Source organism: Quercus suber, unplaced genomic scaffold (assembly GCF_002906115.3).
Source record: "Quercus suber isolate HL8 unplaced genomic scaffold, Cork oak 2.0 scaffold_387, whole genome shotgun sequence".
Classification (NCBI taxonomy): Eukaryota; Viridiplantae; Streptophyta; class Magnoliopsida; order Fagales; family Fagaceae; genus Quercus; species Quercus suber.
In genome coordinates, this window is record NW_027069839.1 from 363,230 (window position 1) to 487,537 (window position 124,308).

The 124,308-nt window shown below is 36.2% G+C and overlaps 6 protein-coding genes across 10 annotated transcripts; 4 read left to right on the forward strand and 2 right to left on the reverse strand.

The window, feature by feature from the left end:
• The first annotated feature begins 38,491 nt into the window (after window positions 1-38,491).
• LOC112015169 (cyanate hydratase) lies at window positions 38,492-41,837 on the forward strand. The gene is made up of 4 exons (XM_024047532.2): window positions 38,492-38,880; window positions 38,957-39,028; window positions 40,108-40,216; window positions 41,587-41,837. Exons 1-4 carry the CDS (start codon window positions 38,612-38,614, stop codon window positions 41,623-41,625), a joined length of 489 nt encoding a protein of 162 aa, XP_023903300.1. The 5' UTR covers window positions 38,492-38,611; the 3' UTR covers window positions 41,626-41,837.
• A 3,568-nt stretch (window positions 41,838-45,405) lies between these two features.
• On the forward strand, window positions 45,406-48,591 carry LOC112015173 (multiple organellar RNA editing factor 2, chloroplastic). The gene is made up of 4 exons (XM_024047540.2): window positions 45,406-45,895; window positions 45,985-46,082; window positions 46,490-46,555; window positions 48,436-48,591. Exons 1-4 carry the CDS (start codon window positions 45,486-45,488, stop codon window positions 48,576-48,578), a joined length of 717 nt encoding a protein of 238 aa, XP_023903308.2. The 5' UTR covers window positions 45,406-45,485; the 3' UTR covers window positions 48,579-48,591.
• Window positions 48,592-59,090: 10,499 nt separating this feature from the next.
• LOC112015165 (uncharacterized) lies at window positions 59,091-76,704 on the forward strand. Its single transcript, XM_024047528.2, has 10 exons — window positions 59,091-59,274; window positions 62,129-63,962; window positions 64,062-64,199; window positions 71,072-71,143; window positions 72,364-72,405; window positions 72,519-72,608; window positions 74,409-74,516; window positions 74,694-74,786; window positions 74,939-75,018; window positions 75,336-76,704. The coding sequence occupies exons 2-10, from the start codon at window positions 62,361-62,363 to the stop codon at window positions 76,099-76,101; spliced, it is 2,991 nt and encodes a 996-aa protein (XP_023903296.2). The 5' UTR covers window positions 59,091-59,274; window positions 62,129-62,360; the 3' UTR covers window positions 76,102-76,704.
• Window positions 76,705-79,180: 2,476 nt separating this feature from the next.
• LOC112015181 (large ribosomal subunit protein bL28c) lies at window positions 79,181-81,014 on the forward strand. The gene is made up of 2 exons (XM_024047550.2): window positions 79,181-79,527; window positions 80,643-81,014. The coding sequence occupies exons 1-2, from the start codon at window positions 79,296-79,298 to the stop codon at window positions 80,873-80,875; spliced, it is 465 nt and encodes a 154-aa protein (XP_023903318.1). The 5' UTR covers window positions 79,181-79,295; the 3' UTR covers window positions 80,876-81,014.
• Window positions 81,015-81,910: 896 nt separating this feature from the next.
• On the reverse strand, window positions 81,911-89,975 carry LOC112015180 (uncharacterized). Of its 2 annotated transcripts, XM_024047546.2 has the most exons (11): window positions 89,812-89,975; window positions 89,650-89,713; window positions 89,302-89,456; window positions 87,227-87,496; window positions 86,811-86,940; window positions 84,695-84,802; window positions 84,470-84,572; window positions 84,255-84,380; window positions 83,580-83,773; window positions 83,209-83,301; window positions 81,911-82,198 (listed from the first exon to the last, which is right to left on the reverse strand). In XM_024047546.2, the coding sequence occupies exons 2-10, from the start codon at window positions 89,700-89,702 to the stop codon at window positions 83,211-83,213; spliced, it is 1,230 nt and encodes a 409-aa protein (XP_023903314.1). In that variant the 5' UTR covers window positions 89,703-89,713; window positions 89,812-89,975; the 3' UTR covers window positions 81,911-82,198; window positions 83,209-83,210. The 2 variants fall into 2 exon arrangements, with proteins under 2 accessions (XP_023903314.1, XP_023903317.2); XM_024047549.2 differs by lacking the exons at window positions 89,302-89,456; window positions 89,650-89,713; window positions 89,812-89,975 and adding an exon at window positions 88,310-88,444.
• A 3,131-nt stretch (window positions 89,976-93,106) lies between these two features.
• On the reverse strand, window positions 93,107-99,093 carry LOC112015183 (protein NPGR2). 4 transcript variants are annotated; one of them, XM_024047557.2, is made up of 6 exons: window positions 98,866-99,093; window positions 97,996-98,168; window positions 96,385-96,637; window positions 94,726-95,942; window positions 94,128-94,281; window positions 93,107-93,699 (listed from the first exon to the last, which is right to left on the reverse strand). In XM_024047557.2, exons 2-6 carry the CDS (start codon window positions 98,143-98,145, stop codon window positions 93,383-93,385), a joined length of 2,091 nt encoding a protein of 696 aa, XP_023903325.2. In that variant the 5' UTR covers window positions 98,146-98,168; window positions 98,866-99,093; the 3' UTR covers window positions 93,107-93,382. The 4 variants fall into 4 exon arrangements, with proteins under 4 accessions (XP_023903325.2, XP_023903324.2, XP_023903321.2 ...); XM_024047556.2 differs by having other exon boundaries at window positions 97,996-98,276; XM_024047553.2 differs by having other exon boundaries at window positions 97,996-98,281.
• Between the last annotated feature and the right edge of the window lie 25,215 nt (window positions 99,094-124,308).

Consider the following 124,308-nt stretch of genomic DNA (forward strand, 5'->3'; position numbering starts at 1 on the left):
TTTTTTTTTCTTTCTAAATTATTAACCTTCGTTGCTCTGTTTAAAATATTTTGCTATTTTTATTAAAGACCTACCTTATCAATCCTCGCAATGTGATGTGAGTTGCTACACTTGATTTAGTGATTCATGGTCGGTGGATAGATTTTGATAGAAAATCCAATCCAATGGAGTCTCATGGTCAGCTTCAAGTTATGATTTTACCCCTTTTTCGTTTTTAGAGTGGTTGCAGAGCCAGGGTAGGAAAAGTTCTCATGCACCATGCCATCAAATAGAGCATCAATAATATATATATATATAATGAAAATTAGTTTAAAAGTTTGTTAAATATAAAGAAGAAAATAGAATAATATAGAAATAAGGGGGAAAAGTAGAAGAAAGTTAATTAATATAATTCAGCTTAACAACCTATGCCCACATTATAAAGTCCAAGGCAGCGATATTTCACTATACATAATTGTGTTACAAAGAAACCAATACACACACAAATACGTTAAGCTTAGTTGGCAACTATGAAATTGCAATAGTCTATGGTATTCTATAAAACAATGGTTTACACATTTATAACAATATAATAAATATATTTTGTTGATTACACCTTTATGATAATATCTACTATTTTTTAATGTCTCTACTCAAACTCAGAATGTTATACAATACTTTGGAACTACAATAATGTTGCACTCCCTCGTTGCATATGGATATTGAATTTCGTTATATATTCAATTAGTGAGACTCATTATTATTTGAGAGAAGAGAATACAAACTTATTGTACTCTCAAAGTATTATATAATTATCCCTTGAACTCAAGGTGGTTTGACGAAAACTTGAGTGTGGAAGGTAAGTATGTAATGTAAGGAAGGACTGTCGAGCTATTAGGGATGTGCTAGACACTTTCTGTGACCTTTCCAGTCAAAAGGTGAGCGCAGAAAAATCCTGGATGTTTTTCTCCCCTAATCTAGCCCAACATTATAGAGAGGAACTTTGCAATATTTTAAATTTCCGGTCTACTCCTTCCTTAGGAAAGTATCTTGGTTTTCCCATAAAACATAAGTCAATTCCTCAGGACTTTGGGGCTGTGGTTGAACGCATCCAAAACTGATTAGCGGGATGGAAAACACACCTCCTCTCCTTTGCTGGGAGACTTGTCTTGACACAAGCCACCTTATCCATCATCCCAAATTACTCCGTGCAATGTGTTGCCTTCCTTCAAAGATTACTTAGAGTGTAGACATGCTTTGCTGTAATTTTATTTGGGGCACTACGAATAGCAAAAAGAAGCTCCACTTAGTTAGCTGGAACAAAATCATGAAACCAAAGAAAGAGGGTGGGCTCAGTCTCTAATCTGCCAAGGAAAGGAACTCAGCTTTACTGGCCAAACTTAATTGGCATATCCATCAGGAGAAGGATTCTTTTTGAGCTAGAGTTCTCTCCCATAAATACTTGAGAAGATGAAGGCAGGCCCAATTTGAACTCGGATCTTGCTCATCCACATGGGTAGCTCTTAAGAAAGGTGAACCAATATTTAAGAAAGGTATTAAATGGATAGCCAGCAAAGAGAGTGAGCTATCCTTTTGGCATGATAAGTGGTTGAGTGATGGGCCGATCAGAAGCCTTATTGCAGGCCATCTTCAGAGAAATGAAGATTCTATCCTCCTCAGAATTGTTACACAACATAACTTTTGGAATTTGGGGGGTCTTTCCTTTGTTTTCCCTACTTCCTTAAGTTAGAAAATCAAAACTACCCCCTATTACAAACCCATGGGTAGAACTCACCCTTGAAAATCAGCTTGTAAGGGGAGGGTGTCCAAGAGCTTATAAACACATGATTAAACTTATACTTAATCTATATGGGACACTAGGATTATAACATACCACCACACTCCGTAGTCAACGTTCATGACGGCTCACTCTAGTGACATTGACCTGTTGGTAGCCCTTTCTCTTTTTGGTGGCTCCACTCAACTATCAGTGATTTTAATCTAGCCTCTAGGTCGCCCCTTCTGAGATCCAACTACAAAGCCGCAACTCATTTGATCCCATACTCAATGAGCTACACTCGATTAATCGGGGTGGTGATTGGCTTTAATACCAAATATTACAAACCCAATAGTAGAACTCACCATTGAAAACCGATTTGCAAGGGGAGGGTGCCTAAGAGATTATAAACACATGGTTAGGCTTATACTTAATTCATGTGGGACACTAGGATCATAACACCCCTATTCCCATGGTTGCTTCGGGTGTGGATCGAATTTCTTGGGCATCTTCTCCCAATGGAGAGTTTGATCTTAAGGAAGCATACAAACTGGTCTGTGAGACTACTGTTCCAAAAATCAAGTGTTTCTTATGGCAGTGTCTCCATAAAAGCATTCCTTCAAGAGAGTTTCTCATTGCGAGAGGTTTAAACATTCCTCTGTCTTGCCCCCTTGGCTATAATGAGGTGGAGTCAATCATCCATATTTTGAGGGATTGTCCTCAAGCCAGGGCTTTTTGGGACTCCTTTTCCCCTCCTCTTCCTCCCAACATATTCTATGGTACAAATTTGTTGGATTGGCTTCGTATTAACTGTACCTCTCATCAAAGATCCAGCTTTAACATTCCTTGGAGCTATCTTTTTCCGTTTAGTGTTTGGTGTTTATGGCTTAGGCGAAATAAAGTGATTTTTAGGGAAAGTTCCACTTGTAAATCTGTAATGAAGGAGACAATATCCAAAGCTACTGAATTTGCTTTCCTTGGTGTGAATGAAAGGGCAAGACACCCACAAACTATCATTCAAGTTCAGTGGTTTTCCCCTCTGCAGAGGTGGTTTAAGCTGAACACAGACAGGTCATCATCGGGAAATCTTGGTAGAGTAGGAGGAGGTGGAATTATTCGGAATTCTCATGGGGAATGTGTAAATGGTTTTGCTAGGGCCATTGGATACACCACCAGTGTGGCAGCGGAGTTATGGGCATTGTGGGATGGAATCAATCTATGTATTGATTTAAATTTGATTAATGTTATAATTTAGTTGGATGTGAAGCTTGTAATAGACTTGCTGCAAAATGAAGATGGTAGAAAGAATGGAATGAAGTTATCGTCACTAACTGTAAAGAAGGTCTGAAGAAAATTTCGTCAGTGAGAATTCAACACTGTTTTAGGAAGGCAAATATGTGTGCTAATGCCCTTGCTAGAAGAGGCGCCTTTATTTCCCACAATTTTGTTATTTTCCAGTCCCCCCCTTCTGTTGTTTCCCTTTTGATTAGTCTTGATGCTATTGGTACTGTGTATGAGTGTAAATGCTCTGTTTTTTATGTTTTTTAGCGAATGAGATTCTCCCGTTTACCAATATATATATATATATATATATATAAAAGGAAGGTCTTCAATGCTAATTGAATGAAATGGAACTACTAAGAAATGCCTAAAAGAGACATTTGCCAATTAGTAGAAGCTGGTGAAGTACTTGATGGTTGATGCACAGTAAAAAGATTTAAGAGCCCTGGTGCGTCTCCAACACATGTACTATGTGGAGCACAGAGCACAATCTCTCTTCATTGAAGACCTTCCTTTTATATATATATATATATATATATATTGGTAAACGGGAGAATCTCATTCGCTAAAAAACATAAAAAACAGAGCATTTACACTCATACACAGTACCAATAGCATCAAGACTAATCAAAAGGGAAACAACAGAAGGGGGGGACTGGAAAATAACAAAATTGTGGGAAATAAAGGCGCCTCTTCTAGCAAGGGCATTAGCACACATATTTGCCTTCCTAAAACAGTGTTGAATTCTCACTGACGAAATTTTCTTCAGACCTTCTTTACAGTTAGTGACGATAACTTCATTCCATTCTTTCTACCATCTTCATTTTGCAGCAAGTCTATTACAAGCTTCACATCCAACTAAATTATAACATTAATCAAATTTAAATCAATACATAGATTGATTCCATCCCACAATGCCCATAACTCCGCTGCCACACTGGTGGTGTATCCAATGGCCCTAGCAAAACCATTTACACATTCCCCATGAGAATTCCGAATAATTCCACCTCCTCCTACTCTACCAAGATTTCCCGATGATGACCTGTCTGTGTTCAGCTTAAACCACCTCTGCAGAGGGGAAAACCACTGAACTTGAATGATAGTTTGTGGGTGTCTTGCCCTTTCATTCACACCAAGGAAAGCAAATTCAGTAGCTTTGGATATTGTCTCCTTCATTACAGATTTACAAGTGGAACTTTCCCTAAAAATCACTTTATTTCGCCTAAGCCATAAACACCAAACACTAAACGGAAAAAGATAGCTCCAAGGAATGTTAAAGCTGGATCTTTGATGAGAGGTACAGTTAATACGAAGCCAATCCAACAAATTTGTACCATAGAATATGTTGGGAGGAAGAGGAGGGGAAAAGGAGTCCCAAAAAGCCCTGGCTTGAGGACAATCCCTCAAAATATGGATGATTGACTCCACCTCATTATAGCCAAGGGGGCAAGACAGAGGAATGTTTAAACCTCTCGCAATGAGAAACTCTCTTGAAGGAATGCTTTTATGGAGACACTGCCATAAGAAACACTTGATTTTTGGAACAGTAGTCTCACAGACCAGTTTGTATGCTTCCTTAAGATCAAACTCTCCATTGGGAGAAGATGCCCAAGAAATTCGATCCACACCCGAAGCAACCATGGGAATAGGGGTGTTATGATCCTAGTGTCCCACATGAATTAAGTATAAGCCTAACCATGTGTTTATAATCTCTTAGGCACCCTCCCCTTGCAAATCGGTTTTCAATGGTGAGTTCTACTATTGGGTTTGTAATATTTGGTATTAAAGCCAATCACCACCCCGATTAATCGAGTGTAGCTCATTGAGTATGGGATCAAATGAGTTGCGGCTTTGTAGTTGGATCTCAGAAGGGGCGACCTAGAGGCTAGATTAAAATCACTGATAGTTGAGTGGAGCCACCAAAAAGAGAAAGGGCTATCAACAGGTCAATGTCACTAGAGTGAGCCGTCGTGAACATTGACTGCAAAGTGTGGTGGTATGTTATAATCCTAGTGTCCCACATAGATTAAGTATAAGTTTAATCATGTGTTTATAAGCTCTTGGACACCCTACCCTTACAAGCCGATTTTCAAGGGTGAGTTCTACCCATGGGTTTGTAACAGGGGGTAGTTTTGATTTTCTAACTTAAGGAAGAAGGGAAAACAAAGGAAAGACCCCCCAAATTCCAGAAGTTATGTTGTGTAACAGTTCTGAGGAGGATAGAATCTTCATTTCTCTGAAGAGGGCCTGCAATAAGGCTTCTGATCGGCCCATCACTCAACCACTTATCATGCCAAAAGGATAGCTCGCTCTCTTTGCTGGCTATCCATGCCTTCATCTTCTCAAGTATTTATGGGAGAGAACTCTAGCTCAAAAAGAATCCTTCTCCTGATGGAAATGCCAATTAAGTTTGGCCAGTAAAGCTGAGTTCCTTTCCTTGGCAGATTAGAGCAAAGCCTGTCTACACTCTGAGTAATCTTTGAAGGAAGGGCAACACATTGCACGGAGTAATTTGGGATGGTGGATAAGGTGGCTTGTGTCAAGACAAGTCTCCTAGCAAAGGAGAGGACGTGCGTTTTCCATCCCGCTAATCAGTTTTGGATGCGTTCAACCACAGCCCCGAAGTCCTGAGGAATTGACTTATGTTTTATGGGAAAACCAAGATACTTTCCTACGGAAGGAGTAGATCGGAAATTTAAAATATTGCAAAGTTCCTCTCTATAATGTTGGGCCAGATTAGGGGAGAAAAACATCCGGGATTTTTCTGCGCTCACCTTTTGATTGGAAAGGTCACAGAAAGTGTCTAGCACATCCCTAATAGCTCGACAGTCCTTCCTTACATTACATACTTACCTTCCACACTCAAGTTTTCGTCAAACCACCTTGAGTTCAAGGGATAATTATATAATACTTTGAGAGTACAATAAGTTTGTATTCTCTTCTCTCAAATAATAATGAGTCTCACTAATTGAATATATAACGAAATTCAATATCCATATGCAACGAGGGAGTGCAACATTATTGTAGTTCCAAAGTATTGTATAACTTTCTGAGTTTGAGCGAAGACATTAAAAAATAGTAGATATTATCATAAAGGTGTAATCAACAAAATATATTTATTATATTGTTATAAATGTGCAAACCATTGTTTTATAGAATACCATAGACTATTGCAATTTCATAGTTGCCAATTAAGCTTAACGTATTTGTGTGTGTATTGGTTTCTTTGTAACACAATTATGTATAGTGAAATATCGTTGCCTTGGACTTTATAATGTGGACATAGGTTGTTAAGCTGAATTATATTAATTAACTTTCTTCTACTTTTCTCCCGTATTTCTATATTATTCTATTTTCTTCTTTATATTTAACAAAATTTTAAACTAATTTTCATTATATTTATATATATATATATTATTGATGCTCTATTTGATGGCATGGTGCATGAGAACTTTTCCTACCCTGGCTCTGCAACCACTCTAAAAACGAAAAAGGGGTAAAATCATAACTTGAAGCTGACCATGAGACTCCATTGGATTGGATTTTCGATCAAAATCTATCCACCGACCATGAATCACTAAATCAAGTGTAGCAACTCACATCACATTGCGAGGATTGATAAGGTAGGTCTTTAATAAAAATAGCAAAATATTTTAAACAGAGCAACGAAGGTTAATAATTTAGAAAGAAAAAAAAATACTAAACAAAGTAGCTAATTCTAATAATGTGTTTATGACAAGCTCCATCTTGATTTTTGAACCGACCAACGACGAGAAGTCAGGTGTTTATGACAAGCTCCATATGCATAGGACTTTATTTTCTTACTTTACTGCTACATTTTTTTTTTTAATATTCACAAATTCATCCTTTAAATGGAAATGATATTCTGAATGGTGACTTAGTGTAGTGATAATGATATCTTTTGTGATGCTTGATGAATGTATTTCAAACCGCAATTCTCCATTCCTTTACTACCTATCCAAAAAGGTAAAGATGGTCATATTTTATTTCAATTCATAAGCTCCATTTGATGTTGGTCATACAATGAATCCGTTTGAGAATAACTTATTTTCCTTTTGCTAAAAGTGTGCAAAAATATATTTATATTTTTAAAATGTGAAAAAAAAAAAAGTGATGTAGTGAAAATATGGCTTTTACTCGTCCATACGGATCGTCCAAGTGAAGGCCAGCTAGGATGAACCCAGCACACATAAGCGCTCGTCCAAAGTTCCCTTGTAAAGCTCGTCCGTCCTTATGAGCATTTGGACGGACGAGCTCTACACTTAGCCTATGAAATGAATATTAATGTTGTGAACCGTTTCCAGTTACAGTTATGGAAACCGAAGTCAGTTATGGAGTTATGATAACTGCCACAATGGTTACAAGAGTCTACTCCCAATACCAATCAATCCCTTAATAATAGAGGAAGTTATGAGATGTGTAACCGTTAACATCGACACTATATAAACACTTTCACTCCGATAATGAAAGGTAAGTTCATTCTAGGCAATACTCCCAAAATTCTTGAGAGTTTCAGATTTCTTTAAGGAAGATACTAACTTAATATTCGGAGGCTCAGTGGCCGACGACCCCGGTCTCCTCTGACTTTTGTCAACTCTTTTTCAGGACTCAGCCTCAAGATCACCAACGCTCGAAACTTTCAGCCCACTGATATCTCAGGATCTATCAAAAAGTAATAAAAAGTGACATTTTAAAAAGTTGTACATAAAGCTAAAAATGAATAAATAAATAAATAAACTAGCTTATAAACAAGTCTAAACACATAAAACATATCTTGCAACGCAAGAAGTCTTGTATAATAGAAATTTAGAACTTTGACTGTTGTCCTCTCTATATAGAGCACCAGCATTAGATATGCTAAATATATACCAAACACCAAAGTTGACCTCCAGTAGATGTGCTAATTTTTTTAAAATAATTTCTCTCTCCTCTCTACTACCTCTCTGTTCTTTCTCTTTCATATATCTCTTGTAAGGTTGAATTTAATCAACCATTTAATTGGCTTTATTCTGTGACCAATTTGCTTGTAATTTAGCACTTAGCAACCCTGTATTTAGGTGGGAAAATTGTAAGGGTAGTGTGTGAGAAGTTGTGAAGAAAAGCTCAAGAGTGTGTAAGAAAAATAGAGATTCGCGGCTAGGGCTCGCGGGTGGATCGCGACAGGCAAGCCGCCAAAAGCTGACACGTGAGAGGCACATTGGGAAGCTGAAGGGTCGCGCCAGCTATCACGCTACAGGACAAAAGTTCTAGATTGGCCAGGCCGTTACGTCGCGACTTGAACTCGCGATTTGGACAAGCCGCAGACCAAGTCGCCAACTTGTCCTGTTTGGCAAAAACTGACGTTTTGCATTCCTTTCTCACCCTACTATATAAACACCCTTATACCCATCATTTTGAGAGAGCTTCCAGAAAAAATTTTGTGAGAGAAAACCCTAGAGAAAAACAAGATTGCCTCATTCCCAATCTTCATCTAAAAAGACTCTACAAATTCCTCTACTCTCTTCCTCTCTATTGTCATACCCTTGAGAGGTTATTTACCAAACCCTTATCTCACCACACCCACGTCTGTGAAAAGGTCCATTTGGTGCTTAGGGAAGCAATTTGGGAAGGAACCAATATACATTGGTTGATGCTATGGTCAAGTAGCGGAATCCGGCAAGCTAAAGAAGAAATAGGTTCGGTGTAACCTCATTGGAGCAAGAAGCTTGGAGGGCTTAGGTACTTGGGTAGATTAGGCTTGGAGGGTCTTCTGTTGTTCATGTATCCCAACTATATTCTTTAGTGGATTTTATCACCGCTTGGAGGGCGGCGGAGAGGTTTTACGCCGAGAATTTCGGTTTCCTCTTCGATAACACATCGTGTGTTGTTCGTGTGTTTGCATCTCTCTTTCCTTTATCTTTGCCTTATATTTACTACTGTGGATGTGTTTATATTTGGCTTAGATTGTTTTATCAATTATGTTATAAGCTTGTTATCATATTCCGCACATTAATTGTTTGATATAAAGCTTGAATTGGTATTTTTGTATCTGGGGGTTTAAACGTTCAAGGGAGTTTCACACCCATATTGAACTTTCAATTGGTATCAGAGCGGGTACACTTGTTGTGGTTTTAATACCTAAGTGTGATCCTTGACCCCTTGTTGAGATAGATAGGTCTCAATCTCTCATTGCTCCACCATTTTTTGATGGTAATAACTATGCTTTTTGGAAAGTCCGAATGAGGGCGTTTTTGTGTTCTATGGATAAGGCTATGTGGGATGCAGTTGATATAGTTTGGACAAAGCCAGTGGATGCCAAATCCACTTGGGACAAGGCAGCTCTTGCGGCAGCTAATGCAAACAGTAAAACATTGAATGCCATTTTCTGTGGTATCTCTCCAGAAGAATTTCACAAGATTTCACATATTACTGTTGCTAAGGAAGCATGGGAGATTCTGGAGACGACCTATGAAGGAAGCAAGAAGGTGAAAGACACCAAACTTCAGATGCTGACCACTCGCTTTGAGCAGCTAAAGATGGATGAGGATGAGTCCTTTGACTCTTTTTATAGTAAGCTAAACGAGGTGGTCGTCGGCAAATTTAATTTGGGGGAAAAGACGGAGGAGTCTAAAGTTGTAAGGAAGATCCTTCGGTCACTACCAGAAAGTTTTCGTGCCAAAGTTACAGCCATTGAAGAGAGCAAAGATCTTGACGAAATCAAGGTTCAAGAGCTGGTTGGTTCTCTACAGACATATGAGTTGTCTCTTCCTTTAGCGAAGAAGAGCAAATCCCTTGCTCTTAAGACAATTGATGAGAGGATAGTGTCTCATGAATATCTGTTATTGGCTTATTATCATGTTCCGCACATTAATTGTTTGATATAAAGCTTGAATTAGTGTTTTTATAATTTGGGGTCTAAACGTTCAAGGGTATTTCATACCCATATTGAACTTTCAATTGGTATCAGAGCGGGTGCATTCTTCGTGGTTTGATTACCTGAGTGCGATCCTAGACCCCTTGGCGATGGATGCAGCTGTAAAAAGGGTCATGCTGAATTGTGGTTTAGTGTCTGTGATAATGACTCTATGAGTATGTTTGAAGGATGTTCTAAAAATGAACTTTTAGAGCTAATTAAATCCAGAAAACATGCTAGGATGTTCATTCACTTACTGAAATGCTTTGAAAATAAGAGCTACATTTTACACAATAGTCTATGTGAGTCTAATTCTTTGATTGAGAAATACAAAAGAAGAAATAGAACATTGCATGAAAAGGTTGATAATCTAAAGAAAAAAAAAATTCAATCTAGGAAAAGCATGGAAAGTAACAATGAATTTTTGTTTGGTGGTCAAGAATGCTTGTCTCATGCTTGTATGTTTGTACACACCTCATTGAAGGTATTTAATTCGTGCTTATGATATCTTGATAGTGGATGTTCTCGTCATATGACAGGAGATAAATTACTGTTTAAGACTCTCAAAGAGAAAGCATGTGACTATGTGACTTTTGGTGATAGGAGTCATGTTCAAATTCTCGGGAAAGGAACGGTTGAAATACCGGGATTACCTTTACTGAAAAAAGTGCTACACATCAAAGGATTGAAGGCAAATCTCTTAAGCATTACTCAAATATGTGATGAAGAGTTCCTTGTCCAATTCTCAAAGAAGGGGTGCATAATCATTGATGAAAAAGGGATTCAAGTCTTGGAGGGAAATAGGACTATTGATAATTGCTATGGAGTAGTTCCTACGGCACCCATCTCATGTAGAAGTGCTCGTGTTGATATGCTAAAACTTTGGCATCACAGGTTCGGACATGTCAAATGGGGAAACAAACAAAAGCAAACCATCACAAGGTGAATGTGATTGCTACCTCACAGTGTTTGGAACTTCTTCACGTTGATCTAATGGGGCCTACAAGAACTGAAAGCCTAGGAGGAAAGAGATACATTATGGTGGCAGTTGATGATTTCTCAAGGTACTCTTGGGTGGAATTCCTTAGAGAGAAATCTGAAGCATGTGATAAAATGCAAAGATTATGCAAGCGACTGCAGAATGAAAAAGGAGTTCCCATAGTCAAAATCAGAAGTGATCATGGGAAGGAATTCGAGAATGCTAAATTTGAGTCGTTTTGTGAAGAGCATGGTATCAAAAAGGAATTTTCAGCTCCAAAGACTCCGCAACAAAATGGGGTAGTTGAAAGAAAGAACCGGGTGATCCAATAGACGGCTAGAGTTATGCTACTCAACAAAAACATACCTCAAAAGTTCTGGGCTGAAGCTGTGAACACATCTTGTCACATTTATAACAGAATTTATTTCCAAGCAGGGATAAAGAAGACGTTATACGAAATATGGAGAGAAAAGAAACCCAAGGTGAAGTATTTCAGAGTATTTGGGAGCACATGCTACATTCTAAATGACAGGGAAAATCCAAGAAAATTTGATGCTAAGAGTGATGAGGGAATATTCCTAGGATACTCCACAAATAGCCGAGCTTATAGAGTGTACAACAAACGCACTAAGACGATAATGGAATCAATCAATGTGGTCATAGACGACACCATATCTAAAAAGGAAATTGAGGATGATGAAAAGGGGCTCAAACTCAAGGAAAATGAGGATGTTGATGATATGCCTCTAAGTGATGATGCTGAGAAAGTAACACCTGGAAAGGAGTCCACACCTTCTATATCAAAAAGAGAGACTAGATCAACACGAGAAGTCTCAAGTCCTCTCACTCCTCCAGAAGTTCAAATACCAATTTCTCATGATGAGGAACTCTCAACTACCAAGAAACATTCATCAAAAGTGACTCTCAATCATCCATCAAGTAATATTATTGGGGATGTGAACGAGGGACTTCGTTTGAGAAAAGGGCCAAGGTATACTACTAACCATGTAACATACAACTGCTATCTTGCTCAATTTGAACCTAAAAAGGTAGAAAAAGCACTGAAAGATGAGAATTAGGTAGAGTCTATGCACCAGGAACTACACCAATTTGTTAGAAATGATGTATGGGAATTGGTTCCAAGGCCTGAAGATACACATGTGATTGGCACCAAGTGAATTTTTAAGAATAAAACAGATGAAGATGGTGAAGTTATCCGAAATAAGTCTAGATTGGTGGCTCAAGGGTATACTCAGGTGAAAGGCATAGATTTTGATGACTCATTTGCTCCGGTAGCAAGACTAGAGTCCATTTGGATTCTCTTATCCATAGCATGCATCATGGACTTCAAGTTGTATCAAATGGATGTAAAAAGTGCCTTCTTAAACGGCCTTCTTAATGAAGAAGTTTTCATTGAACAACCTAAGGGGTTTGAAGATCCTCACTTCCCGAGTCATGTATTAAGATTGAAGAAAGTTTTGTATGGGTTGAAGCAGGCACCAAGACCATGGTATGATCGTCTCATTACTTACCTATTGGATCGTGGGTTCAAAAGAGGTCAAGCAAATCGCACATTATTTGTTAAAAGAGATGAAAAATCCCTTCTTGTCGCTCAAGTGTACGTGGATGATATTGTTTTTGGATCCATAATTGATCAACTTGCTCACGAGTTCTCGGAAGAAATGAAGAGGGAATTTGAAATGAGCATGGTGGGAGAGTTGAACTACTTCCTTGGGTTTCAAGTGAAACAACGGAGAGATAGTATATTTATTTCTCAAGAGAAGTATGCCAAAAATCTTGTCAAAAGATTTAGTCTGGACTCCAAGAAACACTCCTCTACTCCCATGAGTTCCTCGGCAAATTTGAGCATAGATGCAGCCGGTGTTGACGTTGATCCAACCCTTTATCGGAGTATGATTGGTAGTCTTCTTTATCTTACAGCAAGTAGGCCAGATATTGCATTCAGTGTCGGAGTATGTGCAAGGTTTGAAGCTGCTCCTAAAGAATCCCATTTAATAGTAGTTAAGCAAATCATTCGCTATGTAAATGGCACATCTGAATATGGAATTTGGTATACAAAAGATTCGAATGAGTGTTTGGTGGGATATTCAGATGCTGACTGGGCAGGGTGCATTGATGATAGGAAAAGTACTTCTGGTGGGTGCTTCTATCTTGGAAATAACTTGGTTTCATGGATGAGCAAAAAGCAAAATTCAATATCTCTGTCAACGGCTGAAGCTGAATACATTGCAGCAGGAAGTTGTTGTGCACAATTGTTATGGATGAGAAAGCTATTACATGACTATGGAATTTCTCAAGACACTATGTATGTGTTCTGTGATAACACTAGTGCCATAAACCTATCAAAGAATCCAGTTCAGCACTCCAAATCAAAGCATATCGAGATCCGCTATCACTTCATTCGGAACTTCGTAGAGGACAAGATAGTATGTCTAGAATTCATCAACACTGACAATCAAAAGGCAGACATATTCACCAAACCTCTTGATGGCCCTAGGTTTGAATCCTTGCGCAAGACAATTGGTGTCGGTATCATTCCTTAAACTCAATCTTCCATGACATTTTTTTGGTTTGTTGAGTGGGTCTTTTGTTTATCTAAATGTTTTTTTGTTTTTTTTTTTGGTTTGTAATATTTTTGTGTCAAAAATCCAAAAACACATAAAAAAAAGTAGAAAATCCATAAAGTTTGATCACTTTGTTGAGTTTTTGTCACAAAGCATGTTTTGCGTTGTACCTTTGTGCTTATGGCTTTGTGCATTTATCGAGCTTAGCTTGTCTCTCATGCACTCATATCATTGTGGAAGAAATTCTGAAATCTATGTTACTATTGTAAATAAATCTTCAACCTTGTCATGAATGATTAATGAATGGTTGTGATGATCTTGAGACATGCATAAACTCATGCCTATATATCTTCCCACCTTTTATTTTTATGCTTAAAAGAGCTCTCTAAATGTAAATCTCCAAATTCTCACAAACACTCCGAGTTTCTCTGTGAAAATCCTCCATTTCTGCATCATCTTCTCTCAAATCTTCCACAAAAAGGTATGGGCTTTCTTCCTTTCCCTTCATACTTACTGGTTTAAGCAATTTTTTATTTGTGAAGATGTTGTTGTGGGCTGTGACTTATCATGTTCGAACATGGGTTTCTGATTTTCGGGATATATTGCTTGTTTGTGCTGGTTCTAACACTAATCTTCTCAATCTTGTGTACCTACTGTGGTATTGGTTGGTTGCACACACTCATTGCCATGTTTTGAACCCAAATGTCAAGTATTTAGGATTTCCTTCTTTACACATGGAATGGCACTGACATATTGCTAATAATGTTTGTTGTCCTGTTTGGTGTTTCTTGTGTGTGTAAAATCATGGTGCAGAGTTAAAATGTCTCCATTCAAGAGATCAGCTGTGAAAGGAGGCAGTAGCAAAGGAAAGGAACATGTTATTGAAATGGATGATTTTTCTGCTACACCAAAGTGGGCTCGTTCCCCATCTGGTGTGTTCGATCCCAAGAGGTTTCGATCATATCCTGCCTTTCAGACTCATGACAATTACTTCAAAAAGGCTACACCTCTAATTGAAAGAGTCTTTGACCAACATTCTCTGTTTGACACCAACATTCCTCAATGGTTTGCACGCAAGGATTGGAATTATCTCATCTCTGACCTTGATGATGCATATGAAGATCTGGTCAAAGAGTTCTATGCCAATGCAATTGTTGAAGGAGATGAACTTAAGTGCTGGGTTAGAGGAAAAAGTTTCTCGGTCTCTCCCGCATACTTAGCAGAGATTCTGCCCATCAATAGGCCAATTCTTGGGGTCTCACCGGTCTATGATGATTTACATCCGGATGAAGAACTACTTAAAGCAGCTCTTAGGGAAAATCTGGAATTTTCCTCAAATGGGAACTCAGTTAGTGTTTCATCTCTTCCTCCAAAATTAAGGGTGCTCACCATCATTATGTTTCACAACTTGTATCCCCTATCCAGCACAGGGTATATGAATCTCGGGCGTGCACTGTTTCTTCATGATCTGATTTCTGATGTCGAGATTGACATCTATGCTCATATCTTTCATATCCTTCGTAAAACTGCTCTACGAAGCGAATCAAGGATGTGCATCCCATTTTGCTGTCTCATCTCACGAATTCTGAAGTGTAAAGGGCTCCATCCGTCTGACAATGAATTTTCCTGCGCAAAACCATGTCAAATCAACATGCGCACATTCAACGCTAGCATTGGTCATAGTAAGAAGGGAATCAAAATAGAAGCTTTTGCGTCCCACAGTGGCTCGCGCTCCAGTTCACTTCTTGCTGACGAGAAGCTAGACTCTATTGTAGCTTCTGTTCATGAACTGAGTTCCAATATATCCGACCTTACTTCCATCTTGAATCATCTCAGCATTCGATGGGATATGAAGTTCACTTCAATTCAAACTCAATTGGATGAAATTCAAAGAAAGCTAGAAGATAATGACGACTAGCTATTCCATGACAAAAAATGGGAGAGCTCAACGAAAGGGAGAGATTTCAGCTAACAGACTTTTGTTTACTATTTTTGTCTATCTTTAGTTGTTACCATATTTCTGTATCCATCTTATATAATTCAGTTTCAGCACTTTATGTTTTGTTTTGTACCCATGTTGCTTATGTAAGCTTTAAGGGTTTGTTTATGCACATTTTGTAGGCCTTTGTGGTTTGTGCCATGCTTTATGCAGCCTTTGTGCTTTGTTATATCAATACTTCTAACTAAATGTCTTGCATTTTTCTTCTAAGCACTGTCACTCTTGTGCCCGTTGTAGGATTGTTCCTAGATGCACATACTTCATGTATTGTGCATTGATTGAGTGTTGGTCATTCAAGCGATTTATCTTGTGTTTATTGTCTTGAATGTCCGGATGTTCATTTCAAGTGTAAATGAGCATTGTGATCACTTGGCTATAGTGATTACCTGTTTTGGTTTTGCCATGGTTTATTACTTTATTCCATTGTGCATGATCGCATTGTGCTTGCTCCATATGCATTACAAGTTTCTGTATATAATGAACTTATTGTGTTGTTGTGTTTCAGGAGTTACTTGTTCTTATGGTTCTAAAACTTCGCAGATTCTAGAGTTAGGTGTGAGTGAGTTTTCTAACTATTCACAACTCACGCGTTAAGACTAAAGTTTGTTTTAGGGTTTTGTCACAGAATAGCCAAAAGGGGGAGATTGTAAGGTTGAAAATTATCAACCATCGTGGTGGCTTTATTCCGTGCCAGTTTGCTTGTAAATTAAGCACTTAGTAACCCTGTATTTAGGTAGGATTATTGTAAAGGTAGTGTGTAAGAAGTTGTGAATAGAAGCTCAAGTATGTGCAAAGAAGCAGAGCTTCGCGGCTAGGACTCGCGGCTGCAAGTCGCCAACTCCAGGCACGTGAGATGCATGCAGGGAAGCTGAAGGGTCGCGCCAACTGTCACACTACAGGACAAAAGTCCCAGGCTAGCCAAGCCATTACGTCGCGACTTGATTTTGCGACTTGGACAAGCCGCGAGACCAAGCCGCCAATTTACCCTATTTGGCAAAAATATGTCTCTTCGTATTTTCATCTCACCTCACTATATATAGACCCTTATACCCACTAAATGTAAAGAGCTTCTAGAGAGAATTTTTGTGAGAGAAAACCCTAGAGAAAAACAAGATTGCCTCATCCCCAATCTTCATCTAAGAAACTCTACAAATTTCTCTACTCTCTTCCTCTCCATTGCCATACCCTTGAGAGGTTTTTAACCAAATCCTTATCTCACCACACTCACATCTGTGAGAAGGTTTATTTGGTGCCGAGGGAAGCAGTTTGGAAGGAACCAATATACATTAGTTGATGCTATGGTCAAGTAGCAGAATCCGGGAAGCTAAAGAAGAAATAGGTTCGGCGTAACCTCGTTGGAGCAAGAAGCTTGGAGGGCTTAGGTACCTGGGTAGATTCGGCTTGGAGGGTCTTCTGTTGTTCATGTATCCCAACTACATTCTTTAGTGGATTTTATCACCGATTGGAGGGGGCGGAGAGGTTTTACGCCGAGGACTTTGGTTTCCTCTTCGATAACACATCGTGTGTTGTTCGTGTGTTTGTATCGTTCTTCTCTTTATCTTTGCCTTATATTTACTGTTGTGGATGTGTTTATATTTGGCTTAGATTGTCTATCAATTCTGTTATTGGCTTATTATCATGTTCCGCACATTAATTGTTTGATATAAAGCTTGAATTGGTATTTTTATAATTTGGGGTCTAAACGTTCAAGGGTGTTTCATACCCATATTGAACTTTCACAGTACCTAAACTCCAAACCCATAATCTGGTATGTAGACCTATGTATGTAAGTAAGGGGCCCAAAAGGCCCAGTTTGGTTCCTGGACCTAAACCAAGTGGCGACTCCTAAATCTCCACCTCCCGTCCTTTTAGCTGAGGCGTACCTTCCGTGGGGGACATGAACCACACGTGAGTAGTGCGAGATGGTGCACTCATAGACTCTAAAAATCACTTATATTAGTTAAGCTAAAATTGTGAAAGTTTGGATTGTGGCTACCTGCTATAGTATAAGGCTACTGTAGCTATGTAAATTGATAAAGAAATAATAAAAAATAAGAGAGAGAATTATATTTGATTTGGAAGAATAAAAAAAAAAATTAATAATGAAATAATATTCTAATGAAATGTAGTGTAAAATAGATAATTTGTTGTAGAGTGTTTTGAAAAGTTATTGTATAAAATAGAAAAAGTATGTTCTTATGCTACAGAAATTTTTTCACAAGCTGATGTGCATGCTCTAGTCCCTAAAGTTTACCTAATGAGTGTTATTGATCCATAAAGTTTCAAATGAGCACTATTGATCCATGAAGTTTAAAAAATGAGCTTTGTTGGTCTCTTCATAAACTTCCATTTGTTTTCTTGCCTATTGCAAATTTTGTATTTTATTAAAAAATACACGTAAGCATCAACTCACAATCTGAATTATCAAACTATTTTTACAAATTAGACTTATTCCAATTGACAGGACTGACGAACTGATCTCCCAGAGACAATCTCAACAATTACGGATGAAGACATCCCCAAACGAGTTAAGCAAATACCCGCATCACTAACGAAGACAACCAGGCCATTAAATGCAGCCAATTACACCCGGAGTGGTTACGGGGCCAGCTGTATGAGCCGTTGGAGCACATTAATAGCTATATTACACAACACAAAACGTTACCAAAAGGAACATCAAGGCCACCATAACTACCTCAACGGGTAGGAGTTGCAAAAGACATATATAAGGCCCTCATGATATCAACAGGAGGTATGAGAAAATACTGAGATAATTTTACTACCATTTTGCTATTCTGTTTTACTTCATAAAGCACTTTTATATTAACTTTAGCATCGAAGACATTGTGGTAGGCACCACATCGGTGACCAGTTTTGAGAAGACATACACGTGAATTGTGGATTGGCTCCATCTGCTGGTTGACGAACTTACGCTTCATCAACTTGGCACTGTCTGTGGGAAGCGCATTTTCGTGTTACATTCGAAAACATAGTTTCCATCAACTTTTATATTCAGATGGAGTCTAACCAAGATTCCACAGCCTTGGCTCAGCAAGTCTAGACTCTTGCGGCCACTGTTGAAGAACTTACTAGGCAAAACCAGGAAATGAAGCTGCGGCTCCAGCAGGAGGAGAATCGATCTAAAGGCAACTTGGAAGATGAGGGAGATAGTCATAGAAGAAGTAACCATCGAAGACCTACTACTCCAGATGAAGAGAATTCAGATCTCCTTAGAGAGATAAGGAAGGAGATAAATGAGCGAAGGAATGCCCTAAAGGAGAAAACAGACCGGAGCGTTGATAGACTGGTAAGAGTCATGGATTCACCCTTCACTACAGCAGCCCTAGAGTGTTCGGTGCCGTCAAAATTTCGTTTGCCTCAATTTGAGCCATTTGACAGACTTAAGGACCCCCAAGACCATCTTAATACCTTCAAAACGACGCTGGGTCTTCAATAACCACCTGACAAGATATTTTTCCGTTCATTCCCCACTACTCTCAAGGGAGCTGCAAAGGAATGGTTCACAAAGTTGCCAACATCGTCTATCGATAACTTTGAGTAGTTGAGCAATGCTTTCTTGCGTCACTTCATCGAGGGGCAACGTCCGAAAAGGCCAGTAGACCACTTACTCACTATTAAACAGGGAGAGAAGGAAACCCTAAGATCATATGTAAAACACTTCACTCGGGAGACCCTGAAGGTAGACGAAACTGATGATAAGGTGCAACTGACGACTTTCAAAGCAGAACTAAGATCCAGAGATCTCGTGGCTTCACTCGCGAAGAATCCTCCAAAAATGATGGCAGAGATGCTCCTCAAAGCACAAAAGTACATGAATGCTGAAGACGTATTAACAGCCACAAAGGATATAGAGAAACCAGGAGATAAAGGAAGGAAGGACAACGAGCATAGGGGACAGAAGTGAGAGCGCCCAGATCGCCGAATCGGTGACGGCAACAGGAGGAAAGACGATAAGAATTCTCGAAAGGTAAAATTTACCCTTTTAGTTATGCCTGTTGACAAAATTCTAATGCAGATTAAGGACGAACACTACCTCAAATGGTTGAGACCATTACATTCATCTCCCCATGCTCGTGATAAGAATAAGTATTGTCGGTTTCATAAGGATCATGGTCACTGCATAGAAGACTGTCGGGACTTAAAGGAGCAGATAGAAGAGTTGATTTGAAAAGGGAAACTGCAGAAATATGTGAAAAAAGGGGAGTATAGTAAGTCCAAAAACAGTGATAAGAGTCTGCACGAGTTCACATCCAGGAATGAAGATCGTCCGTCCTAGCTTCCACAAGATGTGATTGGTGAAATAAAGACGATTGCAGGGCGACCCTTCAAGGGAGGATCATTTAGATCCCTCAAAAAAGCATGCTAAAGACAAGTGAAAAGCATCCACATGATACCGCTGTTTAAGCAAAGACGGACAGAGCAAGACATGTCTTTCAACGAGTCAGATGCTAGAGGAGTGAAGCAGCCTCACAACGACCTTTTGGTCATAATGCTGACTATAGAGGGATTCAACACCAAAAGGATCCTTATGGACAATGGTAGCTCTGTGGACATAATATACCTTCCTGTTTTTCAGCAGTTGAAGCTAGATCTAAGAAGACTACGCTTATTTGACTCTCCACTCGTCAGTTTAAGTGGAGACAGGGTCTATCCTAAGGGAATAGTGACGTTGACAGTGACAGTGGGGACCTACCCAACGCAGTTGACTCATCAGTTAGATTTCTTAGTGGTAGATTGCCCCTCGTCATACAATGTAATTATTGGAAGGCCTACACTCAACAATTGAAGAGCAGCCACATCTACTTATTGCCTGAAGGTAAAGTTCCCAACACATAACGGTGTAGGTGAGGTAAAAGGAGACAAAGTCTTAGCCAGAGAATGCTACCAAGCCGTCTTGGCTGCAAAGGAGAACCATACATGGATGATTGAAGAAAAGGTGGAAGATAGAATGGAACTCTGGAAACAGTGGAATTGGACGAAGTAGACACAACAAAGACGACAAAAATAGGGACGACATTAAGTCCTGTAATGAGAATAAAGCTCATCCAGTTCCTTAAAGAGAACATAGATGTCTTCGTATGGAGTCACGAAGATATGCCAGGCATATCTCTGGAAGTTATTTAGCATAGGTTGAATGTAGACCCGGAGAGAAAGCCCGTCTAGCAGAAACGAAGAATTTTTGCCCCAGAGTGAGACCAAGCGGTTACAGACGAGGTTAACAAATTATTAACAGCAGGATTCATCCGCGAAGTGTACTATCCTGACTGGCTCGCAAACATCGTCTTAGTGAAGAAGGCAAATGGGAAGTGGAGAATGTGTGAGAACTTCACAGACTTAAACAAGACATGCCCGAAGGATAGTTTCCCTCTTCCAAGGATAAACCAGCTTATAGATTCTACAGTTGGACATAAGTTGTTGACGTTCATGGATGCTTTCTCGGGATACAACCAAATAAAAATGACTGAAGAAGATTAGGAGAAAACTGCTTTCATTACAAGCCAAAGGCTTTATTGTTATAAGATGATGCCTTTCGAATTAAAGAATGTAGGAGCTACTTATCAGAGGTTAGTAAACAAGATGTTCAGTAAGCAGATCAGCAGGAATATAGAGGTGTACATGGATGATATGCTCATAAAGAGTAAGGAAGAACTCATCCACCTGGACGATCTAAAGGAGACATTCGCCACCCTCAAACAGTACCAGATGAAGCTGAACCTAAGTAAGTGTGTTTTTGGTGTAGCCTCAGGGAAATTTCTGGGATTCATGGTGTCCTAGAGGGGAATAGAAGCAAACCAGGAAAAGGTGCAAGCCATAATCAACATGACATCGCCCAAGACCGTCAAGGAAGTCCAGAAGCTCACAGGAAGGATCGCAACCATTAATAGATTCGTCTCTAAAGCAACGAAAAAATGCCTACCCTTCTTCAAGACTGAGACAGGCTTTCGCCTGGACCGATGAATGTGAAGCAGCATTCCAGGAACTCAAATGCTACTTAAGTAATCCACCCCTTCTAAGCCTGTCCAAGGAAGGAGAAAACCTATACTTATACCTGGCAGTATCAGCTACAGCCGTGAATGCAGCCCTGCTTCGAGAAAAAGCCAAGAAACAGCTCCCAGTGTACTACGCTAGTCAAGCTTTCCAAGGGGCTAAATCAAAGTATCCAAGAATTGAAAAGATTGTGCTCGCCCTAATAGTAGCCCCACGCAAACTAAGACAGTATTTTCAGGCAAATCCTATCCTAGTAATAACGAACCAACCCATCAAGAAGTCCATGAACAAACCTGAAGCAGCTGGAACAATGGTCCAGTGGGCAATTGAACTCAACATTAAAGCACAAGCGTTAGCGGACTTCATCACCGAATTCACCTCCCTGGACGAGGATGGGTTCGTTAATGAAGTCGAATCATGGACAATATAGACTGATGGTTCGTCAACCCAAAAGAAGGGGGGAATAGGGGTCGTCATAACCAGCCCTGACAAAGAAGTACTTAAGTATGGCGTTCAACTAAAATTTTCAGCTACCAACAACGAGGCCGAGTACGAAGGAATACTAACGGGGCAGAGACTCAGAAAGGCGTTAGGAGCTAAGAACCTGTTAGTTCAAAATGATTTGAAGCTGGTGATTGGGCAGATTAAGGGAGAATTCGAAGCAAAGAAAGAAAGAATGCAGAAATACCTCAGGCTAACGAAGCATCTGACTCAAGAGTTTGATAAGGTGGAATTTGTACAAATCCCAAGAAGCTAAAACATGGAAGCAGATGAAATCTCGAAGATAGCATCGTCAGAAGAATAGGCAACAGATATAGGTTTGATGTTGGAAGTCTAGAAACGCCCCAGCATTGAAGAAGTCCCAACTTTTGCAATCTAGAGCACAAACAGCTAGATGACACCCATTGTGTCTTTCCTCCAGGACGGGCACCTCCCACAAAATGCAGACGAGGCCAGAAAGGTCAAGAAGTGGGCGGCCAGGTTTACGATCCTTAATGATACTTTATACAAGAGAGGCTTCTCTATGCCTTACTTGAAGTGTGTCGACGAAGAGGAAGCTAAGTACACCCTGGCAGAAATCTACGAAGGGATTTGCGAGGATCATACCGACCCTAGATGTTTGGTAAGCAAGGTTATTCGAACAGGTTATTTTTGGCCTACTATGCAGGTAAATGCAATGGAGCTCGTCAAAACGTGTGACAAATGTCAACGGTTCGAGAATGTTCAGCGACTTCCAACAGAGAAACTAACAACAATAGCATCCCCATGGCCATTTGCGCAATGGGGGATCGACATCGTCGGTCCACTGCCCCTAGGTAAAGGTCAGTTAAAATTCCTACTAATTGCTATTGACTACTTTACGAAGTGGGTTGAAGCAAAGGCACTTGCAACCATCACGGAAGCAAGGATCCGGGGTTTTATATGGAAAAATATAATTTGTAGGTTCGAGATTCTAAGGACGATCATATTAGATAATGGGCGACAGTTCGATAGCCAAGACTTCAGAGACTTTTGTTCAGACCTAGGTATCAAGAACCAGTTCTCATCTCCAGGGCATCCTCAGGTGAACGGACAGACGGAGGTGACAAATCGGACACTACTCAAGATCATCAAGACCAAGCTGGACAACGTGAAAGGTGCCTGGTCGAAAGAATTACCTAACATTTTGTGGGCCTACAGGACCACTACAAGAACCCCAACAGGGGAGATCCCCTTCAAGCTCACCTATGGCACTGAAGTAGTGATCTCAGTCGAGGTAGGAGTAACCAGTATCAGGCGAAAGGTATTCAACGAACAAGACAATGACAATCACCTGCGAATAAACCTGGACTGCTTAGATGAAGTGAGAAAGAAAGCTTCCAGCAGAATGATGAAATACCAGCAAAAAATGGCCGACTACTACAACAAGAGGGTAAAGCTCAAACGACTTGACATAGGTGACCTCGTCTTGCGCAAAGTCACCACAGTAACTAGAGACTCTACACAAGGAAAACTTGGCCCCACATGGGAAGGACCCTATCGAGTCGTCCACTACTCTAGGCAAGGCAGCTATCACCTAGAAACCCCAAACGGATAGAGACTCCCAAGGCCATGGAACATCGAGCACTTGAAGAAGTACCATCAATAGATGTAACAAACAAATGCATTTGTAAGGTTTAAATTTATCAACCATCTTGTTGGCTTTACTCCATGTCAATTTGCTTGTAATTTAAGCACTTAGTAACCCTGTATTTAGGTGGGATTATTGTAAGGGTAGTGTGTGAGAAGATGTGAAGAAAAGCTCAAGTATGTGTAAAGAAGCAGAGCTTCGCGGCTAGGACTCGCGGGTGGCTCGTGGCTGCAAGTCGCCAACTTCAGACACGTGAGATGCACACAGGAAAGCTGAAGAGTCGCGCCAGCTGTCGTACTATAGGACAAAAGTCCCAGGCTGGCCAGACCGTTACGTTGCGACTTGATTTTGCGACTTGGACAAGCCGCGAGACCAAGCCGCCAATTTATCCTGTTTGGTAAAAAACTATCTCTTTGTATTCTCATCTCACCTCACTATATATAGACCCTTATACCCACTAAATTGAGAGAGCTTCCAGAGAGAATTTTGTGAGAGAAAACCCTAGAGAAAAACAAGATTGCCTCATCCCAAATCTTCATCTAAGAAACTCTACAAATTCCTCTACTCTCTTCCTTTCCATTGTCATACCCTTGAGAGGTCTTTTACCAAATCCTTATCTCATCACACCCATGTCTATGAGAAGGTTTATTTGGTGCTGAGGGAAACAGTTTGGAAAGAACCAATATACATTGGTTGATGCTATGGTCAAGTAGCGAAATCCGGGAAGCTAAAGAAGAAATAGGTTCGGCGTAACCTCGTTGGAGCAAGAAGCTTGGAGGGCTTAGGTACCTGGGTAGATTAGGCTTAGAAGGTCTTCTGCTGTTCATGTATCCTAACTATATTTTTTAGTAGATTTTATCACCGCTTGGAGAGCGGAGGAGAGGTTTTACGTCGAGGGCTTCGGTTTCCTCTTCGATAACACATCGTGTGTTCTATGTGTGTTTGCATCTTTCTTCCCTTTATCTTTGCCTTATATTTACTGTTGTGGATGTGTTTATATTTGGCTTAGATTATTTATCAATTATGTTATAAGCTTATTATTATGTTCTGCACATTAATTGTTTGATATAAAGCTTGAATTGGTATTTTTGTAATTTGGGGTCTAAACGTTCAAGGGTGTTTTGTACCCATATTGAACTTTCAATTGATATCAGAGCGGGTATACTTGTTGTGGTTTTAATACCTGAGTGTGATCTTTGACCCCTTGTTGAGATGGATAGGTCTCAATTTCTCACTGTTCCACCATTTTTTGATGGTAATAATTATACATTTTGGAAAGTCCGAATGAGGGCGTTTTTGTGTTCTACGGATGAGGCTGTGTGGGATGCTGTTGAAATAGGTTGGACAAAGCCGGAGGATGCCAAATCCACTTGGGACAAGGCAGCTCTTGCGGCGGCTAATGCAAACAATAAAACATTGAACGCCATTTTTTGTGGTATCTCTCTAGAAGAATTTCACAGGATTTCACATATTACCATTGCTAAGGAAGTATGGGAGATTTTGGAGACGACTTATAAAGGAACCAAGAAGGTGAAAGACACCAAACTTCAGATGTTGGCCACTCACTTTAAGCAGCTAAAGATGGATGAGGATGAGTCCTTTGACTCTTTTTACAGTAAGCTAAACGAGGTGGTCGTTGGCAAATTTAATTTGGAGGAAAAGACGGAGGAGTCTAAAGTTGTAAGGAAGATCCTTCGGTCAGTACCAGAAAGTTTTCGTGCCAAAGTTACAACCATTGAAGAGAGCAAAGATCTTGACGACATCAAGGTTCAAGAGCTGGTTGGTTCTCTATAGACATATGAGTTATCCCTGCCTTCTCAGAAGAAGAGCAAATCACTTACTCTTAAAACAATTAATGAAAGAGTGGCATCACATGACCCTTCGAAAGAAGATGCAATAGATAAAGATGTGGCGTATCTTGTAAAAAACTTCCGAAAATTCTTGAAATTCAAGAATGGTGGGAAATTTGGTGACAAAGGAAAGGTCTATGCCACTACTCTGAGTGACTTGGATTCATCAAACTCTAACTCGGATAGAGCTGTGACAGAGAAGGAAATTACTCCACTTTCATGACCATTGCACATGTGGAGATCTTGGATGATTTGGGTACACTTATGAAGGAGCTTGGGAAACATTCTGATTTGGAGTCTATTGGAATAGTCGAGGAGTCTGAAGATGAGGAAGTTAAAGAAGCAGTGGGATTGCAAGAGACTTACAACTCACTCCTTGAGAAGACCGGTGAATATGCTAAGGTGGCTAATGCAGCCATTAAGAAGATGAAAATGGTTGAGGAAGATTACAAAAGTCTCCTGGCACGATACAAGGAGGCAAAATGTGAGATTGAAGCACTTAATGGTGAGCTATAAAAAGCTTACACAAAAGTGAGATACCTTGAGCAAGAGGTAGTGGAAGCTCATGCCAAGATAGATAGGGTCTCCTCTAGGAAGTTAGATGATGTTATTTCATCTCAAAAACATGCCTCAGACAAATCCGGATTGGGATACACCGGAGGAAGTAGCTCATCAGCAAATGTCACCAAAGAAGTGAAGTTTGTAAAGGCTAAGTTGACGACTGTGGATAGGTCCAGTCCTGAGAAAATTAAAGCCGAGAAGAAGAAGAATGTGGCTAATCAACAGGTATTACATAAGTTCAGTAATCAATCAGAATCCAGATATGGAGTTAGAGGAAGATCACTCCCAAGACAGCAGTAGGGTCCTAGAACGGAGTATGTTTGTCATTATTGCAGATTGCAAGGACATACCAGACCCTACTATCAAAAGCTAAGAGCAGACAACAATGCAAGTGCACCTCAGTCACGAGCAAGAAGAAATGATATGAGGACTTGGGGTGGTGAGCAACCAAGAAGCCAAAAACGTGATCCAGGAATGATGGACGTGATGAAGATGATCGGTGCATTCACCAATTGCTTGGAAAGCTTCACTCGAAGGTTTGACAGTCCTAACTCTCGTACCCGATCCGTCAAGGATATCACCCCAAATGCACGTGACCTGTGGGTGACAAAGGGTACTCATGCATAAGCATTATAACATGTCCATGCATCAATTCTTCCTATACTTTGTGGATATGATTGGTTATATGCTTTGTGTTTTTTAGTATTGATTTTTAATTTGTGTTCTGTTTGTGTTTATAATGCTTTTACATTTTCTTCGTTCTGATCAATCTTTTACTATTTTTGTGTCAAAAATCCAAAAACACATAAAAAGTAGAAAATCCAAAAAGTTTGATCATTTTGTTGAGTTTTGTCTCAAAGCATGTTTTGCCTTGTAACTTTGTACTTATGGCTTTGTGCATTTAAGGAGCTTAGCTTGTCTCTCATACACTCATATCATTGTGGAAGAAGTTCTAAAATCTATGTGACTGTTGTAAATAGATCTTCAACCTTGTCATGAATGATTAGTGAATGGTTTTGTTGATCTTGAGACATGCATAGACTCATGCCTATATATCTTCCCATTTTTTATTTTTTATGCTTAAAAGATCTCTCTAAATATAAATCTCCAAATAAAAAGAGATATAAAGCTGCAAAAGCCTGTCGCACAAACTAGTATTCGACTAGGAAAAAGGGAAAGCAACCAAAATAAAATGTATGATACCCAAAAAGCCAAATGCTAAATCATCAATTGAAATATCAAAAATTTCAGGCATCTATCTCTCAATGAGATTTTTTTTGCTCAAAAGTTGCAAATGATATGTTGAATATGGAGCCAAATGAAAAGCTTCAAAGAATTGTTATCAAGTCCTTGTGGGAGGTCATATATGCATGTTTCTNGTCGCATGTCCCAGTCGCGAGATCACTCAGAGATTTTTCACGGCTAACTGGCGAGTAAATGCTCTAATCGCGAAAAAGACTTGGAAATTTTTTTCAAAATTTGAATTTTCCTGTTTTCGCGGGTTAGTGTGGCAACTGGTTCACAGGTGAAAGGTCCAGTCGCGAGAAGTACTTAGAGAATTTCGTGGCTCATATCGCGACTATCTCGCGGGTAGACCTTCCAGTCGTGAAAAACACTTAGAGAAATTTCTTAAGTTTTTGTCTCTTCACAGTGTTTCGCGGTTTAACCTGGCGACTTACTGGCGACTTGATCCAGTCGCGAAAAACGCGTGTTCTGCGTTTTAAAGACAAATTTTGAAACTATTTTTCATTTTTTTCCCTCGAAGTTTAGTATCTGTTCATCTTCTCTTCAAAAATTCTTTCTCAACATTCCGTGGCTCTTTGAAAAAGCTCTCATTTTCTGCATCATGTCTTCATCAAACATCAAGAAAAAGGTATGGGCTTTCTTGTCTTCACTTTATTCATCATGATTTCATTATTGTTCTCTTGAATCTGTGTGTTGAGTTGTTGGGTTGTGATTTTGAGGGGCTCGACCATGGGTTTGCATATATTGTTGAGTTTGGGTGTGTGATGCTAATTGCTCTTGTTGCATTGACTGTTTTGGAATCTTTGTTTACATCTGGTCATTTATCCTAAGTCTGAGCCTTGATATTTGTGAGTTTGTTGTTAGGCATATGAATGTGGGGTTTTCTGCATTTTTTACTGTGGTTCTAAATTTATATGTTTGGTTGTGGTTTTGGTGATTATGGCTGCCATTTTTTTTACTCTTATGTAAACTTATCGTGTAGGTGCTGCTACATTGTTTTTGCACTATTCATACCAAATGGGTCTTGACTCATTGTTTTTGAATAAATTTATCTGATTTTCTCTGCATTTTCCAGTTTAACCTTGGCTAACTTGTTATATCCAATGTTTGGTTATCAACTGTGCTTATTCTATGTTTGTGTTTGGTCACTCTGTTTATCACTGTGTAACTAACTTGTTACTAATGTGTGTGCATCTTTCCATTCTGTGCTATGTCTTGTTTATGGCATTTTCTGCTTGTTTACAGATGGCTAAACTTCCTTCAAAGAAGAAGACAACTGCTAAGAAAGCTGACAAAAGAATGAAGATGGACCCTAATCTATTTAGGTCTGTCAAGCACTTTGAGAGATACAGAGACTTCTTTATGAAGGGTACCATTGTCCAGGAGAGATTTGTTGATTTACATGATTTGAAGGACACTTTCATTCTAGGGTGCTTTGAGGGAAGAGGATGGGAGAATTTGTTGAGTGATCTACCTGCAGTCTATGATCCCTTGATACGGGAATTCTATGCAAATGTAATCATAAAGGATGAAGAGATGAACTGCTGGGTCAGAGGACATGAATTCACCTTAGACACACATGACATTGATGACGTCCTTGGTCTTGAGGGTCTAGAAGAGTATGAATTCATCAACTACAAAGATAGGATGATGTCCCTAGATACGGTCTAGGCTCGGATTGGTGGTACTAAGGAAGGGAAATGTCTCAACACTAATTCCTTTCCTGCAGACATGAGATGTTTAACCATCATCATGATGTTCAATTTGTATCCCATAAGAAAGATGACTACTCTTACTAATTCCAGAGCTATATTTCTCATGGAGCTCAAGGAGAAAGTCATCATTGACATCAGCTCACACATTTATGATACCATCTTGGACGAGACTAAAACTACTACCAGGGCAAAGTTGGTCTTTCCTAGTCTCCTCATGAGGATCTTCAGAAAGAAGGGTGTTAGAATTCCTCAAGATATCAGTCCCCTGACTCCACTGTCAGCAATAAACAAATTCACCATCACAAGGATACAAAGTCATCTTCCGGGTGGTAAAGAGCAAGGGGATCCAATGGAGATTGAAGCAGAAGATGCAGAACAATCAGTCACACCCAGAAGCAAAAGAAAGAGAAGTAGAGCCTCAACTTCATCAGCAGCACCTCCTCCCGATGCATTTCAAATCATCATGGAAAGACTTGATGGACTCAGAGAAGTTCAAAGTCAGCAGACTGAAAGGATGATAGTAATGCAGGATCAGATTGATGTGCTTTCAACTAAGATTGACAGCCTCTCCACTAACTAGGGGCAATGACCCTTTGGCCATTCCGGTCAAAAAGGAGGAGAACTTTTGAGGGCAGTTCCTGAGGGGGAGTGCTTATTTTAAGGGGGAGTCTCACTATTATACAATGTGTTTATGGTGTTTGTGCTTATAGTTTTGATACTATGCTTGGATAACTACTGTTGTTATAGGGTTGATACACTGTGGTTTAAGTTTGGTTTAATTATTATATATTGATGTTGTTTTTTTTTTTTTTTTATGTTTTTGTTTGTACCCATGTTACTTATGTAAGCTTTAAGGGTTTGTTTATGCATGTCTGTAGGCCTTTGTGGTTTGTGCCATGCTTTATGCAGCCTTTGTACTTTGTTAAATCAATACTTCCAACTAAATATCTTGCATTTTCTTCTAAGTACTGTCACTCTTGTTCCCATTGTAGGATTGTTCTTAGATGCACATACTTCATGTACTGTGCATTAGTTGAGTGTTGGTCATTCAAGCAATTTACCTTGTGTTTATTGTCTTGAATGTCCGGATGTTCATTTCAAGTGTGAATGAGCATTGTGATCACTTGGCTATAGTGATTACCTATTTTGGTCTTGCCATGATTTATTGCTTTATTCCATTGTGCATGATCGCATTGTGCTTGCTCCATATGCATTACAAGTTTCTGTATACAATGAACTTATTGTGTTGTTGTGTTTCAGGAGTTACTTGTTCTTATGGTTCTAAAGCTTCACAGATTCTAGAGTTAGGTGTGAGTGAGTTTTCCAACTGTTCCCAACTCACGCGTTAAGTCTAGAGTTTGTTTTAGGGTTTTGTCATGGAATAGCCAAAAGGGGAGATTGTAAGGTTGAAAATTATCAACCATCGTGTTCGCTTTATTCCGTGCCAATTTGCTTGTAAATTAAGCACTTAGTAACCCTGTATTTAGGTGGGATTATTGTAAGGGTAGTGTGTGAGAAGTTGTAAAGAGAAGCTCAAGTATGTGCAAAGAAGCAGAGCTTCGCAACTAGGACTTGCGGGTGGCTTGCAGCTGCAAGTCGCCAACTCCAAGCACGTGAGATGCATGCAGGGAAGCTAAAGGGTCGCGCCAGCTGTCACTCTATAGGACAAAAGTCCCAGGCTAGCTAGGCCGTTACGTCGCGACTTGATTTTGCGACTTGGACAAGCCGCGAGACCAAGTCACCAATTTACCCTGTTTGGCAAAAATCTGTTTATGTTTTATGGGTATGTTGCTTTTGTAAGTTTTTAGGGTTGTTTCCTTACACACTTGTAGGCCTTTGTGGTTTGTACCATGCTTTATGCAACCTGTGTGTTTTGCTAAATTAGTACTTATAGCTAAATGTTATGCATTTCCTTCTAAGTACTGTTACTCTTATGCCCTTGTAGGATTTTTCCTAGATGCACATACTTCTTGTACTATGCATTGGTTGAGTGTTGGTCATTCAAGTGATGTGCCTTGTATTTGTCAACTTGAATGTCCGGATGTTCATTCTAAGTGTGAATGAGCATTGTGATCACTTGGTTATAGTGATTGCTGTTTTGGTCTTGCCATGATTTATTGCTTTATTCCATTGTGCTTGATCGTATTTTGCTTGCTCCATATGCTTTACAAGTTTTCTGCATACAATAAACTTATTGTGTTGTTGTGTTTTAGGAGTTCTTGTTCTTATGGTTCAAAAGCTTCATAGATTCTAGAGTTAGGTGTGAGTGAGTTTTCCAACTGTTCCCAACTCACGCGTTAAGTTTAGAGTTTGTTTTAGGGTTTTGTTATAGAATAGCCAAAGGAGGAGATTGTAAGGTTGAAATTTATCAACCATCTTGTTGGCTTTATTCCGTGTCAATTTGCTTGTAATTTAGCACTTAGTAACCATGTATTTAGGTGGGATTCATGTAAGGGTAGTGTGTGAAGAGAGTGTGAAGAATTGCTCATATTTGTGCAAAGAAGCAGAAACTCGCGGCTAGGACTCGCGACTAACTCGCGGCTTGAGGGCCGCCAAATGCTGTGCAAGTGAGAAGCATGCGGGTAGGTGAAAGGTCACGCCAGCTGTCGCATTACAAGATAAAAGTCCCAGGCTGGTCAGGCCGTTACCTCGCGACTTGAACTCGCGACTTGGACAAGCCGCGAGGCCAAGCCGCCAACTTACCCTATTTGGTAAAAACTGTCTCTTCGTATTCCAAACACACACCACTATATATAGACCCTTATACCCACGAAATGGAGAGAGCTTCCAGAGAAAATTTTATGAGAGAAACCCTAGAGAAAAATAAGATTGGCTCATCGCTAATCTTCACTAAGAGACTCTACAAATTCCTCTACTCTCTTCCTCTCTATTGATACATCCTTGATAGGTCATTGACTAAATCCCTTCTTCATAACACCCACATCTGTGAGAAGGTACATTTGGTGCTAAGGGAAGCAGTTTGGAAGGAACCAATGACTATTGGTTGATGCTATGGTTTATAGCGGAATCCGGTAAGCTAAAGAAGAAATAGATTCAGCACAACCTCGTTGGAGCAAGAAGCTTGAAGGGCTTAGGTACACTGGGTAGATTATGCTTAGAGGATCTTCTGCTGTTCATGTATCCCAACTACATTCTTTAGTGGATTATTTACCGCTTGGAGGGCGGCGGAGAGGTTTTATGCCAAGGGCTTCGGTTTCCTCTTCGATAACACATCGCGTGTTGTCCTTGTGTTTGCATCTCTCTTCCTTTATCTTTACCTTTTATTTTCTGTTGTGGATGTGATTATAATTGGCTTAGATTGTTTATCAATTCTGTATTTGACTTATGTTCATATTCCACACATTAATTGTTTGATAATAAGCTTGAATTGATATTTTGTATTTGGGGGTCTAAACTTTCAAAGGTGTTTTACACGCATTTTGAACTTCCAATATCCTTCTAGAAACTTACTCTAGACCCATCTCAGTCATAGCCCTTTTTGATACTGGAGCTACAGCAACAATTCTCCATCCTAAGATTTTACCTGCGGAATTCTTGTCGCCCCATAACTAGATGTTTCGTGTAGCAAATGGAGAGACATTCTTAATTACCCAGAAAAGTAAGTCTGTCCTTATCAGAATTTTCCTAACCCTCACCATAAAACACCAAGTCCTTGGATCCCCCTTACTTGCAAAGATCTTCTTATAGGGTTTGATCTCCTTCACCAAATACCTAGCCTTAGATGGTCTTCAAAAGGACTTTTGCACAAACAGCACCTTCTCACTTGGACCCAAGTCCCTCATTTACTATTGGCCCCTTTGACTCTTTGAGAATCCAGATCATTAATGATTGTTGTTCAAATAGGCATTTTGAATTCCTCCTTAAAAATCCAAATCCCTTATGGAAGAACCCAAACTTTTTCATACACCTTCCCTTCAAAAAGAATGAAGATGTAACCCCACAAAAGCCAGCCACAGAAGAATGAACCCAGAACATTTAGCCTTAGCTAAACAAGACTTATCTACCCTCCTCTCAAAAGGTCTCATTGAACCCACAGCCTCCCCATAGGCATGTGAAGTTTTTTATGTCAACAAGCATGCTAAGCAAATCCAAGGAAAACTCAGATTGGTAATAAATTGCCAGGATCTTAATCATTTTCTTGCATATGACAAGTTCCCTTTGCCAAACAAAAGTGCTCTCTTCCAGCATCTTTCAAATGCAAAAGTATTTACAAAATTTGATCTTAAAGTAGGATTTTGGCAATTAGGAATCCATCTAGAAGAAAGTTACAAGACAGCGTTTTGCATTCCAAATCACCATTACCAATGGACAGTCATGCCTTTTGGCCTCAAAAATGCCCTATCCCAATTCCAGAAAGCAATGGTAATGTTGTTCCAGCCATTCTTATCCAATGCATTAATCTATGTGGATGACATCCTCTTGTTCTCAAAAGATGTAGAATCTCATGAAAGGTTGCTCACTGAATTTTATAATTTAGTGAAATCTCAAGGAATAATGCTTTCAAATTAGAAAATGGTCATTGGACAGTCTTCTATAAATTTCTTAGGAGTAAGCATTTCGGATGGAAAATATACATTGCAGCCTCACATTGCTGTCTCTCTTGGCGAATTTCTAGATAAGCTCACAAGTATCAAACAGATACAACAATTTCTTGGAATTGTTAATTACATGTCTGACTTCATCCTGAAGATTCCTAAATACAGGAATTGTTTAGCTCAACTCCTGAAGAAAACCCCTCCAGAGTGGAATTCTCTTCACACAGAAGCAATCCAACAATTGAAAAGATTAGCAGAGTAACTTTCCCCACTACAAATTCCAGGACCAAGCAAATGAATTTTGCAGACAAACGCAAGTGACGAGTACTGGGCAACAGCTCTTTTTGAAGAAATTGATGGAAAAAGAAATGTTTGTGGATATAAAAGTGGTGCATTCAAGCCTTCAGAACTTCATTGTCATTCCACTTTCAAGGAGATACTTGCAGTAAAACATGGAATTGAAAAATTCTAGTTTCATCTCATCGAGCATAATTTTCTAGTTGAAATGGACATGTCCTCTTTTCCAAAAATGCTTCAATTCAAACGAAAAATGCTTCCTCATCCTCAGTTACTCAGGTAGTCAAATTGGTTTTCACAATGGTCTTTCCAAGTAAAGCACATCAAAGGAAAAGATAACTTGATCACTAATTACCTTTCCAAAAAGCCTTTAGTCATTATTAACGCTACAATTGTTCCTCAACCTTTGTGTGTATATCCTATTACAGATCCATCCTCATCCTCATGCTCTTCCTCTGCAACCCTTGATGATCTCCTTAATATGATAGAAAACCTTCCTCTAGACATAAAAAACCAAATAAAGAACTTGACCCTTGAAGCTAGATCCAAAAAAATCATCAAAGTCCTCCATAATTACCTTAACGAACACCATAATCACTTTCTTGCTATTTACCCTGACTTAGACCAACCATGGAAAATCGCCTTTACCTTTAAAATAACCAACTGGACGGTCATACATTATATTTACATGTGGTACCTACTCAATGAGTATCATATGTGCCTTCATTTTGAACCAGGATTTTATAAACTTGTTTCCCTCGTGAAAATAGATATTTTCAAAAGAAATCCTAAAAAATGATACTCATAATGGAGATTGGAAAAAGTATCCCATCACATAACATCCAAGATTTGGTCACAAAATTACTACAGGGTGTTTAATTGCTAAGCTCAATTCAAAAACAGATATCCGAGCAAAAGGAATCTTTCACCCATTAGAAATGTATTAGGTCACTAACCCAGATGACATCCTCCACTTACACATGGACACCACTTGGGCATCTTGTCACCATGCTCTTACAAAGGTAGAATCCCTTAATAAGGGAACCTTATCTGAATCAGGACCAAGTATCCCAAAAGCTTACAGATAGCAGTGGCCACATGAAGATCATTGGGAAATGTCCAATCCTTTTATTAGTTACAGTGACCCCTATTATGATAACCATGACCCAGATGTTGACACTGACATTGACGAAGAATGATTCAAGAGATGGATGGGGCTAAACAGCTCCAACACTTTAAAAAAAAAAAAAAAAAAAAAAAAAAAAAAAAAAAAAAAAAAATGGTCCTAGAATCGTCCTAAAGTAGCTCGGCCTTATCCATGCATGTTAGGAACACTTATTGCCCCTACAAAAGCTTCTCCAGAAGCAGCTTTGTCTCCAACCAAGCCCCTATTTCCTTCAACACCTATCAATCACAAGCTAGGCCCCTACCATCTTATGCAAAGCTAATTGTAAATTGTATCTGAATATGGTTTGAGTTCCGTTGTCTATAAATAACTTCTTTGTATCTTTGTAAGGCAAAAGATAGCTTCATTCAAAACTCCTTATGTCTTATGTAAAAAGTTTGTTGAATTTAATAGTATCAGTCAGTTTGTTGTATCTTGTTCTCTATTCTATTCCATGCTCTCACGTAATTTCTTTATTTCTTTAGCATTATATTTTCTTAACCAGTTACCATAATCTTCTTACACCCACTACATGCTCTATCTTGTCTACTCTCTATCTCTTATACTTGGTATCAGAGCCACGTATAGTTTCCACCTTCTTTGATTAGTATACTTTGATTATTGTCCTGATTAGTATGCTTTGTGATTTACAGTTGCCACAATACATGGATCCTCTGTATTAGTCACATCATAACACTGGACTTGATAATCAAGTAGAACACTAATGAGTTTGTTTCCAAAAGTCTCAAAGAATCCAGTTTCCCATTGTCACCTTTTGGATGTTTGAGCCTAGAGTTGGCATTCTAGTCCTATTAGGTATTGGATAAACAGTTCTTTCTTGAAGAAACTATTATGGCCAGTTCATCTTCTGCAGTCACTGATACCCCTAAACTCACTTTGACTTTTGGTTGACCTCTCCACAATTTTCCACATCAACATTTTTTTATTTATATTTTTTAATTAGATTTAATTTGATTTAACTCTTTTGATTTTATAGCACTAAATTGCAGAAAAATTATTAAATTTATTAAATATAAATAAATTTAGTTGTTGGGTGCCATACAACCACTATACTTAAAGAAGATCTAAATTATCACCTAATCAAGGAATTTTTAGATAATCCTAACAAACTATATAATAACTCCATTAATATAAATCTATCCCAAAAAATATAATATGTCTCTATTAATTTGATAATTTCTATGTTGATGACATTTAAAAAAAAAAAAATCTATCATATTTCCTTATATCTATCAATTACTTTTTCTTTCTCTTTTTTTTTTTAATATATATTAACGTTGATTAGAAATTATAATTTCGGTAGGATTTAAACTCTATAATTATATCAAATGAGACTCAACAAATATATATCATTTTTTATTTTGGTTCTTGGAGCGCCTTCAAAACAAAAGGTATGTAAAGTTTTCTTATTAGGTTTGATGTTAACATATATGAGAGATATTTTAGTCAATTAGCAAATGTTTGATGAAACAAAAAAGGAAAAAGAACTAAAGAATTCACAATCTGAAATAAATAAATAAATAGTGACTGTAAGCAAAGGCTTTTGGAGATTGTTATTTTTTTTTTTTGGAATTATTTATGTTCATGTGTATGTATGTATTGGGTTTAATTGAATTGGAATTATCTTTGAAATTTTGGTTTTGATTGAATAATGAAATGGCAGAAGAAGTATGTTCCAATATTTGGAGTCTTTTGTATATGTGTTGTTGTAGTTTAAACTTGGTATTTGAATTGTTAAATTGTTAATTCACAGTTTCATTGTTCATTTATTAATCATGAATAATAATATTGCTATTTGCAACCATCATGATATGGTATCAATGATGTGATCATTCCGAATGTTTTCATTTTGAGTTTAGATAGAGTCTATTTTATAATTAAAAAATTTTACAATTAAAAAACTTTTGAAATTACTTTTTTTTTTTTAAATTTATTGGATACATTGGATCTTAAATGACTTCTATTAAACTTCATCCTTTATGGCATCATTAAAAAGAAAACTCATATAGATATGTATTAGGATATTATTTGGAACTATCATAATGGACTAATGTATTACATATGGTACGGATCTAACTGTAACATCCTATACTATAAAATAAAAATTGGGCTTTTTCTCAAAAAATAAAAAATAAAAATTGGACCTATGGTTATCTTCTGTTTGCAAAAAATTGTTAAATTCTCATTAATTATGATAGTTCACTTTTAGGTAAAATAGAAACTCTATTAACTAAGTTTTAAGAAATTTAAAATTCTATTTCAAAATATTTCCAGAATATTAGATTTTATTTTTAGTATTTTAATAATTTTATATTGTAAAAGAATTAAATTTATACATTACATACAATCATTACTTCAGTTACCTTCTAAATGATGGAGGATATAAGAATGTAATTTGTAGATATACTATCAAGATAACATAGATTAGATTGGTGATGGATAGTAGATTTAATTGCAGTTGAGGATTGTGTGAAGTTATCACCATAGTATAGTTTGCATAGGGAAATATTATGTGAAACCAATGATATGAAAGAAAAAGAATTTTTCTAAACCATTATATTGAACAAAAAAATTACTTATTTTCATTCATTTTCAAGTTATACTTTTTTTTAAGTCAAGTCATAGACTTTTTAACAAAATAAATACTTTTAATATTTAACTATCTCGTGCATCGCACAGATTAATGACTAATATATCCAAAGGCTATGCAATTTCCTATTAATGATTAAAAAAAAAGGGTATCTTTAAAGTGATTAGCCAAAAAAAAGTTACCACTTGATGACAAAGGGTCACTTTTTTTTTTTTTTTTTTTGACAAAGTGAGCATTTGATAGGGATGACAATTTTGTCCCGCTCCACTTAACCCACCCTCTCCGCTTCGCCCCTCATGGATTTTTCTCACCCTGCAAAGGTGGTGGGGTGAAAATAGGGCAAGATTTTAGTCTCGCATCACGAGATGGGGTGGGAATGAGTTTAGACTTTTTAGACCCACCCTGCCCCGTCCCTTCCCGTCCCCGCTCCACGTTACTAAGGATTATAATTGTAAATTTTTCATATCCTAAAACCCTACTATTTAAACAAACATATCAATATTAGTTTGTTTTTTATTCTACCTAATATGGTTCTCTACTTTTATTTTGTTATATATACTAAGAGTTTTTTTTTTTTTTTGTGATTGTTTTGTTAACCACTTGGATATATTATTCAATTTTTTCTAAAAATTGATTTGATTTGATGGGATAAATTTAGTTGTAATTTTAAGTATATTTTTATTAATGAAATAGGTTTCATTAAAAAAATTGTACTAGTTGTAATGTAAATTAACAAAAAATAGAGTTTTATAGGATAGGACAGAGACTTCGTGGGGCCCTAAGGAACAAGAATAAAGTGAGGAAAATTTTTCCCACCATGTAAAGTGGGATAAAAAGAAGATAGGGCATGACAAAATCTTCCAATGACAAAGAATCACTTAATAAAAGTGATTAGCCAAAAAGGGGTCACTTAGAAGTGTTTACATTTGGAGCCGTACAAAGATCTGAATATCTCATTCTACAGTTAGTTTGTTTGGAAATGGAAGAGAACAAAGCAAGCATAGCGAATCGGCTACAGGCGGTGAAGCACAAGTCCGGCAAGTCGTACAGTGAATTAGCTGCAGAGACTGGCCTCACCAACGTGTACGTGGCCCAGCTCCTCAAACGACAAGCACAGCTCAAGCCAGATACTACCCCTAAACTCCGGGCAGCGCTGCCCGAGCTGCCCGAAGATCTCATCCAAGAGATGATGAAGCCACCCATGCGCTCCTACGATCCCAACTTGATCCAAGAACCCACTGTCTACAGGTTTTTATTTAATTTTAATTTTAATTAATTTCTTCTTTATTTTTGTTAATATTAGTGTGTGATTTTTGTATTGTAGGTTGAATGAAGCGATTATGCATTTTGGTGAGAGCATCAAGGAGATTATCAATGAGGAGTTTGGTGATGGCATGTAAGTAATAAATTTACACTTTTTCATTGCTTCTCAAAAATGTCCTATACCCCTTTTATATTATAAGCCTGTATGTGTGGTTATGACCAACGGTAATGTTACAAATTTTACCATCGATGTGTCATCAATCACTTCAAAACAATTTAAACATTTATTTACTAGGCGGTCAACATGACACTTACTAATCACATTCATTGCCACTATCACTATCAGTTTGTAAATCTTATATGGTAAAATTTGTGGAAAAAAAGTTTTGTTTCAAACCAGTTTGGAGCCTATTATGTGGCGATTGAAGTAATCATTTATGTATAGTTTTAGTCACATGATTTTTTTTTATCGAGTAATGTGACTTATTTAGATAATACATATGGATAGTCTTGTGAATTGTCACATAATAGGTTGAAAAAGATAGTGTCAAACATGTTTGTAGCCAAACTTTGTCCAAACTTGTGGTACTTTTAGCATTTTCCATACTCCAAACCAGTTTGGAGAAATCTCTTCCATGGTTGCAGCAGCGGTGGCGGTGTCCCTCGATGTCCCTTGTAGTTCCTGTGTGTGGTTGGTGAGCCAGAGGTTATTTTCCCCGAGGAGGCAGGCAGTGGGCGTCCCAAGGGCATGCCCAGGTGCACACTGCGCCGCATCACCCTGCATCGTCCCGCACTCCAGCAAACTCATTACATGGCAATTCATAAAACCATATTCATGTATTATTTAAACAAGTCACATGACTCATTGAATAGTTCATGTGATTAAAAATACAAAATTTTTCCACAACCAATTATTTTATCCATTTTGCTTATAAGAATGGGGTGGAGAGTGAACTCATGGTTCAAACACTTACTCTGGGCGTGTAACTTACCAATTAAACAAAATTATATGTTTAATTTCAAATTTTGTATAATTATCATTTCTGTTCAGTGTTCATAGATAAGGTTCTTGAATCTTCATTGTTCATAAGAAACTCTGGTAGCGAATACAGCAACATGCTAAACCCTGCAAAATGACATCTTGGCTGTCAAATTTAACTTTAGGTCATTTGATTATTAACTTAGTAATTCACTATTCTATTTTATGTGTAGCATGTCAGCTATAGATTTCTATTGCTCGGTGGACAAGGTTAAAGGTGTGGATGGGAAGGATCGTGCAGTTGTGACGCTTGATGGGAAATTTTTACCTTACACTGAGCAGGTAACTTTCCTGGAATGCCAAATTTCTGATTGTATCATGTTGACAACTTGACATAGAATCAATGTTACATTTATTGTTTTTTAGAGAGAGAGAGAGATTCAAATTTTTATTAATTGATAGCTTGATAGAAAATATATTCTTTAAAACTGGGCAGATAGTGAAACTAAACTTTGAAGTTCTAAACTATCTAACCTCAGCTTGACATGGTATGCCACTCACATAATAATTGAGTTTTTCTTGCATGTGAGGATTGAAATACAGCTTCCCAGATGTTAAGCCAGTAGAGTTTTTCCCCTACCTTTTCACTTTTGGAACTAATCAGAGGCCTACTGATGAACTTGATCCTGTTCATGTTGTTTTTCATGTTTTCAGCATCTGTCATCCTGTTCATTAGTATTTCTTTTTATCTGTTTACATGGATTCTAAGGTCAACCATGTTATCCCCCTGTTGGACAACTAGTTTTTGCTGTTAATAGTGGCTGCTCCATTTTGGGCTTAATGGAAAGAGTATTTTATGGCTTGTGTCTCCTCTACGGGAGATTACCTAGATGGCTAGATGAGAGTGCTTATCTGAATTGATCTCCAAGGTCTTGAGGAAATTCCATGAGACCCCATGGTGCCAATGCTCATGCCTAATTGGCTGTGTTTTTCTTCATACAGTGACAGCTTCCCCATGGGGTTCATTTTTAACAACTCTTTTATGGCTATCAGCACATGATTTTTTTTCTTCATCATGTCTGAGGGATTCAAAGTTTACCTAATAGCATCTCACATCCTTGAAGAACAATTGAATTGTTTCTACATTCTGCATTTTGCATTCTGAATGTTCCTCTTCATACTACATACCACACTTCCCCTTTTGTTATCTTCCCAGAAATTCCTTTCCACAAACTCTAATGACCTTACAGTTCAAAAAAGTCAAAAGATATTGAAGTCGCAATTTGGAAGGAAATTTTTTCCAGCACCAAGATCTTTGACAGGCATGGGGATTATTTTACAATGTCATCAAAATTTTTATAGAAATCCCTATTTTAAAATTTAAAAAGAAAAAAAAATGTCAGGGCCCGCCGCAGTTTTTTTTTTTCGAACATCATAAATTTTTGATCTAGTAAACTTGCAAAGGAATTATATGTTACACTAGATGAATTAATGATTTTTCAGAATTTTCTAGTCAATCTGTTTCTGGTATGCTTTACGCAAATGCCTATTGATATTGAAACACTAATACTCTGCTGGAGTTGTGTCGTTGTATCAGCCATGTGATATATGCCTTCGTTAATCATTTAGGCCATTAACTTGCTTTGTAGTCCTTGACATCAGTATAGTACAAAGTACAAACATACTTAAAGTTTTGTAATTATTTTGGACAGAAATCAGAACACATGGTTTCAAGGCTGAGATTACAGTGAAATGAGTATCCTCATGCTGACTGCTGAGGCGGTTATCTCAGATTTCTTTTCTTCGTCACCTTGTATCAATAAATGCCCAAAAACTCTGTATGGTTGTGACTTGTAAGTGCCCTCAGCTTTGTTGAATAAAATGACTGCTCAGGTCTTTGTATCCGTATTGCTATTTTTCTCTGAAGAACCATCAATGGCCATCTAGAATTTGCTTGCTCCCATTTTGAGACTGTTTTAAGTTTGTTTCTTAATCTCTGTAACTTAACTTTACCAAACTGTTTAGCATTAACAAAAAAAATTAGCATTAACTTTACCAAACTAAAGAATAACCTATTATATGTTGAAATTTACAAAAGCTGCAAAAAAAAAAACGTGAGTTTCACTAGTTTTTGGATGAATTTTCAGAAAATGGTCAAAAATTTATTTTCTATCATTTTTTTTTTTTTGGGTAAATTGCAAACACACTGCAGAATGTCTTTGCACTCTTCCTAGAGTGATCTTCAAACCAACAATAAATATTCTATTGAACAAGATATAGCTTTATCTCCCCACCCAAAAAAAAAAAAAATAAAACTAAACTTTCTTTCATGATTTAGAATTTTGAGACCCCTCCCAAAAATATTAAAAACAATAAAATCCGCCTCTCCCCTTGAGTTCTTCCATTTCATCTTATTCTTCGAGTTTTCTTTTGTGGCTTCTATTAGGAGCATTTCTTGTTGATGTATTTTATAGCATAATTGATGGACAATAATGTATTTTTCTATGTAATAAATTTCATTTTAAAGAGAAAAGAAAGAAAATATTTAGTATATTTTATCAATGTCTTTTAAGGTTTAAGAGCATTCGCATCAGCTCATTTATAAATTTTTCCATTTTACACATTCAAAACTTACTTTTTCTATTTTACACGCTTAATTTTACAAGACAACTACATCAGTCTGTTTATTATACACATTTATTTAAATAAAATATTCACTCTTCTCAATTTTTTATTATATCTCCCAACTACCCTACGCGCCCCCTCTCTTATCAGATCACCTCTCCCTCTCTCTTCTCATTTTTTTCTTAACAGCCTCTCTCTCTTATCTCTCTCTCTCTCCGTCTCGTTCTTTCTCAAAAAACTACCAGCCCAGATAAAGTTCTTCACCGGATTCAGAAGCTTTCTTCACCGGCCGGTCCAGAAATCAAGCTCCGGCGACCCAGATCGCGTCTTCACCGGCAGATCTACGAACCAAGCTCCGGCGACCCAAAACCAAGCCCCGGCGATCCAGATCGCATCTTCACTAGCCGATCCACGAACCATGCTCCACGAACCAAGCCCCGGCGACCCAAATCGCGTCTACACCGGCCGATCCACGAACCAACCTCCGGCAACTCAGAACCAAGCCCCGGCGACCCAGATCGTGTCTTCACCGGCCAATCCACGAACCACGCTCCACGAACCAAGCTCCGGCGACCCATGAACCAAGCTCCGATCTCTCTGTCTTTTGGTTTGTCTGTGTGGATTTGTTTGTGTGTTGATATGTGTTTGTGTGTGGGTGTGTTTGTGTGCATCTGAGGAAAAGAAAATGAGGAACTGAGGTCGTTGTGCACGGAATAGGGAGAGAAAATTTGGTGCGAACGGATAATATTATTTTAGTATATACACGAGCTACAGTACCCGTGTATATTTACACGGGTACTGTAGCTCAGGGAAAAATATGGCCAGTTTTACATATTTTTACACCCACTAATGTGGGTGTTTTTTTGCTCAAAATGTGCAAAATTTACACTGTATATGTGTTTTAGAAGACTATAACTGATCTGATGTGAATGCTCTAAAACATTTAAACAAAAATAATTGTAGGGAAAAAAAAAGGGAGAAAAAGAGCATATGACTTTTATAATGTGGAAGAGACATTATACCAAAAATGATCATTCAAAGAACACAAAGTGCTAAAAGTAATACATTGAGATAAGAATTGCTAAAATCGATATGCTACAACAATGAAAGATTGCATTTAGCCAGTGGCCAGGTTCCATAACACTCAGCGGTTTACAAATTCTTGATTCATTGAGACATTTGCTTACAACAAAACAATCCTATATGCTGCCTCAGTCAGATGAAAATTATCTCAAAACAGATTTGAGCACCTGTCCTGGCTTGGATGCATGTACGGAACACAATGTCGCTTTTCCTTTTGTTCAACAAATCAACACGAATTTGTTACACCCTTAAACCCGAATTAAAAGGAGGAGAAAGTTTACCTACAACCCGATTTGATGGAATAAATTTTTTTTTTAGTGGAGGCTCTTACCGCATCTACAAGGATCTTCCACCATGTCGTAAATAAGTTTGTAAGTTTGCGCGAGAATGAATGTTATCCCCTCAAGTTTGGAGTTTCAAGTCCATCAGCTTAAAATATAGCTTGCCATTGAACATAGTGGGCATTGTATTTAATTCTTCTTGGCAACTCACTTTTTGTTCAGCTTTGTTCACAACCAATGGGGTCAAGTTCAAACAACATCATCTTCTGAGCACCTAATTTTCAAAAAAAAATTATTTGTCATTAATTATGTGATCATAATATTTGATTTCAATGAAACGTGAGTTGTTTCATATCCATTCTCAAATATCTGATCATAATATTTGATTTCAAATGAAAAGCAAACATAATGTAGATGAACAAAGTTAGTATTCAATGCATGAAACTTCTACTTGTGTGGGGTTTGAGAGAGGTCATGGTAGAGACAGTCTTACTTTCAATTTATTTTGGAGATGTTAAAAACTGAACTAAAACCCACGACTTGTTGTTTTTAATAAAAGCCTAAAAGACACTTGTCATCACATCAAAGTCTAACCTATAAAAATACTATAAATAGAAAAATAAGAAAATGAGACTTACCTTTGACTGATTTTCCAATTTGAGCATATAAGGAGATCACCAAATTTGTTCGTGTCATACAACTTGCTACTATTTTAATGATGTGGCTGGAGGTAAATGTATAAATAGTCTCCCTTTTCTTTTTCTTTTTTGTTAAATATGCTCACAATATTAATTAGTGACAATAAATCTATTACAAAATAGCTTGACTTTATCAAAAGCCAGCAAATTTTCCACCAAAGGTGATGAGTCATTCAAAATATGGAAGTCAATTTTTGGTACGGCTCTCATTTTTGCTAAACTGTCAGCACATCTATTAGCTTCCCTATAAATATTTCACTGTATAATTAGTGAAGGTCCTCATCAGATTCCTACAATTAGATAATAGAGGTTCCAACATAAGGTTTATAGAAGAGGAATTAGTAAACATGAATCATAGAACTTCATCATCCATTTCTACGTTTATGTTATTGATATCTAGTTGTCGAGCCAGAGAAAGGCCATCTTTAGGGGCTCATAGCCACGCCATAATACTTGAAGTAGCCCCTAAATTCCTTGCAAATCTGGAAATCCAGTCCCCAGTAGTTCAAAGTTCAAACAGATCTTTTGGGGGCTAGGGCTACACAATGAAACAAATGAGCTACTGAATTGAATTTTTTTACTTGGAGAGAACTGACTCTGAACTTCCTCATGCCTAATGGGTTGGACTCACAACTCACATTTCTTCACTTCATGGGCTCGTAGTCATACTCATAGCTCACATATTTTTCTACTTCCTCACGAAAAATAGAAGAGAGGAATTGAGTAAAATCTTTCTAATAAGTGACCCAAGCAAAATGGCCCAAAGCTAAAACCAAAGCCCAAGAAACTCTACTCTCAAAAAGAAAAAAAGAAAAAAAAACGAAAAATAAATACCTATCTCGAATCCTCGATCAGTTACAAAACCCTCACACTCAAAAACTCTCATTTTCACTGACACAGTCTCATCCCAAATTAGTGAAAGAAATGGCTCTAACCCTAGCGAGAGCCCTCTCCTCCGCCACACTCCGCCACCCAACCACTCTATCAAAGCGCGTTCTCTCCACAATCACCCACCCTCCTCCCATCCCCACCACCCTCTTCCTCTCTCGCAGAAGACCCCTTGCTCCTCTCTCCTCCGCCGCTATCCCCTCCACCACCGCCACCCGGTTCACCTCAATCCGATGCCGCGTGAACCGCTCCGGCAACTCGGCCTACTCCCCACTCAACTCGGGCTCCAACTTCAGCGACCGCCCACCCACCGAAATGGCCCCACTCTTCCCCGGCTGCGACTACGAGCATTGGCTCATCGTCATGGACAAGCCTGGCGGCGAAGGCGCTACCAAACAACAGATGATCGATTGTTACATCCAGACACTCGCTAAAATCGTTGGAAGGTGTTGTAGTTGTGAATGTTGTTAGATCTTGTCAGGTTTTTTGTTTATTTTTGAGGTTGAAGTTAATGTTGTTCGGTTTTTTGAAATAGTGAGGAGGAAGCGAAGAAGAAGATTTACAATGTGTCGTGCGAGAGGTATTTTGGGTTTGGCTGTGAAATTGATGAGGAGACCTCTAATAAGCTTGAAGGTAAATGTCTGTCTTTCACTTTTCGTACATTTCATTTCATTTAATTTTTTTCTTTAGAGCCAAAATACACTGTTTTTTGGTGCCTAAACTTTAGCCCATGAACTGTTTAGTCCCTGGTTGATTTTAGTATCAAACAAAGTGATTGCTTTAGTCCGTAATGTGTTTAATAGAGTGATCAATTGTAAGTTCTTAGTTTGGCCCCAAAAAAAAAAAAAAAAGACTAAAATCGCTCATGGACTAAACTTTAGGAACAATGTATTTGAGCATTTTTTTATACTATTAACTTAATATATAAATGTTTATATATACTTAACAGCCTTATTGAGTCCTAGCGTGTCCCGTTGTGTACAGCTAGAGTACTTGGGTAGCACTTTTTTTCTGATTTTAATGAAATTATTTGTTGACAGGATTACCTGGAGTTCTGTTTGTGCTTCCTGATTCTTATGTGGATCCTGAATATAAGGACTATGGGGGTAAGTCTTTGAGTTTCAGATTAATTTTGGGACTCACTGCACATATATACATATTTTAACTCTGATTTGTAGCTTTTAGCTTTCTTGTATTCATAAAAAATTTTGATGGTTTTTGCTGGTCTATGATTTCAAGCCACTGTTGCCTCCTTATTTCAGCGTGCATCTTTTACCCGTGTGTTTGAAACTGTAAGAGTGGTTGATACAAGTTATTCCTTTTGAAATTGCATGCACCATTTATTCTTAAGCTTAAATTCCTGTAACAAGCAAGATCTTCATTTGTACATTACTGGACTTAGAATGATTTCTAAGTGTTGATTAGTACTTTATGCATCATGAGGTTGATTAACTGGTGTGCAAGATAAAGTGGCCTTGTTTAATGATTTGATTATTTGTTAGATAAATAACACGCCTTGCATGAGATGTGAATGTGTTTGTTCAGGTCATGCATTTCCATAGTTTTATGTGGACAACATATTATCAGTGGCAGTGATGATTAATTTGGTAAAATATCCCAGTCCTTGGAGGAGCTAAAGAGTCTTTTGAATAATGTTTAGTTTCGATTTCGAATGTAATGGACTTGTGTAAAATGTCTCTCTTAACTGTTCTGTGCTTTGTATACATCATGGAGATGCAGATCAGTGCACAGAACGGTGGAGATGAAAGAGGATGTTATATCCTTTTGATGTTTTGCTGATGCAAACGCATGCAGATCCTTCAGAAAATTAGGCTTGAGCATTAACCCTCCAGGCCATAACCTGTCATTTTAAAGCCTTTGTTATGTATTAATTCTGATTAGGTCAGGTGAGCAACCGTGAAATGAAGACATTATGGTTGTCGATTGTAATATTTATTTATTTTCCTTTTCAAGTGTTTTGGAAACTGGGAATTAATATTGCCATGAGAAGCTTTGCAATTTTTTACTATAAGCAGTCCATCTTGGCAAAGCTAGTAGCCCCCAAGGGGGTCATGTCTAGTTTTGAATGCAAATGGACTCATAGTGAAATTCTCTCTCAAGCTGTTCTCTTCATATTCTGTGGAGTTACAGAATCAATAGAGTTGATACATTGATTGTATTGACATTTTGGTTGTTGATTGTAATATTTATTTCTCTTTCTTTTCAAGTGTATTGGAAACTATGAATTAATATTGCCAAGTGCAGCTTACAAATTTTTACCATAAGCAGTCCATCTTGGCAAAGCTAGTAGCCCCAAAGGGGTCATGTCTAGCTTTGAATGCAAATGGACTCAAACTGAAATTCTCTCTCAACATGTTCTGTGCTTTCCATATTATGTGAAGTTACAGATTCAGTAGTACTGATACATTGGCTGTATCTTTTCCCTTCTTGAGGTGTATAGATTGCTGATCAGCAGTAATTAAAAGCGCAATCCATTTCCTTTATTTGTAATATCCATATCCAGTAGATGTAAGTTTATGTACCCTGCCGATGATGTCCATTTATCAAAAAATGGGAAATCCATTCTTTACATTTTCATGTTTTTTTACGAGTTTGAGATTCAGACATCTGGAGCAACCTTACCATTCAAAATATCATAACATACTTGAACTGGGAGACCATTAGCAATTGTTCCTTGTTATTATTGATTTCCCTTTGGCTACAAAGACCATGGACACAACAACTGTGCACCATTTCTGTGCTCCATATCATAGCAATTCTTCACCTCACATATGTATGATCTATTATAATCTTTTGTTTTAAATATTTTCAATTTTATGTTTTTGTATCATCATCTTTTCTTGGAAAGGGAGCCATTCCATAATTTGTTATCTGTCTCTAGATTAGTATGACATATTCAAATATGGTTAACCTGATTCATGAGGTTTAATGAACACAATTTTGCAAATCTTTTTGTACATTGCAGCTGAATTGTTTGTGAATGGGGAGATTGTTCAAAGGTCACCTGAAAGACAGAGGAGGGTGGAGCCACAGCCACAGAGAGCTCAAGACAGACCAAGATACAATGACAGAACTCGGTATGTGCGTCGTAGAGAAAATATGCGGTGAAACACAGAATAGTGCAGTCATCTTGAGGTGAAATACAGCATGGAAAGATTTTCTGTGTAGATATCTGAGCTCTCTCTAAAACTTGTTGGACAATGGGAACCTATATAATTGTTGAGTTATGTGTGGTGCCTGAAAGTCTCTGGTATGTGCGTCGTAGAGAAAATATGCGGTGAAACACAGAATAGTGCAGTCATCTTGAGGTGAAATACAGCATGGAAAGATTTTCTGTGTAGATATCTGAGCTCTCTCTAAAACTTGTTGGACAATGGGAACCTATATAATTGTTGAGTTATGTGTGGTGCCTGAAAGTCTCCATCCTAGGCTAGTTGAACTTGTAACTATGATATTTGGCGTTGTCAGTGTCTGTCCCGTTTATGAACATTGTATGATGACTGTCAAGTTTTTCTTTCTACATGCTTGGTGCTCCTTATTTGTGTGACAATTTTATATCTTTACCATTTCCACCAAATAATGCTGAGCAGGACTAGAGAATGTTGTAATATTATAACATTCCTATTCTTCTTCAGCTTTGGCTGTTCCCCTATAATAGAACTGAATTTCTTGTTCCTTTTTGCCATCGTGGTAAGTGCTATACATACATATAAGCATAGTTTGCTATACATATAAGCACAGATGTTGGTATTGCATGATATGAGATATGTATCATATAATATGTATTGTATTGTGTGTAAAAAGTTCTGTATTGTAAATATTCATGAATCGTACAATAAAGTATACGTATCATATGAATCATATTGTAAAATTGTATGAATTGTTTTATACATGGACATGCTTAAATTTTTTTTTTTTTTTGGTGGGGGGCCTAAAACTTGGTACTTTTATTTGAATCTTACATGTTAGACTTGTTTTTCACACAATGATTAGGTTACTTAATTTAGTTTAATAAAATAACATGTTCATAAGTTTTTTCTTTTTCTTTTTCTCTTACAAAATTTGGACCGTAAACTTACACTTCACTTTCATTTTTACAAATTTCCTTCATATACTATGAATAAGGTATTAATTGACAATATAATTATTTTTTGTTTTTGTCATTTTGTTATAAGTCTAAGAAACTAGAGGGTCAAGAAGAAATTTTTTTTTTTAAATTATTAAAATAAAAGAACAAAAAGAGATAGTAAATGTTGATGATGATAAGAAAATTTCAAGAAGAAATATGTTTTATAAAAAAATTTATTAAAATAAAAGAACAAGAGATAGTAAATGTTGATAATGATGAGAAGAAATATTTTCTTAAAAAATTATTAAAATAAAAGAAGAAGAGGTAGTAAATGTTGATGACGATGAAGAAAATTTCAATGAAAAAATAATTAAGAGGGTGTTTAGTAGGGGTATTTAAATAACGGTTTTCGTTGTTTAAATAACACAATATGTATTTTTACAACATTTTTTCATTTAAATGTATTTTTAAAAAACTTAAACAACGTTACTAGAACAGCACTACCAAACGGGTTTTAAGTTTGCAAAATGAATAATATAATGATAACATTAATTTAGATGGAGTTAATTAGGTAAGATGATGAATATGATAAAAAGAAATTATTATTTTGTGCCATTTGTAATGTATTATAACTTTTAATTGAGTATAATCATTTTTTTTTTTTTTTTGGAGAAAGTAATCAATTTGAATATGTATGTTATAAACACATGCTGTTTTGATTTATTTAGTTAGTTTATTATATATTATTATATAAGTGATGAATAAATTAGTCATTAATTGAATATATTCAAAATTTATAATAAATATACTGTTTATATTTGTATATCTTTTTTTAAAAAAAATTTCTTAAGTATTTATGAATTTTATGATATACGATACGAAACAGAAAAATTAAAAATCAATTCACGATACAATTCATGTTTTAACAACTAGGCCTATTGAGCTAAGTTGTGAGCTAACCTAATCATGGATTTGGGACAAAACCAAAAAAAAATCAAAGTGTTGGAGCAAGGATCAAATATCTTGTACAATTGAGTGAAAATCTCAATCAATTCTCAAGTCTGGTTGTTAATTGAATCAATGAAAATTTTGGCATCTCCTTCAAATTAGACGTACTTGAGACATTGGTTTATGGTTAAGGTGCTGGTAACGTGAGTGGCCTTCGCTTCTACCGGAGCCGGTGAGTGGGCAATGTCCTTTTCAGTTGAAATAGAAAGGATGGTACAATATCAATGTCCTTGTTATGGCAGCATCAAAGTTGAACTTTGTCCATCCAATCAATTGAGGGGGTGTTGGCTCTTTCGAGATTTTGGAGTTCCATGCTTCCATTTGGTTTGCAAAGAGATTCCCATGCATTGAGGTAGAGGTAATTCTTTTAATTGTGGTAAGTGGTAACCCCCAAAAATAATCTTTGAGTTCAACATCGATTTGTTGACAAGAATGTTTTGCTACTTGGAACGATGACATCTAGTATGATGGAATGGTTTGTAAGGATGACTTGATTAGTGTGGCCTGGGCATTTTGGGATAAAATTTTTGCTTTCCATCCTGTGATGTGAATTTTGATTTTGTCAATTATGCCAAGGAAATGGGAGTTTTGTCATCCTTTATGTGCAGGGGAAGGCCTAGATAGAAGACCCTTAAGTTGAAAATTCTTAACCTAATTTTGTTATAGAATTGTGACATTGTGGATTTAGAGATGGCCAACCCCACTGGGCAGTGGGAACTTAGCCCGACCTGACTCGGTGCGGGTATTACCTAACCCATTATGGTATTCAGGTATTGGGTGCAGGTATCCTTGTTTATCCGAATTTTTTTGAATTGGATACAAGTAGATTGTCTTACATTATTACTTAATGAATTTGTTGATTTTCTTTTGTTGATGGTAAGACCTAGCCGGTTTTGGAACTAGATTAGATAGGAATAAATGACTTTTAAGTCTTCCATTTTTTGCTTGAGATAACGCACTTAAGTCATCAATGAACATCTATTGTAGTACCTTTGAGTAGGCATTATGAATACAAAATTGAGAGATAAGAGACAACTTGTTCGTTGATTAGGATGGAGTATGAAGGTGTTGTTATGCATTAGCTTATCAAAAGTTTTTTTCCATGTCCAATTAGAGTGCTGGCATGAAAAATCATAGGGACTAAAGCTATTTTTTTGATAAAGCGCACTTGCAAAAATGAGAGTTTGGCATTTTATATGACGGCGGTAACTATTGTGAACAACGTAGACAACAGAGTTTTCTCCTCTCTTTTTTTTCTTCTTTTTTTTTTTAAAATTTCTTTTAGCTCCCTCCATTATTTTGAGTCCAATATATAGAGAGTGGGAGTGCTTCTTAGCCAAGACAATCATTTTCTCCTCTCCCTCATTTTTAGTTCTTGATCTTGCTTTTACACTCCATTGATTAACCAAGATCATAGTCTCATAGAACCCATTTATTTACTCCAACTATATATTAATCCCATTGTGAGCAAAGTGTTGAAACTGCATAGCCAGATGCTATTGCAGTGTAGTTTGCAGTTTTATAATAAAAAAACCGCATAAACCACATCGCACCGCACCCTCTCTATATATTAATATATTTATTTATTTTTAATATTAAATATATTAATAATAGTTTAATAACCCTAGTTTTCCCAAAAAAAAAATTGATAGTCCTAGCAAGTGTTGACTAGTAAAGTCAACCTAAACTAAATGAAAACTAGCTCAATAATTTAAAACTTGGCCCAAAAAAAGGAGAAAAAATAGTTTTAGGTTGGGTAGGAAAAGCCCAAAATTTGAAAAATATACTGATTTCAAACCGCATCTTATACATAGCATCGCAAATGTGACCGCAAAAATGAGGTGCAGTGTAGTTATGGTTTTGGCTAAACTCTAAACCGCACCACACTATATTGCACCGCACATGTGACCACAAAAATGAGGTGCGGTGCGGTTATGGTTTTGGCTACACTCTAAACCGCACCACACTATGCCGCACCGCACATGAAACCGCAAAAATAAGGTAAGGTGCAGTGCGGTTATGGTTTTAGCTAAACTGCACCACAAAGTGCGGTACTAAAAATGGCCCAAAATCGCATCGTGAACACCCTTAAATGTTGACTATGTAATTGTTCATATTATATTGATTTTCTATGGGACTGTGTTTGTTCCCATAACTGGTTTCCCTTTGATTTTCTACTTTGTGATCATTCTCTATGTCTCAATATTTTAACTGCTTACCATATTGTTAATTAGCAAGGCGTCTAAACTAAATTTGTTTAGGATTTTTCAAAAACCTCCATTGATGTCTTAGCCATTTAGTAAGTATCTAATGTGCTTGCTCTATGGAGCAAGACTCTCATAGCCTGAGAAGCCAATAGGTTGTACATGGTCGACTCCTCGTGGCCTATTTGGATGAAGGGGGGAAGGAGGGGGAATAGAGTAGAGTTAACTAAAAATAAGGTAATTTTGTGCTAAATCTACTCTACTCTACTCTACTCTCTCTTCCTCCCCCTCAATCTAAACGGACCATTAAAGTGGGCAAGAGGCACCCCCTTCTAATCATTTTGCTTGTGTGTGTGTGACGGTGTGTGAGAGATGGAGAGAGAGACGCACAAAAAAATAAAAATAAAAAAAGATAAAGACATAGTAATAAATTAATAAAAAGGATAACAATTTTCCCAAGGCCATTGGAGGCAAGTTAAAATCCACTTTGTTTTATTTTAATTTTATGGGAAGTTAAAATTCATTTTTTTAAGTAACCATAAAAAGTTTTTAGTGGATATTAACCATATAAATTATTTTTACATATATGATCAAAAAACTATATCCAAATAATTAATGCATAGAAAAGAAGCATTGTAACCGGCCACATACATAAAAAATTAATGCATTTATAATACTAGGGAAGATATAATATTATGCGTATGTAATTTCTTGGGAGAATTTTACATTTTCGTCAAGAGTCTGTAATTAGTAGCGTTGTTTGGTTTTACACTAAAAAAGAAGGTATTTTTCGATGTCTATCTTCTCAATTGGTTTGGAGAAAAAATATCCCACTCAAAATGTATCAAGAAACAAAAATTTCATGCTAAGGGCCTTATAATTCACTGGCATTACCTCATCTCTTTTATGAGCATAATAGGGGCTCATATTTCCCTTTCCTATTGTTGTAATTATCAAATTAAAAAATAAAAATAAATTGATGTTAGAGGTATTACAAATTTTACTACATAAACTTTATAAATTGATGTGTTACGAAGCACATAAAAATTAGTCAAACATGTGTTTATTGTGATGTTAAAATCTCTACTAATCATGTTAATTGCCAGATTTGTTTGTATTTTTTTTTTTTTTTTTCGATAATTGGAGAAGGAGAAACTGTAACACTTTATTTGTTTTGCAATAAAATGCTTCCACTAGAAATATTCTACATTTGAAACATTTTTAGTTAAACATCTTCAGGTGTTTGGTTTGACATAAAATTTTCTACTCGCAAATTACAAAAAATCGATGCTATCTAGATTCCATTGGTGGCCCATCCATTAGATGAGAAGAGAACTATGATGTTTTTTTGTAAAATCACCGTACACACTTAGTGCAATGGTCACTCCACAAGTATAAGTACTTGTGAGATGTGGGGAGTAATGGTTGGAGTTCAAGTTTCTAGAAAGAAGCTTCACACACATATACACTTAGATTAGGTTAGAGTAGAATTTATATCTTGTATAAAAAAAAATAAATAAATAAACATTTTACCAAAATACTACAAAAGATTTATGGTGAACCAAAAAAAAAAAAAAACATTGCAAATATTTTCAGTGAAATAAATGGAGCATACAATATTTACATTTTTAAAATTTTGGCATTTATATCATATACTATATACTATAAAATAAAAGTTGGGCTTAGAAACTGTGATTGTGCCACGTGGCTGTACTAAATTGCATGAATTTTTTTTAAATTTTAAAAAAATAAATATAATTTTTTTGTACTTATATTTTTTTCCTATAATTTCTAAATTAAAATCTTAATTTGATTACAATCCAAACTCCATCTAATCCTTTTATTGTTATAATTTATAAGTTGATAAAATTTTTTAATTTGATTACAATTCAAACACTTCATCTAATTCTTTTTTTTTTAATTTAAAAAACAAAAAACAGCAACAATCTTCATCTATTCCTTTTTTTAAATTTAAATTTCACACATGACTTTTTTTTTTAGATAATTATTGTTCATACCGATTTACCAAAAATGTTTTTGGATAAAGTTTAAAAAAAAAAAAAAGTTGTAAATAAGGTAATAAGTATTTGAGTTTAAAGTAAACACCTTCTCTTTCTTCTCCAAAAAAAAAAAAAGTATTATATATAATAAATGTTTGTTCTTCTAAAAAAAAAAAAAAATTTTTTTTTTTGGTTATAAAAGAAAAGTTTCCATTTTTCCATAAAAAAATGTTTTCTTTTTTCTTTCTATTCATATGACCTTTTTTTATTCCATTTTTTATTGGATTTATGAGATAGCAACAAACAAATTGATTGGAACCTTAATTCCAATAGGATTTAAATTCTATATCAAATGAAACTCTACTTATATAAATATATAAATATATATATATATATATATCTATCTCTGTAAGGACCAAAAGATCTAGCAGCCCAAGCCCCACTTAGAACAATGAGTTGTACAATTCAACATTTGCCTAAATCAATAAAATTTGTAAAAGAGAGAAACAAACAACAAGAGAGGGCTTTGCCCAATGATGAAAATAAGGAAGAAAGGGCTAAAGTTATAGAATAGATGAGCAAATATCTCCCCACAAGCCTGCCCGAGGAGGTCAATACTATATAGAAAGTTGCACTATTCACTCTCTTCTCTCAATGTTCTTATTGTTTCTTTTTTCTTTCTTTGATACTTGTGTCTGGGATCCCTTTCTTTAAAAACCATCTTTTTCTTATATACTCTCATTTCCTTCACATCTTGACCTTCCATCTTTCCCTCTAAATTTCTCCTCATGATACTTGTCCCTTTAAACATCTGATGAAGGTGGTAGATGAAGTTTTCTTAGCCGTGAATTTTACTGTTCAGGTCACTTTCTCATCAATGCAACTAATAAAGTTGTTGCCCACCATTTAATGCAGAGGCAACAGGCTACTCCCAACTGGAAACTTCCCCAACTCCTTATGATTCTCTTTCCTCTGCCAATCCTTCCCACCTGAAGCTCTTAAAAACCTTTTGCCTCTTCATCTCCCCTCCTTGGGTGAACTCTCTCCTCGGGTGTATGGTGCCTCAAAACCAACACTACAACTCAACAATCCCTTCTTCAATCTTTGGGCCTCCACAATATCCTTTTTGAAGTGAAGTTTATTCCAATATGTAAATACCTAAATCCCATAACAGGTATGCATTCTTTTTCATTTTGTTTAAGCTATTTTTCTTTAACTTCAAAAAAATTAATAAAAACTTCTCACACACGTTTTAACCCAACTCATAATATTAAACTTTTGTACTTATTTATTCTCTTCTACAATAATTGATTTAGGTTTTAGTTACATACTCACACTTTCATCTCTCAAAGTGATAGAGAAAACAAACAGGATTATTCTTTGTTCTCTTTCTAAATTTATATGAATAAGTTTGATTATATTCTTTATATTGAATGTGAATTGTTGTTTATAGGTTTTTGGTTGTGTTATATTCTTAGGAAAAAAAGAAATAAAATAAAATAAAAGAGTTTATATAAATTTGACAACAAAATTATATAGATAAGCCTAAGAAATGTTTACTAATAATAGTTTTATCAATAACTTTTTATTAACATGATTTAAAAAAAAAAAATTGAATAAAGAGATAATTTATTAACGTGATTTAAACTCTACTAAAACCTTTTTAAGGGATTGGTTTTAAAAAAAAATCAAAGTAATTTTCTAATTGTTAACTACTATGCACTAACTTCTAACTACCAAAACCCACAATTGAAATACTAATCCGTATGGGATACCATTTCCAAAGATTAGTATCTTAGCTATTATATATTATACATTGACTTTTTTTTCCTTTCAAAAGTTTGCCCACCATTTAATGCGGAGGCAACAGGCTACTCCCAACTGGAAACTTCCCCAACTCCTTATGATTCTCTTTCCTCTGCCAATCCTTCCCACCTGAAGCTCTTAAAAACCTTTTGCCTCTTCATCTCCCCTCCTTGGGTGAACTCTCTCCTCGGGTGTATGGTGCCTCAAAACCGACACTACAACTCAACAATCCCTTCTTCAGTCTTTGGGCCTCCACAATATCCTTTTTGAAGTGAAGTTTATTCCAATATGTAAATACCTAAATCCCATAACAGGTATGCATTCTTTTTCATTTTGTTTAAGCTATTTTTCTTTAACTTCAAAAAAATTAATAAAAACTTCTCACACACGTTTTAACCCAATTCATAATATTAAACTTTTGTACTCATTTATTCTCTTCTACAATAATTGATTTAGGTTTTAGTTACATACTCACACTTTCATCTCTCAAAGTGATAAAGAAAACAAACAGGATTATTCTTTGTTCTCTTTCTAAATTTATATGAATAAGTTTGATTATATTCTTTATATTGAATGTAAATTGTTGTTTATAGGTTTTTGGTTGTGTTATATTCTTAGGAAAAAAAGAAATAAAATAAAATAAAAGAGTTAATATAAATTTGACAACAAAATTATATAGATAAGCCTAAGAAATGTTTACTAATAATAGTTTTATCAATAACTTTTTATTAACATGATTTAAAAAAAAAAAATTGAATTAAGAGATAATTTATTAACGTGATTTAAACTCTACTAAAACCTTTTTAAGGGATTGGTTTTAAACAAAAAATCAAAGTAATTTTCTAATTGTTAACTACTATGCACTAACTTCTAACTACCAAAACCCACAATTGAAATACTAATCCGTATGGGATACCATTTCCAAAGATTAGTATCTTAGCTATTATATATTATACATTGACTTTTTTTTCCTTTCAAAAGAAGTGTTTTTTTCTCTCCCCACAAAACAAAGGGATTATAACAAGAATTAGCTAGACAGGGGTAAAACTACACCACCTCTTTTCCACAATAAATGATAAATTCAGATAATTTTTCATGCATATACACATGCTACACAAAGGGATTATAACAAGAATTAGCTAGACATGGGTAAGACTACACCACCTCCTTTCTATAATAAATGTTAAATTTAGATCATTTTTCATGCATATACACACACATATCTAGTATGCAACACTCATGATTTGAAATTTAAGTTTAAACTTAAACTTGGTAGGGTGAAACTCACTCAATGTCTTCTTCCATGCTTTCAAGGACAAAAATTAAATTCTCATGTGAGTCTCTCTCTACTTCAAATCTTTAAATGTTTAATAATTTAGATGTTCTTAATCATTGAATTGAGGTTTCACTTAAACATGATTTCAATTATTGTTTTGGATAGTTTTTAACTATTAAATTTAAGGGTTTTCCATTTAAATATATGTGATTAATTGAGTCTTAAAGCTCAATGTATTATTGAAAATAGTTTTATATATACTTTTAGGTACCTTTAGTATCTTCCATTCAATTATATATATATATATATATACACACACACATACACACACGCGCACTAGCCTTTAAGCACACGCGTGGGTGCTTAAAGACTCTTTTATTTTGTTGGGTAAAAGTTAATAATTTGCATCTATTATAATTTAGAAATTTTTTTTTAAAATTTTTTCAAACAAATAAAAATGATAAAATTTAGAAATATATATATATATATATATGCATTAAATTTAAGTTTAAACTTAAACTTGGTAGGGTGAAACTCACTCAATGTCTTCTTCCATGCTTCCAAGGACAAAAATTAAATTTTCATGTGAGTCTCTCTCTACTTCAAATCTTTAAATGTTTAATAATTTAGATTGTTCTTAATCATTGAATTGAGGTTTCACTTAAACATGATTTCAATTATTGTTTTGGATAGTTTTTAACTATTAAATTTAAGGGTTTTCCATTTAAATATATGTGATTAATTGAGTCTTAAAGTTCAATGTATTATTGAAAATAGTTTTATATATATTTTTAGGTACCTTTACTATCTTCCATTCAATTATATATATATATATACACACACACACACATACACATACGCGCGCTAGCCTTTAAGCACACGCGTGGGTGCTTAAAGACTCTTTTATTTTGTTGGGTAAAAGTTAATAATTTGCATCTATTATAATTTAGAATTTTTTTTAAAATTTTTTTCAAACAAATAAAAATAATAAAATTTAGAAATATATATATGCATTTTATGATACCTTAATCTCACACAATATGCATTCATTATATAATTTAAAAGTACAATATTCATTTATTTTAGGTAAATTAATAATAAAATTATTTACAATCGCGTAGGTATAATGCTAGTTACAAAATTAAAATAAATAAAAAATACCACAAGTAATACATATGTCAGTTAGCTAAGTTGAGGAGCGATACGAGAAGTCACCGCGGGTAACAAAAAACAAATGAGTGAATCCATATTACGAAATGCGGATAACTGAAAAAAAAAGAAATAATGGGTAGCGCTCTCTTTCCTTCTCTCTACTCTCTCTAGGTTTTCATCCCAATACAATACAATATAATACTAGTCCTACAGCAGAGGCACGCACACGGTAACTTCAACTCTGCTCTGCCATTCAACTTCGCCGCCGCCACACTTTCTCGTCCAAAAGGTACAACCCTCTAGTAGCCGCCTCATCTTTTCCCCTTCTTTTTTACTCTTTACGTGCTTATATAATTTGGTCTAGATTACCTTCCTCCATTTAATTTCCCTGAAAACTTGAGGTCCAGAATTTAAGACTAAATTGAAACGTTTCTTCCCCAAAAATAAGATTAAAAAAATATATATATGAAGGTAAAAATAATAGGCTATAGTGAACTAAGACAATGTGATTGAATGGAGGCTTTGGTTTTATTAGTTTTTGACGAAATTATGTAATTCAAATATTTTAATTACGGTTTTTTTGATAAGAAATTAGAGTATTACGTTTTGGACAAAACTTAGGTACAGTACAGTATTATTTTTCGATTATTTCCCAAGGAGAATTAAATGCAATCCAGTTATGTGTGTGAATTTAATTGGAGAACCTAATATATTAACCTAAGGAACTGTACGTGAGTTTTATCCTTACTTTTTGTTCTCCTTTACTATTAATTGGTTTCGTCTTGTGCATCAATTTAAATTGGATTTTTTTTTTTTAATTGTTGGTAGGTGTAGCATAATAAATCAATAATGTAACACGCTACGCCCATCCTTGCTAATCCGGACTTTGGTTGATTGGCCTTGGGTTTGGGGTTTTACGCACTGTACATCCATTTGTGATTTCCAACACACTGTTAGAATTTCTCTTTGATATGCTTTTTTTTTTTTTTTTGATAAGTAATAAGCTTTATTGATATAAAAAAAAGGATGCCCTAGTACACAGGTAGTGTACAGGGGTCAACAATTAAGAATAAAAATTACAAGAATCAAGAAAAACAAGAAGAGAAGAGAATGATTGGTTTCACAAAACAGACAACCAATCAAATAAAGTTCTAAAGGAAAAAAACTTGAGGTCGGGTATGGATCTCTCAACATCTTCAAAACATCTACCATTTCTTTCCTTCCAAAGACACCACATTAAGCAATGGGGAATGATTCTCCATCTACTATTTGATATGCTTGTAATTACTTTAAGTACTATGTGTTCATCATCGTGAACATAGAGTGTATTTTACTTTATCAATAAAACATCTGTTACTTATAATATATATATATATATGTGTGTGTGTGTGTGTGTACACACACACACACACACACCAGTAATAGTGTAGGTGTTGATATCATTCCTAATCCAATTCCTATGTCTTTGATAGGCAACCCTTTGTATAAAGAGAATGAGTGTGAAGTTGTATTGTGTCAAGATATTGATGGGTGAGGGGTTAGTGATATTGGAAATGCAGTGTATTGTATAATAGAGTTGGTGATATTTTATTTATTTTATGTATGGCGATTCTTCTTTTGAAAGATATTTTCCTTGACCTGAAGTGCTCTGTTGGAATCCTTCTATTTTTCCTGTGCTTTTCTGGATTGGGAATTGCAATCCTAATTCCCTTTCTAGTTGAGGTGAAGATAAAATGTCTAGGAAATTATTAGCACGGTCTGGAAAATTTGAGGTTTAGTTGTTTTATGATGTATTGAGAGGGCTTTTCCTTTCATATGGACGATAGCATTGGAAAAGATTTAAACAGTAGAGTAGACAATCTTTGAAAGAAGAACTTGTGCAAAAGTAGTGAGGCGTCAGTTTATCATTTTTTACTACATTGGATGGTGGTAAGATAGTTTTGGTGGTTTGTGTTTTGTCTTTTTGGTGATTCCAAATAACGTGATTTAGTTTTTTGCATGTTGGCAAGGGAATTTGGTAGCTGTAAGAGTAGAAGAATTTGGAATGCTGTTCCCTTGTGGGTAATGTGGACAATCTAGAGAGAGTAGTATAAATTTTGTTGGAATTGGACTTCCTCAGCATTTTTTTTTTAAATTCTTGAATTCATTGTATGATTGGATGACTGCTTGAGGCAGTATACATCCCGTTTCCATTTTTTTTAAAGATCTTTTGAATTTTGACTTGTAGTTTCTTTAAGAATACCTTTTATATTCTCCATGTATTTGATTTCTCTCTCCTTTTTAATAAGGTCATTTTTTTTCTTATAAAAAAGTATTTTTTTAAGAAATGAAACCTTTACTATGGAGTGAATATGGAGATTCTAGCCTATTCATACGTAGTTATTTCCTACCAGCATTGAAGTGCATGGTGTATACATGTTCCTTGAACAGTTGTGTTTTTTACAAGGACTTCTGCAATGGGTTAAATTTTAACTATAGATAAATTCATCAAGAGGAGAGTTATTTTTGTGGATTATTGTAATATGTGCAAAAATTATAGTGAAATAGTTGATCGTCTTTGCTGTTTGGTGTGAGAGGATTGTAGTCTCTAGCTATTTCCCTATTTGAAGTTTAGTGGGTTATTCCAAGAAAGTTAGTGAGCTGCTTGCTTGTTGGGAAAAAAAAATTTGCTCGTCAAAGAAATTGTGCTATTTAGAATGATACAGTGCATTGACTTATGTGGACTTTTGAAGGGAGTGGAATAGTCTGTTTTCAATGGCATTGATCACCACTTCTCATCGATTAAGTCTTGAATTTCTGAAGTCCCTGTACAATTGAACATCTGCAACAGGCAGTGTCCTTTCCAATTCTTCATCTTCTATTTTCTGAATGCTCCTGATTTTATGAACTTTAGATCGTTATTCATTATTGATACTGTTGTTCATGCTCTGCCTAGTTGAATGTCTCTTTTTTCAACAGCTGTATTTAGGTCTAGGATGAATTTTAGATTATCTATACTTTACATGGCTAGCTGATTGATTCACCAGTGGCTTTAAATTATTTGAGATCTCCTTTGATGATTTCACAGTTTCTTTTACCTCTTTCGATTATTTCATGGTCTAGAACTTGATTGTAATTATTTGAACCACCTTGTTCTGTTACAGTATTTAGAATGGCTGGAGCTTGTTGAAGTTGTGTGGATCAGTAGCTGAAAATAACCTTGACATGGACAATGGGCTGTTTTTTTCTTGGGGTTGCTCTGATTTTCACTTAGAGACGGCCTAAAAGTACTCAAATTTTCAGGACCTGACCTTTAGGTTACCTTTAATATTTGGTTACTGGGCTGAACATACTCCAAACTCTATTAGAGTACTGGAATCTTTTTATCGCAGGAAGATGAACAGATCTAGTCGGAAGAAGAACAGATCTAGTCGGCTAAATGAAAAGCATGATAAAAGTAGTAGGCATTCCCTGTGTGAGTATGATGAAGAAAGTGCTGCTCGGACAAGGCCTTTCAGCTTTGACGAGATTATGCTTAGAAGGGAAAACAAGTTGTTGTCTGAAAATGTGAAAGAGGGAACCTTTGAATCAGGGAACATATTATTAAAGGAAGAAACTGTTGAGAATGTTTCTGATGCTTTTGAATCTGAAAGGGGTTACAAACATAATAATGATTCTTCTCCTGTCATGGAAAAGCATGTATCTGAGAAATTAGTGAAGGCAGGTTCCAGAAAGAAAGAAGAGAATAGTTCTATGAAGGAAGATGCTTTAGTTAAGAGAAAGGACAGAGAAAGTTGTGTGTCAAATACCGAATTGAAGGATAAAGACAACAAAGATATGAGCTATAAGGATAAACTAGGAAGAAACAACCACCAAAAACATGTTAGGAGAAAAAATGATGAGTGGTCAACTGATGATTCTGAAAATGAACCTGAAAAGAAGCACTCTAGAGATTTGGCTGATAGGGATAGACATGCAGAAAGAAGTAGGGAAGACCTTGAAAGAGGAAGCAAGAGAAAATACAGAAATGGAGTTGATGAGACTAATAGAGACCGGAATACTGCAAAGAAACATGACCCAAGGAAACAACATGATTTAGATATTCCAGATAGAAAAGAGAGGAAGGAGTCATCAAAATCACTTTATGAAGAATCAAGGAAAAGGAGACGGTCAAGGAGTAGAGAACGTGAGGACAGAAATAAGAGGTCAATTTCACCATCAACACGTGAAGAGTCAAGGAAAAGGAGATGGTCAAGGAGTAGAGAACGTGAGGACAGAAATAAGAGGTCAATTTCACTATCAACACGTGAAGAGTCAAGGAAAAGGAGACGGTCAAGGAGTAGAGAACGTGAAGACAAAAATAGAAGGTCCATTTCACCATCAACAAGGGCACACAAGCATAATTCTCACCATGGTGGGGAGCACAGAGAGTTGTCCTCACATTCTCTTAGAGATAGGTCCGGACGACAACATTCAGATATTGACAGGAACAGAGTGTCAAGTAATGGCTCGAGTAGCCATTATCGGCGACATAGTGGATACACAAGTGGACTTGGTGGCTATTCACCAAGGAAGAGAAAAACTGAGGCTGCTATTAAGACTCCTTCCCCATATGGTCGTTCACCAGAGAAGAAAAGTGCTGGGTGGGATCTCCCACCAGTTGGAACAGCTGCTGTTGTTTCTGGTTCAGATCGTTCGAATTTTCAGTCATCAAAGCAGGATGTAGCCTCAACTGGAAATGAGATGGTCAATGCTGTTTCTGCTGCTTCCACTACAGTGAAGTCTCTTTCTACGGTGTCTAACTCTTTCTTATCAAAGAAGAATTACTCATTTGACTCTGTTCAACTAACACAAGCTACTCGGCCTATGAGGAGGCTTTATGTAGAAAATATACCAGCTTCTGCCTCGGAGAAAGCTGTAGTGGAATGCTTTAATAAGTTTTTACTGGCTTCTGGTGTTAATCATATCCAAGAACCCCAGCCATGTATCAATTGTATTGTAAGTGTCCATTTTTTGGGGTAATATCACACTTCATTCTTTTCATGCAGGTTGGTATGATTTAAAGAACTTTGAATGCCTTGCCATATTTAATTGCAGATGTATAAAGAGAAGGGCCAGGCGCTTGTAGAATTTCTTACACCTGAGGATGCTTTGGCAGCCCTTTCTTTTGATGGCAGTTCCTTCTCTGGCTCCATTCTCAAAGTCAGACGCCCTAAAGACTTTGTTGAAGTGGCAGTAAGAATGACTATCCTAACCATCTCCTTTTTCATCTTCTTTATTGCCTTATATTGTTTTTAATGTTGCTTTTTTTATTTATTTGTTATTTATATCTTATCTGTTGAATGTATGAAGTTTATATTCTTTTAGTTTATTATTTTCTTTTAAAAGTAATTGGGAATCTGTTGAATCTTAGAAGCTTGTTAATCATTTCTATTTGCATGTAAGATGTAGGATCTTTGACTTAATATATTGCTTTATGGTTTTGCATGGAAGTGTTTACTTCATTAGTGTGATTTGTCAAATGTTCTGGATAAAGTGTGGTTATTTTGGCCAAAATATGTCTTGTGGCTGGTTATGTGAGCTATATTGGAGTTATCTTATTTGTGAATCTACATTTCCACATCCTCTAATTAAGAGCATGCCAGTTTTTAACTCAATCAAAGTAAGAATGAGGTGTGACCTACTGTTGATGGTTGAAATTTTGAACTTAAATTGGTGCAATGAAAGGCAAGAAAAGCCATTTTAATAGCCAAGTTCATTTCTGATTTTAAAACAGGCATGACCTCAGGATGGCCAAAAGTTTAAAACTGAGCCAAACCCCCAGGTGTTTGGATGTTTGCTGTGGGTTGTTAGGAGGCAATATCTAATCAATCAACCTTGATCTTAACCCAAACTAGCTTGGAGCTTGGTAGAAGGGGCCAAAAGCTAATTGTAAGCCTACAGCCTTGGAAGTGAATACTATGCGTTAGGTTTTTAATCTGGCTTGTCATCCTGAGTCTTTAGTGTGACTGACAATGCTCTCTCAAATAGCTTGGAAAATGGTTGGAATGGGGCTGGATAGGGGCTGAATAGGAATTAATTACAGACATGACTCTTTCATTTTTCAAATAAAAAAACAATTACAGACATGACTCTTTCTTGTTTCTAGCCAAGATTTCGGCTGGAATATTGGGTGGTAAAGAGCCGCTTTTTCCTGCTTGTTACTAATTAAAAGATACATTTATTTAACTTATCATTTGTAAAACAAAGATTTAACTTTCAGAAGCTGAGTGGAAAGCTGTGGAAGTATGTCGGTTATGAAAAATATCTAATAGCAAAGTATTTTTTGTGCATTACATTATGAATATTTGCCATGATGGAAATCAAAGTTTATTCATGAAATAAGTTCTTTAAAAGGAAAATGATTTGGAATCTAGGGCTTGAAAATTTTCATGAGTAGTTTCAATTTTACCCCATATGACATTAATCATCACTTCTATTAGTAGGTTTATTAGATGTACTGCCTTGTTGGAATGGTCTCATTGATGTGGAGCAATTCTACTATTTATTAATTTCCCATATGAATTTGTAACCTTTTCCTTTAAATATATTATATATTATTCATTATGACCCCCATGGGGCATTGACTGGGCCATGCCTAATGAAATGGAGTCACTATGAATCTCCCACTCCCTTTCTCCTTGGGGTTACTTATTATAAAAAAAGAGGGAAAATTGCACTTTTGCCCCTTGAGTATATGGCAAGTGCAATCTCCCCCCATTAATTTAATACGTAAAAATGTCCCCTCTTATCTTTTTGTAATGAGAACTTCACGCCTTATGTTAGTATTTTTCATCAAATTAATGGAATATTATTTATTTATTAATTTTTAAATGAGTATGAACCAACATGTTTGTGACCTTATTACCCTCCAATAACAAACACATCACATGCACAATGATGACCCTTCAAATTGCATATGATATGTTTGCTATTGGAGGGTATTAAGGTCATGAACTTGTAGGTCTAGATACATTCTTAAAAAAAGTATGAATTTTATGTTAATTTGATGGAAAATAGTAATGGGTGTGGGTAAAGTGCTCATTACGAAAAGATATGTGGGGGTGCTTATACCTTATAAACTAAAAAGGGGGACATTGCAACTTCCCTATACTTAAAGGGAGAAAAAGGTGGAATTACTTTCCAAAAATTATGCGTTATTGTTTGCGTGTAGAAGGGTTTTCAACAACTCAACAATGTTCAGTTTGCATACAAAGTAAATAATAGTCTAACCATCTAGTGGTAATGCATTTGCACCACATGTTACATTAAGGCTGTCAATGTTAATTAATAGTGATGAATTGCTTAGGGAAACCATTGACTAGAAATAGTTTTTATCACTGCCTTTTTTTACTATTTTTGTAACTCCATGACCAATTTGCGGTGGTTGGACTTGAGCAGGAATGTGCACTATGTATCTGATCGGAACCATACGCTACTTTGAGGTTCTAGCCTCAAGTGTCAGTAAAATATTTTCTTACAAACAAGCTCAAAATAAGTTTCATTAGATAAAAAACTGTTTAATGCTAATTGTTGTTTATATCATTATGGAATTGTAAGTCCTATACTTACCAAAATTTATCCCCAAAAAAAAGTCCAATACTTACCAAAAAAGAATTCAGTCCTATGAGCTTATTTGTTAGAAAGAGAAAGTTACTTTGACTAAATTTGTTGTGCAAATTCATTTTTGGGCCAGTGGTGTATAAGCTGAAATCCCAGGCCTCACTGCCCTCAACCTCCCTTATAATATAGCCTTTCTTTTGTAACTTCTTTACTGTGGCCTTGGTGTGTCTGGGCAATTAAAGTTCAGGATCAGAATGTCATGTATAGGGTTAGCTTCATTTTCTCTGTATCTTATTCCTTAGGAGACAAAAGGAAAAATTCCAAGAAAGCTTAATTTTGGAACTTTAATGAAACAAAGGTCTCTCCCCATCTCCCTCTCTCCATTCTGAATGAATGTGTAGAAGATGGACACATAGATTACACTAGATGGGCAAGGCCATCCAATGTACATGATGGTACATCAATTGTACGTGAAAATGCTGAAGGCTATTTCAATAGCAATACAATACTGAGTATTGGCCTTTGATGGGGTTGGGGTAATCACTAATCCTTGAAACTATTGAAGGGTCCTGTCATTGTGAATTTCTATGTGATACATCTTTAATTTTGATAGGTTCCTTATTTATGCTTGCACCTTGGAAGCAAATTGCGATTGCTTGTCACACTTAACACCAGGAACTGTTTTGTATCTTCAAGAGTTTTCTATTGCACATCGAATGATCTATTTGTCCCATTACGTGAGTTATTTTCTGACTGCCATGTTGGAATCTCTTAAATAGGGTGTTTATGTTGCGTATGTCGTAATTCACATTCAGGATGGTGATGAAGCTGACTCCTAAATAAGAAGATTTCCAGGTGTAGTGACAAATTTGATGTGCTTGCAGTTTTTTCTTTTCTGGATGGTTGGGGTCATTGATCGAGGCTCTTAGAGTAGTAGATTTTATATGACATGTGATACAACGTTTAACTTATTTGGCGTTCAAATTTTTAGATGCTGTGAGATGTAGTTCTTGTAGGATGTCTGCTCTCATTCTCAGTGGAAGTATCTGCAGTTTGAATTTTCTTATTGCTGTATTTGACCTGGCAATATTACTTTTTTCTAACACCAGAACTTTTTTTAATAAGTAGATAAGTATTTTATTGTTACAAAATGTTTTTTGAACACCAGTTATTGTTATGCACTAATAAGTTATCATCTTTTTTAACAGTTAGCATATTGCTACATCCCAAGTTATATAAGTTGACCTCCCTCTTGTCTTGTAATTCTCTTTTTTTTTTTTTTTTTTTTTTTTTTTTTTTTTTTTTTTTTTTTATTCCTCTACACATGGCTTTTTTTTTTTTTTTTTTTTTCTTTTTTTTCTTTTTCTTTTTTATATTCCTCTACACATGGCACAAGAAACTTAAAATAAGAAATGATCTCCTTTGTTTGTATAGTTGTGCATATTAATGGGTTGGACTAGTTTTATGATGACACCCTTTTCAGTTTTCATCACATTATGTGTTTAAGATGAAGAGATGGAAAGTGATCGACAGTTTTATGTTTAATGAAGTCTTACACTACCTACATAAGACTGTCTAAATGAACCATTCTGTGTTTAACTTTGTGTAGCTTTGTTTATTATTTATAAATGAATTAATTGCAGGCCTTTCTTTTCTCACAACCCCTGTTTTAATTCTAGGTGGGATTTCTCATGTTTTTGTACTGCTTTCAATTTGAACCAGATCACTTGTCCTTATTAGTTTTATCTTCTGTATTTGTTGTGTGCTTGCATGTGAACAAACTATCTTGACCAAATATCTTTATTTTCCTTATTTGGTTTTTCTTCAATCCTCTCATAAATGCATTGAAGCAACCTTCTTTTATTGACTTTAGCCCTCTATAACCTCTAGCAAGGCCTTTTATAGGGCTGTAAGTCTTCACTTAACAAAGCATATTGTAGCCAATGTGGTTTATATGAGGTGAAGTGCCTCAATATTGTGGATGATGCTTAAACCTAGACCAAGAAATGCGATTCCTTCTTCTGGTAACTTGAGATGCATTGGTGGTCTCTCCAGTCTTATGTTTGTTTTGGACTTTTGGTGTCATTATTTATTCCTTATTCTCACCCTTAACCCATAATCTATTTTCTAACCCAAGTCTAATACTATCTAACCAGAATCTGGGAAGGGATAAAAGATGGATAAAAAAGGAAAAAAAGAGTTTAAAAAGCAGTAAAAGAAAAAAAAGGGGAAAAAAAAAAATTAAAAAGAGATTTCTTAAGTTTGTGATTTTTCAGTTTTAAAAAAAGAAAAAAACCCCACTTGAGTCTCTTCAGATACTCATTTGTACTCCCTCTGTCCTGAAAGCAAAGATATAGTTGGTGCGGGTATGTTTCTCATAGCAGACATATGAAGGTGGCCTTTTATGTTAGAGAAGTCATTCCCATATCTGTAAACTTCAGTGAAGAAGATTCACATCAAAATAATTATATTGCTTATAGACATGTATATGGAGCAAATTGCACTGTTCAGAAAATGTTATGAAAAGGACAGCTTTCCCGTAGTTATGCTCAGACTATGTATTGATTGTGTAGTATATTGACTTGAGTATAGGTATAGAGAAGTAACAGTCATAACTGTATAAGTTAATCTTGGATGTTGTGGGTCATAAATTCATGAACTCACCCTCCATCGCATTATTGTGATGGAGGAAGTGCATTTGACCCTAAGAAACATCAAAAGAGCCCTACATGTCTGTAATACATGAGCATGCCTGGGACATAGTTGCATGCATGCGTTACTGGCAAAAAAATTAAAATTTTGGACATGTTTTAGGCATGTTGGAGACGTTGTAGCAACACGGTCTAGACACAATGGGAGTAAAAAAAAGAAAAAAGAAAAAAGATGACTTTTGACAACTTGCCACAATCAAAGCCATTGATGAAGCTTCAAAAGCCATAATGATTCTCTCTCTCTCTCTCTGGAACAGCCAAATAGTCTTATCTCTTGCTCTTCCTCCCTTGATCTACATTCATCAAAGAATATCTACACACATTGAAGCAGATCGAGGCACATTGACACTACTTTTAGTTCATCAGCCTCACTCTTTGTCTCGACCAATTGGGGCTTTAGTTGTTTGGGTGCTCTTGAAACCTCTCTCTATAAGAAGATAAGAACCTGTTTTCTGAACATTTTTTTTTTCTTTTTTGGTAGAAAGACACGACTTAATAGATTAAATGCAAACCATTCTTTTACAAAAACGCTTGGCATTGTCAAAAGTCAGCAAATTCTCCACCACAATTTTTTTTTTTTGAATGATGTTGTTGATTTTAATTATTATCTTTTTTATTTTATATATATATATATATTGGCTAAAACACTCGGTTATTCTGTTACTCTTAAGGTTAGTAGAGTGCTTAGTTGCATTTTTTAATTATTAACTAAAGAAAATGTAAAACATTCCTAGAATATATACTATATAATAATTACTCCACCATCCCAAATTGTTAGTCCTTTTTTCATTTTGGGACGTCCCAAAATGAAGTCATCTTTGAAAAGTCAATAAATAATTTCCTAACATACCTTTTACGTTATTGAAAAAGTCAATGCCCCTCTTTCACAAAAATTTAAATTAAAGTGGGTGGTTTTGGGAACTTGTACCTTTTTATATAAAAAACAAAGCATTAAATGATATTCCCTTAAAAAGTTGGTTTTTCTAAACATGCCTAACAATATGAGATGGAGGGAGTAATTAATACTGTGTCATGTCTTAATTTTTAAAGAATTACCTTGTTGCTATGTCCTATGTCGTGTTGTGTTTGTGCTTTTTAGGTTCGAACTAAAGCTCGTTGGATTATATGATAATAATTATTGCTTTATTCCCATATTGCTTATTGGTTGGAATATTTCAATGTTCATTTGGTTTTGGATAATGCATTTTGGTGTTTAGCGCATTCATAGTTCAAGTGACAATTGGTCTAAAATATCCACACTTTCAGTTGCCAATAATTAATTTAACCTTGATAACATTTTTGTGGTTTCTATTCTTGTTGGATAAAATCTGAAATACATGGGACAATTAATTCACTCATACTATTGATTCTGTGTTAGGGAGATGGGAGGTCCTAAAATAAAGATTTCAGATTTTAAACTTGGCCCACTGTTACCTTTTACCGTTTCATTTCAAATTTTAGAGTTCATTCATGACATTTTATCATGGAACCCCATGAGATTACCATACTAGTGCCTTTTTTTGTTTATTTTTTATTATTTATTTAATAGTAAATATCTAAAAATTTTGTTGTAGTTTTAGATTCTATGGCTTCCTATTATCTTCTTTTTCTTTTCATTTTTTTTTTTTATATTATTAGCAAGATTTACTGTGATATGATTAAGTTATTCTATGCCATACAAAGATGCTATTATTGGTTCAACTAGCACTTTCTACCACTGCTTTGCAGTTTCTGAGGTATATTGTGGTTACTATCCATGTAGCAGGTTTTCAGACAGTTGCTATTTTCATGCAGACTGGTGATCTGGAGAAATCAGTGGCTGCAGTTGATTCAATAAGTGATATCGTGGAGGATTCACCTAACAAGGTATGTATATGAAGCTTGTAATTTCAATATAACAATGTTTACATTAAGAGTCAACTGTAAAGTTATGCATACATAAGTTACTCTGTATAATTTCAGTGCTTAGTGGTTAATTCACTCTCTTTTAGGGTATCTTTTATTTCATATCCTGGTTGGATGTATCTTTTGGTGTAAACTAGATTCTCATTGGTGAGCTACCCTACTACAAGTGGGCACAAAACAGAATAGGAATTCATTGGAGTCATTCCGTCAAGTGTTATCTGTAGAGTGAATTCCCATAAGCGTATATATTAGTACGAATTACTAGATATCCATACTACTTTACTTCCATTGAATCTTTTAAAACATTGAGCTCAAACTAAATTGAGGATTTTTCTATCATTTTATAACCCTATTGTGGTGAATATTTTCTGGCACATCCGCACGCGTATGCAATGTTGAATTCTATGTATATATGTGATAACTTGATGTATGGGAAGACACCCCTATACATTGTTACCTGCTTTATATCACATAGTCCAGCTTCCATATACCAAGTGGACTAATAGTAAACTTTAGTTTATATGCAATGGAGTTGCAGTACGTAGTTTCATACAGAAGTGATGTAACTTTTAATGTCTTCATTGTATAATAGCAAACTTCCATTTTCCTTCTTGGTTTTACCTTTTTGTGTATTTCTTTTTGTTTTTAATTTACCTATAAAATTTTTTACCATGTTAAATTGTTAACATATTTCCATATATATTCACTTTGAAAAGATTCCTTATTCCTGATTATGTAATGCTTTGAGTTGGATATATATATTCTCTTTGATTATGTATTTCTAGGGTCACATAATTGTTGCAGAATGTTCTTGTGTTTGTTGTAATTGCCCAAGGTGTCATGTATGTTTTACTCGAACAGACTTCTTCCCTGTGATTCAAAGGTTCATGTATTTTCTTTACCTCTCTTTATTCACATATATAATTATACTTTAATGAGGGTCGTCATCAATATCAATAGATGTGGGAAGTGTTTACAGCATTACCAGCTGTCAGAAGTATGCTGAGGTTTTTTGTTGACATGATATAGATATTCTAGAGCTTCAAGAGAGATTGCATATCTGAATCTTTAGGATTTCTCTTTGTATTTTATATAGCTTATTTTTTTTGTTTCATGGTGTTCCCTTATTAACTTTGTGGTTGTGTATGTTATTATCCTCTTTCTATGCTCTGTCTCTGCAGATATTCATTGGTGGAATTTCAAAGTTTATTTCATCAAAAATGGTAATATTTTTCAATTTTATTATTATTATTATTGTTGTTGTTGTTGTTGTTATTATTATTATCCTTTGTAAGTGGATATCTTTAGTGACTAGGCTTTTTATTCTGCTTTCCAGCTTATGGAGATCGTAAGTGTCTTTGGACCTTTGAAGGCCTACCACTTTGAGGTCAACGAAGAGCTCAGCGAGTGCTGTGCTTTTCTTGAGGTAATACAGCAGTCTGTACCTCTATACTTTTGTTGCTAATAAATTCTGTCTAATAAGATGTTAAAGCAGCGATTGCTTTCACAACTTTTTCTTTTTTTCTCATTTTGAATGAGATTTTTATGTCATTGTGGGGTATGGCAGATGTGCTATAGATAATACATTTTTAAACAAGATTCTCATAATCTAAATTTCGATCTTGATGATTGCTTATCTATCTATTTAATACAAAGTCTAGTATTTATTATGATATTGTAACTCTTGTGAGGTACCTGATATTTTCAATAAGCTTGAGAACCTTTCTTCTATTTGTAACATGAACAAGTTACATATATTAAATTACCATCACCCTAGCACCATACAACTTTGTTATAAAAATTGGCTCAATCTCGCCCTTCCATATCTTGAATCCTATCAAATATAGTCTTGCTCCATAAAAATTCTTCCTAATCACAATCAAATCTTTTTTCTCTTCATAAAAATAAAGATTCTCATGATTCAACATTATGTCAATAGAAAATTATTAAAAATCACATCTTTCCAAGTAAAATGATTCAAATCAGCATGTTTATGTAAACCTTCCATTTTTAAAAGAAAACCAGTAAGACTTGCATCGAATACTTGCCAAAAGCCTTTTAGCTCAACTGCCACCTCTTGTTGTTTCCAACAAACACATCCATGTTCAATCCCTCCACTACCAGTTATTGAATCATCAGAGGACTTGCATCGGTTGCTATATGAAAAAGATTTTGTTCTGATACCACTTGATACAGTGAGGAGAACTTGATATGGTGTAAAAGAAGGGTCTGTGAAGAAATTTCCAGCAATAAAACAAGATTACAGCTAGAGGAAGAAAATGGGATTGAAACACTAAAACATCGATCTCTCAGCTCAAAGAGCCCAAGAAATATTTAAATATGGAATTTTATAAGTTATATAAGAAAATGTGGTCTATAATGACTTAAAAGAGGTTATGAAGTTTCATAGGTTAGATAAGAAAGGCTGTCTATAATGACTCAAAAGAGGTTATTTATAATAGCTTTTAGTAACTCTAGAATCCTAACTCTTCATCTCACATATAACTATTAAATCCTAAGCATCTTCTTCATCAAAAGTCACATATTAGTAACATTTCCTTTTAAAACAGTCAATGTATAATAATTAATTAAACATAACATAGAAAAATAAAAGACAATAAACTAAGGGGCATTTTTTTTTCCCCTTTGGGCTTAAATTCTCTTACATTACACTGTCTGGTTACTATAATAATCACTCCCAAAATAATCATTTTGATCTTATTTGTGTTCTGCCTATGTAACGAGAATACTTCACTTATGTGGTGTTAGACACTGACGTGCATGCTTTTTGGAGACATTTTTAGTTGCATATCCTGCATTCAAGCGTTTTATTTTATTATTATTATTATTTTCTAATCTTTTAAGTTGAGTTGGCTATGGTTTTCACATTGTTGGACACCAATGCCTATATTGACTTAACGTGCTTGGTCTTTACTTTGGTCATTTGTTGGAAAGTCTGATGAAGGAACAATCTAAATTTTATATCATTGTATTTAAGCTTAGTTAGCTCTTATTCAATTGAGTCTATTTTAGTCAAGTCTATAAATATCAATTTTTTTGCAACAGACAAATATTTTGTTGGATTTATCAGGATCACTTAGAAATTTGATGTATGTGTCTAAGTGAAATCTTGAATGTTAGATTCTCTTCAGCTTTCCTTATTTGAGTGAAACTACCTTTTCTTCTGACCTTTTGGGTGTCTTCTAACTTTTGTATACTCTATCAGTATGTAGATCAATCAGTTACTCCCAAAGCTTGTGCTGGTTTGAATGGAATGAAGTTGGGAGGGCGAGTACTTACAGTAGTTCCAGCTATTCCTGATGCATTGTTTCTGGTAATAAACATCACCCTGTTCCTTCTATCAAAAAATTAATTGAGATGCAACACAATCCTAATTATTTTTTGGGTGGGTATGTGGACTATGCAATGGGAGGTAGCCTACTCCCATTTTATTATCTGTTATAACGTTTTTATGGAGATGTATACTGACCTAGAGAATAACATCTGGCAGGAAAATGGTGGGAATTCTATTTGCTATGGGATCCCCGAGCATGCAAAGCCACTTCTCAAACAGCCCACAGAAGTTCTAAAGCTTAAAAATGTGGTAGGGTTTCTGCAGTATGGTTTACTTTTTTTCTACTCTTGGGACGTGGGGGGGGGGGGGGGTGTTAATTTATATATTATCATGAATCTTCTAAATATTCTAATAATATTTACTTTGTCAATCTAATCTTCTTTTTTTCCTATGTGAATTAGTTCAATCCTGAGAGTCTGTTATTGCTGCCCGAGCCAGAAGTTGAAGAAGTTCTTGAAGATATACGGTTGGAGTGTACAAGGTCCTGATAAAACTGTTTTCCATTTTTATAAGGCCTGTTTGGTTCCCCCTCTCCCTCCCCCAGGAAATTTTTTCCGAGAACTACTTTTCAAAAGCCAATTTTCAGATAACATCTAAATGATGTTGACTTCTGTTTTTTGTTCTCAGTTTATGATAAACAAAGGGTTGAAATTTATTAATTTAAATTAATTTTTTAAATTTATTATTATATTATTCTACTAATTTAACAATGTTTCAGAATTTTCTTTACAACCAAACAGGCCCTTACTCTTTTGTGTTTTTAGATAGACTCATATTTACATAAGATAAATCCTGCAGGTTTGGCACTGTGAAATCTGTTAAAGTTGTCAAGCAGAGCAACAGTCACATGAGCACCTCGGGGACATTTGAAGTTATTGACAATGGGGAATCTGATGGGGCTTGGCAAGATTTATCTCATGATGATGAAAAAACAGAAACAGAAACTTCAGGAAAAGATGATGACCATGATACTGGGAAAATTAGTGAGGCAGACTTTCTTGGTGATATCAAAGAACTCAAAGAAGATGAAATAATTTTGAGAAGAACTTGCTTCAATGATGACGGACCTGCCAATGATAATGGAGAGAACAAGTCCTGCCAAATGGGTCTGCTTGATAGTAACGTGGTTGTTGAGGACTATGAGAACATATCAGATGGTGTTCCTGAAGAACTCGCTAACCAGCTGAACAGTCAGAATCAATCGGATTGTCATGATGAAAAGGTTGCTGATATTATTGAAGCGAAGGACATTAGCTTGGAAAACAATTTGATGGTTGAAGATCAGTCAACTTTGGGGGAAGCTGATAATAAGTTACAGGAAGCTTATGTTGGAATGGATGGTATTGTGGCTACTGAATCAGCTGCTGCTGAGAGGGGTGCGAACGAGGAACAGGATTGTGATCTTGGACATGTATTTGAGCTGGGGTGTGTTTTTGTGGAGTATGGAAGAACAGAAGCCTCTTGTGTGGCAGCACATTGTTTGCATGGACGCCTTTTTGATGACCGGATTGTGACAGTGGAGTTTGTTGCTCTTGATCTTTACCGGGTGAGGTTTCCAAAATGAATATGTTTGGACAACTGCAATTGGTGAGACTACTGGGTACAATGTCTTGTCTCTTCAACCAGTGGAAGATGAATCTGACTTCTGGGTCCTCAGCACACATTTGGTATTGATTACTTTATGTGGCAGGGCTCAGTCATGTTAATTTCAAAATTTTGGATCCAAATATATATGTTTTAGTTTTTTGCCCATGATGCACACTGTGTATTGGCGCATGGATGCAGAAATCTTACGAAATTGCTTCATATTGGCTGTGTAGTGAGGAGCTTGGCTTTAGCTAATCACCAAGCACTTCACTGGATACTGCTTGAGCTCTGAGATTATTTGTCTGAATGTCTCTGTTACTGTATACAAAGGATGATGATGGGAAGGGTACGGGCTACTGATCTAAATGGTATTTAGGTGCTGCTTACTCAATGTACTAACTTCATTCCTAGAGCTAATTTTTTTTCCCTTAGATTTGTTTAGCTTGGTTTATGTCCCATGGACAATCTTATGTCAATTTCTTAATGCTCTTGGAAATTTAAAATGGATTCATGCACCGAGTTGAGCCAATGGTCCATTTTGCTTGGTTATAGATTATTTATTTAATTTGTTTTCTAGGTTGCTTCTGGGCAAGTTGAAATTCTCTTCCTCTGATTTACCAATTACCACTTGAGCTGAGAACCAGATGCTGTGGGAGAGATTTGATGGATTGGTCTAGCTTGCTGTTCCTATGTTTAAAATTAAAATTGTATACGCAAAACCTGTGCATTGCCATATACTCTATAGCTCAGATTGAAACCATCCGATCAAATGATGGCGGAAAATCTCTCCATTGATTTGGACCAGAAACCGTCACAGTATCTCATAGCAAATAATTGAGTTTCCCAATTGCAGTGGTTTTACTTCAAATCGGACTTTTAAGTTTTTGTTTATTGCGATACTTGACAACTTCTCGCCACCCTACTTATAATCAATAATTATTGTGGATCATTTAGGGTCTGTTTGGATAAAACTTATTTTTACTAAAAATTGAAGGCACTATAGCAAAATAATTTTTAAATATATGAATAGTGTTGTAAGACTCATTTTTAATAAAAAATTTGTTGAAAAGTAAAGTTTGTAGGTCCTGTGAACAATGCACGGGACTCACGGGTGTGATGAGAAGGGGCTGAAAAGTCAAATATATATGGCTACTGTTTATGAACAGTAACATAAACAGTGAAATTTGTCCCCTTGAAACACGTGCAAGGAAAAAAAAAAAAAAAAAGAGAGAAAAATGCAAAGCGCAACAAAAGCCGGATCTAAACAGATACTTAGAATCTTAGATAGCATAATGAATATGTATCAATTTCATGATGCATAACCATCTAATTATTTGTTTCACATTGTTAGTGTATGGCTCTTTGGTAGAATGGACAAATGGAAGGATGGACAAGATGCTAATTTTCCTTACTTTATGTTTCATAAGAAGATAGAAAATTGAGAGGATATAAATCATATAATAATTGTTTCTTTCCTTAGTTGGAAAGAAAAATGAGAGGAAAGAAATAGTGATTTGTAGCAATTTATTATTTTATCCTTATTAAATATAGAACAAAATTTTGTTACAAAATTAGTTGTAGTCTAAGACTACAACCTTTCTTAATAAAATAAATATTACTACATATTTTGAAAATCAAACTAATGAATTACATGTTCTTTACACTCTTGATACACATGTCAAATTTTGTGTCAATTAGATATTATTTAATATATGATCTATAAGCTTATATTTAATGCATAATTTTAAATTACAAAAACTTACAATTTAAACAATTTATTGATGATATAGCTATTGATCTTTAATTTTCTAAAAATTTTGCAAGCATGGAGGATATAGGAAAATGAAGATGTAATATAATAGTGGATTTGTCAAAATTCACATCCAATAAAGAAATATTGAGTAAGGTTGTAACCTTAGGTTACAATTAATTTTATAGCTAAATTTTGTCCTTATATATAAGAAACAATTTATTTTATTTTAATTTTTTTTACATTAGTTTTTAAAAGAGGGTTAAAATAATAATTTTTTTTTCTCTTATATTTTGTTCTCACTTTTCTTCTCAATTTGGAGGGATTAAAATTTGTGGGTTAAGAGAGAAAATAGGTCACCCATTTTCCATCTCGTCTTTCCTTTCTTACTAAGAAAGGGGGAAAAATTAATTATGTATCCCGTTTTATCTCATCTCTTTTACATTCTTAAAATCATTCTAAGCAAAGAGCAAGATTGATAGGTGTGATTAAAATCACAAGGGCATGCATGCTACACTCAAATTAAATAGGCATACACTAACAACAATGTTATCTATTTATCAAGTACAACATGCCATTTTGTTGCCTTCACCAAATGACTTGTCATTTCAAAAGCAAGCTTTGGAATTGATTAGGTATGGGTGGGAGTTTGAATAGGGACCTAGGGATCCTTAAAATGTGATGGTTTCTTGTTAGGACACAATAAATTTTAATGTGAGGAGGGTCAGTGAACACTTCTTTTGAGGATCACTATATTGATCAATCAACTTACATTGTTGATTGAAATTCTAGAAGCTGTAGGAAGCCCATTTCTTATCACTCTATTTTCAAAGAGATCCTAGCAGTTAAACATGGGATTGAAAAATTCCAGTTCCATCTTCTTGAGAAAGGTAGGGCCTGGCTTTGTAAAGTGTCTTCTAGCGGATAAGGATTTGCCAAGGTACTAATGCTCAGGATAAGATTCTGAAAAGTAAAAGCCCTTTTTCCAAAATGTATCATGTACATTGCATGGTCTATACAATTGACTTGGTACACTTTTTTGGGGTGTTTTGAACATCCTCATATTAAATATATATTTAATTGAATTTAGATTCTAAACACTTCATTAAAATCTTGGCATATTATATATAGAGAGAAAAAAAAAATCATATTTTGTTAAATTTTTTGTGCATTATACAGATTATCATATTTTGTCAAATGTGTAGGTGCAATTTTCTTGTCCGGAACTTTGTGGTCAAAACCAATCCTGGGCCGGGCCTCACATGCCAGCTTGGGCAAAGTAGCTAGCAGTAAGTAGCAACCCCTCTGTGAATGTGAAAAAAGAAAAAGAAAAGAAAATAAGAGGCTCTATCTATCTGCCAAACTCGTTTAATTCGTTATCCATTCAAACTTAAGACGACACACAGTGAGAAAGTGAAGCAATGGCAGCATCGGCAGTGTGTTTTGGAAACGCTTCCACTTCCACTCTATGTTTCCGCAGAACAGGAGCACCAGTTTTCAGCCCGACATCTTCTTCACTGAGGACCAAGGTGTCGGTGTCGGAGTTAGGGTTCCTGAGCTCCCAATTGAGCGGAACCAAAATCTCAGACTACAACCTCTCTCACTCTATCACTGCTCCACCTTTCACACCTCCTCTTCAACCTATTGTTGCCCGTAAACTTCTCAACCTCTCAATATTTTCACATGTTTTTTGGAAGGATTAATCACTTGTGTACATATATGTTGTCAACCACGCCGCTGATGAATCATTCATTTTTGTATTCATAGCTAAATTATACATTTTTGTATTCATAGCTAAATTGTACATATATGTTGTCAACCACGCCGCTGATGTTTTATGTAACCCAAATTTCTTGTTTTTTTAGGAATGCATTGCCCACTAATAAAAAATTTCAAGGTTTTATATAATCTCTAGGTTGAATTAGCTTAGAATAGCTAAAGTGGGTATCCAGAGTTCTTCGAGACTACTTTTTTTTTTTTTTTAATTTGAATTTATTGCAATGTGCACGCAATTACGCGCAAACCACGTTGGTGGTCTAGGGAAGTGAAACCTAAAGCAAGTTGCTGTCTAATGTTTATGTGTACTAGGGGAAGGATAATCAAGTTGGAGTGAGCCTTTTCTTCATAAATTATGTGTAGGTACAGAAGTTAACAAAATCTGTATGCTTGAGCATAATAATGTATGGAAAAGCTTATCTTTTTGTGGAATTTAGAAAACCCTTTAGTGACATAAAATCATTGGTTTTCTTTCACTTACTACTTGTGCTAGTACCCTGCTTTGTATACGCAAGGCTTGCTAATAAAAATTGGAGTGAATAAGCCTCAATGAAGCTTGTACTACTAGTTTGACTTGGTTTTGCGATTACTAGTAAGCTTGTACTAGTAATCTTTACTTGTTGGATTGGATTTAGGGGGAGATTTTGAATAAGCCTAGTAAAAGTATGTATGAATTCATGCATAAGCTTATAATTTTATGGCTCAGTGGAATAAATTTGGGGTTGGGTTTGAGCGTTATGCTGAAGCAATTTATGTGAATTGGTGCTGTAATATGTGTTTATGGCTTGCATTGTAACAGTCGCTCACATATTTTATTTGATATATTTTTAAAATGTGAAAGATGTAGTATTTTTTGATAATTTATCCAAAGATGTAGGCGTATGTACTTATATGACTTCCTATGCTTCTAACAGTGATTAGTTTTTACCATTGATGAACATTTTAGTGCCCTTTTTTCAGAACTTATCTCCTAATTTGGTTTATTTTTTCAGGTAGGATCTGTCCCTTCACTGGGAAGAAGGCGAACAGGGCCAATAAAGTTTCCTTCTCAAACCATAAGACAAAGAAGTTGCAGTTTGTGAACCTGCAGTACAAAAGGGTTTGGTGGGAAGCTGGTAAACGTTATGTCAAGCTACGGTTATCAACCAAGGCATTGAAGACCATAGAGAAGAACGGTCTGGATGCTGTTGCTAAGAAGGCGGGAATAGATCTTCGCAAGGAGTAATATGTGGCCCTTATTAATAGACTTGGTCTGTGTTTTCATAAGCTTGTTTAGTTACTTCATTTTTGTAATAATTTTTTAATATAAATTGCATCACTTTTTTGTTGATCTTCTTTTTAAATGAATAGATCTATTCTCACAAGCCTAAAAGTTTTATATGTTTCTTTGTTGCAAGCAATCATGGGACCGTGGATCCATGATTTTATATTGCTTTGAGATCTTTGAATATGATATCATATCATTGGCCATGTGTCCTGGTTTTCCCGTCATTGTTGATGCCAAACCAAGATGGCGCAGAATGGAAATTTTAGAAGCTTTGCAGAATAACAATTGCATTGCACCCTTTAATTTCAGGAGGAATTGTTGTGTTCTGGATGACATTCTTTATGGCTTTCCTCAGTAAATAACAAGAAGACATTGCAGGACGAGCTTTCTCTCTCTTGTTGGAAGAGTTGGTTCCAACTGTTAAAATATTGGAGGTAACGATCATAGGCACGTATCCCCAACTCCCTCAGGAACTGACTGACCCCAGCCCATTTTACAAATTCTTCTTCAATTCTACTACTCCCTTATATGTCATGTTTAATTCTCTATTAACTATTCACCTAATCAGCCGTCAAAATTAAGGGAAATGGTCAAACTCAAGGTTGAGAGATTGCCTTTTAATGTTTGTTGCCAATGACAAAGATCATTGAAAAAAAAATCGCTGCATTCTCTCTGAAGTAGTAATTGGTATCTCTCTACCCGTTAGCAAGGTGAAAGTCATGTACAGCATAAGAGGGAAGGGATTTGAATGGGAGAAGACTGCTTATTGTATAGCCCACTAATAGTTTGATTAAAGATAAGAACAAGTAACTACTAATGCATGTGTTGAAAGGCCAGAACTATTCATAACTACAAGTTCACACTGAAATGAAGTAAGAGAAACAGGGTTAATATTTCATAGAAAAGCAATTAATTACTTCTATTTTAAATGCCATCTCCTTCTCTTGTGGAGTAAGATTGAGGGTGAGACCATGGATTCAAGACCCATAGGTGTGTGCATAACTTTTGTAATCTTTTATTAAAAAAAAAAATTTGAAAAGCAATTGTACTATTACATAAATGACTGAAAATCTCTAGAAAACTTGAATGTATTTGTTACAAATGAATTTGGTCATTAGTTCATGCAGTTTTATCTATGCTTTTAACCTGTAGTTCTTCCCCACTAACAAGGGGCTTCTCTTTGCCCATGAAATTTGGACCTAAAATAAACTTATCATGAATCATAATGGTAGTCAAATTCCTGTTAATTTTCTGTCCGCTAATTAGTATCACCTCCTTGATCTGCACCAGACACAAACAATCAACATATATCAAAATATGACTAACAATAAAAGATTATGTTAAACTAAAAGTTTTTATGTCACTCAACACACCCAAATTAGATCTGTTTGTGAATACTGCCTGAGGATCACAAGCCCCTACTCGCGGCTTTATAAAAAATTGTTAAGCCATACCCCTAGCAATATTGGAGCATGCATAGTGGCGAATTTCTGATGAATCTAGTATACTATCGCTTGTATTCTTAATTAAATACATTAATGGACTACAAGAAATATATATTGGATTGCTACTAATCTTGGCATATTAATTTGAGAATTCAGGTACATGGCATGCAGTGAAGTTTCATAAGAGAAGTATCCTGTGTACAGTTTGTTTTCCATCTTTTTGAGGAATATACATTTTATGGTTGGTGTCTGTAGTATAATCCCATTGAGGTCTGTTGATATCTAGAGTTTTGCAAAGGAAACAAATGGTTAGAATTAATTGACGCTAATACCAAGCTTGCGATCTTTACTGGCATTGACATTAGGTGTATCTCTCATGCACTGACTCAGTAGTCAGTACTGGTATAGCTAAGTCTTGATATACACTTATCAAGTTTGTAAACTATGAGGTTCAACGAATACAGATAAGCAGAAAAGAGCTGCTTTTGGCTTTCCAGTTCTTTAGAAGCGATAATGCCCCCTATCAAATCCAGATTAAATAACACTAGGACTGAAAATTGTGATTACAATCATGAACAGTTTATTATAAGGTACTGGTTTTCACCGTAGACTAACTAAATCACTAAAATCTTAAAGATCTAACTTCTAAGAATACTTGTAATATGTAAATCATTTAGCAAACCGTGGGAAAGTTTTGGTACTTGATATTTGGATTCTTGCTCACAATCATCAAATCTAGATTACAAGAAGAGAGTATTTGATGCAGACTACAACACATAAATAATATATGCAGACTGACATAACCAAAATCTCTTCCAAAATGGTTGAGGCTTCAAGAAAACTTACTTTTAGGAAGCAGGTTTCTGTTGTATAACCACATCATCAGAAGAGTAATAATCAGCAATAAGCCTATACATATATGATGGATAATACCCTCCTCTGCAAAAGAAATTAAGCATAATAAGGGCATTAATGAATACATTTCATACATAGGATGTATCATAGATATTAGAAATAATTTAATAGGATGAGCCTTTTTTTTTAATCATATTTATGAATGGAAAAAGAAGTTAGTTATAGATATATTTGATAATTTCAGAACATGAGTTCTACAGAAAGAAAATTTTCTTTGGTAAGTTAGAAAATAACATTTAGAACAAGAAGGAAATAGGTGTTTGAAATTTTCTCAATGTTAGCAGTATGGAAAACAGTCTTACATGTCAGTAATGAAAAGACTAACAAGCTCTGGGGGAACATAATCAAATGCAGGATTGACAACATGAAGTTGAGGAGCACCAGTGCCAATTCTATAATCCATACAATCTGAAAATTCCTCGAAAAGCAATACTTCAGATGGGGATCTCATCTCATTCAGCGAGACTTCTGGGTTGTTTGGATACAATGGACACAACTGTCATAAACAAGGCAGCATTACAGAAATCATAATCAGCAAAGCTTTTTTGTAGAAAACAAAACAATGTACCTTTTGGTATCAATAATTCAAAATATTCCACATCCTATACAAAAATGCTGCATGTGATATTTAGTCCATATCAAAATTTGAATGGGACTTGATACCATATAGTCAGAACAAAAGTTTAAGAAGTTTTGACATAAGTCGACTTGAGCTCTTTAGTGCCAATTGAACACAACACAGCCCAGGTGTTCCTATGAATTCTTGAAACAAGTTGTTGCAACATGATTTGAAATGAAAAGGTAAAAACTGATACTTATATTTAAGGAGGAATTTTATGGATTATGAAAAAATCAGACTATGACTAAAGAAGTAAGATGGAAATTGTAATTTTGTAATACAGAATATTAAGCAATAAGATGTCCGTGTGAGACACATTCTTTCAATAAATGAACAGCGTTTTATCATATCATCGTACCTTGTGAGTACCGGTAACAACAACAAATGGAACGGCATGCTTTCGTGCAGCAAGTGCAACCATATTCAACCCAACAGGTCCGATGACCCCGCCATTGGCCATCACAGCATGAACTCCAACTATTACCTTTTATGACAATTTTTAGTAAAACAATTAAAATGCTTTCCAATAACAGCCATAACGGAATAGAAAAAGCTTCCAGAGTCAATAATTACCATATTCACTCTGGAAATCATGGCAAAAACAGCAGAATCAGTAATCACTGTGGTTTGTAAACCTCTGGCAGCCAACTCTTTTGCAAGAAGATGCCCTTGGTACCTAATCAATGACCAATTTGCAACAAATCATTTCAAAAAGAGTAAAATAAATCGGTCTTAAGCTAAAAAGGGACTAATACAATTGCTTTCTTGTGGTAAAGATAGATAGTGTCTAGTACGAACTTTGGAGCGCCCTCTGCAACAAATAACCCAAATGATCTATTTTTCTCCTTTGCAGCACATAGGAATTCTTTCACTGTTCTTGAACGACCGAAAGTTAATATCACCTCACTGTAATAATCACAAGGCAAAGAATATTTCAATTGAATGAAAAAACTAAAACGCTATAGCCTAAAAACAACAAATACTTGCAACATACATGAAAGATTATCAAATGACTAAACAATTTTAACAAAGAGAGCCATACATGAAAACCAATTAGAGAGACTAAAAATCAAGCAAAGCTCCACTTCAACTAGAAAGATTTCTAGAAATAGAAAAACTACAACTAGCTTTTCAATCTACTCTAGTCAGAAAGCTGAAAGAGGGTATTCTGAAAACAATGAAATATATAGTTTCATTGATGCAGATCATATTGTGATAGATTTGTTGGAGTTTTCTATTTATGGATTGACTAGCTCTCTAAAGAATGAACTTGCCAATGATGATATGGGCACATAAACTTTCCAACCATGGTTGATGCAATTTGAAATTTTAGTGCCACTACATTATCCATATAAAATGCTATCTCCTAAAACTTGGGGATGCATTGTACCACCCAGATTCAAGGGACAGACTTTAAAATGACATGATAGGATATAATTCACGGAATAGAAGAGATCAATCAACAGTCTTAGTGAAGGCTTCCTTCTTAAAGAGGATTCATGAACACCCAACTAGCAAGGTTGCCTAGTTTTGTGCTTTTGTACAAATCCTGTAAACATCCAGACAAAACCTGTTCAGGCATGTAAAAATAGTACAAGCTGCTATTTTACTTTCCCCCATCATTCCTTCTTGCATATCAATAGCTTCTCTCAAGAGTTTTAGAGAAAAATTATTGGTAGATCGACTCATTGCGGCTATTTATCTAATAAATAAGTACATTGCAGAAATAGTTTTGATGTTAGACATCCATAATATTTTCTGTTCTCGTATAAATAATGTCCAAAGATCTATTGTTGTGCGCGTATTGGGTGAATTAAACCTGTTTACACAAGGTTAAAGAAGAGAGAGAGAAGATAATATGACACAAGGAATTTACGTGGTTCGGCAATATGCCTACGTCCACGGGAGGCGACAGAATAATTTTCACTATAGTTTGGAGATTACAACAATGACTTGTACGCACTCTCACACAAACCCAACCCCAAATACACCCTTGATTCTCTCACAAATGAATAGAGAACACCCTTTTGTATTTAGGCAAAATTGCAAGACCCAACTTCCTAGCTTTGGTGCACACACACAGAAGAAGTTATTTGCTATCTCCCTAGCTCACCCTTGCATACTTTCATTTGCTCCGCACATATTGTATTTATAGCCAAGGTTTAGCCGAAATCTCCACCTCTAGAGCACACTAGAGACTTCTATTGTTAAGGAAGTCAACAATGGTGGCTAAGCAATTCATGAAACATCCAATGCATGAATGTTGTCTTTCTTCAAGCAAGCTTTCATACAATGAATTGTATATCTTTGACTTTGCTAATCAAGTCATACTTTTCGGCTAGCTTGTATCTCCTTGCCTTTTCTAGTCAATTCATGAATGCAACAAAGTCATATATTTCGGCTAGATCTCAAGTGTTCTAGACCAATGTGAATGCAAGACTTCTATCAACCAAGAAGTCAATAATTTCGGCTATGGAATCTTCTTGCAACTTCTTGCAACTTCTTGATAGTTTGATGCTTAATTGTTAAGCCACTAATCTTGACAATTCAAGCCACATTATTTGACAATTCAAGCCATTCTAACATTATGACTTTCTTGATTGATATTAATTAAGAGAAGGGGAAAAGAAAAAAAGAAAAAAAGAAAAAAAACTATTCCTGAAAATGCAAGAGATGAAAATAATTAGGAGTAATACAAAATTAAAAACCCTCTGTTATATCTTGTTTGGAGCAACAAACATTGCAAGATACAAAAAAAAAATTATTACAGTAGAAGAAATAAGCAGAAAAGAAAACATCTATAAACATATTCAAAGTGGCTATAGAGGGGAAAAATGTTTCTGGATGTAAATTTAAAGATTTAACGAAAGCTACTTGATGGAGAAAGATAGTATCAAGTTTAAATAGTAATTACTTGTGATGTATATGCTCCACTGCTAGTTCTGCAATCACCAAATGGCAGGTATTTATATCTTCAATGAGATCATTAACTGCTGAGATGACCTTACGCCTAAACTCCAAGCTCCTTGCAATTGGATCCAAGGCTGAAAAAGGATATAATTTTTTTTGGATTATATATATTTTTTAAATCGAAACAACAATAATGTCTATTTAACATTTATGTAAACTCAAGGTAATATATCAACAATAATATATCATGTCCAAAATGTTCATCATCATGAACACGATACGACGTTCATTTTTTCAATAAAAATTCTATTACCTAGGAAAAAAAAAAAAAAAAAACTCTCGAAGTTAGAAACTTAATTCATATTTTGATTTGATGTCATAATTAGAGTTCATTGAATACAAGCCACTGTGATAGCTTACATTTGCTTTTCTCTTCAGAATCATCCTCTGAAGTAGCAGTGAAGTAAGTTGTTGCAGAGTTAGGAGAACGCTCTAAAAGGGCATGCAATGAAGGTCGACACAGAGAACTTTGAGCAGCAACTGATCGATTTAGGTGATCTTGCTCAACTATATAATCATTATCACCTCCTACATATAATCTAAACCCTTCAACAGCATCTCTTGCATTCGAATGATCCTCCTCCCTGATTATATGCAAAACACGCCTCACAATGTTCCCAGCAGCAAGCTCTGCAATCCAAAAGATAGAAAATTTTCATCAATTTGCAACAAGCTAACTTTTTTGTAAGTGAGCTGAGCATAACTTCGAACCATAATTTTCAAATATATCGTGGACAGGAAAAACCAAAGTCAATTGGTATCAACTTTAGGCAACTATAACACAAGTGTGTGCAATCGAATTGGCATGTGGAAGTATACATATTCAAGAAGTTAATCCAAGTTGTTGAGACTACTCAAGTTGTTATTCATAAACGAATGTATATTTGTATGCATACAAGCATGAACAAGTACATGCATATAATTCATAGGTATATATGCCCTTAAATCCTTAAGTGGTAATATTTATTTAATGAATCAAGATTAGTTACAATGTCTTTCTAATTACTTTCTGCAATCCAAAAGATAGAAAATTTTCATCAATTTGCAACAAGCTAACTTTTTTGTAAGTGAGCTGAGCATAACTTCGAACCATAATTTTCAAATATATCGTGGACAGGAAAAACCAAAGTCAATTGGTATCAACTTTAGGCAACTATAACACAAGTGTGTGCAATCGAATTGGCATGTGGAAGTATACATATTCAAGAAGTTAATCCAAGTTGTTGAGACTACTCAAGTTGTTATTCATAAACGAATGTATATTTGTATGCATACAAGCATGAACAAGTACATGCATATAATTCATAGGTATATATGCCCTTAAATCCTTAAGTGGTAATATTTATTTAATGAATCAAGATTAGTTACAATGTCTTTCTAATTACTCCTAAAATTGGGTAGAAGGTGCTCGTAGGGAGTCCTAAACTTACTTGAAATATCTACCTGACATGATTTCTTGTATGTGACCAATTTTACAAATTGGAACACATGATTCCAACATGTTCTCTTAAGAATGTGTTCTTTGGGCTAATCTAAAGACTCATAACCTAAGCTTCCTACAATGCTCCTAGAATTACAGGCATGGTCTAATCTAAGCTTTGGCTCTTTTTGTGTGAATTTGACAAATGGTCAAAATTGTCTTTCAGCTGAGTCATTGATTTTAATGAAGCGTCCAAAAAAGTTAAAAGAGTGATATGGAAACTTGGGATCTAGACCAGCCAATGTACACCACTGACCACCAAGCTTGACAATTCTATGATTGACAATTCTAGCACTATCATCTTACGATATTTTTAAGAAACCTTAATCTCATATTTGTTGATATTTTTATTTTTATTTTTAAATTATAAAAAGGTTTTAAAAAAAAAGTATGTGAAAATGATGTTGTAACTATAGAAAGTTGTCTGTAAATAAATAAGCCATAACATATATAAGAATTTGTAATGATATCTATAATTTCGAATAACAAATTATCAACTATGATCTAACAAATATACTTAAAATAGAGATGAATTTTTTTTTAAAAAAAAAATCTTATAATTATATAAGATCAATACGAAATATTGGATATTAATATTCAAGGGCAGAAAAAATCTCCAAAAAAATAAATAACCCGTTTAATATAAGAAGGCTTTTTAACATCACTGGTTAAGGAGGTTCCAAAAGCAAAAGTTAATAAAATACTAGAGTTTCAGGTTTAAAGCATGGCTTAACTCCTTATAGAAGTGGCTTGGTTGCATCATTAAAAAGCAATGATGAGTTGTTGGTGCAAAATAGCATTTTTAAACTCAAAACACACTTTTAACCTTCCCAAATCATACTCCAAATTATATATTAATGGGTGTACTTTTAGGACCCAATACACGAGGGAGTGCAAAACTCACCCTCTCCTTCTGCTGCTGATCAAGCAAAACAGAAATTAAAAAAAGACCTACCAATGGGATTAGCAGCAATCAATTTCTCTCCAACATCCCTTACGGCATCAATGAGAGCGGCGGGCTGGTTTGTAGCCGGCACTTTCGATTGCGATATCACCGAACGAAGCAACTCAGCCGTCAGCCCAGCTGTTGCACGCGAACCCTCAACCTTCCTGCACCCATCATCACACAACCCAACAACATCATCTATAAGCCAACTATAAGTTAGTAAAAGTAGACCACATATATTCTTTTTCCTCTTTTTTATTGTATCCGAAGTCGTAGTAAGGTTCAACCAAGAATCGAAGCGTACGTATTAATACATACACACACACACACATATATATAAATATATAAGAACATTACCTTCTTCTTAGCTTGGAGACAAGCTCATTGACTAGTCCTTGAACGTCTACCATATTGAAGAAACCTGAAAAGAGAAAAATAATGGGTATTCGGAAAACAATAAGAAAGAAGAGGAAGGAAGATGGTGATATATATAAACTAACTTCATAAGTCATTACCGACCTGAGTAACACAAAACCCTAAAACCGTGTGGTGTAGGGTTAATAGGGTTTACCAAGTAGTAGCATGAAAAATCCAAAAGGAAAGCGGAAAAGAAAAGAAAAATAAAAAGTTTATTTCAACATTGAGAAATCCTTATTTCGGTGCAAACTCTGACTCTCAGAAAGAATTAGAATTTTCTGTGTGGCGCCAATTTGAGAACAAAATAAAAATAAAAACTTTTTGAGATTTTATTGGGTGTATAGTTGACATACCTGATTTATTATATTAACCAAAGACAAAGACAAAGGTATTTCAATTTGACGGTTGTGATTCTCTCTTTTGGACAGGAAAGATTATTGGGTGCACCGGTGAACCATGATAATACTATGCAGCGCTCCACCCCACCCAATTAGCAAGTGCCAACTTTATATGTTCACGGATGCTTTTAGATAAATTATTAATAAATTATTTTTAAAAAGTTTTAACATTATCTTCACGAAAAATTTAAAAAAATTTAATTACTTTTTTCATAAAAAGATTTTAAAAGGATTTCCTAAACTAGGGTAATCGTTAACTTTTTCCTAGTCAAAAATCCAAATACCTCTCCAATTCGGAAACTACACTAACCGCACCAACCAATATCAATAACCAACCCCTCTTTCCCTCATATGCGACCCATTGCTTTCACTTTCTCCGATTCCTCTCCTTTACTATTTCTTTTATGTGCACATTTTGTTTGCTGAAATTTTATCTTTGGAATATGATAATTTTGTATCATTGATTGTCTTTGTGTTTGGAAAGTGGTGCTTCTATTTTGTAAAGGCGTCTAGAGTTTAAATCACTCTTATTATAACCATCAATTTTTTTAAGAAATACAAATCGCTCTTATTTAGCATTTATGGCCAGTTTGCATGGATGAGAAGGAAGGAGTAGAGTTGGCCTAAAATTGGTTACAATTTTCAGCTAACTCTACTTTATTAAAAACTTACATATTCTTAGAGCAGTGCTTTAAGTCTCACAAAAAGAGTGAGCCCTACTCTATTTATGAGGGTCGAAAGCATTTCTTGAGGATTATGTAAATATTCCCATCCAATAGATATATTTTTAGATGAAACTTACATATTCTTAAAGCAGTGCTTCAAGTCTCACAAAAAGGGTGAGCCCCACTCTATTTATGAGGGCCGGAAGCATTGCTTGAAGAGTATGTAAATACTCCCATCCAATAGGTATATTTTTAGGGGAAAAAAAACTATCATCTTCTTTTAATTTTAACAAATGAAATATATATATATATATATATATATATTTTTTTTTTTTTTTTTTTTCTATAATAATTTTGTATATGAAGCTTGTTCTTGTGGATGTATATGGTTTGTTTTGAACTTTGGTTTAGCTAGTCCAAATATTACAATCTTGTGGGGCCTGTTGAGTTATTTTGATGAAATTAATGCAGGTACTTTTGCATTTGTTTTGTCATGACAGTCATGTAGCTATTATTTTTCCATTTGCATGCTCTGATGTGATAGAATTTAATTTATAGCAGATATTGATTTTTTTAGCTATGCAGCAGATATTGATTTGAAAGGTCTGAATAAACATCAATACATCATTAAGTTTCCCATGTGACGTCCAGATATTACTGTCATTTGGAATCAATGCTCCTTGCCATATTGGATTGACTTTACACATTTTATGAATGCTTTTCAATAATAATAGAAGTTGTAATCTCTTTATGAATGCTTTTCAATAATAATAAAGTTATTTTTTTTATTATTATTTTTGAATGTGTTGCACCCATGAAAAATCTTTTAAGCTGTCTCTTAAATTCATCGTCTCTAAAATAATTTGGAAAATGTTGCATCAACGAAAATTGCAAACCAAATTCACCTCTAGGTCAATTTTGGGAATTTATTCACATGTAAAATGATCATTTTACATTTTGGGTATATTTGTAAAGAAAAAAATATATTATTTCAAAATTATAAAATGAGGTGTCTTGATAGAATGAACAAAATGTACTAATACACATGAATGTTATACAAAATATAGAATGAACAAAGTTTTCTTTCAAATTGATTTGGATGAATTTCTTCTAATCTATTATGTTAACTCATAAAACCATTCACATAATAATTTAAACAAATCACAGCTCATTAAATAGTTTATGTGACTACGGTTTTATCAATCTCCGTGTAGCAGATTAAAAAATATATATGCACCTTTCAAATCAATTTTGAGAAATTTTTTTTCATAAAATATATCAAAATGGAAGATTGAATTGATATGTATTAGATAGACCGTGACGTGAACCCTTAGCGCTGTCTAAGGGGGGTCGAGTTATGGTGCAGTGTAGAGGTGTAGCTGTACAAGTCTTTTGCATTTCACTAAAACAAAAAGTCTATTGCAGAAATTGCAATTTTGCTTTACACCAGTTAGAAACTTCATATATTAATTAGTAGAATCTTTGCTTCCCACATATTCTACCTTTCTAACCGCAGGTAAGGACTGAAATAGGTGTCTCACAATTAAAATAACCAAAAAAAAAAAGTCCTATATTTATTCATTTAATAATGTATTAGAAGTATCTTTTTTTTTTTTTTTTCAAGAACTATATAACTCAATTAGCATTTTTGGTGTTTCTAATGTTCAAAACTTTAAATACCCCCATTTTAATTATAAAAATGAAGTATTTAAAATTTTTTAAAAGCAACCAAAACAATGAGGTAAGTATTCAACTTTACAAGTATATTGTTTATATTCTTAACACTTTTACATTAATTTTATTTTTAAATTTTTTCTTGAAAAATCAAGTTATATGTTTAAAATTTATGTATTTAAACTAATCTCTTAATCTGATAATTATGAGCAATGAATTTATTATTTTATTTTCTTTATTATAATGATATAAAATATATATTTATAGTTAATTGAAATTATGAAAAAATAAATTAAAATTTTACATTAGCTTGTGTATGACAAATATTTTAGCATATAGCTTTTTATTTATTTTGTTATTAGTATCGATTTGTATTTTTCAGATTAATTTAACTTACAATCTTTTCTTTTAATTTTGCCTCCCTGAGTTGAAATCCTAGCTAACAATTTGCATCGGTTATGATCATATGAAGCTTATACATCTCTCTAAGTCTCTAAGGATGGAGCTCTAATATCTGATTGTTAACATGTTCTGCACCAGTTATTTTACATGGGCAATGGACCAACAAGAACGAGTTGAGAAGTACTGTTAATGTCAGTGCCACAGAACAGCAAAGGTCAATAGAAGAGATTTCATGAACTTCCTAAACTAGAATGTGAATTGAACATGCAAAATACGCTCCCTTCTAATATTCATCATACAACAATAACGCAAAATTCATTATAGTCCACTCATCAATAAACCTCGAGACATAGCTAGGGTAAAAGATGCTAATAACATTCCAAGTGACGCAATATAATTATCAAACATCTTCTATTTCCTTTGGCTCATTTTTTCCTCTCTTTTTTTTAATGGGTATCAAGTTAAAATAAAAATTGTAGTCTAATCTACAATATAATACATGGGTCATAGAGACAAAGTGTGCGTGTAGTTTGGTCATCTGAAGGACTCAACTGGCGCGGATTCTTCAAGAAGCGCAGCAGCCTCAAAGCATTCGGCAGCCTCTAGCTGTGTTGTTCCAATGTCAGCTTTGTAGAGAAGCCCAAGATTGTACCAAGCAGAAGGGTTTGTTCTGTCTAGTCGAAGTGCATCAGTGAGAAAACTTCTCACAACTGCCAATGATTGGCCTCCAAGCTCTCGGAGAATGCATGCTGTGGATATCAAGCTTGGAACATGGTTGGGTTCAACATCTAATGCTTTCCTGAATGATTTCAGGGCTTCTTGGTGGAGACCCTTGGCTTTATAGAGTAAACCTAACAAGTCACCAAGTTTTAGGTTCCTTAATCAACAATATAATCAAATATTTTTGCATATGAACAGTGGACACCCCATAAGATTTGTTTCAAAATACTCAAGAAAGAGAGACTCAATTAAACTTTGATGGTGCCAAGAGCCTTGTTTGCTCAACTGGTTGGTACCTCTTGGTTAAAAAAAAAAAAAAGACTTTGATAGCAATTTTAACGAGATATAATTCCAGATACAGTTCTACTATATATCAAGCAACTTGAGTTTTGGCACTATGTCTTGACATCATTCTAAAACTGAAGCAATTTGCACCATGTCCTATGTCTCTAAGGGCTATTGAGTAGAAGGGAACAAAAAAATCAGAACATAAAAGCTAAGAGGAAATTCAAGATATATACAAATTACATATTAAAGTAGTGATTGAATGAGAACTTACCTGTTGAATGCCATCTAGAAGCGGAATAAGGATTGATAGCCTGGGATTTTGAAAGACAGACTTCAGCATCCCGCCATTGTGACAAGCTTGTGTAGACATCAGCTAAATCATGCCACGTTTCCATTTCTAAGCTTCTGTCATGATTTCTCCTATTCTGTAAGAGAAAATTGTAACAAAAGTAGGTCATTTGCTACCTCAAAATGGTCTTCTGGGAATAATAATTGGGTGCATAGATCAATGTTAAGCTAATCTCCTTTCCATTATTTAATAAATAATAAAAAAAAGAGGCTTTTATACTTAGCCTGCACATATTCTCTATCTTTTACAAATAGGGAATAGCAAATCAAAATTCCTAACCAAAATATGAGGGAAAATAATTTCTTTAAAAAAAGACACGTCATATATGCTTCAAAATTTACACTCCTTTGTTTCACTGTAAAATATTCTTAGTCACAGAAGGAAATATGCAAAGCTGTTTCAATAAATGAAAAGAAGGTCCATCTGGACACATTTTCAAGTTAATGAAAACATGATTCTATATTTCAACATCTAATTACAAGGGCACAAACCTAACGTGGATGCCCACCAAACACCATACCTTTAGAAGCTTCTTCCCAACACCTAAACTTTTGGTCCGAACTTGAAGAACAGCAAGAAGATGAGTATACGTCTCTATGGCATTCTTTAACTGACCCTGTGCAATCTGGAGCTTAGCTTTAGTTCGCAACAGTTCTCCTTGATCCCACTTCCCAGTCTGATCTAAAGCAGCATTAATTAGTGTCTCTGCATCACTGAACCGTTTTTGAGCTGACAATATCCGTGCTGAAAGGATATACCCTTTAACACTAGAGCCAGCCTCAAGTTTCAACAGCTGCTTTGCATAATAAAGTGCTACATCCAATTTCCTTTGTTCAGCATGCTCTAGACAAAGATGAAAAACAATGCTTGGATCTCTTTCTCTCATTGTTCTCTCAGCAGTTCCCAGTGCTTCAATTGCTTCAGACTGCTTCAAAATCCTCTCAGAATCGGAAGCAACCAATCTGGATTTACCTGACAATAGAACACCCAGTAAGCAGTTTGCAACACTTACCACTTGGCTGCATTTTCCTTGCAGTCCAGAAAGCGCTTTGTGAGTATAATTAATCCCTTCCTCAATGCAAACCAAATTCTCTCCACAAATTTTTGAAGCCAGTAATAACTCTGGTATGCAATCATGGTTCTCTCTATCATGCAAAAAGTTCCTCAAAAGATTCAAAGCAATCATGTTTTCGCCTTCCCCATAATAACAGAGAGCTAGAGTGCTATATCTTTCCTTTCTATCCATGATCCCTGGAAGCAATTCTTCAACCTGATGAGCTAGGGCCCTCAATTCCCCTGAAACAGATAGGGCAAAAGAAAGGTGATCAATGATTGATGGGTCCCATACAATCCTTTTAAGAACAAATTTTCTTAGTAGAATCAGTAACAGAAGAACAGCCTCCTCTAAATTATTTCTTGGCACAAAGGAGCCTCCCATCTGTGAACGAAGATTTGGAGGGTTTGCATCACAACCACTATACAGAAGAAAAATGGCAAATTCCTTTTCTATCTTTGCAGTAGTTTCCGTGTCAAGATTCCAATGATAAAGTAGAGCTCTCCGGTATGATAGGATAGCTTCTTGGGGAGACCCAGCAAGCTTCCATAACTCCGGAAGCAATTCGACAGCTCTGTTTAGAGTCTCTTGTAATTTACAATCTGATGCAAAGTTTTCAGTCAAGCCTTCTGGTAATGCAGATTCAACAGTGTCCAAAATTACTTTGCAAGACTGAGCAGCTTCTGTGAAAATGGGTTAGGAAGGAAGGTTAGCCATGCAGTAATTTTATAAACAAACCATCTCAGAAACCTTAAAATTTTCATTTCTATGTGATCCTTGGCAGGGAAGATGAGGGAGAGAGAGAGAGAGCCCACAACAAGCACAATCTTTTTTTTGGGGGTTGGGGGGTGATGGGATAACTTGTAATGCACAAATCACCTAAATAATTACTTTATACTGATCGATTTATTACACAATACATAAATTCCTAATTTAGTAAAGAAAACTGATGTACGCTGGTGACCTCTAAATATAAATGACCTTTAAGTACAAAAAAATGTTGCTTGGTTCGTTGCAAGTTCATGAGTCCAAAAATGTACAAGACAATCTGAAAGATAGTTGAAACAACATAAAGAGATGAAAGATAAACAGGAAGTGGAAATCAAATTGAGATGGAGAGAATACCTCCAAACCTCCCAAGACCCTGACATGATTTTGCTTTGAGGAAAATAGCTTCAAATAGTAAACTAACAGCATGCATAGACATGAGTGGGGCAGCATCACTTTGTGAATGGCGTCTATTGTATTCACATCTTCTAGAAATGGAGACTTTCATCTTGGGGGTAACTGCAGCAATGTCTATTCCTTCAAATACATGAAGTGCAGCTTCTATGTTACCTTTTTGATACTCAAGCCTTCCTAATAAAGCTCTTGCTTCCTAAAGAAGTTAGACATTTGTCTTAGCCTTACCAAATTTGTAAAGAAGATTCTAAAAAGATTCAAAGCAAGCCCAGATTGCAGAATAACATGAAGTCTAGCCATGACCATGCAAAAACTAGAGATATGAGGACATTGGCTGAAATTTCAAGAAGCCCCTGTTATAAAGAATCTCAAGGAAAAGCATATAATATATGTACATCATATCAATAAATATAAGGGACTTAACTCCTATGAGAAATTGAGTCACATATTTTCATTTCCATGTCATGTATGAATGGGCCATTATAACCAAGTTACTGAAAATCAAATTGGTACATTATCAATATCGATGAAAGAAATTATTTGCAGCAACAGCATTCATGTTTAAGTCCTGGTTCTAGTAGATCAACATGCCCAAAATAACTAGTTCCTCAGTTATGGTAAACATGGAGATCAAAGATAAAATATCATACATTCAACCACCCAACTTTGGATACATCCATTGAAAATGCAGCAGGAGGATATTCACCAGTGGAGAGATCACAAGTTACATGGAAAATAGCACATGTCATGAACTAGTCGAACCCCCTGAACCCCACTCCCATGCAACTCAAGTACTCAACCAATAGACAAAAGACGTTGCATCACTGCAACCAATGCCTAGGTGAAGGAATGGGTTGTAGTAACACAACAAATTTTTGAAGTTTCATGGAACAAAATAAATCCATTATTCATCAAGTTTAGTAGATATTCCATGATTCCAGCATAGTAAAATTTTATGGTATTCATGATCTCTCCAAATTAGACATATATGCTATAGTCTCAGGCATCATTGGAGAGCTATCTTTACCATAGAATATTGGAATTGCCAAATTTTTTTTTTTAAGAATTCATTTGGTTTAGTAGCACAATGTACTGCCCTTAATATAACTGTAACCAATGACCATCCAGGAAAAAAAAAAGGCAAATCTATCTAAAACAGGATAAACCAACTAAGGAATTCTCATTGTCAGAGTCACTCCCACCTCAAAATGACTTTACAAGTGTACAGCTAAATAACAGTAAAACAAAGACTTATGGCCTTTTTGGTTCGTATGAACTTGACTACTTCATTTTGTCTTACCATATAAATTAAATCCATATCTTAAATGGAGCAATCAAAAACAGGTTGAAGTATTTATTAGAATGGATGAATAAATCATATCTATAAATTTTCCCATTATAATGCTCAATTTGTTCATTGAAGACCATATAAAGTGAAAATGTAACCATAAAAAATTTCGTAGTATGACCAGACAGGCTCTTAGTTTACATATAACAGATAAACAAAAATACAACAGAAAAGGCAAGAGATCAGCAAAAATAAGTACAACTAACCTCATAGTTCAGATAACCACTCTCACGAAGAGAGCACTCTGCTTCTTCAATGTTGCTATTGTCCACCTTTGTTTCCATCTCACCAGCTCGGGATGAATAGCCACTTGCTGAATAGTCCCGCGTTGCTAAGGACTCCGATGAATGAACCATTTCATCTACCTTCAATTGCTCACCTGAACAAATACACTTCATCATCTTCTGCAATCTCCCTTGAATGATAATTACTCCCTTATTCACCCAATTCTTAAGTCTCATACTGGATCAATCCACTTGAAATTCTTCTAAACTAGCATCAACCACAGAACTATAAATCAGAACCCAGAAATCACCCAACACCCCAGCTCATATAAGTGCTCATAAATTCTTAGATAATGAGCAGAGTGTTAGTGTTCAACCAGTGAATTCTTGAGAGTACTAGATTCCATATATATCAAAATGAACTAAGAAAATGAAACTATCCCAAAATTCCAACTTTTGGTTCCTATTCAATTATGTTATGAAGCTTATGCTATAAACAAGTCCAATTCTGAATCCTACTATCTAGGATTCGAACATCCAAATTATGTAATGACATGAAAAACCAACCAAAATTTCTGCAACCCCACTCCACAACTCCATCAGAATTCGCAAACAAGAAACCTTAAGTACCCCAAAAGTCCATCAAAGATGAATAAAAGAAGAAACTTTACAGTATAAAAAATCACCCAGAAGAATCCAACAACAACCCAGATGAAGTAAATAAAAGCCACAAGATATTACAGCTAAGCAATATGATTATGGAAGCTAAAGTTGCAGAAAAGGAAACACCCATTACAACAACAACTTAGAAGAAAGAACAAAAGAGATTAAAACAGCATCTTAAGAAAGTACCTTTTGGTTAAGAAAAAGCATTGACTGAGCCCACCAGACATCAACACCACCGTGCATCTCTCCAGTTCCTACAACAAAAAAGGTCCCTTGATTTTTTCTTGCTAAACAAGAATCCAAAGCTGCAATGACTTTTTGCTCTCTTTTTATGACTTTGAGCCCGTATTCCTTGCAACTCACTGCTCCTTTGCCTCTTCTACGCTATTGATACATTGTTAGTTCAAAATTCAAACAGGACGCAGACAAGTCAGCCTTTGTGCATTAAATTATGAAATGTACCTTCTGGTTCAGCTTTCGAAGATGTGAAAGTGTGAACAGAAGAAAGATTTTGTTTAAACTTTTTTTATTTTGTGTTGTTTAATCTTTATTTTAGTCTAAATTGGAACGAGTATTTATACTTTATTATATTAAATTTTACTATTAAAGAAAAAAAAAATTGTCATTCTGGAATCTGAATGGAAAGGAAATGTGGCGGGGCCCAGTTTCCTCCATGTGTAGTCAACTACTCAACTGCCTGCCGGCCCCTTGACGTTACAAAAGAAAATCTCTTTTTGGTTTCCAGTTGTGTTCATTTTGTTGACTTCGTACTTCACATTAAATTTTAAGCAAAAACACTTTGCCTTAATTTTATATGAGAAAAGTTATAGAAATTATTTTTAGAAATATTTTATTGAGGGAATGGTAAAATAATAATTTTTTTTAAGAAACAAATTAATTGTTAAACACACACTTAATTATACTCTTTTATTAAGCCCAAATAATAAATATTGTTGACAATTTTTTACATTTTTCATAAAAATGATATCAAAACTTTTCTCTTATGGTCTATTAATAATTATTTTTATTATAGTTTATTAACAATTACTCTAAAGACATCCAATAACATGAACACTTTTTTATTTAGTCTTAAGTTTTCATACCTTTTATTTGGTTCGTATTTTTTTTAACTTATTGTAATTTTGGTTCTTACTAACATTTCACTTACAGAAACTGCTATTTTTAAACTACTAGTCAATACATTAGAGGATTTTGAGTCTAAAATAGTGTTGTGGGGGGAGAAAAACCCAACCCAACTTATTGGGCCCAAGGCCCTGAATGAGGAGCACTCTTCGTCCGAGGAGGTGTGATCTGCAGTCAGGCCCACATCAAAGGGGAATGCCTTGAGACGAGCACGTGTGCCATCCGAGGAGGTAATCATGTGCCCGAGTAGTCCAGCATCCTCGGATCCGAAGAGGTTTGGCCCAACACGAGCACGGGAGGTTCAAGTGATCTGTTGGACAAGTGTCTAGAGGGAGAGGAACCTCGGACACACATGAAGATAACGGGAACAGAGAAATATCAAGGAGGCATACTTCAACCACCACATTTAATGCACGGCACCTACCTTCCTGGCCGCATTTATGTGGATAAGACCCCTGAACAGTGCATTCTCAGCTACCGCCACTCACATAAGGCTAAAAGTGGGGTGATGGGACATACACTCAAGTGGGTGCCTGGATGATAAACAGGTGGACGGAGGAGATGGTGAACAGTGCATTCTCAGCTACCGCCACTCACATAAGGCTAAAAGTGGGGTGATGGGACATACACTCAAGTGGGTGCCTGGATGATAAACAGGTGGACGGAGGAGATGGAAGAAGGCAATGCTATATAAGGGAAGGGTGCCTCTGATAGAAGGGGGAGGAAAGAGAAAGGAAAAGAGAGATATTTGATGATTGTAGCTCCAGGAATTGTAACCCTAGACTATCAATGAAAAGCATCTCTTCGGACAGAGCACTCATATTAGTCCAAGAACACATTAATTCAAATCTTCCCATTGGGGTTGCTGTTTAATACTGTTATTTTCATGATTAGCCTAGCCCTTTCACCCATTCTCTACAAAATTTATTGTTTTGGGCTCGGTGGGCTCCTAATCCATACTTCCTTGGGCATGGGCCGCAAAAACTGACCCTACAAGTGTCAATTTTAAGAAGCACATATTGGAATTTGAAGAGTCCCTTTGTCAGGCTGGATTTTGAGTCACTTCGCAACTCAAGCCAAGTCATGAGTGACCTACGAAACTCTTTACCTGGATCTTTTTTAGTGTGTTTTTTTCTCATACCTTTACCAACACTATATAAGCCCTCATTATCCACGAAATTGTAAAGCGTTTTTCCAAGAAACTTTTGAGAGAGAAAACCCTAGCTAAACTCTTAAGAGTTAGAAATTGTATACCCACAATCATCTACACCATTTTCTCTAAAGTTTTCCTTTACTCCTACCTCTCCATTTACACATTCTTAAGAGGTTCATAGCTTAAACACTTACCTCATCTAATCTAAGTGTTGAGAGAAGTTTAGGTGCATAGGGGAAGCATTGGAAGAAGCCATTGAGTGGTGGATGCAATTTGGAGCTAATTGTGGGATCCAAATAACTAGTGAAAACAAGGCTTCATGAAGCCCGTTAATAGTTGGAACTTGAAGGGTTCAAATACAATGGGTAAATTAGGCTTGGAGAGTTTTGTTTGATATTCGTGTACTCCAACTTTATTCACTAGTGGATCGATTTCGGTTTGGAAGTTCGTGGTGAGGTTTTTCGTCGAGTACCTCAGTTTCCTCTTCGATAACACGTCTCGGTGTTATTATGTGTTTGCATTTCTCTTCATTACTCTTTAAGCTTTACATTTATTGTACATGCTTATGCCTTAGGGTAGTGTTCTAGTTTTATTACGACTCATTTACTCTTGTTCCACAATTAAGTTAGAGTAAAAGTAATCAAACTGTAATTTAAAATTGGGGATTTAAATTTGCTATAGTGTTTCACACTATTTGAGCTTTCATTTACAAAAGTTTAGGGGCCAAAAAAAAAAAAAATTCAATTTTAGGGATGAAAACAAACTTCTTGTAAAGCTTAGGAATGAATTTTAGCCTAATTTATTTGATTATCAAATAGTTACAACAATGATGGAAGAATTATTTGTATCATAGTTCTCCTCATAAAGGAGAGCACACTGTCACTAAACCAAAACTACAGCGCTCTTAAATAAATACGTAATTAATAAATACAATAAATGACAAAATAGCTTCTGTCTAGTTAAGGCCATTATTAGTTTACCTTACCAACTTTTCTTACATTCTTGTACTCTGGATTATGGTAAAATATAAAAAGACCCCTTCCGATTTGGGTCAGTTGCAAACTGATACTTTATGTTATCAATTTTGTCTTATTGGCCTCTGAAATTTAAAAATTGTTCAAATTGACTCACCCATATCAATTACGTGCATGTGTTATTTTTAAATGATTTTTTTTAGTAAAGAGGTCATGTGCACACCAAGTTGCCATTGGGAAAATTCTTAAAACTCATGGATCAATAATTCAAATGTGATAGAACACGGGATTAGTTTGCAACTAATCCAAACCCTAAGGGGTCTTTTTTGGCCTTTGGATTAAATGGCAACTTTGCAAGTTTAAAACCTCTTGTTGCCATCCAAATTAACAGAAAATTACATAAATACAAATTTATTTTTGTTAAGGGTTTCTGGAAAGTGAAAAAAATTAATTGTATTTATTATTCATTATCATGAGCCCTTAGGGAACTTTTTAATACGAGCCCTAAATTTAATTATTATATATAGCACGTTAAAGTTTACTACTAAACATTACATCTTTAAACTAAGGATTGAGCCATACGCTATAACAATAGGATGTTTGAAAGTCCGAATTGAAATTATCAAAGATTTAATATTTGTATAAAACTCAGCTAATGAGATTTGTATAATTGAACATGTAGGGTCAGTTTTTGTAGCCCAAGCCCAAAAAGTATGGGTTAAAAGCCCAACGAACTCAGGACAATGAATTTGTAGAGAGTGGGCGAAAGAGCTGGGCATGTTATGAATTAAACAATGGTTGGCTAAGATACTTAAGATGGTGATAACATGAAATAATGCTTGAACAACTCCATGAGTGAATATCCGAAGAGATGTTTTATTGAGTGAACAGTAATTACAACTTTCAGAGCTACAGTAAAGCTCTTCTTTCTTCTCTCTTCTCTTTTTTTTTTCCTCCCTCCTTATCAGGGACCCTTCTTCTTTATATAGCACCCTTTCCCATCATCTCCATCGTCCTCCTGTTCTTCATCTGTATATCTACTTAAGTACATGTCATGTCACGTGTCTACTTTAGTTCTTTGTGAGTGGCGGTAGCTGAGGTTACACTGTTCAGGGGTCTTCTCCACATAAATGCGGCCAGAAAAGCTGTTGCAGTGCATTAAATACTATGGTAGCAGCTTTTCCTTTAGATATTTCTTCGTTCTGATTATCTCCAGACCTACCCAGAACTTATCATTATCATTGGGATTGCTAGAAAGATCATTCGGACCTTCCATACGTCTGATTGATCAAGGCTATTTGTAATCGAGGAGTAAGGCATCTTCAGACCAGTAGTGACCTCTTCGAACGGTACTCCCCCTCTACTTCTGGGCTTCCTGCCTTCAGATGGACTGTCCCAACCAATTATTGCTCTTCGGAAATATAATACTCCTCAACATGGTGCCCCAGGCCCATTAAGTAGCTCTGAGTTTTTACCCCCCACAATAGCCCCTCAAAATCTTAATTTTTCCCTCGCATCCGAAGAGAAAAAATTGGATTTTGACTTGTCACAGAGTAAAAGCTTGAAAACAGACAAAAATTCGACCTGGCACGTGTGTAGGTATAGATGCGCGCGTTCCATCATTGCTGCCGTTGTTTTCCGTATTCCCAAAGCGCTATATTAATTACTCCAGGTGGCGTCTTGGCCTTTGCATCCAACGGTGGGCTATTGATCCAATGGACAAGGTTCTTCCTCAGGATTTGGGCAAAATAACTTCTGCCCCTTCGTTTGACCTCGTATAAAATCTCAAAGGTAGACATTTCTTCCTTACTTTGCAACTCTCAGACCATCCCACAAGAACAAGCACACAAACGCTCCGAGCTCTTCCAATCGCTGATTTCAATCCTTCCCAGAGTTTTCAAGAATCCTTCTGCGAGTTTAGAGATCGGTCTCTAGTTCAGTTCCTGTAAGTTTTCATTATCTCAATCCTTCAGTTTTCTCTTCGACTGTCCTTTTTTCCCTTTGAGCGACCACTTCCTCACTGCTACATCGTACTTCCATTTTTCCGTTAAAGAGTGATGGGTAAACTCCAGTATTTGGTAGACAGTCCTGCCAAGTTGGAGAAGTTTAGGGCTACATATCGCGTACCTCCAAACGTGGGTGTGAGGTATTGCCCTCCAGAGAAAATACTAACTGATCGAAAAAGGGAGAAGTCGTGATTCCTATCATCGCCTTCCTAGAAGGGGGAATGACAATTCCTATGGGCCCTATCATCACTAGCTACCTTCGAAACCATAGGATTACCCCTTGGTAGTGCGCGCCTAATATGTTTAGGATCTTAGGAGCAATTGAGGACCTTAACCGTTACCTAGGATTGGGACTCACTTGGCTCGACGTGGTGCACATGTACGAGTTCCACAGCCAGCAAGGGGCGGGATATTATTTAAAATCCCGGTCCGACATTGTTAGGCTCATTTCCTGCCTCTCCAAATCCAATAAAGGGATGAAGGACGACTATGTGATCGTCTCGGGCGCGTGGTATGACGGCCCTCATTGTCCGACCAAGCCAGGAGAGCCAGGTGGGACACATTAGACTTAGGCACACTAACCATAGGCTCAGGATCTTCGTCTTTTAACAGTTTTTGATTCTTCTTGTATTGCTGTTTTCGAGTTTCTAATAAAGCTCTGCTGTGACTTGTAACAGATAAAAGCCGCATTTCTCCTCGGCTCAGCCTTACCAACGTCGCCGTGCTTAACTTTTTATTACGGTCAGAGATCTTTGTAAGCGAGGACGGACAACTCCGATCGGCTCCCCTCATCCTAAGGTACACAGCGAAGCCAAAAGACTTCCAACCGGTCGGCAATGCGATAACTCAGGGAGATCGCCGCCTCAATCGTATTGACGTAGCGTGGAAGGGTTTTTTGGCACCGTACGAGCTTCCACCCGTACCACACCTAAACCCCCAGGGTATACCCCCTCTCGTCCAGCCACTCCAGCAAGTTCCCCTCGGACCAAAGGTCGAGGGTGAAAAGGTTGGTTCCTCCACCTCCTCGCTAGAGGAGCAAATAGACAAGTTCCACTTCGGGGGGGAAGCTTCAGGGGCAAATCAAGTAGTAGAGGTCTCGGACGCTGAGGAAGAGATCGACAAGCATTCAAGCATTCACCCTGTTTTGATTGTTGCTAATCCTAAGGATTCCTCGGACGAAGACATGGACTTGAAAAGTCTAATGAGGAATAGGGGCCAAAAGGCCGAGCAGAAAGGCACTGGGACTTCTCAACCAGTAGTGACCCTGCCTCCAGTGCCTCCCCAGGTTCTCGACCTCGGCTTGAAGCCCGTGCCAAACCTACAGAAGAAGAGGCCCCTCGAGCCTGAAGAGAGGGAGGTGGTGCCACCAAAAACAAATAAGCAACAGAAGATGGCGAGAGACCATCGAGGCAAAAAGGGCCTCTTCCACTAAAAGCCGTGACGAGGTCATCGGGGCTGAGGTCCGCCGAGGAGGAGGACCTCGCATCTGGTCCCCAAGGCTGGAGCTGGATGGTGCTTCCATTCCTTGGGATACATCCCTCAGGAATTATGATGAGGGAAGGGCAAGATATGTTGCTGAGGCCTTGCAGCAGCCACTCCTTCTCTCGCATGATATGAAATCCTACAGGCGCTTTAACCAGCAGGAGCTCTTCTTATCCCTTAAGAGGGATATAGCCATGGTAAATGAACTCACTCTCTTAATTTAAGTTCTATTTTTAATTTGCTTTGCTTCCTTTCTTCACCTTATGTTGAAAATGTTGTCATGTAGATTACTCAGCAAATCTACGTGGCCGAGGAATGGAACAAGAAGTCCTACCTTGAGGCCCAAGTAGCAGCCCAATCTCAATTCGAGACGGAGAAAGCTCTGGGTCAGCTGAAGGAGGAGTATGCTTGCACGTCAGAGCAACTTAAAGACATGACCAACAAGAGGAACAACCTCCAAGCCGGCCTTAAAAACGCCGAGACTCAGGCCGAGGAGCAGCGCAAACAGCTAAATATGTCAGAGATCAACCTGGCGACCGAAAGGGAGCTAGTGAAAGGTCTCAAGGCTGAACTCCAAAAGGCTAAAGAGAGCACCCGAGCAGCCGAGCAGAAAGCTCAACTGGCCAAGGAGTCAGTTGAAGCCGAGAGAAAGGCGGCATATCAGCTGGGAGTGGATGAGACCGGGAACCGGCTTACGGAGCAATTTGCTTCGGTTAGTCGTGAATACTGTGACATAACCTGGCAAAAGGCACTGGACGCTGCTGGGGTCTCCTCGGACTCTCACCTGAGGTTACCTAGGAGCACATACTATGATCCAGACATCCGAGAGCTCCCAGGGACTGACCCCCCTCCTGCTCCACAGCTTCCAGAGGCTTCGGAGCAAAACTTAGTCAGTCAAGCTACCCCATCCACCCTCGATGCACCCAAAGAGGCTGGTCAGCCAGGTGATAAGGGTAAGCCAGCTGAACCAACCAAAGACAAAGGCCAAGGGTTGGGCAAAGAGAAGACTCCTGCTGAGCCCAAGGGTCAAGCCCCAAAAGTTGCTGCTCAAATAGGCCAGGCTGCTGACCCTGTGGTCCCTCCAGCTCAAGAATAGACACATAGGGCTTTTTCTCGTCATCATTTTTTTTTGTAAGAGATTGTAAGCTACTCTTTTTAATCAATGAAGCAGTTTCTCCTTCGCATTTATTTCCTTTGTTGTGTGTGATACCACTTACTATTGTTATTAAGTCCTGTACTTTAACTTTATGGGAATGTGGGTGATCGTGATCCTAATATCATGTTAACAACGTGCATGACTAAGATTGGTATTAAAAAGGGGCAGAATGTATAAGAACTATTACTAAACAACAAAAACTACAGGGGTTATAGTAAAAAGCTTCAAAAGCCTTTCCAAATGTGCACAAAAGAATAAGAGGCAATATAAGTTAGGGTTAATTTAAACACATTCAGGAATTTCAATCATGGCTCATCAGAGAGTGACACTTCAATAATAACCATTACATTGGATTTAGATTCAAACATTCAGAGAGCTGTGATAGAGTGTTAACTAACCCATATCATCTGGTCCGAGGACTACCGGCATGAATGGATTTAAGTTTAAACACTTAAAGAAATCGTAACAGAGTGCTAACTAACCTATATCATCTGGTCCGAGGACTACAGGCATGAATGGATTTAAATTTAAACACTTAAAGAAATCGTAATAGAGTGCTAACTAACCCATATCATCTGGTCCGAGGACTACAGGCATGAATGGATTTAAATTTAAACACTTAAAGAAATCGTAACAGAGTGCTAACTAACTCATGTCATCTGGTCCGAGAACTACAGGCATGAATGGATTTAAGTTTAAACACTTAAAGAAATTGTAACAGAGTGCTAACTAACCCATATCATCTGGTCCGAAGACTACAGGCATGAATGGATTTAAGTTTAAACACTTAAAGAAACCGTAACAGAGTGCTAACTAACCCATATCATCTGGTCCGAAGACTACAGGCATGAATGGATTTAAGTTTAAACACTTAAAGAAATCGTAACAGAGTGCTAACTAACCCATATCATCTGGTCTGAAGACTACAGGCATGAATGGATTTAAGTTTAAACACTTAAAGAAACCGTAACAGAGTGCTAACTAACCCATATCATCTGGTCCGAGGACTATAGGCATGAATGAATTTAAGTTTAAACACTTAAAGAAATCGTAACAGAGTGCTAACTAACCCATATCATCTGGTCCGAGGACTACAAGCATGAATGGATTTAAGTTTAAACACTTAAAGAAATCGTAAAAGGTTGATATGCTGATTAAAAGAAAAATTTGATCAATAACAATACCTTTTGAGGTTATTTACATTCCATGGGCATGGTATCACATGACTATCTAGGTCTTCAAGGAAATACGCCCCAATGCCAGCTCCTGAAGTAATACGATATGGCCCTTCCCAATTAGGCCCTAGTTTTCCCCAAGCTGGGTTCTTTACAGTGCCAACCACCTTTCTTAATACCAGATCACTAGGTTCCAGAAGTCTGAGCCCTTATGTTGGCGTCGTAGCCCTGTCTAAGCTTTTGTTAGTAATGTGCTAATCGGACCATTGCATTTTCCCTCCTTTCATCAATTAGGTCCAAACTCTTCTCTAGCTGCTCATTGTTACCTGTCGGACTAAACGAGCTAGTTCTCAACGTCGGGAATCTAGTTTCCAAAGGTATGACAGCTTCAGCCCCGTAGGTCATTGAGAAGGGGGTCTCTCCAGTAGACTTGCGTGGAGTAGTTCTGTAAGCCCAAAGCACATGTGGCAATTCTTCTACCCATTTGCCCTTCGCATCATCTAATCTCTTTTTCAAGCCATTCACAATGACCTTGTTGACAGCTTCTGCTTGGCCATTACCCTGGGGATAAGCTGGGGTGGAGTATCTATTCATGATCCCCAGTTCGCTACAATAACTCCTAAATGCTTTGCTATCAAACTACAGGCCATTGTCCGAGATGAGAATACATGGGACTCCAAATCGAGTAACTATACTCTTCCACACAAACCTTTGCACATCTACGTCTTGGATGTTGGCAAGAGGTTCTGTTTCGACCCACTTGGTGAAGTAGTCAGTGCCGACCAGCAGATATTTCTTGTTTCCTACAGCCTTAGGGAATGGTCCCATGATATCCAAGCCCCATTGGGTGAAAGGCCATGGGCTGGATAGCGGGTTGAGAGTCCCCCCTGGCTGATGAATGTGTGGGGTAAATCGCTGACACTAATCACATTTTTTAACATAATCCAGGGCTTCTTTTTGCATGTTTGGCCACCAATAACCTTGAGTGATGGCTCGGTGAGCCAAGGATCTACCTCCAGTGTGGCTTCCACAGATTCCTTCATGCAGTTCCTCTAGTAACAGCTCAGCCTTTTCAGGATGCATGCACAACAAGTACGGTCCTGAATAGAAACGTTTGTATAGTTTCTGATCTTCAGATAACCAGAACCTGGCTGCTTTCCTCCGAATTTTATCGGCTTCTCCCTTCTCTTCAGGCAAGATATCTTCCTTTAGAAACTTAACTAAAGGGTCCATCCAACTGAGTCCAGCCCTGACTTGGTGTACTTGAACTACTTCTTTTCTTGCTTCGGTAGGCTTATGCAAGTCCTCGACGAGGATAACTTTCGGCAAATCTTGTGCCGAAGAGGTGGCTAGAGTGGCCAAGGAGTCAGCGTGTGTGTTACCATTCCTAGGAATATGCAGCAAGCTGAAAGATTCGAACCCTGACTGTAGATGCTTAACTCGACTCAAGTATCCCTGTATTCTTTCATCCTTTGCCTCAAACTCCCCCTGTACTTGACCCACAATCAACCTTGAATCCGAGAATAACTTTACTGCCTTTCCCCCCATCTTTTGGACCATACTCATCCCCATCAATAGGGCTTCGTATTCCGCCTCATTATTTGTTGCCGAGAAGTCCAGCCTTAGTGCTTTTTCAATGATGATTCCCTCAGGGGATATCAGCACTAGCCCCACTCCAGAGCCTTTCTGGTTTGCAGCACCATCCACGTACGCCTCTCAATGGGAAGGGCCTTGTTGAGAAATCATACCAACCGATTTTTCATCCATGTCCGATGTCGGCTTTACCTCTTCTAATTGGGGCTCCGTGAACTCGGCTACCAAATCAGCAAGCACCTGGCCCTTGACCGAGGTGCATGGCATGTACTTGTTATCAAAAGCCCCTAGGATCGTCCCCTATTTTGCTATTCTTCCAGTGTAGTCTGCACTTCGGAGTATAGCCTTGAGCGAAAGCTGGGTGAGAACAATGACTGTATGGGCTTGGAAATAATGTGGGAGCTTTCGTGTACCGAGCACCACTGCTAGAATAGCCTTTTCCAATGGTAAACAACGGATCTCGGTCTCATGCAGCGACTTGCTCACACAATAAACGGGTCTCTGCACACCGCCATCTGCTCGGATCAGTACCAAGCTTACAGCATGGGGAGCTACAGCGATATACGCAAACAAGACCTTGTCGGGCTCAGGCTGGACATGATTAGTGGTCGAGCTAGATAATCTTTTAATTGCTGGAAGGCCATAACACACTCTTCTGTCCACTCGAACCCTTTTCACTTGTTAATCAAGGAAAAGAAAGGCTGACACCTATCCGCTGATCGAGAGATAAATCGATTTAGGGCTGCCGTCATCCCCGTCAGCTTCTGAATCTCCTTGGGATTCCGAGGAGCTTGCAACTCATTGATGGCCTTTATCTGATCAGGGTTGACCTCAATTTCTCTGTGAGTCACCATATATCCTAGAAACTTGCCTAATCCCACACCAAACGAGCACTTAGAAGCGTTCAAGCGTAGCTTGTGTTTCCTGAGAACTTCAAAGGTACTTTCTAGGTCCTGCACATGCTCGGCCACCACTTTGCTCTTTACCACCATGTCATCTATGTAAATCTCAATATTTCTGCCCAGCTGTGGTTCAAACATCCTCGTCATCATCCTTTGGTAAGTAGAACCCCCATTTTTCAAGCCAAATGGCATTACCTTATAGTGGTAGTTACCCATGGGAGTTACAAAAGCAGTCTTCTCCTGGTCATCCAGGGTTAAGGGTATTTGATGATAGCCTTGGAATGCGTCCAAGAAACTCATTCGAGGGTGTCCGACAGTGGCATCTACTAGTTGATCGATTTTTGGCATAGAAAATGGATCTTTAGGGCATGCCTTATTTAAGTCAGTGAAGTCCACACATACTCGCCATTTCCCGCTCTTCTTCTTCATCACTACAGTATTTGCCAACCACTCTAGGTAGAAAACCTCTTTAATAGCTCCAGCTTGTTTGAGCTTTGCTACTTCTTCTCTGACTGCTTCAGCGTGTTCCCTAGATGGACGCTGAGGAGGCTGCTTCTTAGGGGTGATCATGGGGTTTAATTTCAAATGGTGGCATATAAATTCCGGATCCACCCCAGGGGCTTCATAAGCGTTCCAGGCGAATACGTCAAGGTTTTCCTTAAGAAGTTGCACTAACTCCTCTTTTTCCTGCAAAGGTAACTGGGATCTGACTTGAAAGAATTTTTCAGGATTATCCCCAATGATGACTTTTGTCAAATCTTCGTACCCTGCGCCCTTATCCGGATCTTCAGTGGGCGATAACCGATGCTTTGGCTGCTATAAGCCCCTTTCGTCTTTGGTTGATGACTCGGCTTCTGGCTCATGCTGAATGGCAGCCACTAAACATTGTCTAGCTACGGATTAATCCCCCCAGATTTCGTAAACCTGGCCTTCGGATGGGTATTTGATTTTCTAATGTAAGGTGGAAGAAACCGCCCCCAGCGCATGAAGCCAAGGTCTGGCTACAATTGCCGTATAGGGTGAAAAAACGTCCACAACTATGAAATCCACCTCCACCACCTCTGAGCCAGTCTACACAAGTAGTCGTATTTGGCCCTTCGGGGTAACAACTCTTCCTTCGAAACTGATCAACGGAGAACTATATGGTGCTAAGTCACTAAGTTTGAGGTTCAGCCCCCTGTAAAGATTAGGGTACATTATTTCTGCAGCACTACCTTGGTCAACCATCACCCGTTTCACATCATACCCCCAAATTCTAAGGGTGACGACTAACGCATCATCATGAGGTTGGACAGTGCCCACCTTGTCCGCGTCCGAGAAACCTAAAACTAGTTGATCATCCAGTTTACACCTCTTCGGACCCTGGCCAGATTCCCCTGCAGATAACCAATCTACCGACATGACCTTAGATGGCCAGGATCCTGTTCTCCCTGGGGCTGTAAAGATAACATTGATAGTTCCCAGAGGGGGTTTTGAAAATCATCCCTCCGGGACTCTGCACTCGTCGAACCTCCTCGACCATTGGTATGATGTAAGAGATGTCGTAATTTCCCTTTGCCGACTAGTTGGTCCAAATGATCCCACAAACTCCTGCAATCCTCAGTCGTATGTCCATGATCCTGTTGGTATTGGCAGTAGAGATTGTGATTACGTCTATCAGGATTCCCTACCATCTTATTCGGTCGCTTGAAGAACGGCTCGTTCCTGACATTTTCTAAAACTTGATGGATTGGATCTCTGAATATGGTGTTGACAGTCTCAGGATTGGCTGCTCCTGACTGTGCAAGAAAATCTCTCCTCGGTTTGTTGCTGGTGTATCGATCCGACCTAAAATTCCTCCTCTCCTGGGGGATAACCTTCTCCTTGCCTTTTCCTTGTTGTTGGTCTTCTTCAACTCCCTTATACTTCTCAATGCGGTCCATTAGCTGACGCATGCTAGTAACAGGTTTACCAGACAAGGATGTCCTTAAACCATGATCAGTAGGGAGACCGAGCTTAAACGTTTCTAGGGCCATTGCATCAAAATTGCTCTCCATGTTATTAAACATCTCCCAATATCTATCCGAATACACCTTCAGGGTTTCTCCTTCCTGCATGCTCAAAGATAGCAGAGAAGACAAAGGTCGGGCCACTCTTCGGCAGGTGACAAAACGTGAACCAAAAGCTTGGATGAGCTCTTTGAAAGAGCTGATGGAATTTGGGTTCAGTCCATCGAACCACCTCATGGCAACTGGCCCAAGACTGGAAGGGAAAGCCTTACACATCAGAGCTTCATCCCTGGAGTAGACAGCCATCCTTTGGTTAAAATGACTCACGTGTTCCACGGGGTCTGTTTTACCGTTGTAGATGGTGAACGTTGGTTGGCTAAAGCGCCGAGGAAGCCTCACCTCTTCGATCCTGTGCGTGAAGAGTGACCTAGAAATCTGATTTAGAGCCCTGCTCATGGCGTCGTTTCCCACGTCTCCACGTGATGGACTTCTGCGTTGCCCCTTGCGATGAGATTCCTCTTCATAGGTATAGGACTCGCTGGCTGGTGTCTTGGATTTATGTTAATAAGTGATGTTCGGCTCGTCATCAGGGTCCTCATCAGAATACGAGGAAACCTATTTCCTCTTTGCATGGCGTAACTCCCTTTTTAGCTTTTCAACCTCCCGCTGCAAATCTCAATTCTTCTCTGCATGGGACATGCGACTCCTGCCATGTGATTGGTTCTGACCAGGGGGCATGGTGTGTACGCTACCCTCGTGGTCTTGTCTTTGCTTTAGGTTAAGAAAGGGGTCCACGTGTTGAGATGCCCTAGACTCCGCTTCTTGTTGACCGTGTCTAGCCATCACCTACTGTTGTCTTCGCCCCTGCACAAGCTCTCCCCACAGACGGCGCCAATTGTAGGGTCAGTTTTTGTAGCCCAAGCCCAAAAGGTATTGGTTAAAGGCCCAACGAACTCAGGACAATAAATTTGTAGAGAGTGGGCGAAAGAGCTGGGCAGGTTATGAATTAAACAATGGTTGGCTAAGATACTTAAGATGGTGATAACATGAAATAATGCTTGAACAACTCCATGAGTGAATATCCGAAGAGATGTTTTATTGAGTGAACAGTAATTACAACGTTCAGAGCTACAGTAAAGCTTTTCTTTCTTCTCTCTTCTCTTTTTTTTTTCCTCCCTCCTTATCAGGGACCCTTCTTCTTTATATAGCACCCTTTCCCATCATCTCCATCGTCCTCCTGTTCTTCATCTGTATATCTACTTAAGTACATGTCATGTCACGTGTCTACTTTAGTTCTTTGTGAGTGGCGGTAGCTGAGGTTACACTGTTCAGGGGTCTTCTCCACATAAATGCGGCCAGAAAAGCTGTTGCAGTGCATTAAATACGGTGGTAGCAGCTTTTCCTTTAGATATTTCTTCGTTCTGATCATCTCCAGACCTACCTAGAACTTATCATCATCATTGGGATTGCTAGAAAAATCATTCGGACCTTCCATACGTCTGATTGATCAAGGCTATTTGTAACCGAGGAGTAAGACATCTTCGGACTAGTAGTGACCTCTTCGGACGGTACTCCCCCTCTACTTCTGGGCTTCCTGCCTTCAGATGGACTGTCCCAATCAATTATTGCTCTTCGGAAATATAATACTCCTCAACATGGTGCCCTAGGCCCATTAAGTAGCTCTGAGTTTTTACCCCCCACAGAACAGTAAGCTTTCTATAGTAAAAAAAAAAATGAATTATTTCATTAGAGAAGTAACATTGTGAAAGATCATGGATTTACTTGTTGCATTAATATAATGGATTGAGCCATACGCTAAACAATGGGATGTTGAAATTCCCAGTTGTAATCACCAAAGACCTTTGTATTGCGCTCAGCTCTTAGGGTTTGTATAAATGAGTAGTAAGTTTTTCTTTTTAAATAAACATATATGTTATTCCTTTAGAAACATTGTAAGAGGATATGGAATTATTGTTGCATTAATAAAAACTTTAATAGGGGGAGTGTCATTTTGATAAACCTCAAGAGAGATTGGTGTGATTGACTCTCTTAATTTTATTTTGAACACAAGCCGAGTTTGAGTTCATCATTGAGTTACATTATTTGTGCAAGCTTAATTTTTTTTTCTTCCTTTTGCGAACAAACTCAAGCTTGTTCACAAGATATTTGATTAATTTTTTCTCATATAAATTAAACATTAGGACTGAAATTCCTTATCCCTAAACAAATCTATTCTTATAATAATAACTAATAATAATTGAAATTATAACTCAAGCTTGTTCACAAGATATTTGATTAATTTTTTCTCATATAAATTAAACATTAGGACTGAAATTCCTTATCCCTAAACAAATCTATTCTTATAATAATAACTAATAATAATTGAAATTATATTTTTAGAGTTAACTATAGAATAATTTTCTTAAATGTATGTATAAAAATTAGAATCAACAACTTTTTTATTAAAAATATACATAAAGTTACCTAAGAAATTTATATTTACGAGTAAATTACAAATAATAATTTGACATTTTACAAACTTATTCACAAATTCATATTTTTCAATCTTATATCTATATATGTATATTTCATACATGAATATATATAAACATAATATTATATAGACTCAAATCAAGCTTCAGACTTACGAGTTTGTTCACCAATATATTATTACATTTAACCCAACTTGTTAAATAATCAAACTTAAAATTAAGGTTGTGTTTGATATATCTATTAAAAAAAAAAAGCTTGGCCAAAACCAATATTTTTATAAAAGAGATAGTTACATATTAGCCATTTGAGGTTAGGTTCGATTTTACTCTGCCTTCTTACGATTTAAAAGCTAACACTTTATCCACTTAGGGTATATTCTATTAAACAACAATAACTCACCTGGCTTTTCCGTTTAAAAAAAAAAATTAATAGAAAAAACGTAAGATAAAACAGATGAAAAAGCTAGGTTTGAAGAACATTTTGATGCACCTTTATAAGACATTTCTGGCTATAGAGCTCGGGCTCCTTAGCTTACTCTTTCCAGATTACTTCAGTGGTAGCTTCTTAACCGCGTCAAATAGAACCTCAACAAGCCATTATTTTCAAGGTTGTTTGGCGAATATCTCGCACTCCAGCTGTGTTGCAGTACTACAACCTCTCCTCTTCTCTTGATACTATTGGCTTTGGTCCCAATATGATTGAACAATCCAGCCACTTTGCAAGGGATCCTACAACTATACCATAGCTAGCTATGGATAAGCTTTTGGCTCATAGATGATAGACCCATTGACATTTGCTTTCTATTTTGACCCCATCTTGAAACAATGGGAAACCTTACCTAATCCTCTGTTTACCATATATTATTAAGGTTGTGTTTGATATATCTATTAAAAAAAAAAAAAAGCTTGGCCAAAACCAATATTTTTATAAAAGAGATAGTTACATATTAGCCATTTGAGGTTAGGATCGATTTTACTCTGCCTTCTTACGATTTAAAAGCTAACACTTTATCCACTTAGGGGATATTCTATTAAACAACAATAACTCACCTGGCTTTTCCGTTTTAAAAAAAAAATTAATAGAAAAAACGTAAGATAAAACAGATGAAAAAGCTAGGTTTGAAGAACATTTTGATGCACCTTTATAAGACATTTCTGGCTATAGAGCTCGAGCTCCTTAGCTTACTCTTTCCAGATTACTTCAGTGGTAGCTTCTTAACCGCGTCAAATAGAACCTCAACAAGCCATTATTTTCAAGGTTGTTTGGCGAATATCTCGCACTCCAGCTGTGTTGCAGTACTACAACCTCTCCTCTTCTCTTGATACTATTGGCTTTGGTCCCAATATGATTGAACAATCCAGCCACTTTGCAAGGGATCCTACAACTATACCATAGCTAGCTATGGATAAGCTTTTGGCTCATAGATGATAGACCCATTGACATTTGCTTTCTATTTTGACCCCATCTTGAAACAATGGGAAACCTTACCTAATCCTCTGTTTACCATATATAACGTTGTGACCGTGTCGGGGAAAAAATCCTAAATCTTCTCACTGTCTATGTGTGAATTAAATTATATAACTAGCAAACAATAGCAATATTATGGAAACAAAAATTTCAAAAAACACCACAAAAACATAACCACACAAGCACACCTAATCTTACATGAAAAATCCTCTGGTGTAGAGGGAAAAACCATGGGGTAAATCCGAAAAAATATCTACTATGAAATAGAGATTATAATTATCAAGTTTATGCCAAACTTGAGTCTACAATAAATTTAATATACAACAAATAAATCTCAAGGAGTAAATACAATCTTGTTAGGTTTTAAAAGTTTAGATCAATTGGCAAACCGTGAGCACAAATTTGTCTAGATATAGATCTTAGAGTCTATAGGTATAATTAGACAATGTTCAAGGTGCTGCAAGTCAGAATACAAGAATAAGGAAGCTGCAAGTTCAGGAATTTGAAACATGCCCATCAGCATGTTTGACTGATCAGAAGACGGGTTTTGCAGAATTTAATTAAAGCCCATAAGCCTGTTAAGCCTATTAAGTGATTAGGGTTTCAAATCTATTTTACATAGTATTTAAAAGAAACTCTAAGGCACGTTTTGTTATGACTTTGGAGGTGCTCTTTTGAGATCTAAAAGGTGTTGTGCCTTCTCCTTTTAAAGTCACTACCGGAAATCATTCTCATACCATTAGAACCGGTAGATCTAAAGTTGCAGCTACAAGATCAACAACTACTGGTAATCTGAAACCTTTGAGTGGGATTTCAAAGTCACAAACGGGGAGTTTGTGTTCAGCAAATCCAAGATAGAAGAGTCTATGGAGTCGAAGCTGCACGTGGTCGTGTTAGTAAGTTCTTAATGAGGTAGTTTTAGATTTAGGGTTTAAATCTATTGTAATCTTCTATTCTATCATAGTGGATTTGTTTACCTTAAGACTAGCTAGATTAAATCCTCCTTAGGTTTTTACTTTGAAACAGTTGGTTCATTGGTTTTCCTAGGTTATCATATTACTGTCTTCTTTACTTTTCCGCACTAAGTAATATATTTGCATATGTTTAACCTAGATCTCATAATTAACCTAAGTAAATACTTGGCTAATTCATTAGGTTAAACTAATCTATTTTTCAAGAGTCCTAAACAAACAAACAAGTGGTATCAGGGCGAGTTCACTCTAATTGGATTAACGTCCTGAGTGAGATCCTTGATCCCTGTTGTCATGGATAATTTTTAGTGTCTTGCTACTTTTAGCTACGATGATTTGAATAAAAAGGACACTAATGTTTATGTTGATCTTATTGAAGCCTGTGAAACTCTCTGTAAAGAATTATTTAAATCTATGAAAATTGTTAAGAAATTCAAGGAAGAGTTATGTGGGAGTAAAAGAACCGAGTAGGAGTATTGGACCGTGGGCCATGCCCGAGGATGCCAAGGAGCCCAAGGATGATCAAGCAATGAAATAAGCATGTGGGTTGATGGGCCAAGGACAAGGACAAATGATGACGAGTGGGTGGTGTCTCTTGAGGAGCCAAACTTCCTCAGGAAGCGTTATAGAGGGTGGGAACCCAGTCACCTAGAGAATACTGTGCAAAAGGCAACCATACTTTTGAGGATGAGCTACGGAGAATGGAATTAAGAGTGAGCCAAGAAATATCTGAGAAAAAGACTGCTACCACTACATTAAATGTTTTACACCTAACTAACTGGCCACATTTATGTGGAAATGATGCCTGAAAGTGATATTTAGCCCTACAACTACACACAAAGTTTCCAGGGGGGCTCTGATAGGACAAGTATCCAGGAGATCACTTATACAATCAACAGGTGAAAGACTGGGATTGAAAAGGAATAGGACTATATAAAGAAAAGAACCCCGTGAGAAATGGGGTATGTAATCACTGAACACCTTGTACTGAGAAAAAGCTTGAATATATATAAGAACATCTTATCCTCGGACTTGACCAAGGAATGTCATTATCATATTGTGTTCTTACTGGTTTTATCTCCTTCAGTGAAGGCCCATACTTGGTTTGCTAAAACGTTCTTCCTTGTAAGATCTACTCTCTAACAAATTTATTGTATTGGGCTTGCTAGACCTTCCTTAATTGTTCACCAGTGGGAGGCTTTAGTTTTGGGCCTTTACAAGTTAAAATTGGCAAATCTTGACAAAGAAGTATTGATTGTGAGATTAGATGAATCTAATAAAAAGAATGAATTTTAGAGAAGTCAATTTTGCTCTCAAGATGAAAAGATGAAAAGTTTGGAACAAAAGTTAGTTGAGTTTAAAGCTAAACTTGAAAATTTATCTAATACCAAACTTGTTGTAGATAACAAATCTGGTTCTGATTCTATTTCTCTTAAGCCTAAAGATGAAAAAGTTTATATTCCCCCTTTTAAGAGAAATCATAAAGAAAATGATTTTTTTGCTATGTTAAACAAAAGTAAATGTTCTAATGTAGACGTTGAAATTTCTAAACCTGTGTCTAAACCTACTGTTAAAATGGTTAAGAAATCTATTTTTGTGCCTATCTGTCACCTTTGTGGTATTGCTGTCACATTAGACCAAATTGTTCCTTGTTGAGGCAAAAATCAAAATCTGAGACTAGCTCTGCTGTTAGGAATACTAAGAGGCTGTTTGGATAAATTTTTTTCATCACTCAATTTCCATCACTCATCACTCATCACTCATTACTTAATTTTTCACACCTGTTTGGCATCATCACTCACTTTCCATCACTCAATATTTTCCATACTATTTGTGGGTCTCATAACTGTCACTCGGTGCAGCTTTTTTTTTTTTTAAAAAAAGAACCTAGTGAAAGAAAGAAAAAAAAAAAAAAAAAAAAGACAAAGAACTGAACCCAGTGAAGAACATGAAGAAGCCACTAGTGTGAAAGGAAAAAGAAAAAAAAAAGGAACATGAATGCACGCACCGAACCCAGTGAAGAAAAAAAAAGTCAAAAGTTGTGGCTTTAACTGATAGTGGGTCCCTCCATGTAGTGTTATTTACGGAAATGCCATTGAGTTATGAGTTATGGAAACTAAAAACAGCTAAAATGTGTTTTCAGTTTCCACAACTCATAACTCAAAAATCAGAGAATTGAATATTGGAAATAGAGTTATGGAAACAGAGAAATTGTGCAGCCAAACGGACATTTTATCATGGGTTCCACTATTTTTGAGATTTGAGTTATGGAAACAGAAAAATTGAGTTATGAAAACAGGCCATCCAAACAGCCTCTAATATTCCTAAATTTGGTCATGTTTGTCACTTTTGTGGTGTTCTTAGTCACATTCATCCTAATTGTCATAAATTGAAATTTAAGCATTTTGTGTTTCAGTCTAGGACATGTGATGATATTTCTCCTGCCATAAGTCCTAATAATAAATTGTTTCATATAATTTTGAAAAATTTAAGCTTGTTGGCTTGTAAAAGGAAATTGCAGGATTTCAGTCTCTCTTAGAAGAGTTGTATAATCCCTCAAATACACTTTGCTTTTCATAGATTTTCATCTACAAAGTCAAAGACTCATGCTATATGGGTGAGAAAAGATGCACTTAGGGAAGTGTTGTTGTTTACTTGTCCTTGATTTAATTCTTTCAATTATTTGTGGACATGTTTTCTTTCAGTTTTTGGTTGTTTTGTTTTAGTTTGTTTTTTTATTAAAAAAAAAATCCAAAAACAATGAAAATTTTCAAAAAGACAAAAATATTTTATTTTGAGTCTTGTTTTATTTTTTTCTTGAGAATTACATGAATGATGATATCTCTCTCTTGATTTAGAACATGCTTGATATTGTGGAGAAATAAAGATAGTGTGTGTTGCATAACTGAGTGATAAGCTATTCCTACTTTTATTTTTTATTTTTGGTGAGTATGTACTAATTTGTACATGTACTTATAGGTTAATTAAGAAATTGATATTTTTTGTTTGTGTACCCTCTATAGCTTAATTGAACACTGTCATGCATTGCTATTGTATTTTTTTCATTTAGCATAATATGTGTTTTTTGTTTTTGGTTATAAAAGTTTGTAAATCAAAAAATATTTTTTTTCATGTAATTAAGGTTGGCCAATGAAATTTGCATTTCATGACTGTGTACCTTATTTAGCTTTGATGAGCCTATTTTCTGCACTTTGTTAGTTTGTGCTATCTAGTGCTTAATTGTGTGAGTTGTTTATAATCTTTGAACAAACAATCTTGATTTTGATGTCATATATTTTGAAAATCCAAATTTCTCATTACATTGTTATTACGTATATAATTTTGAAAACCACTCTTTGGATGCTACATATACAATATCAATTCATAATTATTGTTTGTGAAATTCTACTAAATACAATACAAAATAAAATAAGAAATTGGTCAATTAGTATCTCCTAAATTGAATGGGGATAGGTGCATGTGATCGTTCAACTCTATTACAATTTGTTACATTTAATATCTTCTTATACAAAATATCTGAATAGAAACAGTTTAAAAATTATGTTCATTAGTTCAAAGAAAAAAATAACAGCAAAAATCTAAACAATTTAATTTGTATGGAAAACTAACAAAAACAAAATCTAATTTTGATTTTAATGGAATTTTCTCTAAATTTTAGTTTATATATATATATATATATATTTTTTTTTTAGATACTTAATTTTGCACCCATGATTTAATCAAGGAGAATGACTTGAATAACCATCCATGTACCCTAAGAATCATAATTGCATTACATGCATCAATTCATTCATTCATACCATAAAAATGATCTTGAGATTCTAACGGTCACAACAGTGTTTTTGGTTTTCAAATCAGACCATCGAATAGAAAGATATCGCATGATCAAGTTTGCACGGTCAACATGCATTGTGTCTAGGTAAGGTCGACCGTACATGATTAATTAAAATTAATTTTGATTGGTTAAATAATTAAATAATTCTGTGATTGGTTGATAATTAGTATTTAAAATAGGATTGCATGCATAAGTACAAAAGGGATGATTGGATAACAATAAAATTGTGGATAATTTGAACTTTATCAAGATTTATTTTAGGGTATATATCTACAAGATAATTGTTCTAAAATAGCCTGAATTATCCAGAAAAGAGATGAAAAATCATAGACGAAGGATGAAAACACATCTAGGTGCAAGGACCAGTAAAAAACCCTAGAGAGGAGTCCAAACGGCACTCCAAAAGGCTGAATTGTTCTAAAAGGGCCAAATTTCCATGTTTTGGGCTCTGGCCCAATGGCCTTCGAGTGACGATAAGACACACATTTTTTTATTTTTTCACAAAAGGATGCATCTGGATTCACATCCTAATCGTATATGCCTATTTTTTAGAATCCTCTGACCTCTATAAATAGAAACTGAACTTCATAATTCAGCATCTTTTTTTAATGCTTTGCGAGGCATACGTTTTAGGCTCTCAAATTGCTCATATTTTCTTATCTCCTTTCTGAGTTTTGCTACTTAAATTAGGGTTTTTGGGTTTCAAAGAGAATTGAACAAATTTCTTTGAACTCTAAAACATCATCTTAAGAGCAAAGAGTGCTCATGCAAGAGATTGTTTTCATCACCCTTTCTTTTTCTTATGCTTCTTGTTTATGATGATGAATTTTTTTATTATTATTATTTTTTTTATGAATTATTGATCATTGTTTTGTTTAAAGCATGATTGTTTTTATGCAATTATTACAGTCTCTTTCTTAAATGTCAATAATTTGCATGTAATTAACTCTTTGTCTTCAAAATAAAATAGATCTGCATCTTCCTTAGATGTAGATCTGAATTTTTTTTCAAAATAAAACGGATCTGCATCTTTCTTAGATGTAAATTTGAACTTTTCTACAAAATAAAATGGGTTTGCATCTTCCTTAGATGTAGATCAGAATTTTTCTTCAAAATAAAACAAGATCTGCATCTTCCTTAGATGTAGATCTAAATTTTTCTTTAATCAAAACTGATTTGTATTTTCCTTAGATACGGATCTGGATTTTTAATATATGCATATTTTTGAAATAAAGAAAAAGGTTAAGATGATTGTGATTATGAGTGAAACTCTCTTTTTTTTTTTCTTTTTTAAAGAGGAAAAAAATCTTTTTCGTTCTTTTAAAACATATAAAAAACAGATCTGATTTTTTGATTGTCAAAAACCTTTTTTTTTTTTTAATCATAAAACAGATATGATTTTTTTTTAGTTATCAAAAACCTTTTTTTTTTTTAGTTCTTAAAAACAAATCTGATACTTTTTCAAATCAAAAGACTTTATTTTATGTAATAAACACAGATCTAAATTTTTATCTCCAAAAACCACTTTTTTCTACGTATTACAAAATAGATATGGCATTTTTAACAAATCAAAATCAATTTTTTTACCAATCAAAACGAATCTAAATTTTTTAAATAAAAGAAGAAACTTCATTCATAAATAAATTTATATGATTTAATCTTTATTTAACATGTTCAACATATTATTCATGACATGCATAAAAAGGTACATTGGTCACAAGAGTCTAGAAGACCAGACTCTGTCTGGGCGGAATGAGTGCCTAACATCTTCCCATTCTATAACCTAACTTTTGGATTTAGGTCTTTGGCTAAGTAGATTTAGCCTTGTCTTTATTTTATTTTAGGTAGAATGTAACTAGGACCTAAAGCCATGTAATTTTCAAGTTTTTCAAATATGTAATTTTTTTTCAATCAATGAATGGAACAATTCAATCATATATTTATTTTTTCTTATTTTTTTTGTATAAAAAATAAGTGGCAACTCCACACCACTTACCTAAAAAGAAATGTGCCCTAAAAAGCACTCCAACAAATCTCTCATTTTTTTTAGAGGCACCCAATTTTGGGCAGTCTCTCACAACGGCGACTCCACAGGGGATGTCGAGGGCTAAGTTTCATATTAGACTTAAGTGACCAAATATGTACCTTTGTTTTCCATAGTTTTGCTTGATATTGTTGTTGTTTGTTTATTAATGTTTGATGGGATGTTGTGTGATATTTTGGTGTATGGAATTTGTTGTTTGTATTGTTTGTTAAAATCTTTCCCTAACTGTCATTGTGTGTGCCATCCAAACAACAATGTATGCACCCATTTTCAACCATTTTGTGGTGGTAGTAACAATGGATAACCGGTCTTCATTAGATTCGGGTACCTAGTGGCGAACTCACCAACTCATAACCCAAAATCACTGGATCATTTCCTGTTGATTATAATGGACAAACCATGCCATTCGAACCAAAGTAATGTTTATTACATTACAAGTTAGGAGGTGTAATGTCCTGGCTATGGGAAACAATGAAACAACAAACCCACCTTACAACATAATGACTTAGAACCTACCCTTAGTCAGTCTCGGTTAAAAATTGCATTGCATGTCGCATGTGTTTGTTTTGGATTATTGATGGATGTGGATGGGGTCTTAGCTTTAATTAACTCGACCAAGCCTGTCATTAGGGGAGAAACTGGTCAAGATCCAAAGGAAGGCTACAAAGAGAACCTAAGCCCGACACTCAAGCCAGTAGCTCTAGTTCCAAGCCTGTCACTCCCTTCACAATACTAAAGCCTTCAAGCATAGAAGAGACTCCACTGCTGCAACATCTCAACTCCATCTTCGACCTCCAAGATAGTTCAAGCCACATGAAGTCTGAAGTTCCTAGCAATATGGTAGAAGAGGGAGAACATCCAAACACAAAGGAACCCATGAGCACCTAAGAGCTACTTAACACTATGGTAGCTAGTCAAATTCAGCTAAGGCAAGACATGAACCGTATGATGCAACAGTTTTAGAATTCGAAGAGTAATCAAAAGGGGGACAAGATTGACCATGATCCACCAACCGTAGAAAGTGAGAAGAAGATCAACAAGAGGATGAATAAAATTAAGGAGATGATTAGAAGAGCTCGTAATATGGAGGAACTTATGGACTACGATTCTCTCTCCCTATTCCTTAATGCAAGGTTGCCACCTAAATTCAAGATGCTAACCCTATACAAGTTTGATAGGGCTGGTTACCCAAAGTCCCATATGAAGATGTATATGAGGGTTATGCA

Excerpts from the sequence above, each read along its gene's own strand:
- LOC112015183 (XM_024047556.2), bottom strand. The coding sequence starts at position 98,250 with ATGAGACTTAAGAATTGGGTGAATAAGGGAGTAATTATCATTCAAGGG. Across the intron at positions 96,638-97,995 it reads GTGGTTATCTGAACTATGAG|GAAGCAAGAGCTTTATTAGG; the intron begins GTTAGTTGTACT and ends TAACTTCTTTAG. Across the intron at positions 95,943-96,384 it reads GGGTCTTGGGAGGTTTGGAG|AAGCTGCTCAGTCTTGCAAA; the intron begins GTATTCTCTCCA and ends CCATTTTCACAG.
- LOC112015173 (XM_024047540.2), top strand. The coding sequence starts at position 45,486 with ATGGCTCTAACCCTAGCGAGAGCCCTCTCCTCCGCCACACTCCGCCAC. Across the intron at positions 46,083-46,489 it reads GACCTCTAATAAGCTTGAAG|GATTACCTGGAGTTCTGTTT; the intron begins GTAAATGTCTGT and ends ATTTGTTGACAG. Across the intron at positions 46,556-48,435 it reads TGAATATAAGGACTATGGGG|CTGAATTGTTTGTGAATGGG; the intron begins GTAAGTCTTTGA and ends TGTACATTGCAG.
- LOC112015180 (XM_024047546.2), bottom strand. The coding sequence starts at position 89,702 with ATGGTAGACGTTCAAGGACTAGTCAATGAGCTTGTCTCCAAGCTAAGA. Across the intron at positions 86,941-87,226 it reads TTCTGAAGAGAAAAGCAAAT|CCTTGGATCCAATTGCAAGG; the intron begins GTAAGCTATCAC and ends ATCCTTTTTCAG. Across the intron at positions 84,381-84,469 it reads TGATTTCCAGAGTGAATATG|GTAATAGTTGGAGTTCATGC; the intron begins GTAATTATTGAC and ends TTGTCATAAAAG.
- LOC112015169 (XM_024047532.2), top strand. The coding sequence starts at position 38,612 with ATGGAAGAGAACAAAGCAAGCATAGCGAATCGGCTACAGGCGGTGAAG. Across the intron at positions 38,881-38,956 it reads CAAGAACCCACTGTCTACAG|GTTGAATGAAGCGATTATGC; the intron begins GTTTTTATTTAA and ends TTTGTATTGTAG. Across the intron at positions 40,217-41,586 it reads TTTTACCTTACACTGAGCAG|AAATCAGAACACATGGTTTC; the intron begins GTAACTTTCCTG and ends TATTTTGGACAG.
- LOC112015165 (XM_024047528.2), top strand. The coding sequence starts at position 62,361 with ATGAACAGATCTAGTCGGAAGAAGAACAGATCTAGTCGGCTAAATGAA. Across the intron at positions 64,200-71,071 it reads AAGACTTTGTTGAAGTGGCA|ACTGGTGATCTGGAGAAATC; the intron begins GTAAGAATGACT and ends ATTTTCATGCAG. Across the intron at positions 72,406-72,518 it reads AGTTTATTTCATCAAAAATG|CTTATGGAGATCGTAAGTGT; the intron begins GTAATATTTTTC and ends TCTGCTTTCCAG.
- LOC112015181 (XM_024047550.2), top strand. The coding sequence starts at position 79,296 with ATGGCAGCATCGGCAGTGTGTTTTGGAAACGCTTCCACTTCCACTCTA. Across the intron at positions 79,528-80,642 it reads TCTTCAACCTATTGTTGCCC|GTAGGATCTGTCCCTTCACT; the intron begins GTAAACTTCTCA and ends TTATTTTTTCAG.